General features: G+C 37.4%; 8 protein-coding genes across 11 annotated transcripts; 4 read left to right on the top strand and 4 right to left on the bottom strand.

Annotated features, from left to right (window-relative positions):
- Nucleotides 1-5,530: 5,530 nt before the first annotated feature.
- Nucleotides 5,531-9,891, bottom strand: LOC113062640 (zinc finger protein 583-like). Of its 2 annotated transcripts, XM_026232634.1 has the most exons (3): nt 9,248-9,891; nt 5,980-7,651; nt 5,531-5,867 (listed from the first exon to the last, which is right to left on the bottom strand). In XM_026232634.1, exon 2 carries the CDS (start codon nt 7,498-7,500, stop codon nt 6,004-6,006), a length of 1,497 nt encoding a protein of 498 aa, XP_026088419.1. In that variant the 5' UTR covers nt 7,501-7,651; nt 9,248-9,891; the 3' UTR covers nt 5,531-5,867; nt 5,980-6,003. The 2 variants fall into 2 exon arrangements, with proteins under 2 accessions (XP_026088419.1, XP_026088417.1); XM_026232632.1 differs by lacking the exon at nt 5,531-5,867 and having other exon boundaries at nt 5,967-7,651; nt 9,248-9,890.
- A 2,166-nt stretch (nt 9,892-12,057) lies between these two features.
- LOC113062641 (zinc finger protein 28 homolog) lies at nt 12,058-22,516 on the bottom strand. Its single transcript, XM_026232635.1, has 4 exons — nt 22,080-22,516; nt 18,595-18,906; nt 16,613-16,930; nt 12,058-15,699 (listed from the first exon to the last, which is right to left on the bottom strand). The coding sequence occupies exons 1-4, from the start codon at nt 22,399-22,401 to the stop codon at nt 15,272-15,274; spliced, it is 1,380 nt and encodes a 459-aa protein (XP_026088420.1). The 5' UTR covers nt 22,402-22,516; the 3' UTR covers nt 12,058-15,271.
- A 7,338-nt stretch (nt 22,517-29,854) lies between these two features.
- On the top strand, nt 29,855-34,449 carry LOC113062639 (perforin-1). The gene is made up of 4 exons (XM_026232631.1): nt 29,855-29,996; nt 31,165-31,680; nt 33,009-33,878; nt 33,965-34,449. Exons 2-4 carry the CDS (start codon nt 31,178-31,180, stop codon nt 34,266-34,268), a joined length of 1,677 nt encoding a protein of 558 aa, XP_026088416.1. The 5' UTR covers nt 29,855-29,996; nt 31,165-31,177; the 3' UTR covers nt 34,269-34,449.
- A 1,005-nt stretch (nt 34,450-35,454) lies between these two features.
- LOC113062642 (syntaxin-1B) lies at nt 35,455-74,604 on the top strand. The gene is made up of 10 exons (XM_026232636.1): nt 35,455-35,767; nt 59,795-59,869; nt 60,788-60,887; nt 67,445-67,519; nt 70,091-70,164; nt 70,682-70,790; nt 71,011-71,084; nt 71,738-71,875; nt 72,950-73,060; nt 74,398-74,604. Exons 1-10 carry the CDS (start codon nt 35,738-35,740, stop codon nt 74,476-74,478), a joined length of 867 nt encoding a protein of 288 aa, XP_026088421.1. The 5' UTR covers nt 35,455-35,737; the 3' UTR covers nt 74,479-74,604.
- An 8,585-nt stretch (nt 74,605-83,189) lies between these two features.
- Nucleotides 83,190-97,691, bottom strand: LOC113062638 (zinc finger protein 646-like). 3 transcript variants are annotated; one of them, XM_026232629.1, is made up of 5 exons: nt 97,639-97,691; nt 88,973-91,140; nt 88,444-88,768; nt 86,892-88,043; nt 83,190-85,577 (listed from the first exon to the last, which is right to left on the bottom strand). In XM_026232629.1, the coding sequence occupies exons 2-5, from the start codon at nt 90,924-90,926 to the stop codon at nt 84,644-84,646; spliced, it is 4,365 nt and encodes a 1,454-aa protein (XP_026088414.1). In that variant the 5' UTR covers nt 90,927-91,140; nt 97,639-97,691; the 3' UTR covers nt 83,190-84,643. The 3 variants fall into 3 exon arrangements, with proteins under 3 accessions (XP_026088414.1, XP_026088413.1, XP_026088415.1); XM_026232630.1 differs by adding an exon at nt 86,724-86,816 and having other exon boundaries at nt 85,527-85,577; nt 88,444-91,140; XM_026232628.1 differs by having other exon boundaries at nt 88,444-91,140.
- Nucleotides 97,692-108,760: 11,069 nt separating this feature from the next.
- LOC113062023 (guanine nucleotide-binding protein G(I)/G(S)/G(T) subunit beta-3-like) lies at nt 108,761-118,980 on the top strand. Its single transcript, XM_026231520.1, has 8 exons — nt 108,761-108,817; nt 109,037-109,182; nt 110,716-110,779; nt 111,195-111,351; nt 111,531-111,597; nt 116,830-117,031; nt 117,186-117,402; nt 118,319-118,980. The coding sequence occupies exons 1-8, from the start codon at nt 108,761-108,763 to the stop codon at nt 118,423-118,425; spliced, it is 1,017 nt and encodes a 338-aa protein (XP_026087305.1). The 3' UTR covers nt 118,426-118,980.
- A 1,423-nt stretch (nt 118,981-120,403) lies between these two features.
- LOC113062637 (triosephosphate isomerase A-like) lies at nt 120,404-124,011 on the top strand. The gene is made up of 7 exons (XM_026232627.1): nt 120,404-120,609; nt 121,511-121,634; nt 121,728-121,812; nt 121,944-122,076; nt 122,173-122,258; nt 122,564-122,651; nt 123,480-124,011. Exons 1-7 carry the CDS (start codon nt 120,498-120,500, stop codon nt 123,596-123,598), a joined length of 747 nt encoding a protein of 248 aa, XP_026088412.1. The 5' UTR covers nt 120,404-120,497; the 3' UTR covers nt 123,599-124,011.
- Nucleotides 124,012-126,825: 2,814 nt separating this feature from the next.
- LOC113062636 (gamma-enolase-like) lies at nt 126,826-135,151 on the bottom strand. Its single transcript, XM_026232626.1, has 12 exons — nt 134,900-135,151; nt 132,730-132,815; nt 132,296-132,391; nt 132,068-132,126; nt 131,168-131,237; nt 130,314-130,447; nt 129,992-130,214; nt 129,685-129,882; nt 128,552-128,753; nt 128,349-128,457; nt 128,202-128,260; nt 126,826-127,497 (listed from the first exon to the last, which is right to left on the bottom strand). Exons 2-12 carry the CDS (start codon nt 132,812-132,814, stop codon nt 127,428-127,430), a joined length of 1,305 nt encoding a protein of 434 aa, XP_026088411.1. The 5' UTR covers nt 132,815; nt 134,900-135,151; the 3' UTR covers nt 126,826-127,427.
- Nucleotides 135,152-144,179: the final 9,028 nt, after the last annotated feature.

Here is a 144,179-nt window from a genome sequence, read left to right as displayed (position 1 = left end):
TATATACATACACTTAAACTATGCAGCAACGCATTTAAAAATCCAGAAGACAACGACGTCCAGAAATCGCCGCATTTAGACGTCCAGGGACGTGCAGAAAAGACGTGCAGTTCACGTCTAGAAGACGTCAAAGACGTCGGTTCAACTTTCATTTTGGAACTATTTTTCAACCATGACGGGACGTCTCGGATGGACGTCTTTTCAGCGGTCAAAAGACGTCCAAATGTTTGCTGGGTTGTGGCAAACATGAAGCCAGCAGGGCACATGCTGCAGCGCTGGGGAAAATGGATGGTTTCAAACAAAGTCACCAGCCAGGACGTGGAAATATTATTAACCAGCTGAACAACGTAACAAATAAATGGAGAGAGAAACAGAACGATTTCAGAAAGATTTAATTCCGTTTCAGTCTTTTTGTGTATTGAACGTTCATAGGAGATAAATGAAGTTAGCTTACTGCCAACAATTAAGGTGTATTTATTTGTCCGCTTGCCTTCAGCACTGAGCTGAGGACAGCGATACAAGTTGCTGTCCTCCTCAGTGCCGCAGAAAAGCGCTGGACGGAGATGAAGGGAGGGGGGGGGGGGGGTCATATTGTAACTGGCCCATCCAGTTTTCTGGAGGCCCACCTACAATAAAAATCCTGGCGCCGCTACTGGTTGTGAGGAGTATGGCTAGTCGACGTCTCTGCTGAGGAAAGCAGATTTTTTTTTTACAAAATTTACTCAATTTATTTAAACCGTCATTTATTAAGCTGGAACTTTATTTAGGAAAATTGTTAGGAAATACTTAATAATTTTAGTTTCTAAAACAGATCAGTACAAGTAAATAATTATCAAATATTTCTATTAGAATTCACCAGAAATATTGAGGGTATATTAAAAATATAATTAGTTAGTTAAATACTTATTTATTTTCATTAAATAAACTTAAATAATATATGTAAATTTTAGAGAAATTATTTGTTGGATTTTTAATTATTATTTTTAACCTGACCCACTCAAAATATCACTTAAATGATTTCAAAAGATTTTATTTAGTAAATATAGCTCTTTATTTTTGTGAAATTTACTAAGCCACTGAATTATTTTTTACAGTGTAGAGTTATTAGAGAAATGGAGTTATTTTTTACATTCTTTGGTCGAAGTTTTCAGATCGGCACTTCGGAGCCTGTTCGCGACTCTGTTGATTCAGATCGGGACTTCGGAGCCTGTTCGCGACTCTGTTGATTCGGATCGGCACTTCGGAGCCTGTTCGCGACTCGGTTGATTCGGATCGGCACTTCGGAGCCTGTTCGCGACTCGGTTGATTCGGATCGGCACTTCGGAGCCTGTTCGCGACTCGGTTGATTCGGATCGGGACTTCGGAGCCTGTTCGCGACTCGGTTGATTCGGATCGGGACTTCGGAGCCTGTTCGCGACTCGGTTGATTCGGATCGGGACTTCGGAGCCTGTTCGCGACTCGGTTGATTCGGATCGGGACTTCGGAGCCTGTTCGCGACTCGGTTGATTCAGATCGGGACATCGGAGCATTTTTGAGATTTTTTTAAATTCAGATTTGGACATCGAAGCAGTAAATGTTTGTCAAACAGTTAATTGGTGATAAATGAATATTTGGACTTGAGGCTTTTTTTTTTACCTGTCAATTCAGCATGTACATGGACCCACACACAAAGGTGGACACACTCTAGACTTAATCATCAGTAGAGCTCTAAACTTTTCATCCATTGTTATTAAGGACGTTATTCATAACCGTACTGAAAATAAGTAAATATTGTTAGCTGATGCTAACTGTCTAGCTAACAAGCTTGCTGGTGCTAACTTGAGGTAATTTTTATAAATAATGCCCAAATATGTTTATTCAACCACCTATATATATATATATTAGCAAAGATGATTAATTTAGCGCTGTAAACGCACGTGTGAGGGGCGGAGACGCGCCGTGAAGCGTCAGATGCGCCTGAGGACCAAACACAGCAGAATGGTAGGAAACTTCGCTCCTCTTATTATTTCTTTTACTATAGCGATTTATTTTTAGATAAGTGATCTGAGTCTTTCATAGATTTGTAGAGTTATTAGAGTATAGAGTTATTAGAGAAATGGAGTTATTTTTTACATTCTTTGGTCGAAGTTTTCAGATCGGCACTTCGGAGCCTGTTCGCGACTCTGTTGATTCAGATCGGCACTTCGGATCCTGTTCGCGACTCGGTTGATTCAGATCGGCACTTCGGAGCCTGTTCGCGACTCGGTTGATTCAGATCGGCACTTCGGAGCCTGTTCGCGACTCGGTTGATTCAGATCGGCACTTCGGAGCCTGTTCGCGACTCTGTTGATTCAGATCGGCACTTCGGAGCCTGTTCGCGACTCGGTTGATTCAGATCGGCACTTCGGAGCCTGTTCGCGACTCGGTTGATTCGGATCGGCACTTCATATATATATATATAGATTACGTCTGGGGAGAAAACAAAGGATGTGATGTTCAGAACATGGTTACTACAGTAATTATCAAAGAGGGGAAGAGATGCACCCCGTTTGGCCAGGGGTGTTTTTACACCCAAGACAAGGTTTGAGAAGGAAAAAATCATTATGAAAATAGAATTATATTTTCCTTAAAATGTTCAGGCCTTATTATCATGCCATATATAACTGTGATGTTCTGTAAAACAACAAACTTTAAAATACTCTGTTCTTACTGGTGAAAATCAGATGGTCATCTCTGTTTTCTCTCAGGTATAATACAGTGTAAGCTTCACAGTGAACATTACTCTCATCAGCGTAGTCCATATCAACAACAAAAAATATATCTTGACTCCATATAGTGGTTATTTTGGAGCAGTAGGATTATTTAAAAAAAAAAAAGTGCTAATATAAAATTAAATTAGCCTATATAAAATTGCAAACATCTATCTTTCAGTACTTTTGTACTTTCACTTGAGTAAAATTGAAAAAAGGAGTACTTTTGCTGGAGTAATATTTTATTATACGTATCTGTACTTTTACTCAAGTACTTGATTTGTGTACTTCGTCCACCACTGCCGATAGTGCACAAACAGCAGGTGGCGCTCGAATGTCAAATAAGGTTTGGCTTTTTTTTCTTCTGTTCTTGATGTTTAGGAACAAACCTATCTACGAGACTTTAATAGTGCTCAATGAACAACAAAAAAATATTTCTACACGTGTATTTTTAGCTGATGTAAATCCGCTCTTCTCGTATCCGCCAACTTCGTCTTATTATAAGTCAGTGTACCATGTACATTATTTAAAATCTTACATTTCAATGTAAACACGAAGTTACAGTTGCTGTAATGTCTTCAACTATGCGATGTGTTGATGACAAACCTCTTATGAGGTGACAGCGACCTCTGGTGGATGACCTAAAAACCCTGGATATGAAAATTATATCGATGACATTAACCGTTTTCACCTCAAACATCAATTTTAGGTCAGCATTAAACATCGGAACGGGAGCTTTTATATTAAAAACACCATATACTTCAGTTCTGTATGCTATATATATCCACATAGCATTCATTGCTTTGCAAAATACCATAAATATGTTCGAGTGAATACAGATCTGACTCAGAAAACCATGCTAGGTCAAACACAGCTTGAAGTCATTCTAGATTGTATGCAACAACTCCTCAAAGATGCATATAATTCACTAACTACATGGATAACTACCCTGGAACAGCTGGGAGTCCAGTGGGAATTTAGCCTTGTGCTTTTGAACTATCAGTCCACATTCTTAAACATAAAGTTACTCATCTCACTGTTCCTTACATATTTAAAGAATTTAGCATTACTTAATGCAGATCAAGTAGTTATAAAAGCCATGCATGGACATTAAAAACTGTCTGAAGTAAAAAATAAATAAAAATAACTATGACTTAAAGTTGTCAACATCCTTGTTGCCACAGTCTGTCATTTTAACCCACACACATCTGGGAAGTAAAACAACAACCTCTAGATCTTTTCAGCTTATGCAAAGTTTACTTCAGCCTTTAGTCTTTTAGACTGGCTCCCTTGTGAAAGAGGAGACTGTCGGGACACCACTTAGGTGAAAAACATCCATAATAACCATTTATAGTCAAACAAAACAAGTCCAGTTATTCTCAAAGGATCTGCAAATATCAACCGAGCCAGAGATGAAACATGTGCAGACTGGCCCATAGAATTAAATTAAAATCATCACACATCAAGGCGTGAATTAAGCATTAAAATTAATATGAATAGGTAGAGAGATAGCATTTCTAACGGTTAAATTCTTGTATGAATGCTGTTGCAGATTGTTTGCTTTTATTTATGCTGACATCCAATTCAGTAATTTCTTAACTCCAAATAACTCCACAGTTGACAACTTTATTATTATTTTCATTTTTTTTGCAGCTATTAAACTTTACTTTGCATCACTGATTTACTACTTTTAAACACAGTTTGATTGCAAACACATGTGCATTGCCTGTTTCTCTGTAACAAACACCTCTGTTTAAGAAATTCCACAGAGATGATTACCAGTCAACAAATTGCTCTAAACATTTTATGACTCATAAGAATGACATGTAAGTATAAAAATCACAAAACGTTTGGCAACTGAGACCTAATGTGCTTGGCCATTGAATCCAGTTTTTACTAGACTGGACGTAGACCAAAACCTACAGGTGCAGAAGCTGTCAACTTGTGGTTTAACTGATGCAACTGGCCACAGATGATATTCTCAATAAATCCCAAAATAGCCACATTCAAACAATCAATGTTATTCATATGACTAAGGAGGCAGCTTCACTAGCCTGAAAATTACCCCATGATTTACTCACCCTCAAGCCGTCCTAGGTATATATTATTTTCTTCTTTCAAAATAATACAATATATAGATAGATGCGCACGCACACACACACATATATAATCTTTTTTTTCACTTTAGAATCTGCACCATTATAACGCTTGGAAGAGCCAGGACATTTTAAAAAAATAAAATAAATCTCTGATTATATTTGTCTGAAAGAATAATATAATTTACAGCAAGGTTTGAGGGGGAGTAAATTATGTGGCGATTTCTATTTTTTGGGGTGCAACTATCCCTTTAAGGATATAATTCTGTCATTTACTCCACCCTCAACTTGTTCCTAGCCTGTTTTAGTTTCTTTCAGTTGTTGAACACAATTGATATTTTGAAGAATACTGGTAACCATACTGTTGATGGTACCTATTTACTTCCATTTGATGGGGAAAAATACTATGGATGTCAATGGCTACAGTCAATTATTTGGTTACCAACATTTTTCTAAATATCTTCTTTTGTGCTCAACAGAACATCATCAACAACAAAAAAACTCATACACACACTCATCTCAAGTTTGGAACTTAAAGGTGAGTAAATTATAAAAAGTATTTTCATTTTTGGGTGTACTATACCTTTAACTTTATAGTAAACATTCCTTCTGTTGTCTTATGCTACAAACCATTTTGCATTAGCATTTATCAGACACTGCTGTTAATAAAGAGATGGGTGAGAAACTTCTCTAAATGCACAATAGGAATACAGGAACTCGATTACAAATGGTTCCCAGATGAAGCAAATGCATGTTTGTATTTTGAATAAGAGCAAAGTAAATAAATAAATAAAAATAACAGCAGATATATTTATATATATTTTTGATGTTGTTGTTTTTACATTATTTTCTTTAATAATTCATTCCAGTACAGGGTTAAAGAATTACATATTATCAATAAACGTATACAAACAAGTATTTTCCTGGAGGAAAGAAACTAGAGTGGCACTCACTACAACACAGATCAGACAAGATACAAAGACTCTCTGTAAGCTCACCGATCCCGAACGTAGACACTTTCATAAGAGAAAATCAGTCACAGCTGTACCCAAAAGAAGAAGAGACGTAAAGTATGAAAACATAATGAAACATATATATTTTAATAATATATATATATATATATATATATAAACTTAACAAAAAAGGAGTAATACTTTTGAGACATGATGAGGTTTCTTTCAGCTACTATCGTTGCTACCACTGCTGGCACTGCTAAGATCGGGCTGTTCTCTTTTGTGAATCTGCTCGTGTGCTTTGAGATGACCTGATTGGCTAAAATTCTTCCCGCAATGCTGGCAAATGTACGGCCGTTCGCCCGTGTGAGTTTGCTGGTGTGCTTTAAGATGTCCCAAGCGACCGAAACTTTTGCCGCACAGGGTGCAGCCGAACGGTTTTTCCCCGGAGTGAATCTTCTCGTGTGTTCTGAGGACCCCTGAATTGCTGAAAGTTTTGCCACACTGGGAACAGCTGTAGGGCTTCTCGCCTGTGTGGATTTGCTGGTGATTGCGGTAACTCATCTCTTTAGTGAAGCTCTTGCCGCACAGCGAACAGCAGAAGGGCCGCTCTCCCGTGTGGCTCAACTGGTGGGCTTTGAGTTCCTTCGTTTGGCCGAAGCTCTTACCGCACTCGGCGCAACTGAACGGCTTCTCGCCCGTGTGCAGTCGCTGGTGCGAGCGGAGGTCATCCGCTTTGGTGAAACCCTTCGGGCAGTGCGCGCAAGTGTAAGGTTTTTGCCCCGTGTGGATGAGCTGGTGTCTTTTCAAGTTCCCAGCCTGTCCGAAGCTCTTCCCGCACTGGGAGCAGGTGTAAGGCCTCTCGCCGGTATGGATGCGTTGGTGAGTCTTCAGGTTACCCAGGGTGCTGAAGTTCTTCCCGCATTGGGTGCAAGAAAACGGCTTCTCACCTGTGAGGTTGCGAGGTTTGCGTGGAGTCAGCGCTTGGCCTTTTGTGCTGGTTTGGTTGTGCGTGGCAGTCGTTTTGTTCGCCTGGACAGACGTCAGTTCATAAAGGTTTCCAGATTGGAAATCTGAGTCCATTTTCCCCATGCTGTCGATTACCGTATCGGGCCGGAGCTTGTTGAGTTCGGTGCGCAGCTCCGCCATGTGAATGGACTCCAAGCCGTTCATCTCGGTCTTGAGGTGGCTGGACATGAGGATGGGATCATACTCGGTCTTGATGGCGCCGAGCTCGCTGGCGTAGTAGCTGTGGAGGTCCGAGTGTTGCTCCAACTTGATGTACTCCAAGCTGTCCGAGACGTGAGTGATGTAGTCGAACACCAGACTGGGTTCGTAGTGTGACTTGTAGGAGTCCAGCTCCGTGCAGTGGAAGGAATGGAGGTCGCTGTGGTGTTCTGATTTGATGTAGTCGAGGCCGCTGATTTCCATCTTGATCTGTTCGGAGGCCAGATCGGCCGTGCTCAGGGGCTGGATCACGGACAGGTCAACCGTGCAGATGGGGTCGAGGTCAGGCTCGCTTTTGATGCACGGCAGCATAGCCATAGGCTCCACAATCTCGGATGCCAGTGAGCTGAGCGTTGGCGTGCTACATTCTGACGACAGCATGGTCAGGGTTGGCGTGGTGCACTCTGCTTGTAGAGGGTCAAGTGGCGGCGTGCCACACTCTGACACCAAATTATTTAGTCCTAAAGTGATGCATTCTGTCTCCAACTCTGCCATCCTGGTGGAAACTACTCCACCACCTGACCGAAACCTCTGTTATGAGTAATATATCTTATGTTCACAGAGATAAAAGCGGGGTTCCTGAGAGGGAATTATCACTGCTGCAACCTCTGGCTTGGGTTAGGAACAACGGTGATTCTCCTGGCTCCTGGATTTGCATAAAAGACAAAAGCAATTCAGTACACAGCATTTAAACACCAAATGAATGTCCCTTTACATAAATATCATAAAGTAAAGTTTTATCTTTAGATATTTTATTTATTTATTTTTGCTCTGTACAGCAATTTGTATGACCAGTCATTGTTAAAGTGCTTTATGAAGAAAGGTTGAGCTGAATTAGACCATTTATATTTCTCTCTCCTTTTCATTTCCAAACAAACACTGGATGCTTTTATCTATTGACTCTATCATATGATGGGAAATAGTGTTTGGTCACACATTTATGGTAGACGTGCACTGATTTCACAAATGCAATTATCCCGAAACGACTTGAATGCACCTTGTGCAGGACTAAAGCTGTCAAACCTATATCTACTTTACAGGAAAAAGTCAAACATTTCAAGTATTGCTCAATTAAACACAGATCCACATAATTTGATATTTTAAATGCAATTCAAAAGTAATTTCAAAATGGCTGTTGCTAGAATGCATGTGACAAAGCTGTTATTGCAAAACACGAAATTACACTAACACTTGGTACAGAACACTACTAAATGCTTAAATATGTATATACATATGTGTGTATGTGTGTGTGTGTGTGTGTGTGTGTGTGTGTGTGAATGAGAACAATAACCTGACATAAGCATCTACACACCAAGATGTCAAAGTCAATCTGACACATTGGAGAAGCTTTACAACCAGATGTTCACATCATAATTTATTATTAAAGAGTCAGACAAAATAAAACTACCAAGCAAATGTGAAAGGGAATTAAACAAAAGAGAGGGATTAGAGCTTATGTGCGTAATTACAACGTCGTGGCATTTGTGTAATAGCGTGCCGACTGCCTGAAAGTGCACATTTTAGGCCGGCGAAAAACATTAAGACAACAAAAATAAAAAGATAAAGAAACCTGACGTAAATGTGCGGTGTAAAACGCGCAATAGCTTGTCGATTTTACTGAGAACGACTAAAGCAACTAGTCAAGATAGCTTCGCTAGTTCGCCACGCATCATGCACTTTTCTGCTGCCTTTCTTGAATCTGGCGGCGTTTTTACACACAATAAATCTTTAGCATTTTTTTTCTTATGAGAGAAGCTTTTAATACACGACGCATGGGAACGGAGAACGTGCGATACAGACACGGAACGGGTTGCGATCGGCGGGTATATCGGCATGCAGAGCGCGTTTCGGTGTTTCCAGCGGTGGGGATGAAGAACATACAAAGGCAGGAGGGTGAAAATGCCACAGCTTCAGCGTGTGAGAGCCAGTGGCCATCTTGTTTGTAGCTGAACGTCGCTGCATCAGCCAACTGAACGATCCGCTGAAGGAAAGTTGAGCCAGCTGCAACTTTTGAACGCGGACATCTACTCCTTCGCCTTTGCATAACAATGGAAAACGCTCGCCGCGATAGAAGCGTAACGTGGTGAGTTGCATGACTTGCGCGGTTCATGCGCGCTCTCATCACCACCTCTCAGGAGAGACCGGAGGAGGAAAAAAAGATGAAATATTGAGAACACGAATAAATCCGCTCGGGAGGATGTCTCGGCGATTTTTTTCTTTCTTATTTATTTTATTTTTTTACCTGTTCATTGCTTTATTTAATTTTTTCGGCCGTCAGCACGCCGTAAGCGGAACCCACATCAAACCCCTGCCGGACCCGCCACGTCCACCTCGGCCCCAGCGTCCATCAGCCTCCCTGTCGCACACACTCCTTCACTCTCGCTCTCTCCTCCCTCTCATTGACCAATTCCGCTTAGTTTTCACTCCCGTTGTCGCTTTCCTCCGGGTTTCAGCCGTTGCACTTCCGTCGTAAAAGTGCAAATGCGCGCGCAGCGGTACCGTTTACTGAGCAGCTACTTTGTTTACTTCCTACAAATGCGCGTTTTCGTGCGTGTTATTCTTGGACGCGCGGCTGAGGGAAATTAAATAAACATCTGCACGGAAGAAAATGTGTTTTGTGCAACCAGATGTGTGTTTGCTTCTCTGGCTTATTAAATGCCATCATCATGCATCATCATCAGTTACTCCTAACAGAAGCTGAGGACTAGAGAAGACATGCTTGGACACCGCACAGTTGTTATGGACTGGATGGACAGTGCATGATTGTCATAAATCGATGATATGTAAATTATTAGACCTGCATTCCATTGCACAGGACAAAGGGGTTGTAAAAAATAAAATAAAATGGGTGTCAGTTCGTTTTATGCATAGTAGTAGCCTACAAGTGTGAAATATAAACACTGATAAAAGTGAAACGGAATCAAAAAAGAAAAAAAAGCTTAATAAGGATTAATTGACATATGTAAAGAGATGCATAATATTGTGTGTTATGACAATAAATCAAACTGAATTATCATTATAAATTTTTTAACTTTCTTATGTTTTTATATCATTTTAATTTGCTTAATGGAACCAAATCATATTGTTTCTAAAAGTGGAGTTCTATAAAGTAGTAATGAAGTTTAAAGATAATAATAAATGGAAAATATGATTTATGTAAATTTTAATGCATAGCAGATAGTCTGGGGTTACAATGTCTGGATATAGTAGTATATTTTATAAGAATCAGAATCACTCATTCCACAGAATGATTTCTATACAATAACCAGTGTCTTTTTCTTTCAATGAAAGCTTTCTCATTTAAAAATGGGAAATTCATAAAAGTAAGCAATTGCACTCTTTTGGCCCTGGTGCACTTATACACAGGATATACAAAAATTGCATAGCCATCAGTCTTAATGATATATGATGAATTTTAAAATGAATTATATGTTTAATGAAACAATTGTATTATATATTATATGAAGAGTATTAATAACTCCTAGAAATGGTTAATCCTCTTCCCTAACATGCTTGTCTCCATTACACTTTTGGACGTGTCTCACAGATGCCACCGCTTTGGGTAATCTGCCAACAGGGCCACAAGGAGACCAATGTTTAAGAGGCATTAAGACCTGAGAGCAGAGATATAATAAATCATCATTAAATAGGAAGAGATTTCAGTAGCTTACTTTACAGGGCACATATAATTGTTCGCCATTTGATAATTTCCATGTTTTATTGTTTACAACATTGAAACAGAGGATTTAAATTGGCTTTTGACCAAGGAGCATATTCTAATGTAATTGTTACAATTCTTAAAGGAATAGCTTATCCAAAAATGTAAAATTAGAAAATGTACTCAATCTCAGGTCACCCCAGATGTAGTTTGGTTTGTTTCTTCATCAGAACAGATTTGCAGAAATTTATTACATCACTTGCTCACCCAGAGGATCTTCTGAAGTGAATGGGTGCCGTCACAATAAGAGTCCAAACAGCTGATAAAAACCATCATAATCCATGACACTCCAGTGTCTTGTGAAGAGAGAAGCTACATGTTTGTAAGAAACAAATCCATCAAGACATTTTTTAACTTCAAACAGCTACTTCCCACTAAAATACAAGTCCTCTATCCATAAAGTAGTCTTGTCTGAATCAGGAGAAAAATATGCAGATCAAGCTCAATTTACAAGCAAAAACAGTTCTGTCAATATATCAATGGATTTTGATGTGAGAGGCCAACAGGTGATGGACATTATTACTGGACAAAGCATTATTATGGATTATGGACATGTATTCTGGCCAAAAACAACAGTTTAACAAAAGTTAAAACAACTTGATGGATTTGTTATTTACCGAAAAAAAATTTTTTTGTTACACAAGACTAATGGACTGGTGTGGTTTACTCTGATGTTTTTAATCAGATGTTTGGACTCATTCTGACGGCACCCATTTACTGTAAAGGATCCATTGGTGAGAAAGTGATGCAGCACAAAATTTCTCCACATCTGTTACCATGAAAAAACAAACTAATCTACATCTTGGATGGCAGAAGGTTTGAGAAAATGTTCATTTTTGAGTAAACTAATTTAAAACAAAATAGGAGCACATACGCTGTACATTCCTCTTGTATGATATTTCACTTGCTGTGAAGGTAATTTCCACAACGTCAAGCATCACACAGCTGTTACTGCTTACAACATCAACAATAGCATCAAACAGGAATCTAGCCGGAGGACTTTACTGTAGAAATTATTAGAAAGCCAAAAAACCTTAGGGCCATTTAATTGTTTGCCTTTTGCACATCTGTGTATCCGGGTTTAAGAAAAATATTAATTTCTAGCGATCCCAGAGTCCACTGAGTTCAGAAACTCATCTGAGAGGTAAACAACCAACTCTACTGTTGCACTGCTAGAAATGAAGGAAGCAGATTTTATGGATGATACAATTCAAGACTAAAAATGACAATGTGACGATGCAATATTCCACCTTTTAATGTATTGCCATAATTCAATTGTACAACGTCTTCCAGTCACAATAAAAGACATTTCAGTGGGAGATTTTTTTGGAAAAGAAGTAGAAATTAAATGCTGGTTACATCAACAGGCACTCCTAAAAGATCAAAAAACAAACATACACAACTTCCCTATAATAACAACTTTGAAAAGTTGACCCAATTTTATGCAACTTTTAAAAGGAAATTAAGATTTAGTATTGATTTTTATGTGGTTCATAATTCACAATGTGCTTTTTCTGTAAATTAACAATATTAAATAGAAAGTTTCCATTCATTAATCACTTTTTTTCCCACTTTAAAGATGATTTCAACAACAACAAAAATATGACTGAATGTAAACCCAAATTTTACAAAGCTCTTGTATTTGTCTACTTTTGCCATAAATATGCTAAAGCTATGTGAATGAGTTCTGAGGTAATGAACTAAGCAATGCTTTCAGAACACCAACAAAACTGAGGTATGGATGTGTGGAGTAGCAGAAAAACAGTGCAAAATATATACTGGAGTAAAAAATAAGAGTAAAGGGAAATGGTACAAAAATAATACTTGGCATATATTGGTCAAATGCTGAACTCTAAAAACAATTCAGAGCTACTATGCCACCATAAAACAGAAAACTAAACATGATCCATGGAAAGAGTTGATCTAATTGGTCTGTTACAACAAGTGTACTTTTCGATACATGACAATGCAGATTCTTAAAAAGTAACAAAACTGCTAAAAGGAGTCATCATGCATAACATGAAACAAAACGGCAAACTTCAAGTAGTTCATTAGAATAATGCAGTTCCCCGGGCGAATGTTGGACTGCATCACAAAGTTCATGTGTCAAGACTGTTTGGCAGAAAGATGCCGTTCATTTTGCTTCATAAAAAAAAAAAAAGTTACAATAAAATGATAAAATTACAGGTGCAGTGTATTAATGTCAGCCAATTGAGTTATCATCATGACGCACTTCAAGGAAAGTCAGTGACTGCAGACGCGCACACGCAAACAAACATACCGCACAAGTTTCAATGTCGCTTTTACAAAAACTGCATCACACAATCGCCAGTACTAACTGAATAAATATCTGCAGCCCAAAGCGATTTTACATGCTAAGATTATTTAATTCATAGTCAAAGATTGTTGTACATGGGGCCGTTTCATTGCATCAAGTTAAATGCAAAATTCAAGTCCTTCAATATTTATTTAAAATGCTTACTGTAATCCAGAACGAATGGAAATATACCATGATAGTGTCACTCTTTCTAATATCACCAGTTCCTGTTCAGTCTTTTGGATTTCTGAGCTGTAATTAGCTTGAAGAGTCCGTTCACCCAAAAATGAAAATTGTGTCATTTATTCACCCTCCGAGCAACTGTCTGGTAACCAACATATCAAAATATCTTCTCAGTTCAACAGGTTTGGAACAACTTGAGAGTGAGCAAATAATGAGAGAAATTTCATTTTTGGGTGGACTACCCTTTTCCGGGATTCCTCGCAGCAGTCTGAATCGATGAAACATACAGAGTTATTCTAAAATTAGTAACTACACAGAAGTCAGATCTGACCAGCCGTGACATAATTAAAGAGGACTAGTACAATATCTAGAGTTGACTGTTCTGGTGAACGCACTAAGCACAAGGAGGAAGGAGATCTGGTAAGTTCTTAAAGGCAGGGTGCTAAACAACAAATTAACCTCTCAATCCTCACCGCCGACTATAAGATCAGCTTATTGAGCACTAAACCGATAAAGTACTTCATTATACTCTACTAATGAAGTTAAGGGTCTTCAATACATCTGAAAATAAGCTTAAGGTTCATAATGTAAACCGTAATGGCCCACCTTGTTTAAAAAAAAAGCAATAAAATTCAATAAGAGAATGTACGGTCATAAAAAGATTTCCCTTCATTGTAATCTTTGGGTTGCAAGTTCTTGGTACCTTCCTGCAGGGGGATATTAGGTAGCGTATAATAAAATAAGCCACATTTTTAAATGCACAATCAAATAATAAGCAGGCCAACTGGCCGGTCTCGTTCCATTTGTAAACTTTATTTTTTGTTTGTTTGTTTTTTTTGCAGGACCTAAACTCCTGATATTGCAGAAGTCCTGAAATATATGGTCCCATCGATGAGGTATTGATCCAATAAGTAACAGTAAAGACCTTGTACTCCCCCCCCATCATGCTCATTACTGACAGAGATATTGTAAAACTTCAGGGTCGAGAGTGGGAATGCGCGAACAGGGAGTAAATTGTAAGAGCAGGATCAGTCTTCCTTTCTGGAAATGGTAGATAATCCACATTCAGATGCATGCCACCATTGCTAGAAAAAGCAAATCTCACAACTGAGCATTTATCCAGGTTCAAGTTGTATGCGAAAACTTCACGCAAACAGTAGAGGAAGACGCTACTCTAGTTGAGGATACTAAGGAAGTCAGATCCTCTTTTCAAGTCACTGAAACGAGAATATGAAGAGTTAGGAGCTTCAAGTTTCTTGTCACTTTTCTTGTCATGGCATCATCTTCAGATTCTTCTTGAAGATCTCCTTTGTGTGCACGTCATGCAATTGATGACATTTGTGCAGGTTCAAGTCAAAAACTGGAAGCCATCCTCGATCCATGGTGAAATGCTGAAGAAAACATCTCAAATCGGACATGTACGTCAAGACTTTAATTCTACAAAAATCCAGTATGACATCTTAACATAAGAGGTATTTAATGTTGAGTACTAAGTCAGTAAGGACATATTTAAAAAATGGTTGATTTGATCACAGGAGACGCTTTACACTATCTCTGGTTCGTTTGATCACATTCGAAAGGTTTGCAAAAAGAAACAAGACCAGCATGCTGCAAGGGACCTATCAACTAGGGACCTCCTTTTCCACAATATTGAAAATATTTACCAAGTATTAGGATCTACTAAAACCTGTATTATGAAAGAACTCCCAATGGAAAAAGGAAATTCTTCGATCCTCATTGTGATGGTCTATACAGCCCTACATTGATATTTACACTGCGTACACAGCTTGTTGTTACTGCTATTCGTTTCTTCCAGTAATCCTTAAAATTAAGGAAACAAAATGGAGGTAAAAACATCTTAATTTGTGTCAGATGACTTATCCGTTTACCTCAGTGTACCTTCAAACTAGCAAAAAAAAGCGACACCTTTCTTGTATTTCCTTCACCAGTACTTGTAACAAAAAAGTTCCACTCACTTCAAGAAACAATAAAATCACTGGAAAACCTCCCCTCATATTCTCCTGAATTTTTTTTCAATCTTTGCGCTTTTATATTGTTTTGTCTGTGTGCGTCCGTAAGTGAGCCTGGAGCCTTGAAGACTGGGAGAAACTCTTTCCACATTGTGGGCATCGGTTGGGCGTCTCCTCGTGCATCTGTCGGTGGGCTCTGAGAAGATGCGCTCGGCTGAACTTCCTGCCGCAATCTTTGCAAGCTTGGGATTTCCTCCTACCTTTGTGTTTCAAGGACTCAGTCCTGTCCATCGTCTCATTATCCTCTTCGTCGTCCCCCTCGTCTTCATCCTCTTTCTTATTCATCTGGTCACTCTTTGAGCCCTTACCGTCTTGCGGATCAAGTGGGTCTTTGGACACTTCCAGAGTGGGAACGGCATCCATGGACTCCTCGTCATCCTCGAGCAGCTGGGAAGGAAGCGTCAGGAGTCTTTGCAACATTGACGGGGATCTGATTTGGGAGTCACCTGTAGACACAAAGATGCTGGGTAGATTACTTGTCTGTAACCAATTACAGATTGGATGATAAAAACTGTTAAGGATAATGTATTCTGACTACTCTTAAGAATATTTTTATCTAAATTGTTTTAAACTTGCCACTAAACATATATTGATATTAAAAAAAGAATTTTTATATTAACAACTAGTGGTCGACCGATATATCGCCACAGTTGATATAGTCCAATGCACATTTATAGTAGAAGTATATTTTTAATCCATTGTCAAATGATTTCAAATTTCTTTAATCACTTAAAAAGTTATTTTGGCTTAATATCATCTATCGGCCCCCCTGCTTTCCAAGATATCGGCAGTCAAAAAACACATATCGGTCGACCACTATTAACAACATAAAATACATTAAACATTACATTACATTACACCAGGGTTTCCCAAACTGGCCTTAATGTAAGAACTGCAGTGGTTTTGTAAGTTAATGCAAATCGAATAATTAATCAAATAATAAAAATGTTAAATAAAAATCATTTAAACAATTGAACACTAAAAATAGAAACTTTTGATTTGTCAACCTGCATGTCAATGTAACCATTAACCGATAGTGAACTGTAAACATGTGAATCATGTGTTGCTAAATTATTAATGGTTTGCAAATTTATTTGCATGACATTTCTGAATATAGTCAAAGCTAAATGGTATGACACACAGTAGAATTTTCCGAAAGGAAAACTTAGAGAAAAACGGAGAAGCATAATTTACTCCCATTGTGTTAATATGTAATCATGTAATCAGTAAAAAAATAACTTCAGAATCACTTTAGAATGTAATATTTAGAAGTACAAATACTTAATTTTATTACATAAACCAGATTAAATGTAATCAGACGCAACCCAGCACTGATGCACAAGATCAAGATCAGCCTACCTGATGAGCTGATGACAGGAACACCTTCAGTCTCAGAGGTTAGAGAAACAACCTCCATATCGTCTAGAGGCAACCATGGTGGCTGCCCCACCTCAAGCTCCAGCTTCCTCTGAGTGGCCAGGCAAGACGGCATGAGCGTCTCTCGAATTAAGCTGTCCATGTCGGTCACCGAGCCCGAGCTCAGCCCGGTGCACTCCCCTTTACTGCTGGTGACCTCTTTGATCTGCCAGAGGTCACTGCACCACTTCTGCCCAAAGACTTTGTCCAGGATGGGCACCCAGTTCTGAGCCACCTCGATGACCGTCTGCTTACCTGGTTCTGTTGGAGGGGAAAAACATTGTAGGAGATGGAAATTTAAAAAACAATGGCTTATTTTTCAGGTTTAATTAATTCATTTATAGGGCTATACACTTAACTGAATTAGAAAGCCAAATGACCTTTGTTTGCTGATTGCAATTCACTTGTAAATAATGTAGAATTTGCTTTTGAAAGTAATAACTACTTAGAATTCAATAACATTGAATAATAACTAATAACTGAAAAACAAGACCATACTTTAGCACTGTTAATCAATAATTAATTACCTGCAAGGTAGGCAATATCTTTCATGAAAACAAGAGGTTTATTGTGAGCTGAATCACCGGCCTGGTCTGCTTTGTTTTTACGTAACAGCTTAAAAATAGAATTCTGAATGAAACCCAAAGAACAGATGTAAAACAAAGTACTGGTCTGACCGCTGCTGAACAATAAAATGAGGCATGCCAACATGATGTGTTAATAAAAGGGGATATTTCATTTTGGTGTAATACGGTCTTTGAACATTGGGCATATAATACTGAACACTCGCCATTTTACATAAGCTATTTAACATTAGCGCCACACCAGCCATATTTAAATCAACTCAATGTCATTTTCCAGCACAAACATGCATCTAGATTAGATCTTATTCTCAGAAGCCCGCTACAATTGATTTCTGCCCATGTAAAAGTGGGCATTAAACAGAATTTTATTTAAAATAAATATTTTTCTACATTAGTAGGAGCCAAATCACGAGAACAGCTGCATATCCAGCCTGACACCCAATAAAAAGCATTGTAAACTTAATTCAGAAATGTTTCAGGTGCCAGGTAGAGCAATGATGGACAGTTAGTCAAATGAGCCAAATCACAATAGTCTGGGGAATCCTCCGAAACTGAGCACTCAGAACCAGTCTGAAAGTTGGAAATTGGATTTACCTGGTTTCAATAATTCTTTTAGTCAAATTATTGCTAAACCAATACAGACAGCACATGCAAATAAACAATGCTATCGGCAGCACAATTCATTTGGGAGTAAATTCTTTCTACAAAAAAAAAAGAAGTGATTCTATCAGACTTTACACTACCAAGTTTTTTTTTTTTAAAGAAATTAATACTTTTATTCAACAGATTAATTAAATTGATTAAATTTGACACTAAAGATTTATTGTGTTACAAAAAAAACAAATCTACTTCAAATAAAAAAAATGCATCCACCTTATTTTTCCCATGAGAGAACTTTCCCAACTGTAAAAAAATAGCTTGTTTTGCTGCTTGATACATTACAAACTGGTGTGTTTTACCATATTATTTTGATGTATTATCTTAATTGTGAACACACTGGTTTGTAGTGCAAACAGTTTTACCATTTCCTGTACTTTGTTATTCTTCTTCTTGTTTCCCTACAGCGGCTAATGAACCGGAAGTCTCACACATTCAAAGAAAACAGCTTACTTTCACATTGGAAATATAAGGTGGATTGTTATTCACACACACAAAAAAAAAAAACTGTATTCAGTAATGATGCTGGGAATTCAGCTTTGCATCACCGGAATAAAACATTGTAATTGTTTACATTTAATAATTTGAAAAATTTGAAATTTGAGCATAAGAGATTCTTCAAAAGCATCTTACAGACAGTAATGTACATACATTCTAATTAACAGACAATAAAACAGTTTGTACCATTTGTGGTTTCGGTTTTTTCCTTTTCACACTCTTTTTTGAGTGACTGATCCTGCAGGCCTTTCGACTCTTGCTTTTCTACTCTGGAACTGCTTGGAGAGACGGAGTCATTTTTGCGGCCCTCCGCTTCCACATCAGCCCCATCACTGTCCTCCATCATGTTCTTGTCCAGTAACTGCCATTTCAAGATCTGGTTTTCCCGCTCCTTCTTGGTGAACTCAGAGAGCAGGTCGTCAAAGCTGTCTTCCACGATTTTAGTCAGCTCACAAATGGCGAATTCCAGCACGTGTTCCATAACAGATTTTAACTGACCTGAAAATGGAGACAAATTATATATTTACTCGGAAAAATCCATCTGTAATGTTCTTGTGACACAAACAGGTAGTTATTGCCCTGTACAGCAGGTTGTCTAATAGCTCTCTGTGCCATCCACTGCAGAATAAGGCTGCTGGCTGACATTTAAGACAATCACACCAATTTGCTTCACTTCCTACTTTCAGCAAGCAAAAGTTCAGATTTTAAGGGCTAGATCAAGATTTTAAGGCAATGTAAGAAAATGACACTATGAATGTGTTTCTGTTGATGCCGAAATGAAACTGAAGGACAGTTATACTTTTTTTTTTTTTGCATTCTACCATATTTTAATGTGTCATATTAGGAAGCGTAATCAATTTTTGATAAAAATCCTGCAAAAGTAATAAATAATAAATACAATGCTTTTCTTGAAAATCATAAATTAACATCCTGAATGAAATCGTAAGAACAGATATAATAGTGTTTTACACCATTTTGACAAACCGAGACATACCAATGAACAAATGTATCTTTATTTTTATTATTTAAACCCAACACGACACAAAACTGTCAAAGTATGACTTTGATTCTAATCCTTTCATTTAGAGGTTCTAATAGGTTTAGGCATCTCCAAAAAGCTGTATTTTAGGAAAGCAGAGGAACCGTTGGTAATTACCTCAGCACTTCTCACAGTAACGGGGTGTCAGTGGCTTGTATTCAAATCAGAAGGAAGTGCTGCAGGTCTGAATTTTGATTTGGACGCTTTGCATGGAACTCATACCAAAAGCACCTCCCTGCAGAAATACAGCCTTTAAAATTCACTGCATGCAGTCCTCTCCATTCCTCCATGACTGTAAGGAGCCCATTTTGATCAGACCCTAAATGCCTTACTGCGTCTAAGCAGCATACTTGAACAATATGAACAATATTAACATCCTATTGAAAAAGATAGTGGTCAAGTTTTTCAAGTTATATTATTATTATTGACAACAAACATGTTTTGAGTTCCTTTTGCAATCTAAAAAAAAAAAGTCTAAAATATTACTGCAGGACAGGGCAGATGCAACATAGAAGGAAAACTAACTGGAAAAAATAAATAAATAAAAAACATAGATTTTGGAAAAGGAAATTAATGTTAAGAATTTCACAAATTCAGCCACAGCAAACATATTAGGTTAAAGTCAATATAGCATATCGATCCTTTGTCATTAAACTATTAAATGCATGATGAAAACGTGCAACACTTCTGTAATGTGATGCACTGCTGAGTGAAACATGATAGTCAAGAAAAAGAAATATAGGACATGACTTTATCCTCCTTTCACAATCTAATGGATCATGTAAAGTGGTCTCTAAATGATGGGAGAGGCTGGAAGGAAGAGGACTCTGTGACACTGACCACAGAGGAAAGTCATTTCAGAGGCTTTTATTTCTTTGGAATAATGTGGGCTAATGAATCCTTCGCAAGCATTAAAAATGCATTTAAAAAAATCTATTTTGATTTCATTCTCAGTGCTCAACAATAAGTTTTTTTTTATTTATTTTTTTTATGGCGGCCCAACATTTTCACTCCACTAACCACAAAAATATGCAACAAAAATTATTTACAATTCACATTCAACTCAACTGCTTTTTTTTTCAATGTATTTTCATATTTGAAATATTTTCATTTAATGTTAGCTTTCTTTAATTTTTTTCCCCCACAAATATATTTTTGTTGCTTTACTTAATTTGCATTAGACCAGTGAAAACTATAATGTAACTGCAACTCCATAAATTATTTTTGAGGGAAAGTGATAGCTTGTATCTAACTATCAAAAATCTTCATTGCCTGCTGAAACACTCTCACAATGGACCTAATGGGTCATCCTTAATGTTGAGCCCTGATGCTGACTTTAAGAATTAGAATATTTAAATGCAATGTTGACACATATGTAACTGTGAGGATGTGTTGAATGGGAATATCTGATCCGGATTCATTTCATTCTAGTGTTGCATCTATATCTAATTAAATGGTGCATAAAAATAAAAAAAAACCTCTGTTTGCATGTTGACATGCCGAGCTATGGCATATCATTGGGCTGATTTAGCTGCAGTTTCTGATACTCCCCCATCAAACCCCTACCATGGATACCCTCCGCAGGATCTGGTGGGTGTGTCTTCCTCTAACCACCTCCATTGGTCAAAATATAATGTGAAGGCACCCTCCCCATGGCTACCGTCACCGCAGTATGAAAAGCAGCGCTAAGGAGCAGCTCAACGACAGAAGCGTCATCTCATCACCCAAACCAGCCATTGGCAGCAGTCATAACAAGCCACCCAAACTCCAGTCCAAACATTAAAAGGTCTATAAATACATGTCCACACAGGCCTGAAGACTCCTAAGATTCATTTCAAAGACCAGACATCAAAAACGTCCACAAATCATACAATTCCACTCAACCAAGACAAAACACTCAGTCTAAAACAATGAGTTGTTTCTCCACAGTCTCCCACAATGAATCATGCAGACTTGCACCCTTCCTCCAAGAGTAAATGATTGGTAAAAAAAAAAAAAAAAGGCAACAACGGTGTTCTCTGGACCAGTTAATCTTAATTATTGTACGAACTGAAGAAAATATCTCAGACTTAGAACCCAAACAAGACTAAAATTTAGCATATTCTAGTAACTAAGCTTTGTTTTGCATGGCAGATGCTCTCTAATTAGTCTAACAAGAAGGTCAAATCTTGGTGCTAACTGGTGGTCTATGAAGAAAACAGTTGGTCAATCTGGTTTTATGAGTTAGTCAACCAGCTAATAGCCAACTAAGACCACATAGAAACCACAGAGCATGTTTAAAAACACAGTTACATCTAAAGCCTGATTTTCTATCAGGGCATGGTTTGGGTTTAACTACAGGGTCATTCGTGCCACGTTTCTGAAATACAAATGCTTTTACCAACAATTAGGGAATTGAAAGACGTGGGTGCATAAGCAGACAGACTAGGTTTATTATGACTTCCTTCCGTTCAAAATGGTGTTTAACGTTACCCCTGTTTTTATAAACCTCGCCATTGCGCACCAAGCCAACGAGTCAGATTAGCAGTGTAACCACGAGCGTTTATTAATAAAGATTATTGAACATGCTTCCCCAACATGTTTGGTTCATTTCCATTCAATAAAAACACCGTTTGCACACAGATACCCTTACCAACTGCTCGCGCTTTCTGTTCACGCCTGAGCGTCTCGGATTGAACGCCACATCCAGGGCTCAGACCGGGGGTGTGTTGCTTTGTTTCATCGTTCGAGTCTGTTTTTGCTTTAGACGCATTGCTTTTCCCGTTCCCTCCCCGAGACTGAAGGGTAGCCCTCAAACGCTGGTTTTCTTGCTCTTTGGTGGCCGTTTCCAATAGCATTGAATTCAAAGTGGTCCCAACAGTGTTGGTGATTTCCTGAACGGAGAGCTGCACTACCTGCTCCAGCGCGGACTCCAGCTGACCTTGGAAAAACGAAATGTACAGGGCACCGTTCATGATTGCGACCGCTCTGTTGGAAGACCTCTTTCATTCTTCCTCTTCCCACCTCCCAAAATAGTGTTAAATTTACAGAAGTCCTCCAGAACAACTGCCTCGAAATGAACAGTTACCCCTTTTTCTCGAAACACGTCGTGGATGTTTACACCCCTCGGTATGCTGTACCGTACTCCACTTCGCGAATGCGCATTGGGATTCCAAATAGCCCACGAGCACATTGGAGGATCGTCACCAAACGAACACTACGCCATTTTGCCCCAAATATGAAAACGTCTTGCGCACATAACACAGAAACAATCAGATGGAAACAATTCTGAGTAAAACGCCGCTTTTACGTTCAGTGTAAGTAATTTAATCGAGCTGTTTGGGGGTTTTATTATCCGCCGTTTTTTAAGCAAGATGCGCGCATAAATGACCCAATTCATTGGTACTCATTAGTAGATTATAGCCACTCAGTTGTTGCCTGTTATATCCAGTTATGCACTTCTTCCGTCGAGCGTATTATTTAGATTTTTATTGCACATTGACTCCCACTTAATACACAATGTTTTTCGTGCGCTCCTCTATTTTAGTTACGGTAAAGCGGCCGCTGCATTATCTAAGAGGAAGGCGGGGCGAGGTTCATAGATTACAGATGTAAAGAGGAGATTCTATAATTGCAGGTGCATTTGGTGCCCAAAGCCATTTTTTCAGCTTTTTTTTTTTTAATTGGTTATAGTTTTTATTATTTTAATAAATCGCTACTCACCTAAGATGTTACAGGTCATAACAAAATAATAATTCATGTAAAAAGTGTTATAGCTAAAAAAAAAATCATGATTTCTTGTTGTCTTAAATAGTGTATTTTTTAAAATCATGTAAGGCTGTGTAAACAAAATATGTAATTTTACTTTTGGTAATAATTTGAAAATATTGTTTACAATTTTTAAAAAAGAATAAAAATGTGTGTCTATAAATATTGCGTCAACTTTTTTTCCTGGTGGTTCTGTTTTTTGTTTTGTTTTTTTTTTTCTGACATGGTGTTCTATCTTTCACTTGGTTGTTATAAGCTGCACTGAGTAAATACAGCTGGGCCAAACAAAACCTGTGTCGGTCTTCATTTCAGATTGTGATCATTTTAAACAAAATGTGATTATTTTATAGGGGGGTGATTCTTTTCGACACACACACATACACACCCTGGCAGGTTGTATTTTATTTTATTTACATAATTTTAGTGTCTAGAAGTGCATATGAAATTTTTAAGTAGTTGTTACTCATTATATTGACCACACCCACAAAAAACCCATAAACACCAATATGTTTTCAGTTACGGGTGCCTTAACTAAAAAGTTTCTCATTCATTCCACAAGCGAAAGATATTTGCCCTGAGACGACCTGCTTCATGTTAAATAATTTGTTCACCCAAAAATGAAAATTCTGTCATTTTCCCCCAAAGCGGTTTCAAACCTGTATAACGTTTTTTCTTCTGTTGAACCCAAAATAACATCTTTTGAAAAATGTTGGTAACCAGACAGTTGATGGTAGCCATTGACTTACATGAAAAAAAATTCAATGTAAGTTAGTGGCTACCGCCAACTGTTTGGTTACCAACATTCTTTAAAATATCTTCTCTAGTGTTTAACAGGAGAAAAAAAAAACAGACGGACTGGAACAATGATGATGACAGAATTTACATCTTTGTTTGAATTTTTCCTTTAAACAAAACTAAATAAAACAAAACAAAAAAGTATTAGCTACTGATATGACTGCAGTCTTCATCTCCTGTGACTAAATCATTCAAAACCTTTTTGGAATTCGTTATGTGTAAAACAAAAAACAAAAAAACAAAAAAAAGACAAGAAAAAGACATCTGTTGTGTTTTTGAAGTAGTAAAACAGCAGGAAAAGAACTCCTCCATCGTGCGTGCGATCTGTGGCCACGAATATACCACAGCCCCGGTTCCTGTTCTTAGTTAGCAGCAGAGGAAGAAGAATGTGGGACTCACACCATCACAGTGTCATTAGGGCAAAGAGACACACAAGTCATTTTAGGGATTTCCTGTTGATAAAAATGGCACCGCCTTTTACACAAGACCATAGTTGATTGTTAGAAGGTTTTAGATCATTATTACTTATTCATTATTCATTCATGTTGAACAGATGATTTTATCTATAGTGAGCTTTTAAGAAAGCTGCTCCTCCATCAAGGACACAAGTTTTGTAATCTTATCCTCTGAATTGTTTCTTTGTTGTGTTGCAGTTTACTGTTGGAGCAGTTCAGTTTTCACTTGCCTTTGCTGCTATGTCACACTTGTGCTCTTGTGTTCTTGAGAAGTGAGTGTGCAGCCGTGCAAATGAAAGCACAAATTAATATCAGTACAGTTATCTATAGATATATGAACATGAAAAATACATTTGAAAAGATTGAAAAGACTGTTTGAAAATACAGTTTAAACAATAGTTTGGTTTTGTCTTTTTCTATTAAAGCTTCTGCATTGCCTAACAGTGGCAGCAGTTAACAACTGTATGCAAACCAAACATATTGCTATCTCAAATAAATATATTAATGCATAAGTCAATTATTCAATCAGAATATTCAAGAGAATATTTTTTTTAAATAATTTCAAATTGACAAATTAAGCAGAGAGATAAGCAGACATGCAAGCACAGCTTGTTTAATCATCACTTTATCGGGCTACTTCATTTCCCCATGATGATTATATATATAGGTAATATATAATAAATATAATATAATGTATTTAAACTGCACATTTTGTTTCAAAGTCTGTCTTAATTATATTTCTTGTAAAGTATTCAACTAATTAAAATGCAGTTTTCTAACACCAGGGGGTGCAGTATGATTACTATATCAAATAAAACATAACGTGTTTATTACTGCTGCCAGCTCTTCTGGTATGATTGCTATTATTGCATTCAGCTTTTCATCAGAGAACAATAGAACAAAACAATACTTTGATTAAAATATAATAATAATAATTATAACCTGATTAAGAATTGCATAAACAATTATGTTTAGATTAACCCAAATAAATCTGCTATAGAGTTTTAGGTCAAGATCTGCACTGAGGAAGCCCAAGGTGACAATCGCAAATTCAGCAAGGATCTTTGAATCATCACTCCTTTTATTATTTCATTGCAATGCAATGCAGTTTTTAGGCCAGTTGCTTGGCTTGTGCTGTTAATCTAACACAAGCAGAGACCAGTTTGAAGATAAATCAAGTTGATGTATCCATTATATCTTGATGCTCCAAATAGGACAGGTTTATTCAGCTTTAACAGCCACGCACTAAAAAGACCAGAAAAAAACAAATTCACACCACTCGACATGAATTAAACATGGTGAATATGTCACAGACTTTTTTTAGCCTATTGCCGATGCCTTGCTTTTCAAGTGGTAATGTTTCAGGCAGTGAAACCATGTAAACATCCACACACATATCTGTTGCCTGTCAGAACTACAAACAAGACTGCTCAGAATATCTCACAAAAATTCATAATAGTAGTTGGTTGCCTGGCGGTAGAACTTGTGATTAATGTTAATAACCCAAGTTGTGGAGAGAGACACAACCAAAAAAAATAAAATAATTTTATATAGGGCGTTGTCTGCTGTGACACGGTCATTATTGTTTATTTGTCATAAAGCATATGTTTTTGTGTGGCTGTCGTCTGAGAGGAGCGCAGCGCATGAATATTAATATGGCCATGTTGCTTCTTAAAATTAAGCAGGTATTCATGCCACCTATTTAAAAAACATAAGCCCTTATCCTTTTCTGTAGTAGAATTCAGTATAACGCCTTCTCAGCCAATAGTTTAGTGCTACAGTTCTGACGTCTCGTTATGTTTTTAATATTCATGAGCCTCAGGACACCAGTGGTATTCCGCTACGTGAGGATGAGGGACCATGTCACATCATATTATTGTCATACTGACCAGCCTGACTCATATACCGTAATATGCACTTATATAAATAACTGTGTGTTATGTTATCTTATTAAATGCATTTCTTTCATTGCTCTATGGATTTTAATTTCTAAGATAATAATAATAATGAATTGAAAGTGATTTTTTTTTTTCACTTTTTTTTGAAAGTGACTTTTTTATCCCTACACTTGGCAGTCATGGAAGCCAGTTTCTGCCACAGAATACACAAAAAATCAAATAGGTTATTGTTAAATAGTTTATTTTATCTCGCAACTCTGAGCGTACATCTCACAATTTGGACTTTGTTTCTTGCAGTTCTGAGGAAAACGTCAGAATGGTATGATATGTATTTATGATATAAATACAGAATAGCAAGATATAAACTAAGAATTCCTAAAAAAAAAAATCTGAGGTGCGTGATATAAACTCAAAATTTAAACTTGGAATTCCGAGAAGAGATGTCAGAATTTTGAGATATAAACAAACAATTTCAAGAAAAAAAGTGTGAGATAATACGTTTCAATTATTGTTTTTTTTTTTCCTTGGTGGTTTAAAAATGTGAGATGTAACCTCATAATTAAGAGGGAAATGTCAGAATTATGAAATTTAAACTTACAATTCTAAGGAACAGTAAGACTTGTGGAATATAAACAGAATTGTGAGATATAAACTCAGAATTGCAAGAAGATTTAAGTCTCATAATTAAGTGATGTCTATATAGAATAATTCTTCGAAATCATCATCTTCCTGTTCCACAGAGGAATGTAAATCGTGAGTTAGGTGCGATATGTGGGTGAGTAAATGATGACAATTCTGATTTGGGTTGAGTTATTCATTTATTTGAAATGAAAACATATTATATCAAACAATGTGAAATAAATTATAGCATTGTTAATAGGAGAAAAACACAATCTCGTGTGTGCGTTTAACTTGTAAAGCCCTGGGGTCCTGTGTCGCATTGAGATGCAGTTTGGCAGACTGCAAGTTTCTCCCTTCACTGCCGCTGCACCCAGTGACCTGTACAGGGGTCATAAATTGCAGCATAGGATGCAAAACAACAAATCCTCCTGCAGAAGTGCACTCAACACAGCCTAGCAATCAATTCAGAGGTGTGTTAAAGAAATAGTTCAGCCAAAAATGCAACATCTGTCATCATTTGCTCACCCTCATGTCATCCCATATGATCTTATTCCTTCATGTGGAACAAAAACCAACATAGCGACTTGACAAAGACGCAGCATAAAAGTATCATAAAGCATCTTGCATTGCTCATAGTAAAGTTTGTTTTCAGTCCACAAGCCTGTCAGCCTGAGGGACTTTACAACTGATGTAACATCTGGGTCGGACTGAGCTGTTGATGTAAATGGGTTAACCCATATTCCACAGCAAGTGTTCATGGCCTAGATCACAATCGAGACTAAACCAAATTCGGATGCTGCGTGGCATTAGTAACCGAGGTTATAAGTCATATATATTACAAAAGCAATTTGCTATTCGTGTCTTTAAGAAAGTTTATTATAAATTGGTCAAATATAACAGAGTACTAACTTAAAATGGATTTCTGGTGTGCCAGGGGTACCGTGGCTTTTTTGATAGTTGTTTGAATGAACACAATAAAAAAATATTTAAAAAATATATAATAATATAAAGTGGCCCTTGGCACACCTAAAAACGAGCTTCAGGATAAATTAAACTAATCATGTAAAAGAGTTTCCATTGCTATGATCAACGGCTGTATGAAACAAGTAGCCAAACCTCATCGTTATTGAGGATACAAAAAAAAAACAAAGAACATTTTGTTGAAGGTTTGTCAGAGCTTTCTTTCTTACTATTTCATTAGTAAGACTATCTTAATTTTGAAAAACTCTTAACTCAAAAGCTATGGTTTGACCTCTGAGGTCTTAGCTCAAAAAAATTGACCAAGTTTACCAGTGGTTTAGACACCATTTCTGCAGACACTGCAGACGAGTGGTGTGAAACACTTCTGTTTCTCTCTAGAATTGTTTAGTCAGATATGAATGCTGAGATGGATGTCAAATACATTCATCATATGAGGTTGGTAAAGACTAGACAAAGAACTTGCTATTATAAAAGTTCTTTAAGGAATAGTGCACCCAAAAAGGAACATTTATTCACCCTTAAGGCCATCGAAGATGAGATTGAGTTTGTTTTTTCATCAGAACAGAGGTGGAGAAATGTAGTATTACTTCACTTGCTCACCAATGGATCATCTGCAGTGGATGGGTGCCATCAGAATGAGAGTCCAAAGAGCTGCTAAAAAACATCACATTAATCCACAAGTAATCCACGCCAGTCCAGTCTATCAGTTAACATCTTGTAAAGTGAAATCTGCATGTTTTAACTTTTATCTGTTGCCCAAGGGTATAAAATGAGTCCTCTACCCATAAGAATGCTTTCTCCAGTGAAAAAGTAATCTCACCTGAATCTGGAGAGAAATATGCACAGTACCATTTACAAACAAAAACAGTCCAAGACCGTTCTAAACCCATTTGTCTGTGGATTATGATATGAGAGGACTATTATTATGTTTTATACACACGTAAAATGCCGTAATGATGGACAAATTCTCACAAATATGCAGCTTTTCAGTGATGTGGTGTGGTTTACTTATGGAATATTATGATGTTTTATCAGCTGTTTGGACTCTCATTCTGACGGCACCCATTCACTGCAGAGGATCCATTGATGAACAAGTGATGTAATGCTACGTTTCTCCATACCATTTTGATGAAGATAAACACCTTAAAGGCCCTGCCAGTAAGTATATTTTCAGCTAATTTTCTTTTTTGAAGATATGAGACAATTGCAGAACAAAGCCCAAGGGTCCACAAAAAGAATCATATGGATGCCATTCACAGAGATTAGATCTGTAAACTAGTAAACTTCCACACTTGTGTAATGTAGTATAAGCAGTCGGTTCATTCCTCTAAAATCCCTCAGAGCACCGAGTACAGGGCCTGACCCTGTCCAATTGACTCTGTAGGAATTTTCATCCAAGTAAGATAAGAGCCAATCGAGCACAGATCCAGAGCCAATCGCAGCCAGTGCAGAGGTCAACAGTCTGCAGTTTAATGCATTAAACACAGCAGACAGAAGACTGAATCAAGACTGATATCAAATCTTGATTAGTATGACCCTGCAGTGTGCGCTTCACTAGTAGAAGACTGTTTGTCATGATTCACTTGCAGTAAGTGCACCTCATTGCTATTGAGAAATGCAAGCTACAATACAAATGATACGATATGATACGAAAAAGTGTTCTGCTGCTTGCCATTACAAGTAGAATGCGGGTATGTTTTCTTCTTGCATCTTATACTGAAACGGTTTGGTATTTTGATGTTGCAGCACCTTTTTAACATCCATCAGGGGAAAAAATGCAGTGCTTTTAATGATGTGAAGCTACAAAAGTATTATTCATTTTATTAACTGCATGCTAATAGAAGAGGATAAAGTCTATTCCTCACATGTTCAGAATCAGTTAAAAAAAAGTCAAGTGTGTTGAGGGGAAGATAGTGTGAAGGTAACATAGAACTGGTGTTTCTGAATCTGCTATTTTTGTTCCCTTTTCTTTTCTTTTTTTCTAACACTGGTGTTATTTAACGGAGTCGTCTGTCTTTCTCCACCAAGGCTGTTAAGAAACTTCTCAACTAGGTAAATTTCAGCATGCATGGTTTATTATTTGGATCATTATCATTTTGTGAAGGGCTTTTTAAAGTCTTTTAATTAATTGACTTTAAATATATAAATGTCTTTGTGTGTGTGATACAGAATGAATTAATTACTCATCTTTTTAAAATAGTGTTTAATTTGGCAGAATTTATGATTCTTTGAGTAGCGGCACCTTATTCGTGTATTTCGACGTGAAGGTTATTTTGACTTAACATTAAGCACTTTAATTTTAACTTTAATCTTAAATTGAAAGTAATTTAATTGAATTGAAAATGTGAATGTGTTTTTTTGGGGGTGGATGTCTATTTATTTAGCAGGTATTATTTAACGGCTCACTGTGTTTCACTTGTATCATGGTTTGGACACACTTTAACTAAATATATGTTTTGCATAATTTTTAATTTAACCATTTTACCCACAGCCTAAAATTCATCTTATAACCTGCTAAATATAAAGATATTATTTGCAACCTGCATCCTTCAGGAGTTGATTTCATGATTATATTCCTTTGGATGTCATGTAAAAACAGAGAACATTTTACATTTAGTAACGGTCTATGCAAACATAGCACCAGAATTGTTTTTTGACATATTTATGGTTTAATTATCTGTGAAGCCCATGAAGAGCGGACTGTTTTTTGCTGTAGGACAGTGATGGAAACTGCAATACTGTAGAAATAATATATGTGTTGCACTCAAAATATCTAGTGGCTTTAATGCAGCATCATTTTGTTGCTGAAACTGTCGCAGTGATCCATCAACCGGCAAAATATTAGTATGCTTTATACTCAAATGTAGCTAAAACACTTAAGTCAGCTAAAATGATATATATAAACTTCATTTGATCTATTTGATTTATCAGCATTCATAAAGAATCGAATTAAGTCATTTTAGAGAGAAACAGAAGTTGTTCTCAGCTTTTTTTTTTCCTATGTATGGTGAAATACTTGAGAATTGCTTTTACCTTTTTTCCACATTTGGAAATTTTGACTTTTTTTCTTATATAATGCAAAGACAATCAGAAATTTTACATGAAAAGTGTCTATATAGTTCTTGGGGATGTCGTTTTGTCCAAATTAAAGATTGTTTATTAATTCAGTTTTAATTCCTATAATTAAAATAATTAAAATTCCTTTTTCTCTCTCTTTCAGCCTGCATTTGCAAATGGCTCTCCCGCTGTTGTTCCTCTATTTTCCCATTGCCTTCTGTTGCGAAACGGTCCCCAGCACCGAGTGTGAAAAGCCTTCCTTCGTACCTGGACATAATTTGGTGGGAGAAGGCTTTGACATTGTGCAAATGAAGACCACCGGAGCTTTTGTGGTGGATGTGCGGACCTACATGAGCGGAGGAGAGCATGGCAACTGCACTGTGTGTGAGAACAAACTGCTCAACGAGAAGCAAAAGTTGCCAGCATCTGTGGTCGACTGGCGGGTCAAGGTGCAGTGTCGCCGGAGTGTCGGCGCCAAGATTTACGAATCGGCCAGCTCGGTTCTTAAGGACACCACCAATTCAGCCAGTGCCAGCTGGAAGATCGGACTGAGTGTGCCAATGGCAGGAGGTTTGGCTGTTGGTGGCACTCATTCGAAATCAGCCAGGTTTGCCAAAAGCCATGCATCTCAAGACAAGTACTCCTTCACAAGCCACACCTTCTCCTGCCGCTACTACTCGTAAGTCCTGCTATATATGTGTGTATGTGTGATTTTTATTTATTTTTTGGCCACTTGCTATTGTTTATTTGTAACTACATTCTTAAATATAAAGGTTATTTATGGTTCCATGAAGAACTTTTACCATCAATACAAGCTTTCTATTCCACAAAGGTTATTTACACTCTTAAAAAATAAAGCATCCAAAAGGGTTTTTCACAGCAATTCCATAGAACCATTTAGGGTTCACAAAAGTACCTTTTCTTATAAGAGAGTTTTTTCTTAATGTGAAGAACATTTCAATATTCTAAAGAAGCTTTATCCACTGCAAAGAACCTTCTGTGCAATGGATAGGTTCCATTGATGTTAAAGGTTCTTCATGGGCCCATCAATGCCAATAATGAACCTTTATTTTTAAGTGTGAGAAGTGGGAAAAGGTTAAATAGTAAGTGGTTTAAAAATGATACTGGCTACTCTATCATTGGTTCTTGGTTGCTAAACAACCTAAAATTCTAGAAATCGCATGCTCAACGGTGCTCAGCTCATTAAAATAAAATATAATCTGTAAGCCTGTTTTTTCCCAGTCATTGTAGCAACATAAAAATAGGTAATTGTGGGAAAGTTTCTAATAAGAAATAGTTCAAATGTGAGATTAAATGCTGCAAGTGTCAGATATATAAATTATGAGATACAAATACACAACTGTTAGAGATAAAGCTGCATATTTCGAGATCTAGACCTTAGTCCGGGTAGCACCATATTTCACTTTTGTCAGGAATGGACACGAGGCTGTGATAGAACAACAGTGTGCAAAATAAATTGTACTGTTGTCATTCAGTATAGACAAAAACTCAATCAAACAGTTTTAAAAGTTGTGATCTACACTCAGAAAAAAAGGTACAAAAGCTCACTGGGGCAGTACCTTTTTAAAATGTACACTTTTGTGCCCTTTAGGTACTAATATGTACTTTTGATATACTGATATGGACCATTTAGATACAAAGGTGACTCTTTTGAAAAGCTATCGTCCCAGTAACAGCTTTTGTACCTTTGCGTAGAGCTTTATAAAGTGCGTCCAATTGTAAATACTATAAATCTATCCCTTGCAGCCTTGTTTTATTCTGCCAGAAAAGCAGTATGTCATCTAATCTGACTATAAATGTCTATAAAGTTACAATTACCCATTTTAAATTAGCCATATTTTTTTTTTATCTACGGCAGAATCATGCCTCCATATTGAACAAAGTGAAATGTGTTACTAGATCACACCCAGGATTACATTAGTCTGGGGTTTGGACTGACATTGAAGCATGAAACCGTATAAAGTCTTTCTTGCCTTCTTTCATCAGATTTCGTCTTCATGCTCGCCCTCCAGTGACCAAAGAATTTCTGGGTTCCATTACTGCACTTCCTGTTAAATTTGACAGCAACTCAGAAGGTGCGTACAATCATTTCATCTCAATCTACGGGACACACTTCCTGCGGAGAGTCGACCTGGGCGGCCGCGTGCATTCAACCACCGCTGTGAAGACCTGCCAGGTTTCCATGAAGGGTCTGTCAGTGCATGACGTGAGCAACTGCTTATCGGCGGAGGCGTCCGCCGTCATCAAGGGCGTGAAGGTGAGTGCGCAAGCAGGCTACTGCAAAGGCAAATCACAGAAACTGGAGAGAGGCAACAGCTTCAGCGGCACCTTCTCAGACCGAGTCACTGAAATACTAGGGGGCAACGGTGAGCAGCAAGACATCCTCTTCAGTCCAAACAACGTTAGTGGTTACGGCGTGTGGCTCAAGTCACTGAAGAAAATCCCTGGAGTGGTTTCCTACACCTTGAGCTCATTGCACATGCTGGTAAAAAACGACCCAGCTAGACGAGCCAGTCTGCAAGCGGCCATCAGCAAGTACATCACAAAAAGCGCCATATCTACTGCTTGCCCCTCCAAGTGCAAAGTGGGCCATCGTAGTAATAGCTGCGCATGCAAATGCAGCGGTCATCAAAGAATTGATAGTAACTGCTGCCCAAGTAACCCAGGAGTAGCCACGTTGACCGTGACTGTGTTGAGCGGTGCAGGATTATGGGGAGACTACTTCTCTAAAACTGATGGTTATGTTAAAGTCTTTTACGGAAGCCGTGCGTATGAGACCCCTGTGATTTGGAACAACAATTTTCCTCAGTGGAACTACAACATAAATTTCGAAACTGTAGATCTGATTAAAAAGACGTAAGTATTTATGTTCACAAATATTCTGTTTTTGTCATTGGGTGATACCTGTTGTAGTTCATATATTGTCTATGCTCATTTTACAGGCCCTTGAGATTTGAGGTGTGGGACCGTGACAACCGTTTTGATGATGATCTGTTGGGAAAATCGTCTACCGTTCCACAGAAAGGAATGAATCAGAAGAAGTCATTTAAGTTAAAGCATGGCTCTTTTTTGATTTCCTACTCTGCACAGTGTGGCCCAAGTCTTACCGGGTCTTTCTGTGAAAAATACGCTCCTACACCGGGTGGTGATGGTACTCTATTAAACTATCACCAGCCCTTTGACGGAGAACAGCCCATTGTGTTTAAAAGATCTGGGGGTTTTAGAAGAAATATGTCTTTGCTGTAATAATACAACAACTGCAGGATGTGAAGATAATGTAAATTGCTGAGGAAGGGCCTTCTAATATAAGCTATTTGGGATTTTTGCAAGTATACACATTGAAAACCGTTATTAAAAATCAATTATCATTATTTCAAGACAAATTTACAAGTATTTTTTCAATAGACAAAACGTAAAAAAAAAAAAATAATAATTGTTTTTTTTATTTATTTGTTTCATAATTCCATATGTAAACTATAACCACCATAGTGATTTAAAGAAAAAAAATGAATGCTTTCAGATGCAATAAAAACTTTCTTGAAAAAAGCTTTGTGGTCATTAATGCTATTGTTGAACCACCAACTGCATTACTTTTATAATGCACTTTTCTTGTCCTGATCGTGTGCTCTTCATAATCTTTTATCGAACTGTAATACATTTTCTCCTGTGAACTATTTTCCTTTTTCATAGATTTTTTTAAACATTTATTTTGATACAGATGCTGCATAAACAGAACCAATATCCACATAAGAAATCAAGTAAAAAAAAAAAATCGAAATGTAAATTTTGTATATTTTTTCTTTTGCTTATTTTAAAGTGTCAAAATGCTGAAAGACACAAGTCACCAAAAAAAGTTGATTAATGTGAAGCCATGTAATTTGTTATTACAGCTCAGGCCATTTTAAATGTTAAAGATAATATTGTTCAAACATAATATTAAATGGCTATGGTTAACCATATTTTAACTTCAGAAATAATAATAATAATAATAATAGAAAATAAATGAATTGGTATTATTTGCCTTGGTACTTGATCAAATAGGCCTCTTTGTACTAATAACTGTGACATTTGAAATTTGAGGTAAATTCAGGTAGGCCAACTTCTGATGACTAATAAATAAATAAATAAACAAACAAACAATAGTAATAGTAATAATGCGAATGTTTTTTCAATGCGACTTATCCCTTATCTCCCTCTATTTGTTAGAATTTTTCTTCGAGTCTAAAAGAGGCTCCTGCTCTTTTATTCCGCCTAAAACAAACTACAGTTCCCTAGTTATGATGGGGAACGTGGGGCTGTTACGAGCAGTACAGCAAGCGAGCGGAATGGGGGAGGGGCGGCAGGTAAAATGAAACGGCGGCGCATGCGCAGAAGCGCCCCAGCCCTCTGCATCGCTCCCCTCCCCTCCCCCCACTTTTTTTTTTTTTTTTGCAGCATCAGTACCGCGTTCGGAATCGCATTCGTGTGCTGGAGTCAGAGCGCGCTGCGGGGCATCACTGCACCGCCACGGAGGACACTCCATTACAGAACCAGGAACGGGGGAAAAGGGGGAAAGGCGTGAAATAGTGCAGACGGGAAAGAACAGGGCGCCCTTTTTTCCCGACACCACCTAAATCTGTGGGAAATTAAACAGGAGTCAGACATTCGCTAATAATAAATCCACGAACACAGCGGACACCTCAAGCGATATTTTTGGCCAGCACGGCGGGGAAAAAATGAAGGATCGCACGCAGGAACTACGAAGTGTAAGTCCGGATTTCTGATGCTTTATCCTTCATCTCCTCCCATATTTTCCGTCTCCTCACCGCAACCGGGCGTCAGCAGCTGACATCTCACTGCTGCTCGCTCACTGCTGAGCAATAATGGGCATAATACGGTTTCCATATATTTTTTCCTCCTTCTTTAAGCAATTACACATTTCTACCATATCGCGCATATAGCCTATAACGTTTTGAATAGCGGTTCTCACGCGAGCGCCGTTCCATGTGCGATGGATCGATTTATCGATCAAATCGGGTTATATGGCGTTATTCGCGAAACGAGCTCCCGTACATTAGCATGCATGCACTGCCTTTGATACATGTCGCCCGGGAGTGTGATCTAGGAGTACAGACTGCTGCGGATAGTTAGCCAGTGTCCTTACGCGGATACGCACCATCCCAGTATCTAATTCTGTGATCACCGCATCATTAATTATTAATACCGATTTTTTTCCTTTTTTTAACGAAAATAACATACACCCATGCTTCGCCTTATTCCTTTCCCTATCAACTCTGTTAGATTTTGCTATCTGAAGCCTACCTGGGAATTTTGAGCATCTCCACTGAAGCTCTGTTCTGGATACATGCACATCTTCATCGGACGCATTTGGATCGTTGGGTGGGATGTGCGTTTATTGCAGCACGCTTTGTTCCGTTTTTTAACCACTATATTAAATATTAAAGGGTGTAGTAGCTAATATTTTTGCATGTATCGCCCATTTGAGCTAAACGAATTCAACATGGCTGCCAAAGTATTTCTATATAGCGATTTACTCACTTATTTTTACTGGAAGTGAGCCTCCACGAATTTTCTGTCGCCGGAGATCACTGAAATATCGTAAAGGGAACGCCTGAACCCAGTGCACTGCACTCATCAGTGTATGCGCGAGTGGTGTGCTAGCGAAGGAGGGGGGTTGTAAGAGAGAAATGTACATTAACATGTTTCTAATTATATATATATATATATATATATATATATATATATATATATATATATATATATATATATATATATAAAGCAACATCATAACCCAACCCAAAGACGCGCATTTTCTTCCCTTGCTTCATCCTAAAGCGAATCGGTCCAAGACTTCCCTTATTCCCCCCGGAGCTTCTGATATCAGCCTTTGCCTACCAGACACCATGTAGAAATGTAATCTACAGATAACTGGATTTTACAGAATTCGCAATTATACGTGATGCGCGTGCAGACTCCCCAAAGCCGCGCGCACTCGCTATATACTGTATAATGCCACAGAGCTTTTAAACATATACATCATTAGTCTTGCTTCTAAAGGTGTTAATGGCTCAACGCGAATCCGATGCGACATGATTGGGCAATAATCACTTTTTATGTAATCGTCAACATCACTGTGACGTATTGGTCGCGCGGTGAGGGAAGTGCACGGGTTACTTGGACTGTGGGCGTGCGCAGGGCGAGCGTGTCTATGCACAGCAGAGACGAGCAAGGATAAATCAGACGGAATTCATTGACCTTGCCCCTTTCGATATTAGGTTTCATTTGTACAAGGGAGAGATCTGACATTGAATGAATGAGTGTGATTGAATGGGATAATTGCAAGCTGAAGTGTTGCTCATGAAAGCCGGGTGGGGATGCATTATGTTCCAACAGTGGCAACATTTCATATCATAAAGACTGTAGATTTATGACTCTGATGAAGAAGTCAACATAGCATCCATGTTCTGATAATTAACATGCTTAATGTCTTACGGCTGCACCGACAAAGGTCTGAAGCAACCTACAGAAAATGGACCAGAAAATCAATGGCAGATCATTTAATTCAGACAATAGGCCTGTGGAGACTGGCGCTAGTTGTCACACAGGAGAAGAGCTTTATCTTAGTAACTATAAGGATTTTTTTATTTGTTGGTCACAATAATGGTTTGATATTTCATACCTTTTACTTTATTCATGCATCATTTATTGTTTTGCATTTCGTAATTCTAACTCTTTAAAATACACAAAAAAAAAAAAAAAAAAAAAATTTATGAAAGCCTGTTAAATGGCAGGTTCTATTGTGAAAACTTAACCCATAAAGTGCGACAATATGCCTTCTCTATCGCAAAAGGTCAGTGTGGTCAATGTGTCTTCATTGAACCTTTTTCTTTGCAAAGGAAATGTTCAATAGCTTTTTCGGAGGCAAGACTTGCCTTTTAATAAACTCAACTGAGAAAATAAATCTACCTTAATGTTCACCTGAAGAAAAAAAAAAAAGTGTGACAACTAGCCTCGGTCTAACCTAATATATGAACGAGACGTCCTAATAATATGTCTATATCCTAAGCTTTCTATAAGGCCTACAACAAGAAGTCTTTTCACAAATGATGGATATGGTTCATGTCAGCATTAGTGTGACAGAGTAACCATCCAGACAGCATAGTATTATTATAGTATATCACTTGAACAATACTATTCCAAATCCTGATACTAAACATGCCCAATGTATTGCTGTGCTTCACTGTGCCCTGTGATGTCCTTGAGAGAGGCAAGGTTGAATGTCTGTGTCTCTCGGCCTCTCTCTCTTTTTCTCTGCATCTCAGCTAACAGGCTTCAGCAGTAAAGTCATATTTAAGATTCCTAATGTAAATCATATAGGCAGTAAATTAAATGCAATTTATTGAGTGTGAAATAAGTTTTGTTGTGCCTTCAGAATAAGGTTTATGTAGGGATGGTTCAACCAAAAATGTAAACCAACTTGTTTTAAATTTGTGTGACTTTCTTTCATGAGTAAATGATGACAGAATTTTCTTTTTTGAGTGAACTATCCCTTTAAGAATAAGTTTGATAGAGCTGTTCACCAGACCCAGTTCGTTTATGCTTCATGTTAAAGTATTGCAATGTTTAGTAATATTAAATATTAACATTTATACTTAATATGACTGCACTGGTGAACTTTTCTCAATACAGTTGAATGTAGGACATGGTTTTCCACATGATATGTATATTTTAGTTAGCTGGCTAATGAATGAGTGAGAATAAACAGCGAAATGTGGAAAAAAATAATAATAATAGCATGTGTTTGCTTGATGTTGGGTGCATCAAAACAAGCACCCAAAAACACCATGAAAAATGCATGCAAATGAGTAAATACCAATAAAATTAAGACCCAGGTTAATATGTATTGGATGCACTGACTGTTGAATTTCATAGTATTTCCAGTGAAGATGGGATAAAGAATGAATTTCTTTATTTTAATATGCTTTGCATCTAGCATGATATACAGATAATAATTAGTAATAGTGATAATCTACAGGTGTGGTCTGACTGGAAAGTTGGCAACCTAATCACATCTATATCTGTCCAGAAAAGGAGACACACTGTTCTAATGAATCATAAACGAGTGCTAATAGAACCCACAGCTGTAAGCATGACCCATAGACAGGTTGTGCATTTTAAATTCAATGGTGCATTTTGATCTGTAAATTTATTCACAGTTCCGAGTGAAGATCTGATATAGTTGCTACCAGAAAGAATACACACACGGACAACTAGACAAATATCACTTGCTTTTGATCTTATGACCAAGCAAATATTGCTAATGCATATCAGAAGAACCAGGGTTTGCTACAGACTAGAGGAAGCATAATGCGTTATGTAATTAATTTAAACGTTTTTTTTAGTTCACTTGCTAAACGGAGACAGAAAGTGTGCACTGTAATAGACTGCAAGAAACAGATTTGATTGCCAATAATACCTTTTCAGAATTTTTTTTTTTTCTAGATCACTTTGGCCTGATATGTATCAAAAGGGCTGATTTGTGACTTCTTCCAGTTGATCAGATGCAAACCTGTTAGATACTCAAAAATAGTTTGTTTTAGAGCGTGTGGGGGATTAATTCTCTGGGCAGATGGGATAGAAGCAGGGAACCCCGGCAGCTGACGCGACACACAGAGGAAGTATCCGAATGATAAGCAGCGAGCAACGCTACAGCTGACTGCAGCAAAGAGCTGAGCTCATGGGGAAAGTGCACTCAGTAGGTGCCTTGTCTGCCGACGGGGCCGGAACAGGTAGATAATAATTGGCAGAGAGAGCGAGAGGGGAATATACGGCTACATATGTGAAATTGGCCGCTACCCAACAACAGATAGGTCACGATAGGTCATGGATGGAAGGGATCCGGTGGCTTTGTTCAAACTACAAGAATGAAGCGCTGCAGGTACAGTGATGGCCAATGAAACCGCAGTAGGATTAGAGAGGGAAGTGGAATTTTCCCAAATCTCTGATAGGGGGAATCAGAAGTGAAGAAAGACATATAGCAGTAGTTGCCACACGTACTGTAGCAGATGGAGGATAAATTAGATGCATCATAAAGACATTTTGTTAGGAGATAAATGATGATCTAATGATTCAGTTGTGGGGTTATTGCACTAAATGAAGAATGCTGGGTAGATTTGCTGATGCACAGGAATTGGGTAAAACTGCTTTCTAATATTATAAAAGGAATTTTGAGCACTCACACTTGGGCCAGAAGCCTAAACTGATTTTCTTGGCTCTTTTTGCATTTACAAAGCTCAGCAGTAGGTAGTGTATTAAGGATTTTCAGAGGTTAAACTGAAGGCAAGATGTCTCCACTTAAGATGCACAGTTTTTTATGAATTTGTTAGTTATTTGTGTTTAACTGTGTTTAAACTGAGGCTGAATGATTCAGGCAAGTAGTGACTGTTGACAGTTCGAATGGTTAAAAGCATGGGCAGAGTTTGGGGGGGGGCTAAGGGGGGCACTGCCCCCCCAGACCAGAGCCAATTAATGCCAGTCTTGTGCTTTGAAAACTAAAAATAAATACAGAAATCATATTTCTAATTTTATTTGTCCTATCTTATAATTTTTGAGGATATAATGAGTAAGTTTAGAATTAATTATTTTTAATTACTATATTGAAAAAGAAGCTCATTTTGGCGGACTTCAAAGTATTGCGGTAAGTTACATGAGTGGACTCTCTTCTCGTTCTTTTCCCGCTTTAGTCTACATGCTAAATAAACAAAACGGATATTCATTGTTTTTTTAATAAACCCACTAGTAAAAGTGTGGCGTTTTCTAACTCTGACACTTCAACCATCAATTCCACTGCTGCTACTGACACAGCAACCAAGGCCGCATCTGCTGGTAGCATGTTTACTTGTAGTACTACTGAATAAACTGCATTTGGCTAATCTGATACATCACAGTAACTGTAAAATTGTATTTAAATAAAATGGTGTGTGTGTGTGTGTAAGCGTGTGTGTGTGTATATATATATATATAGAGAGAGAGAGAGAGAGAGAGAGAGAGAGTATCAAGGCATACCTTGATTTGAATTATAATTAAAGTATACTCAATTACTTTAGAGTACATTATTAACCTAGAGATTAATGTAGATACGGATGGGCATGTCACAATTGTAACATTTTAATTTTAGCAGATTTACATTTTTCATGGACTACTGATATTTTTACATTTAATCATTTGCAGTTTTTATGTCAAATTGTTTGTTGTTTTATGTCTTTTGATAGTGTATTTTTAACTACAAGTAGTTCTGCCAATTAGGTTATTGTTTGCGAATAGTGCAACACTGCACTGTACTATGTTTGTGAGGACAACACATTAAGTTCAGACAGGAAAAGTAGAATACAGCTAAAAACAATACTTTTTATCACGCAGTTCAGGAAACGCTGTCAGTGTACTTCAGTATTAAAATTTGATATGTATCCACCTTTTTCCTGACGTAAAAATGGGCGCTGCCATTCGTAAATTCTATGGGTCTAGTTTCCGGTCTCATTGCGTCCAGCTTTTTTTAGCTGTACAAAACAGTTCGTTTTGCTGCTTGATATTGACAATTTATGTGTCCTATCATATTGTTTTAATCTGTTATCTTAATTAAGAACACACTGGTTTGTGCTGCAAACAGTTTTACCGTTTACTGTACGTTGTTATTCTCCTTGTTATTTACCTACAGCGGCTAATGAAACGGAAGTCTCACCCATATAGGCTTAATTCCGCGCTGAGGAAAAAGGTGGATAGGAGCCATGTTTCTCTTTAGTTTCTCAAAATAAGTGTTGGATGCATGCATCCTAGAAATAATCCAAAAGTGGAAAATTATCTTAATCATTTCAAACAGTATGACTAATGCTTTCAAACTTAAAGCATAACTTTATTTTGAGTTCAGTGGAAGAATGAAAGTCACAAAGGTTTGAAACAACATAAGGGTGAGTAAATGATTTGGAAGTTTAATATCTGGATGGACTGTTCCTTTAATCAGTCTTAACATATGGGTGGGCGACCACTTTTGTTGTTGTTGCGTATGGCTGCTCCATTATTAATGGTCTTGGTAATTACTGAAGAATTTGAACGGGGAGGTCCTGTCAATAATATTATTAGTATTGATCCATTCTTTTATTGATCAATTTCCCTTTTTTTTGGCTTCATAAAGAATTACACACAAATTTAAGGCAATTTACTCCAACAACATTAGCATACACAAAGACCTTCACTAGAAATTCACTACAGTGTTCATATAACCTTCTACTGAACTATATTTGAATTCACTTTTTGCTTATTCATTGTTAAAGTACCGATTGCCCCATGTGCGTGAACATCTGCTAAGCATCATACATGATAATGCATGTACCATCTGTGGTACATTTTTCACACCACATAATGGAAATTTCCTAATATAAGAGGATAATCTTTGGCAAGCATCAACATCAAGCAAGTTAGACTGAGGTCAGGTTTTAAAAACCTGAATCACACTTTTCGCTTTCTGACCAGCGTTGATTTAATATCTTTTAGTCATGCCCACAAAATACCGCCTTGGTGGGTAATTTCAATAGATCATACATCATTGCCATGATTTATAAGTTACAGGTTGGATTTATGCTTTAAATTGACTGCAGGCTGTGAATGAGTCAGCAAGTTTGTTGTTCATTCTTCAGTGTCTTGCTGTCATTTGAACCACATCGTTTTTTTCTTTTCATACCAGAGTCATTATTGACTAATGTGAAAAGACAGCAGCTATTCCAAAGGCAAACAGGAAGTGGTTTTATCAGTACTAGTAAGGGGTCGAAGTGTCAGTCCCAGTCACCCCGCAAACATGACGTGTTTTTGTATGTTTCTAAGAAGTGCCTTGAGCTGCTTTCTTTGGAGCTGCTGGCATAATGTTCATGACCCTATCAACATTACAGTTTATTTACATCAATGTCAATTTTATATTTTTTTCATGAAATGTTTACTTATTAAAATACTAAATGTGTAAGGAAATTATTAATAAGATAATATTTTACCTGAGTTGACATTTGAAAGACTTTCCTGCCATTAGACAGCTTTTGCAAAGCATGCATGCTTTTATTATTTTTCTGTAAAATATTCATACATTTAAATAGGTATACATTTACAAAATGTATTATATGTTGCATTGCCATAGTCTAACATCAAATAATTTTTGATTCAAATTTCTTCTAATTGGCCCTAATTCTATCATCATACATAATTTTTGCATAAATTTTTTTAAATTGCATTCTGCTTGGGTAAAGTGTAATATTGTTGAAATATATATTTTTTATTTTCAGAACTTCTTCACCGAATAAGTGTGTAGGCTAAGCCTGGTTAAATAGTCCTTGATCAATTTTTAGATAGTGATTTATAGCATTTTATCTTGGCTTCTGCCTCAATTGATTTCTAAGGTCATACAGATACTTTGAATGAACATATATATGCTTTCAGTTCTTTGACAAAGGACTCATCATCTGTCTATTTAGTTCCTTGTTATTAGCCTCGGTTTATAGCCCAATTGAACTGGGGATAACCCGTCCCTTGGGTGGAAAGGAGAGAACGTCATGCACCACTAGGAGAAAACACAAAACACACACTACACTGCATCTTCCTCACCTTTTATACACAGTTATTGCCGTTTTTTTTCCTGCCTCAATTTTTTCCTTAAATGGCCTTTGGTAAAACGCACATAATTTGGTGTTGCTAGACATGATGCAAAATTTAATGCAGTGTTTATTTTGAGCCATAATTAAGGTAGAATTAAGTAGAATGACTTAAGGTAGAAGAACAAAAATCGTAACCATGTCATCTCTTTGTAATATCGCTCCTTTTTTAGATTTTCTACAGTTCTTTCTCAGTTTCATGATGGATTACACATCATTTTGTGTTGCTAGAGGTGATGCAAAATTTAATGCAGTCCCTCCAATGTTTTCTATCCCAGAATGCACCTTTATATAGTGAAAGAATTAATGGGTTGGAGCAGGAATGCAATTAACTTCCATAAACAAAATCGCATTCTTCACCACTTCTCCTGTTTGTCAACTGAAACTAAAGCAGTATCATGAGGCTAAAAGGAGGTTACTGTCTAATGCTGTAAGGACTTCTAATGCCTGTGGCCAATGGCCATCCTCAGCACAGATGGGCCAACGGCAGGGAGGCAAGATTATAACATTTCTGCATTACCGCCGCACCTGATTTTACACCGCATTTTCCTGAGAAAACCCGGCACAGATTTGGGTGTAAATTTCCGAGAACCTGCCATATATACACTGGCAAAATTCCTCGTCACCTGCTTGGAACGGGATACTTTTTGTAAACGTCCTTTTCCGATGACAACCTCTTCCGTATCATTCCGGCCTCCCCTCCCCCAGCGCTCCCTCTTTCCCTGTGGAGGTCTGTCTCTATCCCCATCCCCCTCTGTTTGCACTTTCCTGACCCTCCCCCTACAGCTGCACACTTCTTCCTCTTGATTCTCCCTGCCGCACACTTGTACACACTCACTTTTGCATCCTAAGCATACTCACTATTGCTCCATCCCTGCCAAAGGCTTTTTTCCAATCACAGTGTGGGTAAATAAATCAAAGTATGAAAAAACTGAAACTGACACACTTTCATTCGGTGGAAAGCACCACTTGAGCAATTTAGTGTGTTCTTGAAACTTATGAATGTGGGCAGTTTATCTGTCAGAATTTTTTTAATTTAAATAAAATAAAATCACAAGGGGCATATATCATGCACATAAAAAAGTATATATATATATATATATATATATATATATTCAATTACCTATAACAGTATTTGATACCACACATTTAAGAAGAACCTCACAGCATTCTTTAGGCGTGTGAAGCTTTTATGTTATACATTAATCAGCAGGATCAGCAGTAGAGTAAAATTAAGATACTTGACATATTAAAGCAATGCATGCCATGTACAGCTAAATGCATAAATGCCCAAATCGACAATGCCTGCAGTGTATTGTGAGGACAGTTTCATTGCAGGGACAATGTCACGTCCTCTCTGCTACACACCAGTCCTTAACGCCACCAATAAAACGGCTAAAACAAAATGGCTTCCTGTCTACGGTATGTGGTACGGTTCCGCTGGTTTGCAACATATAAGATTAACACCAACAAGTCAGAAAACAAGAATATTTTACTATATTTATTTCATTTTTGGTAATTCAACTGCAGGTGGGATATAAATTCAGGGGCGCTAAATCTTACTTAAAAAAGTCTTGCAGAAGAAGTGACAACAAAGTCAACAAATTAAATTTTGTTTTGACAGTATAAAAGAGGGGCCCTGAATAATTTAAAGGTAAATATCAGGGTTGGATCTGGATTCATATACTTTACTCTACTGTAGCTCAAACAGTAAAGATCAGGGGTTTGTTTCCCGAGGAAGGAAGGAACCCTGAATGTTATTTAATTCACTTTGAATAAAGGAATCTGCCAAATGCATAAATGTAAGTTGTTCATCTCAGACTTTCTCTGTAGGTGAGTCATTTACCTGATCTAACAACCTCCTGAGGTTCCTTGTGAAATAGGGCAACAGGGTGCCACTGGGATTTCTCACAATCTCATTCAGATATCATAGTAATAAAAGTCCTACAAAATACACTAACAGACAGTTAGTGAAAACAGATTTCTACAGCCTTGCTAGTCACCAGCATATGTTGCATTTTGAATGCTCGTTTAATCGTTTTTCCCATTGCATGCTTGTATTGTTTGTAACTGGTTGACAGTGGGACTCTTGATGGTAAAAGTTAAGATGCTTGGTGGGAAGACTAGTATAATTAAAATCAAATGATTTTTTTATGTATATATCATCAATAACATTGCTAACTTTTGAGTTAAAGGAATCAAGGAGAAGATCAAAAGAGTCTGCTGAAATGCTTGGTGTTAAAGATATAGCTTCCATAAATAGCACACTAGTGATCTCGTTAATGCATCTCTTTCTGACAGAGACAGAGCTAGATTCAGTGGTAGCAGAGATCAATAGATCAAATACAATACAGATGCTGGAGAGAGGGATAACGTGTCTGGTGAGATTGGCTCTGGCGCTGGTGTTTCCAGTGGCTGCGATATGTTGTGCTAGCTGCCCTGGCTGTATTACAGGAAGTCATCCTTGGGTACAGAGTCTTGGAGCTGTTCTGATACGTCACAGTCTGTCTGTTATGAGCTCTGTGGGCAGGGATCAGCAGGGATGGTGTCCATGAGCAGTGCTTGTTGTGGCTGCGTGGTGTTGTCAGTGTCCTTGTGGGATGTATCAACCACATGATGACTCGGAAGCTGATATGAAGTCCTGTCGTCACTCATAATTTGTCCAGGTGTGTTTGCCATTTAGGTTGAGTGGATTGGCACACACTACTGAAGGATGATGAAGTTTTTTTGGCTGGAGGCCATCCAGTTTAAACAGTTGTCTATGGCCCCAGAAAATATTGAAGTTCTCGATGAAGTTGGCTCCTTCTATACTGCAGGTTCTTTGTAGCTATGCATTCAGCCCAAGCAACTGTGAAAACATGTTAGATCCCCTTGCTGGGAGTGGTCCACTGATGAAAAGAAAAAAAAAAGAAAAGAAAGAGTCGTGACATTTGCCAAATATGGTAACCCATACTCGGAGCTCTGCATTTAACCCATCCAAGTGCACACACACAGCAGTGAGAAGTGAACACATCGTGAACACACACACACAGAGCAGTGGGCAGCTATATATCAAGCACCCAGGGAGCAACTGGGGGTTCAGTGCCTTGATCAAGGGCACTTCAGCCATGGCTATTGAGGGTAGAAGAGAGTACTGTTCATTCACTCCCCCCACCTACAACTTTTGCCAGCACAGAGACTCGAACCTGCGACCTTCAGGTTACAAGTCCAACTTTCTGACCATTAGGCCACAACTGAACGACTGAACTTCAAGTCTTCAAAGTGTTTCAAAGAGTTCACTGAAATCCTTCTTAAGAAGTTCTGAGTGCTCTTTCAGAATATCACTTTTCCCCACATGGATGATGATCTGATTTACAGTGCTTCTTTAAAATGTTCCGAAGTTTATATCAGAGACGGTTGCTTGAGGAAAGCCGTATTTATTTGTAGTCCTGCTATTGATGTTTCTGATAATAGAGTCACCCACTATCAGAATCCTGGGCTCGGCTGCACTTTGTGCTGAATGCCACTTTCTGCCCGACCTTGAGTGCCTTTTATTAGCAATGTTAGCTGCTGGCTGATACAATCCATGTTCAACCACATTTGGCGATTCCTCACCCACATTAAATAATGCTTCAAACCTGCTCTTAAGGTGTACAGGGGATGGTAGAGTACTAGTGTTTTCAAGTCTTGTCATAGCCATATGTGGGGTAGAGAATGCTACTGCAGCAATACGAGATACTCGTGACAATCTGATGTCTCGAGTGTCTTTGGATCTCACTCCCTGTTTGTGGCATAGATTAGCGTGTCGGTTTCAGTTTCGCATTGTTCCTCTACACTTGGTATTGAGATTCACCAGATTCACAGGACTCACCGGCTTTATGCTGAGGAGGTCTGATGACGACGATCTTTTGTGTGTTACGCCTGCTTTGAAAGTCCACCATGTAACTTTGTTTCAAGAACCGCAATCCTTTGTAGAAGTCTGTGGCAGTTCGTGCAGCAAGTAGATTCCACAAGAGGCCTTTTAATTTCTGTCTGTTTTAATGTAGGCATCTGTGTTTTCCTGTCTCTAAATGTAAGCTGCTTCTTTTTTGCAGTATTGTTTCAGTCACGAAAAGTTTTTAGTTTAGTGTTTGTGCCAAAAAAAATTTGTTTGAGCACTGTGCTGATCTGCTGAAGTTAAAATCTTAGAAAAATCTGAGAAAAGTACATAAACAGGGAGCAAAGGACGGAATAGTAAGCAAGAGTGTCCGAACAGTAGCGAAACCATAAGCAGAACCTATCAGTTTGTGTTCATTCATAATCAACTTCCAGGTTGCTGCATGTTCCTTTGCGCACTTTTCCATCTAATAGGCCCCATGAAATAAAAATGCAATAAAATTGTATCATCATTACTCACACTCAAGTTGTTCCTAACCTGTATGAATTCCTTTCTTCTGTTGAAGACAATATAAAATATTCTTAATAATGTTGGTAACCAAACAGTTGCTCATCGGCATTGGCTTTCATATTATTTTTTCAGTGCTATGGAAGTCAATGGTTACCACATACTGTTTGGTTACCAATATTCTTCCAAATATTGTCTTTTGTTTTCAGTAGAAGGAAGAAATTCATACCAGTTTGGAACAACAAGAGGGTGAGTAGCTGAGGACAGAAATTTCATTTTTGGCTGACATCACTTTAGTTCAATGTCTATTAGCTTTAAGGTGTAGTTCAAACTTTGCAGTAGCACATGTTACTAGCAGCCCTGAGGTCAAGGATTCAATTATGAGTGAAAATGATTTACATTGACTGCAGTGTGAGTTTCTTTAGATAAAAGCATCTGCAAATGCATAAATGTAAATGTTAAAGCCTGGGTCGAGAAACTGGTTCAAACATTAGCCAAACGGGTTCATATCTAGCCTTGGCTCAACAAAAGTCTTTAGACATGGCTATATTATTAAGAATTACTAATGGACAGTAGTATGTCTCCATACTTTGTCTCCATGTGCTGAACATCTACATGCAATCACCACTTCTCTACAATGATAGATTGATGATGCTGGATTATGTTTTTATATGTTGGCCAGTGTACATGCTGAGTATCATACAAAACATTCCTTTTAGCTTTGAAAAAAAAAAATTCCCCAAGCCACAGCAGGTTCCTATCTTCAACAGTTGTATATTAAAGTATGTGCTGATCATTGAGGTGTTCCTAAGTATCTTTTGCCCTAATATTGTGTCCTTGTATGCCACATTGAAGAGGTTCTTAACCGGCGGGCCGCAGATCTGTTCTGACTGGTTTGATGACAACCGGAGGACTAAAACATGCTAAACTATATAATTATGCATAGTTAAGATAAAAATAGGCTTATCAACATTAAAAGGAGGAGATGCTTCCAGTATTGTTTCTCGTTTATGTTAAGGCTATGGAAAAATGCAAAAACTATGGGATTTAGAGCCAAAATTCCTCTTTAGACATTTGCCAACCTGGACAGGTTGTGTGACATGGCTTCATCATCAAAAATCTAATAAATTATAATCCAAAATACATTTAATATGCTTTGCTGTAGTTTATGAATTTACAGACTTGAAACTTTACTTATTCAGTCTTAATAATTTAGCATACTGTTAAGCCTACAGAGTTCATGGTAATCTACATTCTAGTAGTATTACCACGACTGAGGTGCCCTTGAGCAAGGCACTGAACCCCCAACTGCTCCCTGGGCGCTGGAGCATAAATGGCTGCCCACTACTCCGGGTGTGTGTGTGTTCACGGTGTGTATGTGTTCACTGCTGTGTGTGTGCACTTTGGATGGGTTAAATCCAGAGCACGAATTCTGAGTATGGGTCACCATACTTGGCTGTATGTCCTGTCACTTTCACTTATTAGAATTTATTAATAATGATCCAAGTTTCAAGTCACTCACAGTCCTGATTCATTGTTTGTTACAGTCTTTCTTTTAAATACCTACATTTGTTTTTTCTCTCGCTGTTTCCTACACAAGTATAAGAGTAATTAAAATAATTTAATCTAAAATAAATAATGTCTGAGTATTTATTTCTTTGTTTACTAGTGGGGTAATGTAAATTCAGATGGTCATTAATCACAAAACAAACCCTCTCAGGGTGGTACAAGACCAGATCTTGATCACTCGAGACTATAATGACCTTGGGTTGCTTATGCTGTAGTTTTGCAGAGAATCTGTCATAAGCTTTGCAGTGAGTAGATGTGACATGTCTCCCCCAGCATACAGTGGTGCTCTTTTTTAAAAAGACAAGAAGTCAATGTAATGTGAAAGAGAACCATCAAGATTCTTTATATATCTGTATATAATATTATATATGTGAATTGCAGAGAAGGAAATATGTCCAACACCTACCTTGACTTGAACCATAAAGGACGTGTTTTGTGGATATTGACGAAAGTGTCTACATGCATGTATTGACTTGATCTGCTCTTCATTCTCACGGTTACCATCTAGCATTTATGCAGAGCAAGAATGCAAGAACTGATAAAGTGAATACTTTGAATGCAGTGCTATGTCGCGTTTCCACCGAAATTACCTGGAACACTTGTACCAGGAACGTTTTTCCCCAGGAACTATTTTCCCCCCAGACCTGTTGCTTTCTGTGTTTCCACCGCGGTCTAAAGTACCAGGAAGATCAGGCATATAGTCTGGTCACGTGTAGTCTGTGCGCGTTTCTCAATACAAATCACGCACAGTTGCGACTTGCATCTTTAGTAGTTCGGACTTTGTGCATTCGACTCGGGAGTGTGATGTCCGCGACGACGCAAATCCGGTAATTCTGCAAACAGCAGTGTACTTGATAAATGAGTTCCTGCGGTGGAAACGCGACTCAAGTTGCTCTGGATAAAATGGACAAATGGACAAATAACATCATAACGTCCTCTAGTGGCCGCTATGGGGAATGCCTTAAGTGTGACTGGTGTCTGATACATCTAAACACGACAATAACATTGGCTGGCGACAGCCTATGACGCCATTCCCGGTGCGACCACAGTATAAAAGAGCACCAGGAGAAAACGTAATTCACTTCTTCGTCTGAGGCATGGCAGGTCATTTAAAGGACGCAGTGTCTCGTTCCCTTCTCAGGTAGCCATGGTTACATATGAAACCTGAGACGTTCCCTTTTGAGGGAACATCAAACTGCATCCTCTAGGGGTATCTATGGAGAATGCCATACCCACGCCGCCATGCTGAAGGGAGTGAATGTCTAACACCACGGTGAGCACTAAATGCCAACTCTACAAAGCAATGGGAGTTGCCCTTAGGACACCTTGACAGCTGTCAGTGACATTATCCCCTTCAGCCAAAGGCCTGAGCTGCATACCCTAAAACCTACTTGTTAAGGGCTGGGCTGGAAAGCCTGAACCTGGGGCAGAACTCAAAAGAATCTCTTTCTTCTAATTCCAAGCCTTTCAAGGGGATATGGCCAGGCGTCTAGGTTACAATAATCCAGACCCTGTCCTGTCACCCAGGGGACTACCGCCAGCTCTGAATGAGCTTGCTCAAAGGAACTGACTGGACAGATCTGCTCAGAATTTCATCACCAGGGATAAGTAAGTCGAGTGGGGCCAAAGGTGAAAACCAGGGCCTAAACCAACTCAGAGAAAGGGAATAAGGCTGACAACCCATACCATGCAGGATTTTAGAAAGTGCGAAGGATCCTTAGCGTGCACACTTACAACAGTATGGATTTTAGAAAGTGCATAGGAGCACAGCATGTGCACTTACCATAATATGGATTTTAGAAAACAATTCCTAAGGGGTAACTGAGGCTGTTACTTAAGGCCCTTTCACACTGCACGTCGGACCCGGCATATTGCCGGAACATTGCCGGGCCGCCTTCTGTGTGAAAGCAACCACGTCCCGGGATTGATTCCGGCATTGAACCCGGGTCGGGGACCTTGCCGGGTTCAACCCAGGACGAGTGCTGTGTGAACAAAAGCCAGATCTAATGCCGTGTCGAAGTGATGACGCACGTTATCGCGCAACTCTTTTACCGGTTGTTTTGAAGGAAGATCAGTTTATATATATATATTTGCAAACTATAATGAAGCAGAGATCAGTTAGTTCCTCACTTTCCGCATTGACACCGAGATTGTTCGCCAGCTTCTGTGAAAGTTTAACGTGCCTAACGTTTTCGACTCGTACATTACACCTCACGTCCTGATGTCACGTGTCGTTACGGGATCTTTACGGGTTGTGTGTGAAAGCAAGCACATATCCCAGGTAATCACTGGCAGTGTGAAAGTGCAAAATCTAGCGACCCGGGAACAATTGCCGGAACGCTTTACCCATGTATTTGCCGGAATGGCAGTGTGAAAGGGGCTTTAGACAGGCTTAGAAACCCTATGTGACTGTAGCATGCTCAGGGAGCAGTACTTAATTCAATATGAGTCTGCATGCTCAGAGTGTATGTGGACTGAAAAAGGCATATCTCATAGAAAAAAAAAACAAATGAGGGGAGCATAGACAACTCAATTAAGGCAGTCACAAAACAGACTCCGGAGCATGTGTCAATAACTAGAAGGGGCGTAGCACCTAGCTCTCAGACCAAGAGGGGGGTCACCAGTGCAAGTCTTGGAAGAAGGGTGCTCATAAATAATTAATATTAATATTAAGAGTGAAAATATCAATCAGTATAAATATCAAATATTAGCTTAGACTAATTTCAAAAGTCAATCAAAAGTGACAATAAAGATAATGTTATAAAATATTTCAAATTTTATATTTAAAAAAAAATCCTGAAAAATGCATTATAGTTTCCACAAAACTATTAAGCAGCACAACTTAATATTAATATATTTCAGCATTAGTAGTAAGAATAATAAACAAGTAGAAAATCAGTGTATTAGAATGATTTCTGAAGGATCATGACACTGCAGATTTATACCCATATCACAGGAATAAATTACATTTTAAAATGCATTAAAATAGGAAACTGTTATTTTAAATTGTAATAATATTTCTTATTATTACTGTTTTTTGTGTATTTTTTTTATAAATTATTTGTGTGTGTGTGTGTGTTTGTGTGTGTGTGTGTGTGTGTTATGTATAAAATCTGGATAAACCTCAAAAAAACTTGAGTAGTCAGTTGTTTGATGACTAATAATGGAATCCATAATCTTCATAGCAAATTAATCCTGAGCTACGTAATCAAAAGGCAGTATAAATATCCTTTCTGTAATTTCCAGGCTAAAATATTTTAAGGTATCACCAAATATATCTCTAAAACAATTATCTAAAACAGAGGTGTCAAACCCTGCTGAGTTGAGATTAAAGCCTAACTAGATCATGGCCTAAATGTTAGAGAGACAGACTTGTAACAAAAAGTTCACGGGTTCACCTGCAGGGATTGTTGGTGGGAGGAGTGAATGTACAGCACTCTCTTCAATACCACAACTGAGATGAGACCCCTTGAGAAAGGCACCGAACACCCAACTGCTCCCTGGGCACTGCAGCAAAAATGGCTGCCCACTGTTCTTGGTGTGTGTTCACTGTGCGTGTGTGTTTGTTCACTATGTGTGTGCACTTGGATGGACTAAATGCAGAGCACAAATTCAGAGTATGCGTCACCATACTTGGCCACACATCACTCACTCACTCACTCATTAAATGCACCTGATTAAGCTTATTTAAAAAGAACTACATGGTACGTGTCTTGGAGCAGGGCTGGGGTACTCCAGGTACTGAGTTTGACACCCTTACCCTAAAATGTATCACCTTCGAGCAGAGGATCCCTTCTTGTCACTCAACAGCAAAAGAGATGAAAGCAGATATGAATTGTTTATTGCTGTCCCACTGTGACCCTTGTCTAACATCGTAGGAGATTTATTGTCTCCAAACTCTTCCCCCAGACCTTATCTGTGCTCTCCAGCTTTGTAGACACAGAATGTGTCTTCCAAAAAAAGGGCACCAACATTTGCAGAATCCTCCATCATAACCCGTACCCTAACCCCACTGGTAGGAGGCTTCAGTGCTACAATTCAGCACTGAAATCCACCAGGCCTCTGCTCCTTCCTGAAATCTGTTGCTATAGTACAGAACTGTAAAAATTTTTTTTGCAAAGGTCATTAGCGACTGATACTGCGGTACCGTAGATATAGAGTGCAGGGGACCAGCGGCAAAGCCACTCCCCGTGAAACCAGATGCTGAGGGGGCAGGGAGGGCAGGGATCGGAAAGGGAGCGGCCAGATAAGGAGAGAAGAAGGCGAGTAAACATTAGCACGGCTGATGAGACAACACAGCGGCCACTTTCTGCTACCATTTCATTGTGCTTTGACATGCAATACTCCTGTCATGGGGAACTAGAATCATGAATAAGGCATAGAATCAGGGGGCTTAAACAGAAATGGGTAGCTAAAATATTGAATCAATAAGCAATTGTCAGTAAGCTAAAAGCATTGGACATTTCATCTTTGCTTGTGGGGGGAAGGGACTTTATTGCCATTATCTGATGGAGGGTGAGTGAAAATAGCCTCTGCATGAATTAAATGACGTTTGTTGCAGATAGGCAGGCTGAAGCATCCGTCACTTGACTGGCAGACAGTTATGTCTAGCATAGCACTGCTGTAGAAATATTTACGTTTATAAACATGCAGCTCAAGAAATAACCAGTAATCTATCACGTACATATATTCCTGTGAATTTTTGTCAACCAAATTACCAGCATAGTATAAAATAATACATTTTGCCCCCCCACCTGATTTTATTTTATTCTGAATGGACTTATTTAAATATGAAAATATTTTATATTATAGTTTTATTTATTTTTATTTAAGTCAGTTTATGTTGATCCTATAGCAGTATTTTATTTTTAATATTTTAGTATTACTGATATAGGCTATTATTAGAGTTTTGTTTATATTTAGAATTTTTATATTAATATATTTTCATATCATGTTTTTTAATATAATCTTTATATAATAATGTTTAGATTTAAAATTTAAGTTAAATGTTTAATCATTTTGTTGTGTTTTGCCATTTTTAATAGTTTTGTTATATCTCTTTAGAGTTTTTAATATTTTTATTATTTTAGGTTTTAGTTTTTGGTTAGTTTGCTATTTTTAACTTAAACTAAGTTTTTTTTTTTATTTAAATATTTCATTCAATGTTTATCAATTACATTTTGTTTTGGTTTTAGTTTTAGTTAACTATAATAACGCTGCCCTAGAGTTAATAACAAATATTAGTCACAAAATTTGTCACTAAAGTAAAAATAAAAGTAACCCTGAAGAGCTTAGCGTTTTCATGTTATGTAAATCACGCTAAATATTTAAAACCAACTAAATTTAAGCCACTTTAAGACATCTCCTTAATATGTAACTGTCACAGCCCTCCTAGTGGCAGTCGGAAGGAAGTTTAAGAATTCAAATTAAATTAAAGTTAAGTTAAAGGCGGCGTCTGAAAGTTGCGTTTGGTGATCAGTTTGAGTGTAAATGTATATTTCTGACTAACTTTTTGCACTTTTAATGTTATTTCTAGCGAGAAATCAGTATTATAGTAATTAAATATTTGTTTAGTTATCACCAAAACTATTTTGTTGTAGATCATTAAAAATGTTACGCTGCCTCAGAAGACTGTCCAAAATCAGATTCATGAGGTGCATTCATGCAAAAGTGCTGCCTGCAAAGTCACTGCCTCATATGGCAGCGAGGCAGTGAAGTTTTCGGATGCAGCCCCTGTTTAAGTTTGCATATCAACATAAGCATTTACCCATTATTGAACATAGTCAACTGTGATGGATTAATGATAAACACACTGTTACCATGATAATTGACTGCCATAACTTTTGGAAAGAATATATTATGTCTAAGGCTACTGCGTTAAACAATAAAATAATATTTTTTTATTCTTTATTCATATTTGTCTGCTTTACAGACATAGCAGGTGATTGAGATGACTTTAGACAAATATCATTGTCATTTTTACTTTGCACTTAGTTTTTAATGGAAAACATGACATCTGGTCAGACTGTTGCATATTTTTGTCGAAGATCCAACTAGGGATGTCCCGATCAGGTTTTTTTTTGCCCTCGAGTCCGAGTCATTTGATTTTCAGTATCTGCCGATACCGAGTCCCGATCCGATACTTCTATAATACATAAAAAAATAATAAAGAAGAGCGAAAAACAGATCCAGGATGTTCAATAAATTACATTTTGAAATATATTCAAATATAAACTATTAGCGTGAGAGTGCGCTCTGGCTTCTAGTATGAATGAAATACACACTGCATGAGAGTTTAGCACTCCGTGATGTTCATCTCGCTGTATTCTGGGTCCGAATGAAATATCAGGTCATGCGCAGACTATCCTGTCTCTTTGAGTTTGAATCTATATTTATTCACACCAGCTATTGAAAAATAAAGTGATGTCATGCTGCACGCGTTGCTGTTTCTGTGTGGAGTCAAAAGGGTCTAACTCTGTGCCACCGCATAACTAAAGAGGAGTTAAAAAATGAGAATATATATATATATATCCGAGTCCTGATCGGAAGGTAACGTCCGATTCTGATTGAGTCTGAAACCACGTGATCGGGCCCAATTTCTGATCACGTGATAGGATCTGGACATCCCTAGCTCCAACCAAATGGGACCCCGAAAATGTTGCATTGACAGAGAATCCCAACTCCACACAACCTTCGTAAAACTCTCAAATAAGTATGAACAACTTCCTGTCTGCAGTCTGGAATTTATCATAAGCATTCGTAAAAAAAAAAAAAAAAAGCATTTGGGAAAAGTCATCATTGACTTCTTTGAATAGCTCCAATTACTTAAAGGTACAGGTTGTAGGACCTGCCACTAGAGGGCGCACTAGCAAAACAATCGCGTGGTTTGATGACACTAAGAAGGAGAGTGGAATGATGGGATTTGTTGTCTTCTATCCAACCGCTGACGGCCATCAATCAGACGGAAATATAAATCTTGGATTTAACGCGAGTTCAACGATTTGTGTGAGTAGATTACATACAAAGTGAATGCAAAGACGCGATCAAACTATAGATCAGACGCGTCCTCGCGTGGGTCTAGAGACGCGATGCCCCGCGTTTGGCGTGTATGCCCCATAATACTAATCTTGTTGATCGTTATAATAGCATACGTTTTCTGTAAAGATACGAATCAAAACAACTCACCTATCGAGTAAAACACAAGCGAGATAGGCATCGACATATTACTTTTTTTTTCTTTTTTTTTTTTTAGAAGCCCTGTCTATTTCATCTGCTCTTTGGTTATTTGTAATAGTCCATTTTACAGATACTGAAAGGATGTCATTAGACAGATATCATTGCCATTTTTACTTTGCGCTTAAAGTTTTGATTAGAATACATACAATCCGGTCAGACCATTTCTGAAATAGCAAAACTATTTCACTATTTTAATAGTGTCTAAAACATACTTCCTTTAATATTTACTTCTTGCTTGTGGAACGTCTGTATAAAGTAGAGGTGGGCATAGATTAATTTTAATTAATCTAGATTAATCTCACTGTGATCTTGAAATTAATCTAGATTAATCTAGATTAAAATGGCTCATTCGAATTCTGCCGAAGGCATTCAGAATATGTGTGTTACCCAAATAAAATTGACAAACAGTAAGTCTTTGAGAAGGGGATTATCAAGATAGGTGGTGCATTAAAAAAGGGGCTCCAGTTTCCAAAATGCATCACAAAGTGCTTGAAAAAGCTGTAAACTAATTCCACATTGCTCAAGGTGCAATCAACCTTACGCCTGTTTCACACCAATGTTTAAGTTTTTTTCAAGTTTATAGGTGTCAAGGTACAGAAACCAAATAATTAAATGTAAAATAGCACTGGATAGTCTTCAATGTAAAAATGAAATATACAATCAAACCTACATTTATTCAGACACCTTCAACATTTCTCACATTACAGTTTTGCTATATATATAAAAAAATATATCTGGTGTCTGAATAATTTTTGATTTGACTGTTAAAACTACAAAGTAATGAAGTCAAGAGCAGTGAGTGATTTTCATTTTCATTTTCTTGGATTAACATTACAGCAGCCAGCAGCTAAATTAGGCGCGGTCCCTTTAAGAGACGATGAACGCATCCAATATAAAACACATCCCATTTTTTCCCTCAACTGTTTACTTTCACTTAAGAAATAACTGACAGTTTTTTTGAGCATAATTTCCAAGGTGGATATTTTGAAATATTTTGTATGTATTTGAAAGCACAAGAGCAAAAATAAGCAAATTCGGTGTGTTTTGAGACGCATTTCTCTGCGTGAGCCCTGAACACAGAACACCGCGAATACTGGATTGGGCTCTTTCACATCTTTTTGTTTGTATTTGTTCGTTCAGGTGCAGGAGGGACTTCGTGGAGAACTTCGAGAGAGCTCGGTTCAGTGTCGCTGTCTGTGATACGCAGCTCTCTCTCTCTCTCTCTCCTTACAGAACACAGCGAGCTTCTCTGTTCAGCTTTTCCGCGTCTTGTGTTTGGATGCTTTAATGTTTTAAATCGACAAGCGGTAAGGCGTAAAAAACTTCTGAAAAAGATAAGCTTTCGTGGCGATGCGCAGCAGTGGCCCGTCAACTGTCCTGAGCATCTTTTTAGGCTGGCCTCAGCCAGTCGGTTATATAAAATATCAAGGTGAAAGTCATCATAGCTTGCTTCGTATAGACCCAGCTCCCAACCCAACTTTGAGAATAGATTAACGGCGATATATTTTTTTTTAATCGCCCGATAAGAGTCTCGCGTTAACGCAGCACCACTACTTTATACCCACCACTAGTATAAAGTAATATTTGCAATTTATATTCATGTAAACAGCTCTCTTGCTCTTGTGATATCGCTTAATTATAAATTTTTAAATTTTTGACAATTCTCCATTAATTTCTAACCCATCACAACAAAATCCAAAGAAATCAAATTAGAAATAAATTATTAATTGCGTTTGAAGCAGGACGTTTTACATTCATTCAAAATGAAAAATGAACACATAAATCAGACAGTGCACCACCAATTTAGGACCTTCAGTTGTGGTCTTGATCAATAAAATCCTGAATCCTCTTAGTCTGAGACTGAGAATAGACAGAGTATAAATGTAGTGGAGACTGAGACCAGACCAAGACCTTCAAAAAATGATCTCAAGTCTAGCCTTGAGTACTACAACATCACGGCTGAATATTAATCAGTGTGTTCCAGTAAACAAGATTCCAGCTCATTCTCCTAACTGTCACTATAATTTATGTTTTCTCTCTGGAAATAGCCATTTCATTGAACGGGAAGCAGTTTGCTTGAAATGAAGAGCTATTAGTTCCCAGAAAGAGTGCAGAGGTTGGGAGGCGGGATGGTCTTTATGACCACACACACAGGAGAACGTCCTATTCTGCTCAACGTGGATTGGCCGTACAGCTAATCCGAGATGGCCCTCCAGCTATCCCCAATTCTCATACCAATATGTGAACGCAATCAAACCATCTTTTAAATTTGACACTGTGCGCTCATCTGAAAACATGTGATTTGCATTAGTTTATTAGGCTGCCCTACATTATCCTTTATGAGTAATGGAGTAAGAAGCAGTCTGGAATCTGGATGTGTTGAATACAGTTGCTCTTTTAAAGCCCAATTGCTGAGGAACAGCATGATGGCGTATTGATATCAAATGTTTTTGGGCCATTATCAGTGTTCTTGGGTGAGATATTGAGTGATGCCACCAAAAACAGTAGCAAAGAATAACAATAAATCAGCACGGTTTAAGAAAATTTTATTAATACGTTTTTTTTTGTTGTTTTTTTTTTTTGCAGTTTTTTTATGTTGCATATTACTTTCTCTTTAAGATGAATGACTTATGTTGTTGTATTTCTCATTTGGAAGTCACTCTGGCATAAAAAATCAGCTAAACGAATCCATGTAAATGTAAATTATTTAATGGTAATATATTCAAACGCATAATGCTTTCCTATTTTCATACCATTTACTGTATATGTATGTTGTGCAACATTTCTGATTTTATTAGTGCTCTCTGTGCTCATCCAACATTCTAAAAACAGATTTTCCATATACTTGAAATAATTTATTTTCTTTCATTGAGATTATCAAGACATTAAAGTGGTGTATTTGTTTTTTGTCACAGGCTAAGGACAGTGACGATGATGAGGAAGTTGTTCATGTCGACCGAGACCACTTTATGGATGAATTTTTCGAACAGGTAAAATTTCTCTCAAGGCAAATATCATAATTTGCAGTTACTATTTATGCCAATGTAGATTATTTGTTTTGTTCAACAATTTCTTCATGTCAACTTGAGTGCTGCTGCCACTAAAGCATGGGAGAGACAAACCATTTATTAAAATATGATAACTTTTCCAATTCGACTTAAAACATTTAACACACTAAGAGGCTTTTAAATTTTGAACAGGTTTTAGAACACTATATTCACAGAAACATAAGCTTTGAAAAAATGTGTTCAAAATATTAAATGTTTGGTATCCTCTGACTGGATGGACTCATAGTCAGAAACAAAAAAATAAAAAAGTCTGCGCCCATCAAATACTGAGTATGATATTCTGTGAAATCAGTCAACTCTGAAAGCAGACTAGCTCTGACATTTTAACAACTAGCGTTGACTCGTTTAGACTGCAAATTATGGCAAACTAAAATGGTGATAATATCATTTGTAATGCAAAGTAAATTGTTAAGAAATAATAAATAAGAAGCCTCTCGTTAAAATGATGAAGGTATGATTTACCAGCATGATATTTATTCATTTTAATGCATACTGTAATGCACTTTAGTTTCTGCATGTTTACTTACTAAAATTAAAATTAATATCAAATAGGTTTCTTCAGCTAACATTTCATGTGACAAGATTTAATATGTTATCTGTAATATAGGATACAAAACTATTATTAAAATGTCAACAATTTTCATAGCTGATTTAAAAAAATATTATAAATATAAATTATTATTAAAAAAGAAATATTATTTGTATTAGGCCTATTTATTATTTTCTTATCACAGAGCATGACAATGTGCAAGTAGACAGTGATTTAGATTTGGTCCTTTGTTGTATCATTTGCAAAAGCCACTGTATTGTTGCAGAATTTAACACATGTTCTCCTAACAGGTGGAGGAGATCCGTGGCTGTATTGAAAAGCTGTCAGAAGATGTAGAACAGGTCAAGAAGCAGCACAGTGCCATCCTAGCAGCACCCAACCCTGATGAAAGTGAGTCCCACTCATCAGCACACAGTCTCAGCGTATACACTGTATGATCTACGAAAAAGCATTTAGTGGAGTTTAAAGATGAACATTCTTCCTAGAAGGTAGTTCCTTTTAAAGAACTAAAGTACCGTATGTGACACTTTATTAGTGAGACGGTCAGTCATGGAATAAAAAAAAAAAAAAATGCAAATTTGACGCTTTACCTCCCACATATCCATCTATTTGCGCAGACAAATACACCACATGGACACACGTTTGTGAATGCATATCTACTGTATATCTCAGGGCAAGATGACTAATTTTTACATTAGCAATCACCTCCACCCACATCTTCAACATTAACAGTAATGCATCGGATATATTTGCCATGTCTATTATACTGCTCGCCCTTAAAGGAATAGTTCTCTCAAAGATGAATAATTTACTCACCTTCTATACATAAAAGTAACATAAAAATGACTTGTGTGCTATATTTAAAATCTTTTGCATGAGAAACAGATGAAAACCTAAGTTATGGATAAATTCAGTCACATAGACTATTTTTTATGTGCAGAAGGGGAGTAAATGATGACAGAATTTTCATTTTTTCAGTGAATTATGCTTTTAACCTGTTAAATGTCACCCCGTCCCGTATACGGGACGCCTACGTTGACTATACTATATTACAATCAAATATAATCTAATCTTGACAAACTATATATCGGTGGAAAGGTCTAAGACTCCCAAATATATATTTTACCAATATTTTTTGTTAAACATTATGTAGGAAAAGTAATAGATGAATTTATGACAAGAGTGCACCCTCAGAAATCTACATTACAAAAGGAGTTTTGACCTTTGTTTAAAAAAAAGACTTCCTCGTTGCCTTTTTCTCTATCACATTTTAGAAATCATCAGAAGTTATATATCACTTGAAAACATAAAATCTCAAAATTCATCCTTCAAAACCCATTTTAAAATCATACATTGCATTACCATGTAAATGGTACATCAAAATCATGTTACAAAATGTTTTCAGTCATGAATTATAAAAATTTAGGTTTGTATCATGCACAATCATGTCTATCTTCAAAAACGTGAGTGACAGTTATCAGGTTAAAAGAATAGTTGACCCAAAAATGAACATTTGCTGAAGATGTACTCACCCTCAGGCCATCCAAGCTGTAGATGAGTTTGTTTCTTCATTGTGAAGTATGGGGAAATTTAACATTACATCACTTGCTCACCAGTGGATCCTCTGCAGTGAATGGGTGCCGTCAGAATGAGCATCCAAACAGCTGATAAAAACATCACAATAATCCACAAGTAATCCACATCACTCCAGTCCATCAATTAATGTCTTGTGAAGTGAGAAGCTGCGTGTTTGTAAGAAACAAATCCATCATTAAGGTATTTTAACTTTTAAATGCTGCTTGTGGCCAAAATATGAGCCAATAATTCATAAAAAAAAACACTTCCTCCAGTGAAAAAGTCCATCCCCTGTTGTCATCTCACATCAAAATACACCAAAATATTTGTTTAGAACAGTTTTCACTTGTAAATGGTGATTGATCTTTGCATATTTCTCTCCTTGATTCAGACGAGATTACTTTTTTTACTGGAGGAATCATTATTATGGTAGAAGTGATGGTTTGAGGTTAAAAATGACTTTATGGATTTATTTATTTTTACAAACATGAAGCTTTTCGCTGCATTTCAACGTTAATTGATGGACTGGAGTGATGTGGATTACTTGTGGATTATTGTGAGGTTTTTAATCAGCTGTTTGGACTCTCATTCTGATGGCACCCATTCACTGCAGAGGATCCATTGGTGAACAATTGATGTAATGCAAAATCTCTCCAAATTTATTCTGATTAAGAAACAATCACATCTACATCTTGGATGACCTGAGGTTCAACTATTCTTTTAACACATGTACAACCCCTAAATATATGAGCAAGTTATGCATGCATTCTCTGTCACAATGCAGGAAAAAGTTGCAAGGATTGAAAGGAACTTTTTGGAGAGCACCAGCTCCTTGACTTATATGATATATACTTGATATATGAGCTCATTGGTGAGCCTATATAAGACTTTCTCCAATACCTTGCATTTGCGCCACCCACTCTTCAAAAGAGGCACTGCCACCACATCGCTCCAAGTGTTTGTTAGACCCAGCCCACACACCTCATAGTGCACCAGCCCACACTGCATCTATAGAGGCCTTTTCTTCAGTTCTGAGTCCTCAAATGTTGCTAAAAAATCCTGCTCACCTCATCTTTCCCCAGCAACAGTCTTCAGTTACGGCAAATGTGTCAGAGTCATTCCAGTATTGTCTGACTAATGTGTGAGGTCATTCTGACAGAGCAACTCTTTAGTAAATGTGCACGTGTCGTGCAGTAAGTCAACTGTCAAATCAGTGAAATGACAAACAGTGGTGTGTAATGGAGAAATGCTTTTGTCCAATCTGTTACTTGTATAGATGCTGAAATTTTATTAAATTTAAATTAAACAGCAAATAGATACATGGTGTGCATTTTAGATGTCTTTTATCACACTTAGTTCATAGGCTGATTTAGCTAAAAAGCAACTGTGGTTAAAACTAAATGCAAATGAAAGTCATTCTTTTTTGCAATTCCTTTTTTTGTCGTAAATGCTGTTAATACACCAGTGTGCCTTCTGAGCTCCCTGCATGGCTTAGTTTAAGAAATCCACAGCCTACGAATGACTCCGCTGCTATAGATGAATCTTTAATAAATGATGTCTAGTTGTGTCTGACAGTTTTGGTTCAGTTTCATACATTTGACTGCATGTGATTTGCTTTGGTTTCTGTTGAGTTGTTGCATGCATGTACTGTATAAGAACATTATTTTCTGCCCCCCCCCCCCCCCCCCTTTTTCTTTTGCTTTCCTCCCTGTCTGTTTTTCTTTTGCTTTCCTCACCATGCTGCATGAAGGATGAAGAGAACCTGTGGAAGTTGAGTGTCTGTCTCGATATCTGTGTCAGTGTGAACCAGAAACCCGAGGAGAAGTGGAGAACATATTAAATAAAGTAATCCTTAAAGGAATAGCACAACCAAAATGAGAATGTCATCATTTACTCACCCTCATGTTGCCCCAAGACACTTTTTCATATTCTTGAAATAATAATAATTAATGATTGCTGTGATTAGTAATCAAATCTTAAAATTATTAGAGTAGGTGTTGGTGCTTGACGTAAAATTATTAGTTAACTTATATAAAGATATTAAAGTTGTCTCAACAAATATGGATGCTGATTTATTCTCTCATGCTCCGAAAATTACAAAATGAATGGAGTATTTTTTGTTATATTTTTGTACTTTTTGGTTTTATAAATCACAATCTATAATCTTTTCATGGAAAATGATGGCCCAGACATTCTTCTTAAGATCAGAATTATACACAGCTAAATGACATGGGAGTAAATAAATGGGAATATAAATTTATATTTTAATTTATTGCTTTAAATATCTTACAGTAGTTGTTCTGCTTGTATTATTCTCCTTCAGCTCCAGTCTGTGTTGTGTGTGTTTTTGTTGTGTATTGAGCTTGTGATGTTATACATAGATACTGCATAAAATGTACAGCACAGAAGCATTCAATATTTATTGCCAAGGCCAGTTTCTCTTTTTTACTGCAGAAGGCTTTTAATTCAGTCACAAGAACACACAAAAAATGGAAAGAAAGACACTACACTGTCATTTTACATTTATCTGATATATCTTACTCTAAATACATTGACAAGAATCTTATCTCAGTTGCTGTAAAGTTGATGGGTCACCCCTATACTTGAGATTAAGCTAAATTTTGTGGTTGCTGCTTAGATCCTTAACCAAGACTGCAATACCATCCCCCTCGCCCTCAAGTGATCCAGTGTTATTGTGATCTCACTAACATTTCTGGGTCAATGCTTCTCGACGCTAATCCACAACATCTATGTTAGCAGCTCAAGTTCTCCGTTAAAATACCACCGCTGCATAACCAAAGCATTTTATATTATCCTTAAACTGAAGTCACCTTGTTTTTACATTCTTGTTCAAGCGCTACTGTACAAAACTAAACGTTGTGCAACGTTTGTGAAAAAGCCAGATTTCAGCTGCAGATGTGACCTTGAGCAGAAATCGTAACCTCTGTGACTAACGGTTACCGCGTTGTCCTAGTTCATTAATGCATTTCACCCAATCAGCTTAAATGACTAAATTAGCCATCAGAATTATAGTGCACTGCCCTTAATCGTTCTCCATGTTAGCCTGCATGTGAGCAAGTAAAGATGAGCTGTGCTTCGTTCACTTGTGGTCTAGATGGTTTGTGTTGTATGATCAGTTTTCTGAAGCAAACATAAAAGTATTGCTATGAATGCTTATTTATTTGTTAGAATGTTGTGCTAAATGTATTTTGCAGTAGGTGGTGGCCAAAAATAACAAATTATCCTACAGAGATGACAATCTTTAGTAGACATCAACAAACAACATATGCTACACAGAATTTTAGGTTCATGCAGTTCATTTATCTACAATAAATGTCTAGTAAATTCACATTAAACACTAGGTGATAAAATATTATAAAAGTTATAGTCATTAGTAAATTGAGACATAATCCGTAGATCTTAATTTCAGAATTCTTTGAATTTGTGAAAAGTGTTTAATAAGGCGGCACGCAGATTTTGTAGAAATACTACACGTCATATGCTTCTGCAACAGGTCTGCTTCTCTTCAGCAAATGTGTGGCAACTGCTAAAATCACATTCAAGAGGAATTAAAGTGCTGGTTAGATGTCATGTTAAACAGTGAAACATCCTCGTCAGTCAAATCGATTTCTCCACCACATGAGCAAAAAAAAAAAAAAAAAAACAGCTGACATGAAATGATGGTTTGTTTTCGTAGAGCAGGAAAGAGCAGGACCGCATTTAGCTGTCTGTAAGCACAACAATAGTGTTGCGGTGTGCAAATATTCTGATGCAAACTCAGTGACAGGAGATACATTACACTTTTGTTGAATCGATGGAGAGGGGAACTAGAATGGCACATTAACAGACACCAGTGACTAAACAGATCATTGTTTTACACAACAGCATTTAAGCCCTTAGCAACATCATTTTGTTAGTCAAAATGAAAAAAAGAATTGACATTTATCAATCATTTTAAGTACTTCATTTATTTTTTCCTTTATTTTGAAAGTCTGTAATTCTCTAGAAAAGGAAATATAGTTTTCAATGCAAATTTTCAGACTTCTGTAAAAGCTCAAAAAGGCCATTTTCATGTACAAATATACAAATATATATATATATAATCATATGCAATTGCATAGGCAATTTTAACCATTTGGGACTCATAAAAACGGTAAGTAAAGGAGTTAAGGACACACAATTAAAAAGATCAAAGCTATTATTATCCATCTTTCAAAAGCTAAAAAAGCAGTCATCCTTGGTGACAGAAAAGTTCCCCTAATTTAGGATTTGCCCGTATATACTATGACATGACAAATCAAAGTGATTAATTCCTCTGCACAATGTATAGACATATGATATATCACTCTTCTCCCACCCACCACACACATCCATCCCTCTGAGAGTGATCAGCAGGAGTCACAATATTGATGGCCAGAAAGAGGCGCCGAGAGATTAGAAGTGTGGGGCTTGTATAAATCCCTCAGCCCGGCTTATTAAAGCCAATTTTGTGATAATATGTTGCTCATATGTAATGCTTAACACATAGCTCAATTAACAAAATGCAGTACATATTCAAATACTACATTTGAGACTAAAATATCTCATTGTGCATATATATATATATTACAGCAAATATTTCAGTATGAATTTGTAAGTGCATTATTCCTCTTAACAAACACACAAATACTCCCTAGTGAAGTGATACTGGCATTAACATTCGTAGTGGAAGAAATGTCACGGTCATCAGACTGTCATGGCTGGAGAAATGAGAGAAAGTAGCGAGGGATTGGATTAGTCAGAGGAGAGGAGAGTGTGTAGGTGGGAGTTGAAAAGGCTGAGGTGGTGTCCAGGGAGTGAATGGCACTGCAGTAACTATCAATCAACATATGACTGCAGCCTGCAGTCTACACACACACATCCACCACTTTATCACAGACGCCTCGCTTTACTCTTTAAAACAACGAGAACATTATATGGCCTGAGGTTAAAGTCCTAAAAGCTCAAATCTATCATTCATTCTCTATCTATCTATCTATCTCACATGACTTTGTACCCTATATCTAAATTTACATTTATTCATTTAGCTGACGCTTTTATCCAAAGCGACGTACAATTGATATATCTGTCAGAGGTCGCACGCCTCTGGAGCAACTAGGGGTTAAGCTTCTTGCTCAGGGACACATTGGTGTTTCACAGTGGATTCAAACACGGGTCTCTCACACCAAAGGCATGTGTCTTATCCACTGCGCCAACACCACCCCATTAAATGTATTAAATGCATTGCCGGATGCATTAAATATAATGCATCCATTGCTCATTAATATTGAGAACTCAAAAATGATATGCGTTTAAACACCTTCTCTTTTGTATTTCCTTGTGGTTTTCTGCAGAGACCAAGCAGGAGTTGGAGGACCTCACAGCTGACATTAAGAAAACAGCCAATAAAGTGCGCTCTAAATTAAAAGGTATAAAACCATTTTTTTTTTTTCTTCACTTTATATCACCGTTTTGAACAAAAGTGGCCAAAGTAATGGATTTTTACAATTATTTGGGCAATCACACATAACATTTTTTAAAACATTAAGGACTAATTGCCTGCTCTATATATGGGACCCTGGACCACAAAAACCAGTCTGGTGGGAGGAGCAAACAACAGACACACTGGGGGTGGCATCAGGCCTCGGAGAGGTTTTTATTAACAGAAAAATAACCAAAACGGGGAAAAAAATTAAGTGTCCAAAAGAGAGAGTGTCCAAAATAAACAGGCAATCTGGTGTCCTCGTCATGCTGCTGGCTTTGTGTAGGTGGGGCATTGTTCAGGAAGGGAGGGTCCAGGTAAGGGGAGGGTCCAGGTAAGGGGAGGAGTCCAGAGGGCACACTCGCTCCCTCTTTGGTCCGGGGCGTGAGGGGCGGCGGCTTCTTCCAGCGGCTGCATCCATCTCGCTGGCTGCGCTGCTTGAAGGGACTAGATGGCCCTGCATCCTTGCATGACGGTTGTGTAACGGGTGCAGTTCTCGTCCGGACCTCAGGTCCGGCAGCTCACGTCTCTGGCGGTGCAGGTGTCCCTCTACGCACCCTCCCTGGACCCATGAGGACACCAGCATGCATGCACAGGGAAGAGACCGGTCTCCAGAGGAGAGGCGCGCTCGGCATTTAAACGGTGGCAGTGATGGGGTTCCATTTGCATCAGGTGTGCCCCATCACACGCCACTCTTATAGCGCCCCTTCTCTCTAAAGCACCTACTCCTGTCGGGAGCCTGGCAAAGGGCGGTGATGATGATAATTAGGAGGGGGGAGAGCCAACTCATCACACCAGTCATAAATTGAGATTTATACACCAATAAAATAAAATGAATAAATAAGCTTTCCATTGATGTATGGTTTATTAGGATCTGACAATATTTGGCAGAGCTACAATTATTTGAAAATCTGGAATTTGATGGTGCATCAAAATCTAAATATTGAGAAAATCGCCTTTAAAGTTGTCCAAAAGAAGTTCTTAGCAATGCATATTACTAATTAAAAATTAAGTTTTGATATATTTACAATAGGACATTTATGAAATTTCTTCATGGAATATGATCTTTATTTAATCTCCTAATAATTTTTGGCATAAAAGAAAAATCTATGATTTTGACCCATGCAATTTATTTTTGGCTATTGCTATAAATATACCCCAGCGACTTAAGACTGGTTTTGTGCACCAGGGTCACATATATAAAGAATGAAACAGATCTGAGATCAGTTTGAGGTGGTGAATATTTTTACAGTCTTCTTCGACTAAATTAAAATTAGAAAAGTTCAGGTCTTATTTTCAAGTATGCATTAAGTTTAGTCTACAAAAGCTCCTAAAACCTTCATTATCAAGTAGTCAAGGCTAATTTAGACACAATCTTTGATTCTAAAGGCAGCCACCTGAGGCCAAAGGAGTTCAGCAATAGACAATTCTTAACATGTAGGGATTTTAACTAATCTCTTTTGAAGTGCTTTCCTTCTGAAGCCATAAATCACTGAAACATAAATGAAACTTTATAAAGAACTTTTCATAAAGAACTTTATGTTGACCAGATTGTTAGTTAATCATTCAGGCTACAAGTCAATATTGCCTATATGGACAGCAATAAAAAAAGTGAACTTGTAAAACTGCGGTGTTAAATGCGATGCTGTCATAAATTTGGATGTACCTAACTTTTGTGCTGTTGCACCTAAGAAAAAAGTAAGGCGCACCAGTGCAAAAAGTTAGTCTAGAGTCCTGTGTAATATGTAATATGTTATATATAATGTACATATAATATTTAATACTACATAAAATATATATTTGTATTTTTTATATATTAAGTTTATTAAATATATAGGGGTTAGAGTTATATATTTTTATTTTTATTTAAAAATAAATATTTTATTTTATTTTTATAAAAAAATATATATATTTGTTATTTCATTAAATATGTATATATAATAGGGTTATAATTGTTTTAAATGAAATTATTTAGTATACAGTTTTATAAAAGGTATTCTTTTTATAAATACTGATTATTATTTAACTTTATTTGTTATGTATGCAATATTAATTATTATATTCTATATAATATACATATACTTAACAAACAAGCAATCAAATCAATCAATATGAAACAAGCAAGTTGCCAAACGTGACAGTCAATTCATCCACACTGTCGCTGATGTAGCCATTGACACATGGTTTGCTGGGCTCCATTAGAACTGAATGGAGTGTGAATCCCATTGTCTGCTGAAGTGGACAATGAGATCTATTGTTCTTCTGAGATTAAGGGACTTGTTATTACTCTGGGACCACTCTGTCTGACACCTAGTGTGTATGCACTTTCACTGTAACAGCTCGGTCCGACAATTACTTTAGTGTCATGGGTGGTAACTGTAACTGTTGTAGCCAGGTAACTGGGGTGAGACAGCTGCTATTTGAAATGTCAGTCTATGGGGTACGTTGAGAAGGCTGTGGGTTTAGCACATTTTACTAGAACAATTCATTATAATCAGTTTATTTCTGTATTCTGCAGCAATCGAACAAAGTATCGAGCAAGAGGAGGGGTTGAACAGATCATCTGCAGATTTGCGGATCCGCAAGACACAGGTATGAAAGTAACTGAAAACACCAGTGTAATAGTCCAAATGTAGCTTCTTCTCAGCACGTTTATTAATTCTTCTTAATAAGTAATAAAAATAAGAAATAAATAATTAGATATATTTTTAAAAGAAACTCAAAACGTGTTGTGGTCTTTCGTATGGCAGGGAATATTTAAAAGCTTTTATTTCATTATGTAAACTAGTTTCTCTAAAATGGTAACAATATTAAGCAAAATAGCAGTAAATCTGACCTTCAGGATGTTCAGAGACAGGCATACTTCCTGTGACCTCTGCCCTCCCACTGATCAGCTCTGTCAAACACCCTCCTCAGCGCCATCTGCTGTCCAGAAACAGAACACGTGCTGTAATTGCTCAACATGCACCATCCCGATTTCACCACGATCACACTTGGCCCACGATACATTATCCTGAGCCACCCACTGTCAGCGAGTGCATTCACGTCACGATGTGCCGTTACACTTTCACATCCCTGACGCCTCCACATGTCTACCTTTATCCCACAGCATTCCACGCTGTCACGCAAGTTTGTAGAGGTGATGACAGAGTACAACACCACGCAGTCCAAATACAGAGACCGCTGCAAGGACCGTATTCAGAGACAACTGGAAATTAGTGAGTTCTGCTAGCATGCACAAAGACGACACATGCAACCCACGCTCAAAAACACAAGCTGAGAAACAGCCTCCACATTACTCGAACATGCATTTAATTTTTAAATACACAAGTTAAGTGTTAGTGCATTCGAGACATGCATTTTACATGCAAGCAAAACTCAACAAAATGACAGGTATGCCACATACTGATACCATGTTCTCATAATATCTTTAATTAGCTGGCAGAACGACTACCAATGAGGAGCTGGAAGACATGTTGGAAAGCGGGAAGCTTGCCATCTTCACTGATGATGTAAGTTTAATAATCGCCGATCATTTACAAAAGTAATTTTACTAGGACTTTGGCTTGCAAATGAAAAAACATTTGTGATTTCTACAGCCACTACAGCCTCATGGACTTCACTCGCTATTAAAAGGTCCTTTATGGTTCCATTTTAGAACCTTCATCCACGGAACCTTTCCATTCCATACAAGGTTCTTTATAGTTTAAAAAGGCACTTTAGATAATTAAAATGTTTTTTACACTTACAACTGTGGAGTGAAAGGTTCATTAGGGAACTAAAAGTGGTTTCTTCAATGGAATCACTGAATTAGATCCCAGAATATATTGTTTGATAATCATTATTACACGGCTGAGTTAAGGCTGCTCTGTGCCTGCTTAAAATTCAGTGTAAAGACGCAATGCTGCATCAAAGCCAGATTGAATTTTCCTCACCTCAGCCCCTAGTATCATAGTATACAGTTGCAACTGCTGTGTAAATGTATTTTTGCACACATCTGAGCAACATTATACAGTCCATGTAAAGACACGGAAATGCCACTTCTGTGCCACCTTTGCAGAGTAAATGTGCCATTTTTGGAATGAATTCTGTGCAAATTAATGTTTAATAATAGTAACTTGCTATTGACATCCTGCCATGTTTTCTTGTATTCTCCATGTAATAGATCAAAATGGACTCCCAGATGACCAAGCAGGCTCTAAATGAGATTGAGACCCGACACACTGAGATCATTAAGTTGGAGAACAGCATCCGTGAGCTGCACGACATGTTTGTGGACATGGCCATGCTTGTGGAGAGTCAGGTACAACACAGAAAGTTATACCTTAAGAAAATAGTCAAACAAACCTTAGTAATGTTATCGTTTCACAAAAGTCCCTTCCACAAGGCTGTTAGCGATGCTTACAAATGACAGTCGATTTGAGTTTTTTGCTCTTTTTATATTCACATTGACTGACCCATATGTCACTGTGTGCAGTGCTTTTAGTATTGTTTAGGAATCACTATAGTATTTAATATTTAGAATTTTATATTAATTTTTTCATTTGAATTTTCTTTAAACTTTAGTCATTAATGCATTAATATTTTTCTCATTTAAAAAAAATGAGTTTTAGTTTTAGTACTACAAATTAAACTTACATAAAATTATTTCAACATAAAAGTAGTATATTTATTTATTTAATTAATTTCAAATTTTCTGTCATTTTTATTATGGTTGTTTTATTCCTTATCTTTATTTCAGTTTTAGTACATCATATTAAACTCATTCTTAACATTTTCAGTGAAAGAGTTTATTTTTTATTTAATTTTCTAAAGTTTTTCATCTAATTTTTATATTTACTTATATCAGTTTTATTTCAGTTACTAAAAATTAATTTTAATAGTCTTTGTGTTTTTTTTTTTTTTTGCAAAAAATAACACAAATGTATTTTTTAAGAATATTCATGCAGCTCATGTCCATACTATTCGTAAGGGCCTCATCTATCAGGCTCAAAAAAAAAATCTATTTGTGTACATGGGCTAGACAAAAACTGGCCACGTCCTTGTAGTGCACTGCGCTCCAAAGTGATGCTGACTTTCAAATGTAATTCACAGATGCCAATTTATTTCTTCCTCCACAACCGAAGACAGGTGAAATTATTTACACAACACAGACCCTGTGGATCAGTCGGGGTTAAGGGACTTACCATTTGTGGGGTTGGAAATCAGGCTGCACAAAGAATATGAGGGATCTTAACACTGAAAACTTGCAACACTGTAACAAGACACACAGAAGTGTGTCTAACAGGGCACTGCATACAGTGATCATAAACGTGTGTATGTGGATATTGTAGAAAAGACTTTGTTTGTTTGAAGTGTCTATTTTTGTCATTCACAGGGAGAGATGATTGACAGAATTGAGTATAATGTGGAACACTCTGTGGACTATGTAGAGAGAGCAGTTTCTGACACCAAGAAGGCTGTCAAATACCAGAGTCAGGCACGCAAGGTAAAAACCATCAGCTGTTACACCTGATGCCTTTCGGTATTATGCCCTTTGTGTACAATGACTCACGCTCTCAGTCTAGAGAACGCAGTCCTAAGCTCTCATGCACAAAAACAAGTAATAGAATACTACTAATACTACTATTAGATTACTAAACCATTTAAACCATCCACAGAAAAACTATGTTGCTTCTTTGGCACTCATTGGTTCTTCAACAGATGCTGCCTGCTCCTAGATTTTTTTGCTGCAGTTTTGCTTGCAGCCATTGCAGTTTTGGTCTAAAGACTGCAGACTCTTGGTGGTATGCCACCTACTTCTATTCTTTCTGATGACTCAAACTGCAAAAATGGGGTGGTTACTTTTTTACCGGCCCCATAGTTATTTGCTAATAGTGAACTGCTGGTGACACTTAATAGGAACATCATTCTATCGAAAGTTAATAAATAAATTTAACAAACGAAACCTCATTTTGAAGTATCGCCAGATTAGAATTGTTGTCAGTTACGGAAGCCTCTTTTCCAAAATAAAACAGTTTCTTTCAAAATGCATACTTTTTTTTTATAGTTGAGTTTATACGCACAATTATTTTAATTTTTTTACAATAATCCTGGTTTTCTTTCTGGCAATTCCAAGTTTACATCTTGCAATTCAGTGTTTATCTCTTGCGAATTATTATTTTTTTCTGCCACAAAATAAAAATTAAAAAAAGATATGGTCTTAATTAATAACAACAAAAAGAAAAACAGGCCAATAAAAACAAATTGGCCCATTTACATGTCTGACACATGGTGACCAGAAAAACACTTTTAAAGTAGGTTTTTTTTTTTTTACATGATTCCTTACTGCATGACCAACCAAGCATTTACATTTGGTTAATTCTGTATGGAATAGTCTCTGGCCCAATATAATATTTGCAGATTCCCTCCATGATTTCATCACATTGAGTAGATATGAACTGCTTTTTTGGCGATTCCAGAGTTTAATATGATGTTAGTACTGTTTTTAGCCTTTACAGTTATGCAATATCTAATTACCACCTTCTCAAATGTGCTCTATGTTTGAACACATTTAGTATTCAAAGGGGCAACGTCTCAGAGTGGGTCTTTTGATCAACAATTTAATTAAATTGTAATTAATTTAATGATTTACTTTGGTAATGGTTTAATTGTTATTGGCTTCATTTAATGATTTAAAGAGTGGTTAAGATGAGATGATGCTACTTAGATTAGCTGACTATCTCAACAGAGTTGCTATAGATGAGCTAAACAAAAGATTGTGGTTTCATCTGTTTATGCATCTTTCTTTCTTTCTTTCCTTCTCCTCCTTTTTACCCTTTGCAGAAGAAGATCATGATCATCATCTGCTGTGTAATTTTGGGAGTGGTTTTGGCGTCCACTATCGGAGGAACCCTGGGCTTCTAAACGATATGAAGAAAGACAAACACTTGGAAAGCTGAGTGTTTTATCCACTTAAACACTAAATAAGGAAACTGTCATAAAACGGGGGCTGGGTAGGGTTAAAAATTGAATATTCAGAAATCAAACAATTAAAAAAAGGAGATGTTAAAAGTGGGTTCAAATAAACATAATATTTACAAACTGTACATGTAAATGTATTGAACATAAAGCAGCACATGGGTTACTACCTGTAAAGGAATAATATATATATATATTTATTTTTTGTTATTTTTTTCAGCGTTGCTTTCATTTTGTGGGGGGCTTCCAGGACAGTGCCAGCAACTGCTTAATTGTTTTATGTTCGAGCAGAACATGGTGTTTGGCAAACCATATTAGCATTATAAATACTAACCAACTGACTGCATAGATGTTATAGATCGTAGTTCTAGTCTGATTTCAATGGCCTAAGATTCCAAGTGGTTGCCAGAAATCAGATGAAATCTCTCATTATTACATTATTAGCTCATTACCCATGGAGTGCTGTAGTTTTAAAGCACCGGCAACCTCATAGCCAAATTTCTGTCTTAATACTTTTACTCCAGGCAACCCTAAACAAACTAGATTCAAAGAACTAAGCAGCACACATTTTGAATTGTGAGAGGAAGTGATATCACCAAGTTTGTACATGGAAATGATTTCGTTTTTACTTCATTTGCTGTAGACAGTGAAGGAACAGACATTTCATTTGAACTCGTTTAGAAAGCTACACTTGGATCGAAAGGGTGGCATTGTGCAAACTGTTTAACTATGCAGTTTTGATAGTGATTTGCCCCTGCTTTTTGAATTAATTCATGAAAACCTATAGAAAGATTCTGAAAAAGACAAAAGAGACTAAATATTTTTATCTACACCGAAGATTTCTTATATGAAACATTTACTGAAAAGTCAATACTTGAAGTAATGCCTAGCCTAAATATTATCTTTTGGAGGGTGTTTAGGTCTGCTGAAATTAATTTCTTATTTTACGTTAGTTTTACACTTTTTTATTTGCCTTGTTTCATAAATTGCATATATATTTTACATTATAATATAAAGAATAGACTTGAACAGGACCGTTTAGGTTTTGAAGCATCGATTTGAGAGTATGCTTGACGTTTCACCTTGGTGCTAGGTAATGAAGAGAGACTAATAAAATTGAATACGGGGAAGTGATAGTGACACTTTTAGATCCTTATTCTTAAATTCTACATATCTGGAAAAAAATGGGAATAAGAGCGGTGCAGACGTTGATGAGCTATCTTATTAAATATTTACCTGTAGATGCATTCTTCAGTTCAATTGAAAAAAACTTTAATGGTTGGTCAGGACGCTTATTATGCACAGAATAAAAATGAAGACAACTTTATATGAAATAACTCAAATATAGCTCTGAAGACCAAGAAAGAAAGCATGTAAAGAAAACTCTAGCTTAGAAAAAGACGCTTCGATTTTGTCCAAAAGATTTTTTTATTTTTTTTCCGCTGTATCATGAATTCGTTGCATCCTTTTCTTTGCAGACAGAAAGTGCAAGCATGGTTAATTATGTACTATTTGTTTTAAATTCAAGGGCTAAAATTCAAAACCAAACTTTAGCTCTGTTTTTTTTTTCAATCCACAATCCCCCTGGGCTTTATTCAGATTTGTTGCACTCTTAGAACGCCCTTACCTTCATGTTCATGACATGTATCAACTCTGAACGTGCACTCCTTTTCTCAATATGGACTTCATTTTCCATGTACTGCTTATCATAGAATATATAACAGGAGCCCCCCTACCCCGTCTCGCCACCCCTTTACCTACTCAAAGCAAAGTAGTAGGGAACAGGAATGATTTTGGGAATAAATACTGTACACTTTTTACAAAGCCTGAGGCAGAGGGCTGGGACTATTTTGCTTTAACCATTCCAGTAACGTCCAGCATGTTTTCTTTGAAACTTATGTGTATTTAGTGTCGAATCACTTACATGTATGGTAAAATGAGGTAAATATGTATGTCGGTGTTGTTTTTTAGTAGACTGATATAGCTGGAAGGCCCTTATTTGTTAACGCATGCAACTTTCGCTTTGTTAGTTTGCATGGCTCTCGATCATGTGTGCACTTTACAATCAAAGAAAACAATGTCTTATACCGCCACATTTTTTGGGTTGTACCTTTTTCCGTTTTGTTAATGTTTTTTTTTTTAATGATGATTTATTATGACTCTCTAAGGGTTGGATTTGGGGGGGGGGGTGACTTAATTTAATAGTTCTGCTGCCTATTTCATCATGACCCTGACGATGCTGGAGTTTTACTGTGGTCCTCATGAATGTGTTCCCTGTGGATGTGCACATGAATACAAAAATCTGTTTGTTGTAGGGTATTTTGCTCCCAAATCACATCCGTAGTGTAAAACTATGTATTCCCCCCTCCTCACCCTCTGGAAACACTCTGGGTATGAATCATTTTTGCGCATCTTGTTCATTTTCCCTTCCCCTGATGTTTTGATTGTTGTGCTTAACTGGTGATGATATGTGAATTATTTTGTAAGACTATTCTTTATTGTGAGTCGTGTGCTGCGGTGTCAATTTGTGCAACTCAAAAGGCCATGTATGCGTGCCCTGTCCCTTTGGCATTTTTTCCTTTTTTACGTACACGTTGCTGTATATGTGAGCATGAGCATTTGTGTGTATGTGTGTGTGTGTGTGTGCTCGTCTGCTGTTGGAGCCCTCGGTCGCACCGGCCTCGGGAACAAGGGGCTTCTCTGGTCTGCAGGTCTATGGTATGCAGCTCTAGCGCTCCAGTTCTGTGCCGACTTCATTAAAATGTTAAGAAAAGTAATAAGTCTAAAAAGCCAAAGCATTAATGCGAGTACAGAGCACAATGTTACAGTCAACTGTATTGTGTAGTCCTCCCTGCCCTTCAATCTTGTGAACTTTCTTGCGTATACATTTATGTTTTCAGTTCCGCCGATTTCAGCGTCAAGGTTCTTGATATAAAGGTTGATTTATTTATATTCATTCTGAACAATGTGTATAATGTATACTACACAAGCTTGTTCGTTTTAAGCACTTTCTCTAAAAACAGCTACGTACAAAACAAATATACCCCCAACGATGTTCAAATGTTGTATGTATCTTATGTTTTTTTGTTTTTTTTTCAATGATGCTGTTCATGTTACCATTTTCCCCCTTGTTCAACTCACCTGCTTTGCTTCCTCTGTGCTGGCAATACATTAGACATAGACATTAGATCAGCTCTGGTTAAAAGAAAATGAAATAATAATAATTTAAAAAAAAAAAAACTGTTTAGTAACACGGGCACAGATCTGGATGAAAGTTTTCTCAGTTGTCTTAATTTCATTTTTCAACACTGTGTTTATTGATGTTCGTTACACAGACACTGATATGACCAGACAGCACTGGCATAACACAGCACATTGAGAAGGCATTTTGTAAATGAATGAAAATTACAAACTACTATATATTTAAGAAAAAAAACAATGTACCTTTTAGAGCTTAACTGCATAGTCTTTTTGGTTGGGGTTGTTGAGTGCCTCATCACTGCAGGTGAAGAAAAAGCCCTTACGCCCAACCCACGTAGTGAGTGAGCGGAGAAACGACGAAACTAGAACGCTCCCGCCATGATCAACGGAGCCATCTGCTGCTATGTAGACTGCTTTGTGGATTGTAACGCTCGCTGCTTAGTATCCACATGTACTTTAGCAGCTCTCGAAGACTTTTATTTTAACCAATACGACTTCTCGATCCACGGCTAATGAGCGCCCAAGACCTGCGATCATGATTTTTCTCAACAGCCCCAGCCATGTTCCTCCTTAATTTCATCCCCTTTTGTGTCATTCCTTTGATGTATATTCCCATTAAACTTTATACCAGTATTCTTGTTTCAGTGTTAGATTTAGAATGAGGTAACAGTTTGTGCTCAAACTGTGATTTCAGCAAAGTGATCATCAATTACAGAGAATGGCCTGTAATGATGTGATGAAAACACTATTCTAATTTGAACTGGAAGATGACTGGATAAGGATGACAAGTGAATTATACCATTATCAAATGTGATGAATTATATAACTACAATGATTTAAAGAATCACAAGAAGTTGTGTTATTAGTAGTACTATTGAATGCTCGCGGTTTTGTCGATCTGAACTGAATCTTTGTCTTGTAATTATTGTAAATATTTCAAAGAGAGAAAAAATGACTTGCATGTCCATGTATAAAACGACTAAAATAGTTCCTGTCAAAGTTGTGAGGTTGATTGATTTTCTTGTTCTTTGCCCTGGTCGCAGCACTTTGCTGTCCACCGACCTCTTGCTTGTCTTAAAGCAGCATCCAACGCTTTGAGTGATGTCAAGGGTGCTTTATAACGAAGAAAAGGAACAACGCTTTACACTTTTCAGATTCAATACAATAATATGTTGCGTTACCTCAGAGAGCCATTACCTGTTACCGAAAAAAAAAAAAAAAACAGTGCTTCCCTCCATGTACACCATCGATAGGTCTACAGGTCAAATACACACCATCTGTAGCTTCCAGGCACTTTGAACGCTTTTCTTAGCAGAGGTCCACCACATTGGCAATGGCAAATTTAGAGAACAATCAGTGCCATTTTTGTGCATTTCGTGATGCATGTTTGGATGCTTTCTTAATCAGTGTTGATTAAAATACATTGCGGGTGTAAAGTGTAGCATGGCTAAAACTCAAAAGCTCTAGTTAACCGTGACGCGGGATGAGCTCTGCTCTTATACGAAGAGCACAGTTTTTGGGATTTGGGCATTTTCTTTAAAAGTACAGTAGGAAAACAATAATGCTTGAAGCAAACAGAAAAACACTCATCTGTGCAATACAAAGAAAAGGGCTTTTCACACATGCATTTGAAAGCACTGCAGAACGCCGACTTCAATATTATTGTGGGAGTGGAGGGAAACAAAGATCCACTATTCATGGTTCCAGCCATCGTTTTACTTGTCGCCAAACATCTTCTAGCCTAACTAGGATCTAAGTTGAAAGTGCAATCAGGGCAGAAACCACAATGAGATGGGCACCAAGGATGGAAAGGAAGGAATTAAATCGATTTCTGCAACTTTGACTGGAATTGCAACTTCTGTCTTTTATTTTCTGTGTGTGTATGTGTGTACTGTATTGTAAAAAAAGGAAAAAGATACAAACAAACAACATAACTGTTCCTCTCTCCCCCTCTCTCTTGTAATACTGTTTGCTGTTCTGTTTGGTTAGTGTGGCGTACCAGTATCCTTCTCCTCCCCTAAAACCCTTTGCTATCTTCCTCCCTTCTCTTACAATCTCTCTCTCTTTCTCTCTCTCTCTCTCTCTTTCTCTCTCTCTCCTCCATGGATCTTTAAGATGAGAACTCTATGCAGATGTCTTTTATAAGTGTGTCAAAATTTAATTTAAAGTTAAAATGAAAAAAAAGAAAAACCCCAACAAACAGATATTATGAACTGAAACAAAAAAAATAAAGAAAAAAACGATTGTCCAGTGTACAACTGCTGTAGTTGTCTTCCCTACTTTTACTCCTTTCTCAAATCATGGGCAGGGGTGGGGGGCGTCAATAATTTGAGCTTGTATATACTTCCAGCATGTATACTGACACTGTTTATCAAGCTAATTTTTTACATTGCACTGCCTTGTGCATCACCATTAAGGATTTAGATGTTTTTGCCAACTTTTTAGGTGAAATATAAACAGTTGGAGTTTCAAGTCCTGCCTGCTGGCATTCCATCTGACATAAAAACTAAATTAAACCAATAAAGAGATTTTGATCCTGAAAACTGCTCAGGACGGCCACTGTTGTAACAGTATCAGGTTTGATCCTTAATTATATACAAAATATACTATTATTTGTGAATTGTGTGACAAAAGTTTTATCTGAATCAGTTCATGAAATAAGATGTCCTGATAATTGTAACTCAAATGTCATTTAGCAAACTAATTGGAAAACAAATGGTGCTAAAGATACAGTTTTATTCACTGTAAAGCATTGGACACACTTTCAATTAACTATTAAGCCAGCCGCATTGACCCCAGACCCCTTCGGAAAGTAGATAAAGTTATTTAGAAAGATAATGGGGTTTTGCTCAATTATGTTGTTATTGATTGCAGCAGAAGATGCCCCGGGAGCTGTGCAAGTCCAACAAGTGCTTATCATTATTTTAAATTAATTAATTTAGTCATTGCAGTAAAAACTTGCCAAACTTGGCAGGTATGAAGGGCTGGTTTTCCAGTTGCTAAGCAACAGTCAGTGAATTTTCATTTAAAAATAATTCAGCCACTCATGCTGTTTGAGCTGCAAGCTTTGTATGATAATCTTTTATGCTGAGATTTAGGCATATTACTCCCAGTTCAGTCCAAACATGAATTACTCGTGTGATTTTTATAGGTGTAAAAACACCCTCAATAATGCATTTTATTTTCACCACACAGCTTTGACACTTTTCAGGAAGGTATTTTTGGACCCAAAATGTTTACTTATCAGCCTCAAAACAGGTATAAGTTGTCAATAAAATTGCATGTATTCAAAGACTATGGACTTCAATACACTGTACCCGAATGGGTCTTGTGTGGAAATACCTCATTTGAAATTGAATTAAGATGCTGCAAATAACTGCATCCTCTTGCTCTCAAGCAACTGAAGCATTGCTTTGAAATCAAATGAATGAAACATGTCTAGACTGCTTAATAACTTAACTGGTTTCAGGGCATTTGCCAAACTTAAAAGTAACATAACTGAATACGAAAACTTACCTAAAGGATCTTTCACCATCTAGTGGACACACTCCAAGACCTCAAATCAACCTTTTCCGATCACCTGCCGATCCGACGTCAATGACGTAAGTTCGTTATTTCTGGACCTGAGCCTCTGTTTGAGGACAAAATTATCAGTAAACAATTGCTTCGTTTTAGTCGGTTCCTTACACAAATTATTTAAGATCCAATGCTTAAATCATATGGAGTAATTTTATGAAACGTTTACAGACGTTGTCTCACAATGAACTGTCAACTTTTAAGGGTTCTTGATTTGAAAGAACATGACGGTGAGTGAATAACGACATGGTTTTAATTATGAAGTGAACAATTGCTTCAGGATGAATGTTAATCTTAAATTTTCAAATGGTAAATTAGCTCATATGACCAAGGTAGTCTTGTATAACCGTATAAACAGATTTTTTTTTATATAGTTACCTTTTCGATATGCGGGTTTTGGGATCTGCTCCTTGAGGTAAGTTAGAATGGCGCGCTTTTCTTCCCGTCGCTGATGTCACGCGTGGCAATTCCTTGGTGCGCCTGTAGTGGTCGCTGTCACTGCATTACTCATCACGAATGCACAATTGCCCATGTGAACACAGCTGCTGATTGTTCCATTTAATGAGTTACTTACTTAAATGATCTGCGATACGTTTATCCGACTTGGTTTGTTATTTAATTAAAAGTCTTTGCAATTTCTGCTCTGGTTCTGGACTGATAGCTATAAATAGTGCCATACTCGTTTGTTTGTCCAAGGACATGTAAGAGCAGTCTGCTCACAAGGACGTAGGTTCTAGTCCGACCTAGGACATGTCCCAGTTACACCCATCCCGCCATGACCACTTTCTTGTTTAAACTCTTAAAAATAGAGAAAAACGCCCAATACAAACTAATTACAAATCTGCTAAATGTAGAGGGAAACCACTGACTAAAACAAACAAAAAGTCACTATTATTTAGTTTATCAATAAATTTTTTTTTACAGAAATATAGTTCATAGAAAAATTATATAATTGTGTATTTATCAAAAGTGGGAAGAAGGGTACCTAGAATAAATAAGAGATCATCTTGGTGATGAGTCTGAACAAGGAGGCATGGTACTGTAAAACAGGAGCAAAATCATATTTGGTTTTAACTAGAAGTAACAATAAGGAATTTGTTGTGTTCTTACTTGATTACTCAACTAAGATCTTACTGACCACTTCCCAGCTTTCAGGTGCATTAAAAATCCTAAAATCCATGAATGGGAACATTCCTAATAAACAGACTTTATCAAGGACACAATGATATTGGATCCAGATGGTGGATAGTGACTCTTTCAGAACACCAACCATGATTATCAAACTTTCACACGGTTACATTAATTTTTCATCTATTTATTTTTATTATTTGAGAGCATTGAAATTATAGTTCAAACATGTTCTGTTACGACATTATCAAAATGGAATTAAAAAAAGTATAGTCACACTATTAAATATTAAAATTGTATCATTTATATTTGGAATCAATCTTTGCTAAAGTAGCAGCTGTCCACCTGGGAAGATTTTCCTTTTCTAATTGTCCAATTGTGTAAAATTTGCAAGGCTATAGGTACATAAATATATAATCTTCCCGTGCTTTGATCATAGCAAATAGAACTTCATTTTCACTAAAAATAGACTGACTTAGCACCAGTGCTCCCAGGTAATACAGGTTATAAACAAGCTCAAAATAGTAAAATGCAATTAAATAAAAAAGATAAAATAAATACATGGGTTAACATGGTGTTAAAATAAGATTGCCTTGCTGATTGTAATGATCACAAAATCATTCCTTTACATGTTAACTTGTCCAATCTTGACATGAGCGTGGGGGGGGGGCAGTCATGACATCACGTGAGAAAGGGAATAATAATACAGTGATACGTTTATACTCATTGTGCTGCAATCAAAACACAAATTATTACAGTTCCCTGTTTATTGCACAAGGGACAGAAATATTCGTTTAAAAGCATAACAAATAATGGCAACAAAAGAAGAGAATACAGTCACTATAACAAGTGTTCTTTAGGAGTCCTGCCATTCCTGACTCCGTGTCCGATGGAGGGGTTGAAACAAGAAATCCTAAAACTGGGAGCTCTAAAACTAGCGTTTTCAGTTACAAGTGTTAATATAAATAAAATGCATACTACAGTGATCTTTTATAAAAGTTTTCCTGTAAATAATACAGTCAGAGATACAATACAATACAAGGTAAAACCAAATGCCATTACAAGCCTATCAATATACATTTTTTTCACTTTCGCTTTTCTCCCATTTTTTTTTCATAGCACAACCTATCATTTCTATACACCAGCAAGTTAATGCAGTTTTAAAATATGGGTTCTGAGCAACATCATAAAATGAAAGGGGGGACAAGTGAATGATGCCACTAAGAAATAAACCCAATAAGCACAATGCTGTCATCTGCTGAATAATAAGGTCTGAAGCTCATTTTCGTGTTGCAAGGACCACACAAGTTAGAAAAGTTAGAACATCAACAGAAATGGGGAGGAATACAAAAAAAACGTTGACAGTCCTACACAACACATACATGTGTTGCCCCAATAACTTGAGGATGTTTCAAATACGCTCTATACACTGTTAAACATAGTTACTTCTACTTGTTAAACATACAAGTTGCTCAACACTTCTAGGAATTCATCGGACAGTCAATGTGTTTTCTTTGTATCGTCTAGGATTGAAAATTGAGAATGCATTTAAGACTCTCAATCAAAGGGGTAGCTGGGCATGGGATGAAATGTATGATTTTCAAATGCTTTTTTTTTTTACTTAGCTGTTACCCTGAACATGGGGATACATGTCCATTTTGAACCTAAAGTCACTATAATGTAACCTGCCCATTGTGACATCACAAAAACAATACTGATCTAACAGTACCATGGTGGAAAATGTGCTGTTTAATAAACAATATATATGGAAATGTCTCATCTGAAAGCAATTTGTTTTCAAAAATTAAAACAAGACGCCAGCTAGTTTGCACTTCTTCGAAAGGCTGGTATCAGAAATGAAGGCAGTGGACTTCAATGTCCCCACCCCCAAAGGGAACTATGAAAATGCAAGTAAGGTCACCTGTGGTGTTTAGGATGAGAGAAAGGGTGGGGAAAATATCACTATGACCTAAAACTAACAGTCATTATGTGATGTAACAAGTCTGTTGTTTAATCCAATGTTTCAGGGTACATGCAGGGACAGTTCTCTTAACCTAAATAACAACTCGTTCAAAAGATGTCTCACAACCACACCTCAAGCACTAGAGATGAGTGAGGATAAAAGGAATGGGGGTTTTGGCACCTCCAAAAGCCTTGGCATGAATCTCTGAAAAAAAAAAAAGTTCTGCTCCTCCAGATCCCATCACTATAAAAAGGGCCCAGACGGCATACCCAAGAAGTTGGGGCCCAAGTTCAGACTAGAAGAAGGTGCTGAACTGTTCCAGTGGACCTTCTGATGGTGTCTTAAATTGGATTTGCTTGAGAAGCGCTTATCACACTGCTGACATGAGAAAGGCTTCTCCTTGGTGTGGATGCGGCGGTGGCAGATGAGCTGAGTGGAGACACGGAAAGCCTTGCCGCAGTCTGGGCACTGGTAACGCTTGGGTTCTGTGTGGATGCGTCTGTGATTTTTGAGTGCCATCAGGTTGGAGAATTCCTTCTGACAGGAGTTGCAGAAATAAGTGCCCATCTTGTGGCTGTTCTTGTGATTTAAAAGCGAGCTGGCGTGACGGTAACGACGGCCGCACTGATCACAAACATGCGACTTGCACCCCGCCTCATTGTGACTCTGGTGTTGCTGCTGTAGTTGATTCCCAGATGAGCTGCTGCCACTGGGGTCATGGTGTGATGGGTTAAGTTTTGGGAGCCCATTAGGATCAAGTCCCTGGGCCTGCATCAGTGTAAGGTCAAGCCCAGAGCTCCAACCTACATCAGAGCAACTGGACGAAACCCCAGGCTGTTGCGATGTTTTTGGGGTATGGCCATGTTGCATTTCCAAGTGGAGCCGGAAGCTAGCCTGGGTAGGGAAGTTCCGCTGGCACAGAGTGCAGGTAAACTCCCGCTCTTTTTGGTGCACACGGCGGTGATTTTGTAGTTGGGAGGAGACACGGAAAGCCTTGCCACATTCTGGACAGCGGTGCCGTCGAGTTTCTGAATGGATGCGACGATGGTTCTTGAGTGCAAGCAGGTTGGAATAGGTCTTGAGGCACACAGCACAATGGTAGATGCCAACAGTGTGGGTGTTTTTGTGATTAAGGAGCGAGCTGGCATGCCGGTAAGAACGGCCACACTGGTCACATCTGTGAAGACATAGAGGAGAGAAAAAGTAAATCTTAACTGCTCATTGTCCTTTTAACCCCTCAATAGTTAGTAACCTAGATTAGTCTGAAAGTAACCTGACAACATGTAACTGACTTCAGTGATAACTGCATAGACAGATACACAAATACAGGTATATGATCTTGAATCCAGCTGCCAAAACTCAAAAAACTGGCACAGCTTGAAGAGGATTACTTGAATAACATTGCATATTAAGGCATGTAAGGTGAATAAACTGAATATGAATTATAAGTCAAAGTATCAACCAATTGTGTTTGATGTTAAAATCAAGGCAGTGATATAATAATCTAAATAATTTATTGTGGTAATATATTAATTGTGTATGTACAATTTTGTAACAGCTTACAGGACAGACCTAGTCATCAGAACTTGTCATCAGTTTGTTTTTAAACTCTGTATTTATATAAATAAAAAAATAAATAAAATCAACAGGTAAAATGTTACCATCTATAGAATTAGATAAAAATGATCACATCATTGTAGAGCAAATAAAATTTTGGGATTTGACCTAAATTCTGGTGGAAATAAAATACGGAAAACAAGTGTGGTGAACTTGTTTTCCAAACACTAAGGAGGAATGTGTTTTGTTTTTTTCTTTCAGAGTATGCGAATTTATGAATGTTCATTGTATTTGTAATTTGTTAGTATGGTAGTTGTGTGTTAGTATGTTAGCACATTTCTAAAACCGTTTTCTGCTCAATATTTATATTGTCTTGACAGCAAATGGAGTTTTATTCGTCACCTTAAAAGCAACAAAGCTATATAATTTAGTAAACATGCATTTAATAAATGGATCAAGTTGGCTAAATGCTGTTGAGCCCAGATCAATATATACTCTACTGGAAGCACAGCAGCTGATGTAAGATGATCAGTATGAGTACTTATGTAAATGTTCAATGTTCAGATGTTCAAATGGTAACAACAGTAAACTATACCATATATTCGAGAATACTATCAATCAGATCAATTAGGGAGGGAATCAATGATTTGGTTCAATACACACACATGTACCTAGTAAGTACATCCAAATTTACCCATTATATCAAGACATCCTAACAATCTAGTTAGTGCATATTGCTAACTGAAAGCAAAGGGGGGTAACTTATCTGGTCTCCACTAATCATACTGTCCAAACTTCAGAAAAATCCGAATTCTGGCACACGTATGGTCCCGAGGAAGCCGGATTGGAGATCATATACCTGTAATAGACATGTAGAAACCTGTGATCTTTACTAGTTCACTTCAAAAATCACGAACAACAGACGCAAACTCACGTGAACCGGTATTCCTCTCCCTCTCTTGTGCTTGAAGTGGCCTTCCTCATGCCCTCCTTGCCTACCTGGTTGTCCCCGCAGCGGTGCCTGGCCAGCCCCGAACGACCCTGGAAGCTCTTCCCGCAGGTGGGGCAGCCGAAACGGGTGTGGCCCTCCTCGTGGACTCTCTGGTGGTTCCGAAGGAAGCGGGCCAGCCGGAAAGCCTTGCCACAAGTTGAGCAGATATGCCGCTTCTTCTGCGTGTGGATTCGCATGTGATTGCGCAGGGCCATATAGTTGGTGTACGGCTTGTCACAATATGAGCAGCTGAAGTTGCCAATTTTGTGTGTATTTTTGTGGTTCAGCAGACTGCTAGCATGCTTGTAAGAGCAGCCACAAAGGTCACAGGTAAATGGGCGTTCTTCACGCTCTGGAGACCCCAGGTCACCTGTCTCCATGCTCATGTTGGAGCTGTTGAGGGAGGCAGAGGAAGAAGGAAGCTGGGCACTGCAGTTATGCGAGGCCAGATCTGTGGTTGTATTAAAGACTTGAGAGCACCCATCACATTCATATTCAGTTGGAGGAGGGGCCGTCTGCATGCTGGGACCAGGAAGGGGACCAGGAAGATCTTTGCAGAGCTGGTTGCTGGTATGTGTTTCAAGCTGCCTCTGGTTCCTGAAGCCCCTGCCACAGTCAGAGCAGGAATATTTCTTAAGAGCGAAATGCATTCTGAGGTGGTTCTTCATTGCCAGTCGATTTGGATAAGTGGAGTTGCACACGTTGCAGTGGTATTCACCAATCTTATGTAGGTTCTTATGATTGGCCAGACTCCCAGCATGACGGTAAGTACGTCCACACTGATCACAAGCAAAGGGGCGGCGACCGCTCCCGTCATCAACTTGCTGGGCCCTAGCCCCTGCATATGGTTTCTTGAAACCTTGAGGCTGACCATAATTGGTGTTCACAGGAGGATTCTGAATTTTGGGGTCACCCATCCTCATAGCTTGGAGCTGCGATGGGCCCCCCTCATAGCGGGCACCATTAGGATGAGACATGCTTTGAACCCGTTGGTCTCGAACTCCAGTCTTTGCTCTGTGCTCTTCGTGTAGCCGTAGATGATTTATCAACTGCTTCTGAATCTTGAAGGCTTTCCCACACTCCTCACACTTGTGCCTGTGAAGAGACAAAACACACAAAAACCAACAGATAAGAAAGCAGTGTTAAAATGCTCTTCTAAAAAAAGGAAGAATCAGAAAAAGGGAAGGTCCCCTTACAAATACAAGGATGACTACACAATGCTCAAATGGGGTACAGACGTTATGAAATTCAGACTCAACTGCGTGTTTGTGTGTATATCAGTATCAGTATGTTTGTTGCCCTCGTCTTCTCTAAAGGAAAAAAAACACCAGTGCACACTGCCTTGACACTCAAAATTCCATTAAAATCTATTCATTCAGTGATGACCTGGGTAATCACATGAGTGGGGAACTCATGATAATACATAAGCATTCAAAGTATGCAAAGAGAACTAAACAGATAAGAGTATAATAGGGCACATGCAATGCTGGCTAACCTCTTTAAGTCAAAATGAGTCCTCTGGTGGTTCTTGAGAGCCAGTAGGTTGTAGTAGCGTTTTTGGCAGACAAGGCAGCGGAAGACCCCAGTCTTGTGAGATTTCTTATGGTTGAGCAGGGAGCAGGGGTGTCTGTAACTCCTTCCACACTGGTCACACCTGTGGGGCCGATCATCAGAGTCTGGCATCTGCCGTGGGTCAACAGGGCCCCCACTGCCACTGGTACCTGCACCACCAGTCATCCCTTTAGCTCCATTCATACCCTTGTTCAATGCCCCAACTCTCGCCTTGCCTGGACACAGGTGAGTGATCAGCTGATGGCGATCTGCAAAGAACATGCCACAGTCAACGCAAATGTGGTTCCTTCCATCCATTTTGCCATTAGAACTAGAGTTAATGCCACCTAAGCCCTGTGTAGATCCATCTGGATGTCCATGAACTAGCTCGTGGTTAAGCAAGTCCTGTTTTCTGCTGAAGCTCTGGGCAATTATGCTACTACCCTCTTGTCTCCTCCTCCACTCTTGCTCACCTATTGGAGAGAGGGCAGAGGAGGGTCCTGCCCCTTGGTTAACCCCATGGCTTCGTAAGTGGCTTCGAAGTGCCCTCAGGCTGGCGTAATGGTTTCCACAGACGGTGCACTGATAAACCTCTCCATCGTCATCATCGTCTTTGTTATCCATTCTCTTACTGTTGCCCTGGGAGTTGTCCTGGACACCATCAAACTGCATTTGGTCATGACTACCTCTCTGACGAGTACTTTCTTTGAGGCTGGCACTGCCTGGTGGTAAGGAGGCACCACCAGGACTATGGTAGGTCATGTTACCCATGTAGCCATTGGTCATACCACCTTGGTTGACACTGTTTGCTTGACGATGGTTTTGTGGAAGAGGTGAGTGACCAGAACTGCTTTGGGTAAGAGAGCCATCGAATCGGTCATGGAATTCCAGTGAATCCAGGCCACTGTTATGGGAACCGTCTGGGACAAAATGTGCTGCATCACCAAGATTACCGTGCAGTGAAATTGGTGTTGTTGTACCACGTTCCTGATCCTGAGAATGTCCAAAGCCTTGTTGAGAGTCTAGCCCTGTCAGTGGCTCAGAGGAAAGCCAATCTCCCTCTGTATCCATCGACTGTGAATTTGGACGGGTTTTGTGACTACGGAGGTGGCTATGAAGTGCTGCTAAGTGTGGATACTGCTTACAGCAAACAGTGCACTGATAATGACCAGTTTGATGGGAGCGTTTATGATTAACTAGACTCCCAGCATGTCGATAGCTTTTCCCACACTCTTGACACTTAAATCTGCGTTCAGCATCATCAATGGCTACATTCTGTGCCTGAGACCTTGTCTGACCATTGGATGAAGATATTGATGGTTGAGAGTTTGAAGCCAGTCCATCAGAATTTAAAATAGTAGGGCCATCATGTGTTGAGGTGTGAGGGTCATGGGTAAGATAATGAATTTTGAGACTCTCTAAGTTAGGATGTCCCACTCCACAATATGCACAGGTATATATGGAGTTATTAACAGTAGGGCCTAGCATTGGATCATATCGCTTGTCGGGTAATGGAGGCAGTGGAAGAGAGTCACCTAGAGCAGGTGTATAAGGATTCACAGCTGAAGAGCGAACAGAACTAAGATTATGAGGTACTATCGATGGGAAACTACGTGCTAACCCCAACGAAGATGATGCAGCATTATGTAACAAAAGGTGCTCTTGAAAGTCATTCTTATTAGGCAAAGCAACTTGACAAAGATGGCAAAAGCTGGGTGCCATATCATCATTCTGGGGGCCAAGGGGGCGAGGGTCAGATGGTGCTTCATGCACAAGGACCCCCATGGACATTCCAGGGGGCTTAAATTTTGAATGAGTGCGTTCGTGAGCATTCAGAGCTGCAAGATTACTGAACTGTTTGTAACAGACATTGCACTTAAACGTCCCCTCTTGATGAGACTTCTTATGGTTTACCAAGCTGCCATGATGACGATATGTCCTGTCACATTGGTCACATTTGAATGGTCTGTCCCAGGCATCTTCAGATCCTGGAGATTTTTGTTTGTCATGGTCGTGACCAGGCATCATTCCACTATTGTTTATGTGACTTCTGAAAGCTGCATCAGACAGATTTTGTGCTAGATTATAATCCCTGTCTTCATCAGCGTTGTCATCGTTCTCCTCTTCAGCTTGAGCACCTGGAGACAGGGTATGGATGCGCAGGTGGTTTTTTAATGCCACTGCATTGGGCAATGTTCTGGTGCAGACCGGGCACTGGAAGGAGCCCATCTCATGAGTTTTTTTGTGAGAAGCCAAGCTACTGGCATGCTTAAAAATGCGTCCACACTGCTCACATTCAAATCTGCCATTCTCTTCTTGATGATAGTGTGCTTTCATGTGCTCCAGGAGGCTAGGTGTACTTGGGCAAATGATGTCGCATTCTTTGCAAGGGATACCCTTGGCACGATTCATATCATGCATAGCCATGATGAAAAAATTGAAATGGAAGGGGGAAATGTCCACATAAAATGATCCTCGAACAAAGAAGAAAAGGGAGCAATGTGTGATGTTCAGCTCTCTGCTTCTGTAGTATCAGCCATTTTACCTGGGTGACAGATATTCTCTCCAATCAGCCTTTCAATTCCACTCGATCGCAGCAGTTCAGAGAGGGTCTGGACAGTTGTGGGGCATCCGAGGAAAGCTGAGAAAATACAAAAAGAAACAAAATGAATTTAACTATATCTATCTATATTCACCATTTTAATGTATTTATGAAAAAAAAATACAATCAAGTGACTCAAAGAGATTAATAATCTAATTGCTAGTTTAAAACATCCTCAAATTAAATGAGTAACAAGCAAAACGAGTTCTTAAAGCTGTCCATTAAGAGTAATCAGGAGCCTTTGACAAAAACCATGTACTCTGATAGATATGTGGCCACATTATGTGATGTCAGCTTTGACACATTTGATCTCACATTTAGGTCATATGACAGATGCACAGGTTCAAAGCAGCTGAAAATGAGCCAGCTTTGTGTACCTGCATGTTGAGGTCAACTGTACTGAGCATGGCTGATAACTCTGCTGTCTTTGTTTACTCAGGCACAAAAAAAACAGCATAAGCAAAGCTTTACCAAGTATAAGTAAATAAGAGATTATCTGTAATACATATGGGGAAAGGCCTAAAATGATGAAAGAATATGTATTATCAGTTATTTTGTTAGTGACCACCTAGATGATCAAGACAGCGTTTTGCAAAATGTACTCTAAATATATCAATCAACTGCATAGACCAACGCTACTTTTGCGTCATCGAAGGATAACGCCCCTTTTTGGGGGAAAACAAACGGATTCCTGATACAGAACTCGCTCCAGGGACCTTTTGTTTTTCATTGTTTCTGATGTGTACAGGCCTGTCAGACACAATTACAAACAGATATTGTATAATAGTTATATTGTTTAGTCCTAGCCTGCGAATATTTGAAACTTAAAATCAGTTAACAGCCAAGGTAGCGTGCCTAATGAGAGCTAACGTCAATCACGTAGCTACTAGCAGCTTGTATTTAAATCAAGTGAAATATGATGCAAGTAAACCACCGACTCCTCTTGACATGGCCTCATCGTCTAGTTTATCATACTGTGGGTATGTTAATGACAAAAGTAGGCTACTTGGTGATTCCACGAGATAATGGTAACGTTAGATGTCCATATTTGGCCACTGCGGGGGGTTATTAATCCAGTTTTCGACCATTTCAAAGGGAAACCTCTGTAAACACCGTATCCAGTAGCTTCATTAAATACCTCTCACGGTCCTCGGCCGGCAAAGAGAGTGTGTGTTTCTGCCATTTTTGCTATCAAGAAATTAGAGCGAGTTCTGTATCAGGGGAATCTGTTTGTTTTCCCCTAAAAAGGAGCGTTAACCTTCGATGACGCAATAGTAGCGTTGGTCTATGGTGATTTAAGGTTATTGCAGCCTCAGTGAAATGCAGTCACTAAAAACATGCAGTAATTTCAAATAACACTAGTAAATATTTTATGGAGTAACTGAACTGTAGCAAAATAGGTTTTCTTAAATTTTAGGATGTTCATCTTTATTTTTTCTACAACCCAGTACAAATGTTGATCATGCAAGCATTTTATGCTAGACTAAAAAGTAAAAACATCAATAAGCCAAAGCACTTTCATAAACACGAGGTTTGGGTCAAAATAACTCTAGGCAAAATTGATTAACAGATACTCACTAATGGCTGTTTTAGTTACTACTGAGAATTTCCTTTGTTTAATAAAGAATTTCAATGTAGATTGATTGAATATCACTGGAAAAGCTACTTTGACAGCTGAAGTGAGCAATTTGCAACAACAAGCAACCAGAAATCATGCACCATCAATACTAGCTGTCAATTTAAGTCTACTTATACAATGCAACAAAACTCAGCAGAATTGAACTTAATGTAAACGTGCAGCAATGCAATGCAATGACTACGCTAATGACTAAGGCCTGGTTCACACGGGACGATTTTAAAATTGTCGGCCGATTTTCCAAACCTGAGAGACCCCACACACAGCGATAAAAAATCACGGGTCTAACAGTTTTGGTCGTTCCGTGTGTGGTGTGCAGCCACACGGCAATATCAACACATCACACACGAACCGATTTGACTCCCGAGCATTCCCAGGTCAGACGGGAAATCTCGCAAAATCCCTCGAGATCAAATGTGACTTCAGAGTAAACAATCATGGCGGACGAAGAGGATTCAGTGGCCATAGTTTGTGCTTTGTTTTTAACGGAAAAAAAACATAAGAAAAACAAGAAAAGGCGATGGTCAAAGAGGTGGAGACAACGCGAGCATGGACTATACTTGCTATATCATAATATGGAGATAAGTTGTTGTTTTATCTCATAGAAATGTTGTTACGTACTACACAGATTAATAACCGTTGAAATAAACGTTCATATATTCGTTTCCATGTACTCTGGTGGACTGCAGTTGTGGATGTAGTTATGCCCATCAACTTTATTTGTATTTTTATATTATATACGCCGGCTGTTTTGATTTTGTTTCCCGGTACTATCACTGCCTCGTCACCTCGCTTTCTGATTGGCTACACGCCACAGTCCACAGGCTGCGTGATTGTTTGTCCTCAGGGGACACCACACACAAGAAGAAATCGGGCCAAATAAATCCAACATGTTGGATATCCCCGATTTGAGATCGGAGCGGTCCCGACATTCTTCCGAGCAGAGGAGAGCAGTCTTAACACACCACACACGGCAGGAATATTTGATCAGATTATTTTACGATAATCGGAGCATCCTAAGATTGTCGGAAGGGGTGAATCGGGGCTAAAATCGGCCTAATTATCCTGCCGTGTGAACCAGCCTTAAGCAAACTGTGATGATAACTATCTGCACCTTGATACAACTAAAAGTATACAAACTCCTAAAAACAACCAAGGTTACCAAAACAACATTGCCTTGTCATTCCCGGGGAGCTCTAGCTAGTCTGCCAAAATAAGAAACTCCCAATACCACATTCATGTTCAGTTTCAAAACTACAGATAATGTACTCCTTGATACATTATATGGCATGGCAGTTGATTTATAAGGAAATCTTTTTATTTTAAAGCCACATATGCGATGAGGTTTTGGCAGCACATCAGATCCAAGATTAAGATTGACCAAGATTATATTTCATTTCCAAATTTTATATTATTTGTGAACCTGATGAACCCAATTTTAATACTGACAGTTACTCTCCAAACTAGTCCTCTACTAGTTAAAACTAGTTTACAATTTCAATGAGGTTAAAAGAGGTCTTATTTTCTGTACTATAAAATCATTTCCTTAAACTCACTGCTATGGGCATCACTAAAGCAAGTGAAACTTGGTTACTTTAGCAACTTATGCTCCAATCTAAAAACAGAACCAGCCTGATCCAAATCTTTGTAGCTGGAGCTCAATAAAAGTGTTCAGTGTGTTTGGCAACAGTTCAAATTAAGTGCCACAACTTTTCCCATTCATGCTAAAATGTAAATCACAGCATTATTCAAGTGGAATTTACTTTAAGAGAACTAAATAAAATGCATGACCACAAATTCCATTCATTTAGTCCCCACTGGGGAACAATTCATCTTACTGCACAACTGGGATGAAAGAAACGGTGCTCTTTTACCACACAATGGCCATCAGAAAACTGAAACACTAGAAAGCTCAGCTGGGTTATTTTCCTGCCTCTCGCTCTCAATCCTGTTGTATGGCTTTAAAGGGTTAGTTCATCAAAAATGAAAATTCTGTCATTAATTACTCACTCTCATGTCATTCCAAACCCGTAAGACCTCCGTTCATTATTGGAACACAAATCAGTAATTAATAAGTAATCAATGACAGAATTTTCGTCTTTGGGTGAACTATCCCTTTAATTTGCTGTCAGTACAACAACTTCAATAGAGCCACCTCAACAATAACCCAGTGTTCAGACTATGTGTGACTGATATCAAAAACTTTTCCCATTTGAAGTGATTTGGCAGCAAAAGAGAGGCCAGTAAAGCAAGAACAATCTTGTTTAGAGCTGCAACAAGGTTTGAAGAAAAATACTTCATAACGCATCATATTACTTTGCATGAGTTATATGGTTTAATTGTAGCTCTGAATCAGCCTGTATTTGTAGATCACCGAGTTACTTTACAAAATTTAATATTGTATGCATCTTACATGGCTATGTTATGTCATTTCAAAAAAATATTTTGTTTTATTTAATCTATTCATGATGATCAGGTAAGTCTGGTACCAAGGCGAGTATTACTGTAATTATAGACGTAATATATATATCAAATGAAAAAATGAAATGTACAATGAAAAAAAAATGATGCTTTAAGGCTATGTACGTTCCATTTAGCCTAAAGTTTCTAAATTCACAAAGATACTGTAGTTTCACTGTTTCTTATATTTGCAAGTACATTTTGTGCTACAAGTTGCAATACAGATTATGTGAAGTGTTTATGATGTGATCATCACTCATGCATAACACAGTCTGCTGTATGTGGAATGAATTTAGTCTCACAGCATCTGTGATCTGAATTAAGATTGCATACCCTTAGGGTATATAACCTGACCAGTGGTCTCTGACTCAAGACCATCTGGATGCTTTAGCTCATCAGCGCTGTCAAGATCCATACTGCAAAATGCCAGATGGGTCCACATTTACAGAATATAATGAATGTAATAATATACAAATAGACTACTTCCACCATGTTTGCTCATTTGAAGGTTGGTACAAGCAGTACTAGAACATGTTGCAGTCAAATAATATAAACATTGTGGTATAGTGATTGTATAGATGGTAATATCATGGTACTACTTAATGATATATGACACATCTGATATTTACTTGGAACTTTAACAACTGATTTATCATTGTAAAGGCCAAAAATGTATGTCATTATCATGGTAACACATCACAAAAATATGGTAATGATTTTTTTTATTATTATTATTGTTTTAGTCTTTAAATGTAAGTCACACTTTACACTGCATAACCAGAGATAAACTTGATTGTTTTGACTAAGACTTTTCTATAATATTCCCAGGTATTCGTGAGGAATCATTCAGACAATTTTCAGTTAAAAATGTTAAAAAAAGAAACAACAGCTTTGCAAATCAAACATCACAATGGCTTGCAAATAAAGCTTTAATTCACACAAAAGAAATATCCATATGAGCAGAATGTAACAAGGAAATTAATTTACTATAAACATTTCCTTTTTTTTCTTTATGAACCTGGAAAGTGCTATTCACTGACATCCAATGGGATCAGTAGACATTCAGTTCTCTTATGAAAACTAAAATATAGACTAGAAGCCACGTGAAAGGTAAAACACCTAAACGTGCCAATGTACATTTATAACAACCTGTCTTTCATTTTCTCCTTTAATCTAAATATGTTAAATGACCTCTCGACATTATAGCATGCTATGAAGCTTAAACAGGTTGATAATATGCATTGTATATAGTTATTGTCCAGCTAGAAAAATATATAGTTAATAAGGCGATTGCCTTGATATTTATTATTTTCATTTCCTTTACTTATCCAGCCCTGACTGAAACATATATATATATATATATATGTAAACATGTAAAATTCCCACATTAAGTCCTCTTAAAAACTAAAATATAACTAGTGGTAAAACACATGGGCTAATTAAAACACAAATAATCATTTGTAGCAACTCTGCTATTATTAAGCCATACATGTATGTATATATGACACCCCAAAACATTGGTACAGGTGAAATATGTAATGCATTATTTTATTTTTTTTTGTTATTTCCCAATGGCGCAGCTCAAAAAGATACAAACGGGTGGGCCCAACACTTCTGTAGACCCTCAACAATACCAATAATTTTCGTCTACTGGAACAAAAACCAGTTTTATATAAAATGTAAGCGATTAACGCCTCGCTATGACCTTGGCCTGACGCTCCCACACCCGCTTTTTATCCCCAGACAAAAGCAGATGCAGATGCCCGACATCCCGTGTCATTTTCACTCCTTAGACTCACCAAATTAGCCCCGAATCAAGACCAATAACACGGTTTATTCAGTTAGGCTCGATGTATGTTCATTTCTACAAGCTAATAACGTGTGTGTACATCGTTGTGGGGGAGACTGCGACTCGTGTATGTTTTTCACAGGATGTTAGTCGCGGTGTGCAAATATTAGCTGGTGGGCTATCGCAGTCTCATTGAGTGCGAGGCCAGAAAAAAGCGATTAATTTCGCTTTGGACGGAATATTCGCACTCATTTTTGGTCTACCTCATGTGTGGGCTCGAATGCGCGAAAAACATCCAGGGCTCGACCGCGATCGCATCGATTATTTTAATGTGTCGCTCTGTCTGACAAGCGATAAACCCCCCCGCAGCTAACGCGCTAGCCTCCCCTCACGATACTAGTGCGGAGAGCGAGAGCAAAACAAACTAAATAAACCATTCTGATGTCAAATAGTCGTGTAGATAAATAATACCCACAAAAACTGTCTTGATCGATATATGCATAGTGTGAAATGGTTTCTGCTTGGCAGTAAGGTCAGTGCTAATCGGCTAGCTACCTAGCGACACAAAGATCGGGAGGCTCGCGAGCTCTGATTCAATGAATGTGGCCATTGTGTGGAATTAAACAAACACCTACAAGCTGCAACAACTTACCCGACTTACAGACGTGCACAATGATCAGGGATGAGGGTTTGTGTTCTTTTTGATTGCGCAGAGGATAAATGGCATGTTCAGTCGCTCGCCATGATTGTTTTTTAACTCTTTTTTTTTCTTCTTCAGCGGGCGGCTCCACCGTCTTTTTCTCGGTGTATTCAGCACACTTCCTGCTGCGGGCTGAACGGGGATGAAGCGCTGCGGACGTGCTCCACCGCGTCATTCTGCGCTCATTCTCCCGTGTGTTTGCGTTGGAACTAAGCATTGTGTGATGCACCGTGGACCTAATCACAAAACAGATGTTTGCGTTGATTGTTTCCAGTATTTGGGTAGACAATAGACAGTGTCTGCAACTTTCTGTCCAAACACTGGAAATACCACAAACCAAAGAGTACGATGGTACCACCATGTTTTACTATGGTATTATTTTACGTACACTGTATAACTAGTACTAGGGTCGAGAGGGGCTAGTTGCCACAAGGAATGTATTTTAGTACCCAAAAGGTTTCAGCCGAACTTAAAGGGATAGTTTACCCCAGAATGAAAATTCTGTCATTATTTATTCACTCTTATGTTGTTCGAAACCTGTATGGATTTTTTTTCTTCTGCAGAACATAAAAGATATTTTGAAGAATGTTAGTAATGCAACTGTTGACGGTAGCCATTGACATACATTTTTTTTCTCTGTACTAACATTCTTCTTCTTTTTTGTTTTTTTACGTAAACCCATACACGTTTCAAATGACATGAGGGTGAGTAAATCATGATAAAATGTAAATTTTTGGGTTAACTATTCTATTCTAGTCTAGTGTTTTTTTCGTAAGCTGGTTTTAAACATAATTAAAGCTGCAGTAGGTAACTTTTGTAAAAATATATTTTTTACATATTTGTTAAACCTGTCATTATGTCCTGACAGTAGAATATGAGACAGATAATCTGTGAAAAAATCCTCTGGCTCCTCCCAGTGCTCCTATTGCCATTTGCAGTTACTGACCGCTCCCGGTAAGAAATCAACCAATCAGAGCTGCGGTCCGTAACTTTGTGTTCAAAATGTAGAAAAATGTATATAGTAAGCGAGTACACCATGAATCCATTTTCCAAACCGTGTTTTTAGCTTGTCCTGAATCACTAGGGTGCACCTATAATAAGTGTTTATATTCGGACTATTTTAGATTGCTTAGGGGTACCGCGGCGGAGTAACCCAGTACCTTTGTGATTCTTCATAGACATAAACAGAGAGAAGTAGTTCCGGCTACGATGTTCTTCCGCAAGACACAAGCAGTTCTGTTTATTAACCGCTAGAGCGTCAAAAGTTCCCTACCGCAGCTTTAAACGCTGCTGTTTTTGCTATAGTACATGAATGCAATAAAACCACACCAGCTTACATTCAGTTTTAAGTGTCACATGTTTTAAAAGTTATACATTTATAAATTTTTTTAATTACAATATTTAATAGCCAAAACCATTTGGTTTGTTATTTATGTACACTGAATTTGCAGTTTCATGTACTGTCCTGGTTGCATACATTGTTGTGTTATATTGCGTATGCATTTTTCTGGGCCTTTGATGTCTGTAAAGAAACTGACTTTCAGTAATAAACCTATGATAAAATATTCACTAGAAGAGTCAAAGTTTGGACACACCAACTTATTCAATAATCTTATTTGATCTTTTCAACATTTTAACAACAAAGTCTTTTAAACTGTGAAATAACACAAATGGAAGTTATATGAATGGAAATTAAATACTGAATGTTTTACAAATGTTTAAGCTTCTTTGTCCAGGTCTGCTACCTCTGGATATTCATGAACCAACTTTATTATATGCATTTTGGGACCCGTTAAAAAAATAAAAATACACACTAGCATTTGGTATGACATTTCATTATAATGAATTTGCATATCTGCAGCTTGTTTAGTTTTACAGCAGACCAAATGTGCAATGATTACATAACCATAAACCATTACATGGCACATATTCAAAGTTCTGCAGTTGCGTGTATCCCACAGCCTTTTCTGGATATAATTAATTATGAGCTCCATCTGTGGCAAGTCATAATATTTTCAGAAGATTAGACCCATTCTAATTTAGGAAAACAAATATTTTAGTATTTGTGAGTAATACTATAATAGCAAGACCTCAAATATGAGCCAGAATAAACCAAATGTTCAGTTAAAACAATAAGCAGTGATAGAACAGCCATTTACATCTAGCCCTTGTATTGTGCCTGACCTTTTAAAAGCTATTTGTAAATTTCCCAAAATAATATATTATCACCAAATCTTGAATTCAGTCTTTTTTAAAACTGGTTTTCTTTCAGTTAGCACAGGTTTTGTATTTCTTTTTGGATTTGAGTGATTATAGGCCTCACTGATCTGAGTTTATACACCTTAGTGTTTGAGTGAAAAAAGTGTTATTTGTGAATAATGCTGGCAATGTTCACTTAAAAAGCTGAGGTACATAAATTCAGATAAGTGATGACTATGATCAATAACTTCCAAAAGGAATACAAAACCTGTGCTAATTGAAAGAAAACCAGTTTACAAAAAATACTGATTCCATGATTTTGGTAATAATCCAGCAAAACAAGAAATATACAAGCATTTTGTAGGCAATACAAGAACCATGAACACCACAAACCTATTGGGGGGAAAAAATACAGAAAAGTACAAAAAGTATTTTACAAAGTTGTTATACCTTGTGTGAGCCAAGTCAGTACATTTTAGTCCAACGTGATAACTGTAACTATAATTTTCGGGAAAAAGAAAATCCTCTCTGGGTCAAAATGACCGGAACGCTACATGAGGGGCTAGAAGTTCTGACATGTCTCAGAGGTTTTCAGTAAAAGTGAATTAAGAAAAATGGTTGTCTATTAGTCTGGTTTTGCCTGTGTTGAACAGGGACCAGAGATGGTAGTTTTATTTATGGCTGCCGTTGAAATTCAGTCCACACTCAAATGGTTAAGTGTTGTTGCAAGACATGCAGATAAGAGGAATTCTGCACTATTATTCACAATACACAAATTGTTTTGTGATTTTTATCAGTATAATGTATGATCAGCTGCACTCTGCTATCTTTTTCTCCAGAGGATAGCGCCTTTACTTGTTGCTACTTGCTTAATAATGACTGGTCCATGTTGTGCGTAATATTTTTGCTAGTTGAAGCACTTTTTAGCTTTCCATTATTCATTTGGAATCTCTTAAGGTAACGCTAAAATGTCTGCATTGTCAGTAATATTTATTTTGTACCTTATACCTACAATTATATAAATTTGTTTCATAAGTCCAACATATAATAATTTAATATTTTCAAGAACATATTTCTGTTGAATTTCTGTATAAACAAATTTTATGTTGTTACTGCCATTGCAGTGAAAAGGGTTTGAAAAGTGACACAAAGGGATACTTCACCCCAAAATGAAAATTATGTCATAATTTACCTACCCACATGTTCTTCCAAACATGTATGAGTTTTTAGTATTCTGCCGGGCACAAAAGAAGATATTTTGAAGAATGTTGGTAACCAAACAATTGATATTGAAGTCAATGGCTACCACCAACTCCTTGGTTACAAGCATTATACAAAATATCTTCTGCATGCGCTGTATTAAGTTTTGTGTTATTTTGCCCCCTACAGGTAAGTGAGTGGAATTCACTTTCTAAAATATCACTGTTGTAATAAAAATTGATAGCTGTACTTGAGCATTTGTTGCTGCCATAAAGCAATCTGCCCTTTTTGCTGAATTTCGTACACCATTTTCATCTAAAACCAGAAAACATTCATGTGCCTGAAAACACAAACCTTTGAAAACGGGTTTCAAAGTGCACGTTTTTAAAAAGCAACATCATTGTCTCAGCGTAAACTATAAATTGAGAATTTGTGAACATGGTGATCTCATGAGCATGTATATTGAATGTTCAGTTTATAGGCATGTATGTGGATAGGTGCATCGTGTTGCTTTACAAAGTGACATCGCCATCTACTGGCCTCACATGCATATTACAGCATTTTAGCCATTTTCGTAGATCCGTGTGAATGGGATCGTTTTTGACAACGTTGGCGTCTATACATAAGACTTCAAAAATGGAAAGGAAAAACATTCCTGAATTTAATACATCATTGTCCTGTAAATGTTTAATTCCAGCATCCTGAAAAGTTAGGCTAAAATTTTCGCCCCCTGGTGGATGGTTGCAGTATAGGTCATAAACCTCACCCTACCCATGTAAACCAATGGCATTGGAGTCAAAACAACCAAAAAAATCTAATTACACTTCAAATATTTTTTCCCCAAATAAGTGTTAATTTTTCTAATAAATTTGCTTTTAGTTAGTTATTTGATGCTAAAAACAGGGTGTGGCGTCATGATTGTGAGCTTATGATTGGGTCTGCAGGAATTTGGGCAGGACCTTGATACCACCAGGGCTCCACTTAAATGAATCACTACTGTGCAAATTCAGGCTTAAACAAGTAAAGGTCTCTGCAGGAGAGTAATGGGAGTTACCAGATTGGTGGGAGAGGCCAAAACAGAGGGGCATTTTCAACCATGTTACCTGATTGGCTGACGTCATAGTGACAGGTAGGTTTAGGGGTGGTGTTAAGTAAGCGGGATTATTTTCATTGCATCATTTAGAAACACATCTAAAAATGACATACAGTTGCTTTAACATATGCAATATCATCATTGTTTCACCATAATTGTAATTATTATGATTAAAATCAAACAGAATGCATTACAAGTTATAATTTATATGTTTATATAAAAAAATCGAAAGGTCATATATAGCCTGATTGTCATGAGGTCGACCATGAGAGATTAAATTTTTTCAAAAAAACATTTTCTTGTCACAAAGATTCCTCCACAGCCACTAGAACCACTCAGTGTATAGAAGTTCAGGAAAAAAAAATGCAAATTAATGCCAAAGTGGACAAAACTGACGGAATGAAAACAAATGTTGTAACATCAATGCCTGAAAGATCCTCAGTTCTCCAGCAGAGGTCTCTCTGCCCATTACTATCAGCTTGTGAATACCAGTCCCTTGAGCACGGAGTTGAAAATATAAACTGTATTATTTAGTCATCACATACGCTATTACCTTCTGGTACATGGTATGTAACGCGATTGTGTAGGTATAATAATATAAAGTTCTTTATTTTTCTGTCTGTTCAAGTTGCTGTACCATAAATTTCCCAGAGTGATGGTAATTATTCATATAAATTAAGCAGATATGATACATTTAAAGCACAATAAGTACTGCAGTGTTATTAAGCTGAGAATTGTTCTCTATGTTCTCTACCTACTTTCTGTTTTCTGACTTAGCTTTCTTATTGTTGCAGCCTACAATGGAACAGTCACAGGATAACTTTTGTGGGTGGTGTGACCTAGCGGTTAGAGATCCTGTAATTTAAAGGTTGGCAGCTTAAATCCCAGAGGGGGTGTTTCATGAAAATGGTTCATTATCATGTCAGGTTCCTCTACATGAGCTGTAATAAATGTACTGTAAATCACTTCAAGCAAGTGTACTGCATTACTAACCAGCACTATTCACAGATGAAGCAGCTCCCTGAGGTGCATTTGTGTTATTCATCACCAATCCCTGACACAGTTTCCAGGAGCGTGATGAGGTCATACCTGTCGGTAAATTAGCACAAGGAAGGTCACTAATTAAAGCTGGTAAATCTTTCTCAAGCGACCTCAATCAGGCTGCAGTTACAGTTTTGAGGCCATTTACTTTACATCATGTTATCTATGGGTGTTTCTTTAACTATGTTTCTGTGGAAAATAAATTTCACACCATCACTGTTTATTATTTAATTATTTATGAATGAATAAAATTTCCATTTATATTGCAGTTGATAAAATCCTGTGGTGAAAATGACATTTTAAAAGTTAAAAGTTTCCGGGCGAGTTTTAATGTAACCTTTAACTCAAACGATTGTAGTCTGTCAGTCATGTAATGTAAGTAAATAGGAATCACGGCTTTGAGAATCATAAAACATACACAAACAAAACCATATTGAATCCTGCGCCTCTTGACGATACATTGATATTTAAAGACACAAAATGATCGGTCTGTGCAAGAAAATTAACAGTATTTATGTTGTTTTTTATCTCGTATTTTCACCACAATGTCTGAACTGTCCTGAGCGCGTTCGCGTCTACTTCAGCCTGTGGGTGAGGCATCTTCTTCTTCTTGCTTTACGAGGGATCACAGACATTACTGACACCTATCTCTCAAATGGACCATAGACACTCTATCTCCAACAGGGATCCTCAGATCTAGCCCACGAGATCCACTTTCCTGCTGAGTTTAGCTCTAACCCTAATCAAACACACTTTAGCATGCTAATCAATGTCTTCAGGATCATAAGAAAAACATAGGCAGGTGAGTTTGATCAGGGTTGGAGCTAAACTCTGCAGCGCATCGGCCCTCCAGGACAAGATTTGAGGAACCCTGATCTGCAATCTCAATTAGGACTGTTAAATGTGCCACTCGCAGGCTGAAGAAGAAGACGCGAACGCGCTCAGGACAGTTCAGACATTGCAGTGAAAATAAGAGATAAAAAACTACATAAATACTGTTTATTTTCTTGCACAGACCGATCGTTTTGTGTCTTTACACATCAATGTATCGTCATGAGGCATAGGATTTAATTTGGTTTTGTTTGTGTATGTTTTATGACTCTCAAAGCTATGGTAAATGGCAAATGGACTGCATTTATATAGCGCTTTCAACAGACCACATGGCCATCCAAAGCGCTTTGCAGTGACAGCCATTCAAGGCACCATCCAGCTCGTCGGGAGCAGCTGGGGTGAACTATCCCTTTAAGGGAAAATGGCTCCAGTGCCATAGACAGGCAGTTACCTACAACATGGCTTGAGAAGATAAACTCCTCTTGGCACGTTTACCTTGTAAATTAGATCCATTAGCTCTTTAGAGAATTGACAAGGATAGGGTTTTATTGTCAATATCTGTTGTTGTAAATTTTAATTCAGTATATAGGTTTAAAACACACAGTGCTATACTTCCAGGTTCATTTGGCACAGTTACCATATCGAAAAGCATTTTCTAGGTTTAGGATATAGGTTAATTGGTGCTTCTCAATGCTAACAATAAAACAAAACGAATTACTCTTTCCTGCTCTTACTTCCTACAAAGTTGGGAAATATAAGTTATCATACAAGATCACATATAAACCCAAAAATAATTGTCTTGTAATCATAACTTTCAAGAGTTTCCTCACTTTCCTTGCTCCATTGCTCTCTGTGTCACCGTGACGTCTGCTCCACAGATTCACATGTCGTAATTCCTTAACGGGATTGCCGATTCCCCGGACATCCACTTAGAACCTGATTAGACGAGCTCAACTCATTAGCTCTGACAAACCAACTCAAACCCCTCAACCCCAAAGCCAAAGAACAGGCCCCGTCCTATCAAGCATACACCAAACCACACCAATGACCTTTTTAGAAACAATATGCCTGGTGTTAACATTGGTGAATTGTGCTAATTGCTTTAAATGCTCATATTAATCCAAAATTGCTGTTAGAACCAATGCTGAGAATAAGATGACAAATGTTCTTCTGGAATCAACCATGTTTTTGTTCATGCCACAACGTATCCATCACCTCCTCTGTCCTCTGCGCTCACTTTCAACTCCATAACCTGATTTTCCATTCCAATCGGTTTACCTGTTCCTCGCCCTCCCCTTTCCCTCTATCTTTCTCTCTCCCTTACCCTCTCTGTGCCATTCTTTGGGCTTATCCTTGCATCCCTGATCTCCTTCATCCCCTCCTATCCTCATCTGTTCTTCTCTTGCAGACAGGCAAGAGAAAGAGAGTTTTTGCAAAGGTAAGTTGCATCCAGTTTGTTGGGGGAACCTGTGGGAGGCACAGAGAGAGTGAGAGTACTAATTGAGGACTAATTGAGAATATCTTGTGGACTAAGCAAAATAGAGACTGGTACAGAAAGAGAGAGAACGGTAGAAAGGTGAGTTTGTTGTTAGTTTGGTCACTGATTAGTTTGCATAACAAAAATCATGCAGCGATGCAATGCACTGCAAATAGCGAAAAAATGCAAACCTTGTGCGTTACAATAAATCTGAATTAATATCTTTAAAATGCATTTTTTTATTTAGTATGCATGCACAGAAATGCACAGATAAATGTTTTTTTAGGCACTTTTTTTGTCTATTGATAGCCAGATGTAGTTCCTGAATCATGTTATCACAAAAGGTTAATCTGCAACTTTAATAATGCTTAAAATGACACTGGGTTGTTAATGTTGGTATTTTGACCATCAAAATATTGATGCATTCCTCTACAATGAAAAAAAAAAGTTGTAGAAACAATCTGTACTCAGAAATTGCTAGAAAATTTCACAAATAAATTACACAGAAACCGCAAATAATCCACTGAATTCAACGTGAAATTCTGAAGTAGAAAGCAGGGTTACTATAATTAACCAAAACGTAAACCATCTAAAAAAAACTGTTACTTTAAATAAAATATAACAAAATATAAAATAACAATATAACATTTCTCATTTTCATTTAGTTTCTGAAAACACAACAAAATGACTACAACTTTAAAAATCAAAATGAAACCAAAAAATACAATAAAATCTAATTCAAAATATACTAATACAAAACAAGTATCTGATTTGACACTAAATAACACTGGTAGAAAAAAACACTATTTTCTTGTACTCCAATAATATTAAAACTTTTTTTGCAGTGTTGTTTTCGTTTCTAAACATATCAATGTCAACATGCAAAGTTTGCACATTTGGCTCTTTGTAGGATTAACCTAATGCTAGCTTCTCTTGAACACGTCATCAAAAAGAATCTTAAGATTTATCAGGTCTCATTTCATCTTGATGAACTTCCATGTACAATCCATCACAAATGTATGGAAGATCACAACATACGAGATATATCACAACATACAACACACGTCCTTTCTTGCTCTTTGTTTTGTGTTTGATCTCCTCACCCCAGGTCCCTCCTGATCCCATTGTAAAGAGCAGTCACATTCACATAATCGGATGACAGGAGATTTGATTAGCCACCCCTCGACAGTTCCAGCAGGGGCTTAGACGTTTCTTCTAGCCCTCCTTGACATCAATAAAACAACAGTTCTAATCACAAGATCACAGAGTAATCTTCGAACTATTATAACATATAATTTGATCATCAACAGCACAATGCAAGACTCACTTTTGCGGATCATGGTTTCTAGCACTACGCTCTACTTAACCAATTCAATTAAGTTCATTAGGATCTTTGTAGCATGACAAGTCTGATAATTCCTTGTCATCTCCTCTAGCCTCCCACAGAGAGGTAAACTCATACCGTGGTAGACAAGCAACAGACATTTTTATAGTAATTTGATACTTAGAAGATTTACATCTGAATAATACATTTGAAATCTTTTTCAAATTTTAAGGAGATTACAGATCTCAGACGTTTGATTAGACATTCAATTACAGATTACCAAGTCTACGTTTACCATGTTTAGGCCTAAGGTTAGATTAGTTTTGGTTCCACGTCTTATAGTATGGTTTTGCACTTTTTTATTTGCCTTGTTTCATAAATTGCACATATATTTTACTTTATAATAAGGCTTGAATAGGACTGTGGCCCTGTCCCAAATGGCAACCTAAACCCTTGCGGTCTTCCTCTGAACGCTAACATGTAAAGTGTTCCTGTAGCTTAATTGGTAGAGCATTGCGTTATCAAGCGTTGGGGGTTCGATTCGCCGGGAACACATGATAGGTACAAATTGATAGCCTGAATGCACTGTAAGTCACTTTGGATAAAAGCGTCTGCTAAATCCATAAATTTAATTTAAAATTAAATTTTTATTTAAAATGACAAATGGGACACCCTACAGTCTCGTGGACTTAGTGGACTTTGAAGGACTGATTTAGTAGCTTGGTGCTAGGTTCTGAATTTTGATTTAGATTTTTTTTTTTTTACACCAATAACATAATTTGACATGTCGCATTTGAATTTTAAATAACAAATTCGCAGTATCATTAGCATTTGCTAGCGTTACTGAACTCAAGCTGAACTCATAAATGGCAGACAATGTTGTTGCTAACCATTGATTTTCTTTGGTGCAAATCTATTGTGACATTGTGAGAGGCTGCTTCACAAATTGAGTCCAGGCTGAGGTCAAGCTACATGTTTCTCTTTTTATTTTTTAATCATCAGCTCCAAAAGCCAAAATGTATCCAGCTTCTCTCTACACACACACAAGAAGAATCAAATGGTGTGTTCAAAACAGTTATTTGTTCCCCTACACCCTTCAACCCTTCGAATCTCTCACTTCGTAGGTTAAACCCTTTGAAGGGATTAGGGCATAGGGATGTGCCCTTCCGAATGGAATGCAGGGAAAGTCCCTTTGTTCCCAGCTCATCATTACCTTTTTCCCCTTCACTCCCAACAGCTGTGTCTCCCCCACTGAGGAACTTGGTAACTGTAGTTTGGGAGCAGGTGGCCATCTTGGTTTGTAGTCCCCATACTGCAGCCACCTAGATGGCACATACCTTCCATCTATGACACAGTCTCTCACGATGCCACACTATATTCAGTGTTAGTGTATTCCTACAGATATGAAGAACCTGCTTTCTGAGATATTACATTCAGAGTTCAAGACTAATTGTTGTCCACTGAGATGTTTTATGACTGGCTAAGAGGTTCTGCATCAAATCAAAGTCAGGTTTAAATATTTGTCCATATAAGGTCAAATTATAAGTCATCGATATTATTAAATCTCTTCCACATGTCTGATGCTGTAATCAGGGTTGCCAGTACTCTGAAAAAACCCCCACCTCAGTTGCTCCCAAAAATATAGTCCAAAACTGGCCCAATTATGTTTTTGTTGTTGTTGTTGTTGTTGTTTTTCACAGTTTTACCCTCTGTTGACGTTTCTGGGAGATCACGGACATCAAAAAAAAAAAAAAAGAAAGAAAACGCAACAACAGTGTAAAATTATCCCTATTTTGACTTGGCAACACTGGCTGTAATAATCACACACAAGGCCTATATAGTTCAATCATAGTCATTTTTTTATGTTTAATTATTTTATTTTTATTTCCTGATTGCTTTATTTGCAGCCATGGGTGAAATGGAGCAGATGAAAAAGGAGGCCGAAGCCCTGAAGACACAGATTGAGGTGAGACTGCCATAAAGTTCTTAAATATTGGATGTACTTTCACAATGAAACAGTTAAAGAACATAGTTATATGGTCTTTGATACGCTAAAATCTATATTCATCTTTAGCTTCTATTTATATATATACCATATTTTCCGGACTATAAGTCACACTTTTTTTCATAGTTTGGCTGGTCCTGCGACTATTTTATTTTTTCTAGATATTTGTTCCCCTACTAGGCAGCTCGTAAAGCAGTACACGACACAGACATGGCCTCTGCTGCTGCCGGGGTGGCTCCGGCCCCTCAGGTCCAACTCAAAACCAGGAAGACCCTCAAAGGCCATCTGGCCAAAATCTATGCCATGCACTGGAGTACAGACAACAGGTGAGAACATCAGTACGGGTCAAGTCAAATCATAAGGTGTGCAGAGTTACACTGCACTATATAAATATTAAGTAATATTTATCAATTATCTGTTTGGACTTCAAAAGTAAATTCAAGGGGGAAAAATAATTAACAGAAAGAGAATTACATTGGTTTACCTGTTGACCTTTGCTGTCAAATGAATAGCTCAAGCAGGTTAATAGCTCTCACACAGAAGTCAACTGTACCTTGAGGTCACCGTGAATTAGCTAATTCTTAGTTCGATCAATTATCAGGGTCAGTGGCCTGGAAAAAACTTTAGCCTCATTGTATTTAAGAAACCGCTTTGAAAGCAAAATCAAATGCATATATACGTAGACATATACCTACATATATATATATATATATATATATATATATATATATATATATATATATATATATATATATATTAGTGCTGTCAAACGATTGATCACATCCAAAATAAGTTTTTGTTTACATTATGTTTGTATACTGTGTATATTTATTATGTATATAAGCACACAAATGTTAAATTTGTGTATTTGTGTACCCGGGGTTAAAATATACATTTTTTGGAAGGGTTGCCTTGGTAAAATTCGCATTTTAGGGGCTAAATATCAAGTTATTGGTATTGGGGTTGCTTCAAACTGCAGATATGAAAAACAACCGCAGACTTGGCAACACTGGTACAGGTGGAGCGGCAGATACTAAACAGAGCCGTAGTCTACCGAAAACACAAAATCGTTTTCAAAATCGACAAAGAATCGCCTGCAATTTTAACATCGATTTTGTGTAGATTGTCAGTGAATTACGGCTCTGTGTAGTAAATGCCAACCAGTGTTGCCAAGTCTGTGGTTGTGTTTCATGTCGGCAGGTCGAAGCGACCCCAATACAAATAACGTGATATTTAGCAAATAATGCGAATTTTTACCAAGGCAGCCCTGCAAAAAAATGTATATTTTAACCCCGGGAAGCAATTTTTATCGGGGAACCACCTCAAAGCGCGATTGGGCTAGTTTTGGACTAGTTTTGAAAAGCAACTGGGCAGGATTTGTTGTAAAAACCTGGCAACCCTGATCCGAATGCACGTGGTGAGATGTGCAATAGCATTCGATTTTTTGCACAGCCCTAATTAATATATACATAATAAATATACACAGCACACACAAATATATTATGTGAACAAAAACCTTTATTTTGAATGCGATTAATCATGATTAATCGTTTGACGGAACTAATATAAAGACATACATATACTATTTTGGAATACATTCGAATTGAACTGCATTATTTATTTTTACAGTTATTAGAATCCTTAAAAAATCCGAATAAATTGAACTAGCTAACACATGTTGTCAAGGCTATACTAACACAACCTTTGCAAGCCAAACATAATAAAATATGGAAAATAAATCTCCATGCACTCACGGCAATTATCTGTAAAGTTATGTGTACATTAAATACGACGAGGGGTAGATTATATATGAAATAATACATCCCGTTGTCTTACCAGCCTTTCATTGGTGTCTTTAGGCTAATGGTCAGTGCATCACAGGATGGCAAACTTCTCATCTGGGACTCTCACTCTGGAAATAAGGTGATACACTTTTAAGAGAAGATGGGGATCTAATTATCTATAAATATTTTGGGCTATATAATAAATATCTATAAAATATGATCCGAACAGGTTTATGATTCCTCCCAGAGTATGTGATTTTTGCATGCATGTGTTTACGGTGTACATCTAGAACAAATTTTAATTCTAAAGTTATTGATGAATCATGACATTTCACACACAAACTCACACCCACTGGGTCAATGTGGTGCTGTCAGTTTTTGATGATGTTCATCTTTTTAAGCAACAAAACCTGGTAAACATCTTCGAAAAGAGTGATTATTATTATGCATTCACATTTGATTGTGTGGAAATGGCATACTTCTCCTTTAACTTTAAATCAGAATTCCTTCAGGGAAATGTTATAATATTATATAAAATGTTCCTCTTTCTGTAGGTCAATGCTGTTCCCCTCAAGTCCTCATGGGTGATGACCTGTGCATATGCTCCTTCTGGAAACCTTGTGGCCAGCGGTGGTCTCGACAACATGTGTACAGTTTACAACTTAAAGACACCTGTAATCAAGACCGTGAAGGAGTTGGATGCTCATACAGGTACAGAAGTACAGAAATCATTATTATTTATTTGATACATCTCATTATGTGTTATTGCTTTCTTTCTCATTTGAATCATGTATCATAGTCTTTTACACTGTAAAGCACAGTTGTCAACTCCTGTTGTGTTTATTTGTGCTATGAGTCAATGAAAATGAAATGTTATTTATTTTTCATAGGTTACTTGTCCTGTGCACGCTTCCTCAGTGACACAGAGATTCTAACCGCCTCTGGTGATACCACATGGTTTGTGTATTTTTATATTAGTTCATCCAAATATCAAAATGAATTTTTTTACAAACTTTTATGAGTATTCCTTTTTTTTTTCTTGGCCACTACTTTAAATAAGATTAAACGGAATGAGAATGGCAACAAAAAAGCACCAAACCGTAAAAGTCATCCGTACGAGCTTAATGTGAAATCTCAGCACTTCAAGGCACATTCATAAAAGTTCATGACACAAATAGTTATGTTTATTTCAGTTTGTTTCAGTTCATAAGAAATAGTTGTAAAATAGTTACAACAAGGCTGTTTGCAATATACTATACTATTCTTAAAATACATCTAGTATATAGTTTGCATGCTATATTTGCTAAAAAGTGCAATATAAATAAAAAATAACAAAGTACACAAATCAAGTACTTGAATAAAAGTACAGATACGTATAATAAAATATTACTCCAATAAAAGTAAAAGTACTCCTTTTTCAATTTTACTCAAGTGAAAGTACAAAAGTACTCAATTTTTTATGTACTTAAGTAAAAAAGTACTGAAAGATAGATGTTTGCAATTTTATATAGGCTAATTTAATTTTATATTAGCACTTTTTTTTTTTTAATCCTACTGCTCAAAATACCTGGGATTTTTTCCAAAATAACTACTTTATGGAGTCAAGATATATTTTTGTTGTTGATATGGACTACGCTGACGAGAGTAATGTTCACTGTGAAGCTTACACTGTGATATACCTGAGAGAAAACAGAGATGACCATCTGATTTTCACCAGTAAGAACAAAGTATTTTAAAGTTTGTTGTTTTAGAGAACATCACAGTTATATATGACATGATAATAAGGCCTGAAGATTTTAAGGAAAATATAATTATATTTTCATAATGATTTTTTCCTTCTCAAACCTTGTCTGGGGTGTAAAAACACCCCTGGCCAAATGGGGTGCATCTCTTCCCCTCTTTGATAATTACTGTAGTTACCATGTTCTGAACATCACATCCTTTGTTTTCTCCCCAGATGTAATCTATATATATATATATATATATATATATATATATATAGGTGGTTGAATAAAAATATTTGGACATTATTTATAAAAATTACCTCAAGTTAGCAGCAGCAAGCTTGTTAGCTAGACAGTTAGCATCAGCTAACAATATTTACTAATTTTCAGTACGGTTATGAATAACGTCCTTAATAACAATGGATGAAAAGTTTAGAGCTCTACTGATGATTAAGTCTAGAGTGTGTCCACCTTTGTGTGTGGGTCCATGTACATGCTGAATCGACAGGTTAAAAAAAAAAAAAGCCTCAAGTCCAAATATTCATTTATCACCAATTAACTGTTTGACAAACAATTCCTGCTTCGATATCCAGATTTGAATTAAAAAAAATCTCAAACATGCTCCGATGTCCCGATCTGAATCAACCGAGTCGCGAACATGCTCCGAAGTCCCGGTCTGAATCAACCGAGTCGCGAACAGGCTCCGAAGTGCCGATCTGAATCAACCGAGTCGCGAACAGGCTCCGAAGTGCCGATCTGAATCAACCGAGTCGCGAACAGGCTCCGAAGTCCCGATCTGAATCAACCGAGTCGCGAACAGGCTCCGAAGTGCCGATCTGAATCAACCGAGTAGCGAACATGCTCCGAAGTGCCGATCTGAATCAACCGAGTCGCGAACAGGCTCCGAAGTCCCGATCTGAATCAACCGAGTAGCGAACAGGCTCCGAAGTGCCGATCTGAATCAACCGAGTCGCGAACAGGCTCCGAAGTCCCGATCTGAATCAACCGAGTCGCGAACAGGCTCCGAAGTCCCGATCTGAATCAACCGAGTCGCGAACATGCTCCGAAGTCCCGATCTGAATCAACCGAGTCGCGAACAGGCTCCGAAGTGCCGATCTGAATCAACCGAGTCGCGAACAGGCTCCGAAGTGCCGATCTGAATCAACAGAGTCGCGAACAGGCTCCGAAGTGCCGATCTGAAAACTTCGACCAAAGAATGTAAAAAATAACTCAATTTCTCTAATAACTCTATACTCTATAATAACTCTACAAATCTATGAAAGACTCAGATCACGTATCTAAAAATAAATCGCTATAGTAAAAGAGAAATAATAAGAGGAGTGAAGTTTCCTACCGTTCTGCTGTGTTTGGTAATAGTTGTGCTACCAAATAATATTTTGGAATCTGTGATACTTTTTTAAGGATTCTTTGATGAATAAAAAGTTCAAATTAAATAAATAAACTTGAGTAAAAGTACAGATACGTATAATAAAATATTACTCCAGTAAAAGTAAAAGTACTCCTTTTTCAATTTTACTCAAGTGAAAGTACAAAAGTACTCCATTTTTTCATGTGCTTAAGTAAAAAAGTACTCAAAGATAGATGTTTGCAATTTTATATAGGCTAATTTAATTTTATATTAGCACTTTTTTTATATATAATCCTACTGCTCAAAATACCTGGGATTTTTTCCAAAATATCCACTATATGGAGTCAAGATATATTTTTGTTGCTGATATGGACTTGTGTTTTAAAGTGTTTTAAAGTTTGTGGTTTTACAGAACATCACAGTTATATATGACATGATAATGAGGCCTGAAGTTAGGAAGAACATTTTAAGGAAAATAGAATTATATTTTCATAATGATTTTTTCCTTCTCAAACCTTGTCTGTGGTGTAAAAACACCCCTGGCCAAACGGGGTGCATCTCTTCCCCTCTTTGATAATTACTGTTGTTACCATGTTCTGAACATCACATCCTTTCTTTTGTCCCTAGATGTAATCTATATACATAGCCTATATATATAGGTGGTTGAATAAAAATATTTGGACATTATTTATAAAAATTACCTCAAGTTAGCACCAGCAAGCTTGTTAGCTAGACATTTAGCATCAGCTACAATATTTACTTATTTTCAGTACGGTTATGAATAAACATTCATGTCTGTCTGACGTTACTCGTCTAGTTAATCCAAACAATATACATATGTATAACGTTACTGTTGATACACAATATAAAAACAGACGTCATGGTAGCATTTTAATAAAACTGTTAATATTACGGTAGCATTTGGACATGCATGAGTTATTTTATTTAATCTGTGTTAGTTTAAGGTTATTTTATTTTATTTTTTAACCTAAAACACAGAGACGCTGATTGATGTGTCTGCATCGTTTGCACTGTTGCATTTCAGTGGGCTTAAACAGATCACTCTTTACAGCGGATTTAGTTCCCAAACAACTGACAATTTTGACCTAAATATGATTTTCAGTTACAATAATTAATCCTAAATTTCGACATTAATAACTTACTTTTAGCAACATCAGACGCACGCACGCTCACAAGATCTGCCGGTTCTTACTTCTGGAGACTCGCACTAAACGGTTCATTTGAATCAGTGAGTGGTCGACTCCAGAACAGCTGCAATCGGATCATTCTAATTCGTAAACGAATCGTTTGGTGCGATTCGCGATCCGATTAAAGTTTATTTTGAAAAGACTCAGTTCGTTCATGATGAATCAGACACCGCTTCTGCGTGTCGGAGCACGTGATATATTATAGGGAGTAACGATATGTTTTATGAAATGTAGTGAAGTTAAAAGTATGATCTTATGCTTTGGAATGTAGTGAAGTAAAAGTAAAAGTTACTCAAAATAAAACTACTCCAGTAAAGTACAGATACTTGAAAAAGCTACTCCGTAGGCGTTTCTCAATGTCAAGGATACTTCCTTGGTAGGACTGATCCTTCCAAGTGACTTCCTTCAGAATCTAGGTGAGACTCCTCTTTAGCATACGGAGAACACGTAAATGGAACAGGCTAGCAAGTGCGCGTAATTGCGTCATTACGTCAGTGAAAAGATCCGTTTGAATAACGCTGTGAATGGTATCATTAAATTACTTGGACAACTTAAATAGTTATTTATAAAAGAAATGCCTTTGACACAACCAATTGTTAAATGACAGGTCTGGTTCAGTTAACCATTTGTATTTGTATAATTTACAATATCAGTAGTAATTTGTACTGGCATTTAAACGTCAAACTTTACTTATATTTACTACAGTTATAACAAATGTTTGGTAACGTAAATAAAAACCGTTAATGCTCCGACTACGTTAATGTTCGACATTTTTTAACTTTTGAACTAACGTTAGATAGCAAAGCTGCGCGCATAGGATTGTGGGTGATTTGAGAGCGCGAAGGATACACATATGCATCCTTTCCTGTGTATGGGATATTCTTCGAACGAAGGACTCAGTCCTTGGTTGAAATTCAGAGGATCCTCGACATTGGAACAGTCCTTCGACGGATGTCGATGACGTAGCATCCTCAAAATACTGGCATCCGAGGTTGTGCTTTACTTTATATTAAAGTCCCCGTGAAACGGAAGTTGCAAACGGCTTTTCTCCAGTGTTGTGACGTATTTCCGAGAGAAACGGAATAATAAATGAGGAAAATAGTGGGCGTGGCTTATTTTCCAACTAGTACCTGATTGGATCTAGATAAGTAGGTGTGTTCAATTGCATGAGACATGGTTCATTTCAACTCACCGTCGTCAAACTTTGTGAGGTACCAACGGTGTACACTGACGGGACAGCGTTACCTATTAATGACAGATATTTCAAGAACCCCATTACGTGTTCTGTCCTATTTTTGGAGTATTCGCGCGTGAAGTGCTTCGAGGACATCCGTGAACACTCTGTTATCCCTCCTTCCTCGAAATGTAATAAAATCGATCCATCTGGACCGTAACGAGGGAATTTTAGGGAAAGGGAAAAGTGTTCTGTGAGTTCCACAACCAAAAATGCACCTCCTCGCCATCTCTCCTTTCACGCGCTGTCAATGCTCGCAAACACACAGGCAGCCTGTCTACTGTCAGTTGGAGGGGCGTGGTTACGGATTAAGCAGACGCCCAATTCCTCAAGCCTACGTCATCAGTGAAAGTCCTCCAATGCAGAGGGGAGGGGCATTTTCAGATTTTGATTAAAGATTATGAAGCCAAAAAATTTTTTTTGTGTGGATTGACTCGCATGGATGAATTGTTCAGCACAAAACGATCAATTTAGGCGAACAAAGTAAATATAGTCATTTTGATTTCATGTGTACTTTAAGTTACTTGCAGTCTAGTAAAGGATATATCCCATAAACATCTAGAGACCAGCAACTGCCTGTTGAGACGAACCAGAAAGCACCACTCTTTGTCTTTTGTTACAGTTTTGCTTGTTTCCCTCCCATTTTTCTACCAGTGCATTGTGGGATTTGGAGACTGGAAAGCAGAAGACTGTTTTCCTGAACCATGTTGGCGATTGCATGTGTCTGTCTCTGTCTCCGGACATGAACAGCTTTGTTTCTGGTGCTTGCGACTCTCTGGCCAAGCTGTGGGATGTCAGGGATGGCCAGTGCAAGCAAACCTTCCAGGGTCACACGAGTGACATCAATGCCATTTCAGTGAGTTAAACATGGGAAACTCACAGTTGTTTTTTGGCTTATTCACTGATGATGCTAACCTCCTAACAGTTTCAAAGATTCAAGTCTTTCCCATTTAATTTAAGAGCAAAGCACATAAATGGAAATGGATTTACCAAACTTCCTCTTTCTTCAGTTCATCCCTAGTGGAAATGCAATTATCACTGGCTCGGATGACTGCACATGCAAAATGTATGATATTCGTGCCGATCAAGAAGTGATCTGTTACCAGGATGCTGCACTGAACAGTGGTGTGACATCACTGGCTCTATCTACATCTGGCCGCCTCATCTTTGCTGGCTACGACGACTTCAACTGCAATATTTGGGACTCACTAAAGGGCGAGAAAGTGGGTGAGTTGAAAGAAAGTCGTCGCAGATGGAGTGAATACTGATTAAGAAGGAACAAAGTCCATTTTAAGCAAGTCAAATCACTCGATGGCCATCTTGGTAACTCCACTGAGCAGCTATTTATGTATGTAGCCTATTTCTAAATATTAAAAAACACTCTTCTAGCATTTAAAAAAATAAAATCTGCTAAAAATGTACTCAGTGGCGGAGCCAGGATGTTTTCATAGGGGGCTCTTCAACTTCTAAAATCTCCCAAATGCTTGCTGTCCAATATTACATACTCATGAATGAGACATGAAGATAGATAGAGATAAAAATGTGAAAAAGGCTGGAAGTCAACAGTAGACATAAATGCCAGAATATAAAATTAGTTATTTTATGCGTTAACATTTTAATTGAATGCACAAATAAATGTGAACACAGTGCACTTAAAATAGACAATTTCTAGTATAAGTGCATTTTGCTCACATTTATTTGTGCATTAAATTACAAATAAAAAATACATATCAGCTTGTACCTTATGAAATCTCAAACTGCGGAATATATTTTAGTATGCATTTGAGAGATGTTCTTCTTGAGAGGTGAACTTTTACCTTTGCACCAATATTTAATCAAAATGTCATAACTTGATCCTCCAATGGAAGTGTCAGACTTCTTTCTGCTTTCTTCTCCTATCATTTAGTTCATTTAAACCTTGTCGTTGCAAGTTTGTGTTTATTTGCCCCCACTTTTGAATGTAACATCTTAACATCTAATCAACAACCTATGCATAGAATCACCCTTTTTTATTTTCTTTTATGTCACAACACAGTAGAAAAGATCACTTGCTACTTCCATTTCACTGCAAATTAAATGAATGTGCATAAAGAACAAAGTCCTGTCAAATGAATCCTCTCACTTACTTCCTTTCTCTTTGTAGGTGTGTTGTCTGGCCATGACAACAGGGTGAGCTGCACTGGAGTACCAGAAGATGGCATGTGTGTTTGCACTGGCTCATGGGACAGCTTCTTGAAGATCTGGAACTGAGTTGGACACTGAGACAAGATGAGATGAGAATGAATATGAGAATGAGAATGAGAAAGAAAGGATGAGTAAATGTTGAGAGAGAGAGGATGAGAAATGATCCATTTCCAAGCAACAAAGAATCTCACACACAAAACATGCAATGGTCCACCTGTATGTGTGGGATTTCTGGAAGACTGCATTTCATGAGTATAAATGCAATATTTAATTGTAAAAATCTAAGTTGCAACTAACACAGGACTGCATTAATGTTATCATCACATGGCAATCTCAAGACAACGATACTTTGATTTGAAATTCGTGTTTTTGATCGCTTAAAAACTGAAGAAAATGAATAATCTTTTAAGAATTTGAAATATATTACACTTCTTTTTGTCAGATAAAAATCCTTCTCCTTAGATAAAGGTTTTTATTTATTACAAATGACTACAGAATGCAGAAGAAAATGTACAGTGACTTTTCCCCAACAACCACACACTGTCTGAGATCTGATATTACGGCTCTTTGATGATAGTGACAACTTTGACCTGGCACACAGTTGGATTTTGATTCCCAAAGCCCTCAAAATGACAAAATATGTTAAAAGATTAAATGTCTATATTTACTTCTTTCATCTTTTTGTAGGACTTTCACATACAAATTGCAGGGGTTACTTGAATAACTTTCTAATAAACATAGTGTTCTGCATTAAACAATATTTTAGTGTGTGCTGTGTGTATCTATTTGCTTTATGATTTTAGGGTAATTGAAATAATTAATAACATAATTGAAAACAATGCTGATCTTAGCAATGTTTCTATTTTAACAGAACAAATTGTTGTGCAAATGTCTTAGGACAGACAATTTGCATTGGGCACTTTTTCACTAAAGAATCTATGACAGAAGAAAATATTATTGGAAAGAAAATCGAATGTCTGAAATGTAAATACGCCCACAAAACTATGCTTGTGGAAAGTTTAACTGCAGTATAAATTTATAGGAAGAAAAAAGTTTGCTATGCAACTTCAGCCCATGCAAAGTGTCTACAAATGTTTAGTCATCCAGATGAGAATTAATATTAATATGGCAATTTACCCACCAAAGTTTCAAGTCTTTTAGTTCTATTGTGAAGTCACATTGTAAACCTAATACCTTTAAGTATATTATCACCTACTGCAATCCAAGTCACCTTGAGAAAGTAGATCAGACAGGTGTTTTTTCATTCACTTAAGAAGGAGGACCTGAGACTTACTCTAATCCACTTTCAAAAGAGCTTTTCACAGAGAAACGTCAGACAAGTAATTGGAATGTTCCTATTCTCAGTGAAGTCTGTGACTCTACTTTGGCTGTGAAATGATGAAGACATAATATATATGACAAATAAAGCTGTTTCAGAACAATATGCATTGCACTGAGTAATATAGTATAAGCTACATAATATAGGCACACTGAGTACAAAAGCATTCAAAAGGGCATTAAAACAAAGTGTTAATAATTCAATAATTAATTAATATTAAAGAGATTTATATGGAACTGACTTATTTTCTAGGGAAAGCTATGTGCTAGTAAGTGACCTTTTTTTTTTAAAGAATTCTTCAAATGCCACTCACTCACCATGTGATCTCCTTTATATTAAACATTACTTGTTCATCTGAAAATCATGCTGGATATTAAATAATGTAATTTGCTTTGTAAATGTAAAATAGAAGCAATTTCCTTAGTGATCTCATCAAATTCTTTAAAAATCCACTGAGTCATTCTATACAATTTAAACAGATTATAAGAGATCTGACTGCTCAGTATTCGTAGCGTTTTTATAATTATTATTATTATTATATTTAATAAGCTTACGCTCCATGCAGCTGATTTCCTAGCGAAAGCTGAGTACTTGCATCGCGCCGACGAGACGTTGCTCTCATGAATTGAATTATCATATGAATATTAATTACGTCGTCGTGACGTTTCTTGACATCTTCCAATGCCAAAGCGCTTCCACATTGAATATTTATAAGCTGACCTTCTCCATAGTAAATTATCTAACGGGAGCGATTATTCTGCAGTTGGCGTGTTTGGTCCGATCGGTTTGTCTTGCAATAATGTCTTCAAGAAAATTCTTCGTCGGGGGAAACTGGAAAATGAACGGCGATAAGGAGAGTTTGGGCGAGCTCATAATGACCTTGAATACAGCCAGTCTCAACGATGAAACAGGTCCATGGCGTTCATTTGAAGTTATGTTGTTTAGTCGAAATGACATTAAGCTGAAAGTATTTTAGTTTGTCAAATGAACCTATCAGTCCTGCTGTATTTTGACTATAATCGCTACAGTTGTTTACATGCGTCAGAGAGCTTTGCTGCATGACGTCACGTGACACTTTCAATGACTGGAGGCTCGTGTTCGAACTGCTTTTACATTAAATATAAAATACAGTTGATTTTATTATATCATTCCATGTCATCACTGTAAAATATAATTTTTCATAAGAAACGCATTTTGCCTGGAGAAAGGTTCATTATTAGGAAGCTTAATTATTAATTTAGAATTTTTAATCCTACAAACTTTATATTAGGCCTATTTGCAAAAAATGGTTTGTTCCAATTCTACCTGGGGGAAATATCTAATAGATTCAGAGATATTGAATAATAATAAATAATTAAAAAGATTAATAAGCAACACCTTTTTCAAAGACCTACTTCAGCTTCTTTATTAATTTCCATTTTTTGGTCCTACAAACTATTTGTCCTATACACATAGAAAATGCATAAGAAAATTGTTCACCAAATAATTTTCTATAGAAGCCCATTTCAATCACGAGATAAAAAAAAAAAAAAAAAGAATTGCAAGATATAAACTGAATTGTCAGTTGTTAACTTGGAATTCAAAGAATTGCTTCCATAATTTGTTCCCATTCTACCTGGAGAAAAACATCTAACAAAAGAATTCAGAGGTAGTAAACAACAGTAATAAATATTTCTCACAAAAACTGTGAAAGGAGGGTGAGTAAATGATGACAGGTGTTTCGGTTTGGGATGAACTATTCATTTAAAAGTGCTCAGTCTGGCTTTCATAATCATATATCATGACAGCAGTGGTTTTGTCTTCATTGTTTAGAGGTGGTGTGTGGAGCGCCATCCATTTATCTTGATTATGTGAGGTCTGAGCTGGACCAGAGGATCGGTGTGGCCGCCCAGAACTGCTATAAGGTACCCAAAGGAGCCTTCACCGGGGAGATCAGGTATATGTGCTCATTGGTATCTCTTATAGTTTTTATGAACAACCATTTATCACCATCAAAACTCTAAAACCTTATTTCTGTTCTCTGCTTTAGCCCAGCGATGATTAAAGACTGCTGTGTCGAGTGGGTCATTCTGGGCCATTCTGAGAGGCGTCACGTGTTTGGTGAGAGCGATGAGGTGTTTTAATAGGAGTCCAAGCCCTTTTATGTCTTTGCTTTTCTGTGTGATGAAATTCAGGCCTCGTGTTGATGCATATCTTGTGCTATTCAGCTCTGTTTCACTCTGATTGGCTGTAATGTGCTTTGCAGCTGATTGGCCAGAAAGTGGCCCATTGCCTAGAGAACGATTTGGGTGTGATCGCCTGCATTGGGGAGAAACTAGAGGAGAGAGAAGCTGGAACCACTGAAGACGTGGTGTTTGAACAGACTAATGTCATAGCAGGTCAAAACACAAATCTGATGTGACTTTAACATTGCATGATTTTAGGACCCTTTTCATGCATAGGAAAATGGCATGATGAATTTCTATATTTTATAGACAATGTTAAGGATTGGACTCGTGTGGTTATAGCATATGAACCAGTGTGGGCCATTGGCACTGGCAAAACCGCCACTCCTGATCAGGTTAATCTACTATCCATCAATCATATGGTTATCATGTTTGCTTGCTTGCATTGCATATGTGCACTAAAGCATGGATAATAATTTACATTGTACTGTAGTTTAAAGTGATTCTGTTTATGATCATGTACTTCATTTGGTGTTGCAACTGCTGCACTCTTAAAAAACAAAGGTTCTTTATTTGCATCAACAACCGTTCCATGAAGATAGATATATATATATATATCAATGGAAGCTTTCCATTCCATTCTTTATATAAACATATATCTTTGTATAAGTGTTCAGAGTCTGTCATTTGTGTGCTGCAGGCTCAGGAGGTGCATGAGAAGCTGAGAGGATGGCTGAGAGCGAATGTGTCGGATGCAGTAGCCGACTCTGTGCGCATCATCTATGGAGGTGAGTCTGCAGTGTTCTGAACATCCTGTCTTCAATTCTGAGTGACCTTAAAGATGTAGCATAGGGAATGTTCTGTCATCTATTCAGCTCATGTCATTGCACATCCCTGAAACCTTCTTCTATCTGTGGAACACAAAAGATGTTGAGCAGAATGACTGTGCTGTCAACGTTTCATGCAATTTAATGAGAGCAAATAATAATGCACTAAATTGCCTTCATATTTACTGTTGCATCTGGCAGATGCTTTTATCCAAAAGCAACTTAGACTGCATTTGAAGTTTACTTTTTTCTTTTAATTGCATGCATTCCCTGTGAATCAAACCCATGACCTTCTCATTGTTAGCGCCGTGCTCTACTGTTTATGCGACTGGAATTGTTGTTTAAACTCTTTATTTTACACAATTTTACTTAAAAGTCTTCTTGTTAAAGGAATAGTTCACCCAAATATTAGTATTTGCTCTCAGTTCGTTTCTTGGAGAAATTTAGCATTATGTCACTTGCTCACCAATGGATCCTCTGCAGTGAATAGGTGCCATCAGAATGAGAGTCAAAACAGCCGATAAAAACATCACAATAATTGTGTTATCCACACCACTCCAGTCCATCAATTAATGTCTTGTCAAGCAAAAAAGCGTGTATTTGTAAATTGTAATAAACAAATCCATCAAGTGTCCGGTTAAAATACAAGTTAATATTGCTTTATAACATGTAATTTAATTGAAACTTATCTTTATTGACTAAATGCTGATCCTTTTTACTTAACGGCAAAAAAATGATGCTTTGTTGGTTTTCTCTCAACAATTATGTTCTTCTCTCCTCATGTCACAGGCTCTGTTTCTGGGGGAAACTGCAAAGAGCTTGCGGCCCAGCCTGACATTGATGGCTTCCTGGTTGGAGGTGCTTCCCTTAAGCCTGAGTTTGTTGACATCATAAATGCCCGCACATAGAGATGCTCAGCCATTTTGATGGTCCAAAACCACTGCGGTGTTCAATCAGTGTATACCTGCTTCTTGTTTTCATTCCAGCAGGTCTGAAAGTGCTTTTGCTCACCTGCATGTTAAATGTTCGGGTTGGGTTATTGGACTGGAATATTAATATCATCTCGCTTTCTACTCAGAGTAATAGAAGAGAGCTTGGGCATGTTAGTTTGTTATTTGCTGCTGCACTCGAGTAAACCGCTGTGTTGTCTATGCACTTCAAGAGCACACTACTTGAAATCTAACATACTGTATTCTCCACATTGATTAACTGAAAAGACCAGCATTGAATGCTTAACTGAGTTTGTAGTGACTTAATGAGCACTTTATCCTCTGTAGAAATGACTACCTCTGTAGAAAATTAAAAAGATGTTTGTCCTGTCTTTCTCAGTGTTATCTCTTGGTCTAATTTTAATCACTGACGTAAATGCTGTGCATACTGATACTAAAGACTAGATGACTACATGGTTTTCATCTTTTATGCATGATTTTCATATTTGTACAATTAATTAACATTTTGTATATCATTAAGATTAATCAAGGTTGCATTTATTTGATAAAAAATGCAGTAAAAACTGTAATATTGTGAAATATTATTACAATTTTAAATACCTATTTGAATATATTTTAAAGTGTAATTTATTCCTGTGACACAAAGGTGTATTACATTATTATCAATGAAAACCATTTTGATGCTTAATATTTTTGAGGAAACTGATACATTTATTCAGGATTCTCTTCCAAAAGAACAGAGATTATTCGAAATAAATGCATGTCTTAACTGACACTTGATCCATTTAAAGCTGCGGTAGGGAACTTTTGACGCTCTAGCGGTTAATAAACAGAACTGCTTGCGTCTTGCGGAAGAACATCGTAGCCGGAACTACTTCTCTCTGTTTATGTCTATGAAGAATCACAAAGGTACTGGGTTACTCCGCCGCGGTACCCCCGAAGCAATCGAAAATAGTCCGAATATAAACACTTATTATAGGTGCACCCTAGTGATTCAGGACAAGCTAAAAACACGGTTTGGAAAATGGATTCATGGTGTACTCGTTCATTATATACATTTTTCTACATTTTGAACACAAAAAAAGTTACGGACCGCAGCTCTGATTGATTATTTTTTACCGGGAGCGATGAAGTTTCTGCAAATGGCAATAGGACCACTGGGAGGAGCCAGAGGAGCTTGATTTTTAAAAATATATTTTTACAAAAGTTACCTACTGCAGCTTTATGGCGTCCTCAATGAATAAAAGTAGTACTTTTTTCTTTTCTTTTTTTTTTTTTTTTTAATTGAGCAGACTTCAGTGACTGGAGTTTTTCCATTTTAAAAACCCATTAAAACACTCATCCTGTGTTATAATGTTTTATAATTGAGTGCCTAAATGGTAAAAAGCCATTTAAATGTCCTCCCCTGCTTTTAACGACGAGAAGAAAACACTCTTAGAGACTCAAGGTTGACGAAAGTAATGACAGCTTTAATATTCTATTACACAAGTCTTTAACAGGCTGGTCAGTGATTTCTTTATTTTCTCTCCATCTTGCTTTCATTTCCTTCTTGCACCACAATAATTTCACAAAATTATGAAAAGATAAGTCATCAGGGAGGAAAAAGATTTCAGGGACGGGAACAAGCCAAGTCATAACCACAAGAAGGGAAAGGGAGAGAGGAGACGGATGAAATGACAAGAAAGGTAGAAACAGACTACAAGTCCATGGAGGCAGAGAATAAGGAGTCGTGTGCGTTGAGGGTGAGACTTTGCTACACAACTGTGAGTGAGTGAGTGTTTGTCTCTGTTCATGTAAGCATGTCTGTCGGTCGAGTTCTTGAATTAGATCTGTCATTATAATTGTTAAGTCTCTCTTTCACTGCTGGATTTAGATCATCAGTCTTAAAGGAGGAGTGAAGAGTGTCATTCCTACTGCCATCTCTTATATATTTGGACAAAAGTAGCCCCGCCCCAAACACACGCCATTAGTTTAGCCAGAAACTTGCCAAGATCAACATATTCTACCTACACATGGCTCACTTACAGATTAAAGGGTTAGTTCACTAAAAATTAAAATTAGGCTGTGTTTAACTCACCCATGAGGCATCCTATGTGTATTTAATTTTTCTATCAGACGAATCCAGTCAGAGTTATATTAAAATTGTCTTTGATCTTTCAAGCTGTTTCATTGCAGTCAGGGGGTGTTGCATTGCTTAAGTCCAAAAGATGTGAAATAAAAAGCGCCCATCCATCCAGGGGGTGAACAGAGGTCTCCTGTAGTGACTCTATGCTCTGTGTAGAGATCTGATGCTCCCTGATCTGCTTCTGTTTACAACAGTGAGCGCAAGCTAGAATAAAGTGTTTATAACGTTTTGAATATGGATATTTTTTGTATTTTTTGCTACAGGAGACCTCTGTTCAACACCCGGAGCCATGTGAGACACTTTTTTTCAAGGGAGGGCGCTTTTTATTTCACGTCTTTTGGACCGAAGCAATGCAATAGTCACTGACTGCAACGATAGAGCTTTAAAGATCAAAGACAACTTTTAAAAATAACTCTAACTGGATCTTCTGAAAGAAGAAAGTCATACACCTGCCTCGGGAGTGATTAAAACACAGTCTTATATTCATTTTTGGGTGAACTAACTAACCCTTTAAGTGTTTTATTCAATGCCAAAAAAACTTCCACTTCCTCTTCAGGATGGAGATTTTTAATTAAGAGTCATTGCAAGAGGAAATCAGTCAGATGTTTGAAGATTTGGCGTCTCTTTAATGTAATTACTCTTAATGTATTATATTTTTTTGCTGTGTTGATCTATGTTGGGAACCATCAGACAACAATATCATGACATAATCACACGAGGACATATTTTTAGACCTTCCAAATAATTTACAAAGATATACGGCAAAGATATATAACTTATGGCTAAATCTGGTGTTGTTTTAAACAACGAAGCATCTTTATGGAAATAAATATACTCTCCACACATTATTTTGAATGTTTAACTTTTCTTTTTCTTTTTAAATCAGAGGTTAGAGCACCTTATTTTCATATTTGATTTTATTAGTTGATTTGATTTAATAACAGTTTTTTTCCTCAGCATGCTTTTGGGTCAGAAACAGACACAAAAAACAGCATCTGAGAAAGAGAGTATTGTTTGATAAAAAGCATCTAATGCCCAGGGCAAACACTTTTCATAAACTGTCTTTTAGAGTAAATACTGGACCCTGAATTTTTCACTGTCAATGTCTCTCATATTAGCGTGACTTTCCCATTGAAAATCCCACTGCTGCATAAATATTCAGGAAACTATCTATTTTTGCCTACTTCTCATGCAATGAACCATAAACATGACATTTGATTTCTTTAGCGTGGCAAGTCAACCTACACGGTGTTTTATATTTCACATACATTTCACATCTAAACTGAAGCTTAATTGTAATTTTGATTAAAATAAATCTCTACTTTTATTCCAGTCTTTGCCTTGTTAAATCCAAGGTCCATTTCCTCTATCATATGCATGCATGTCCACCCTGTGCACATGTTTTGCCCGTCAAGTAATTCAGTATCACTCGTGCATAATGTTAGTCGCTCCAGGATCTGCTGTGCATAAGTTTTGGTCTATCAAAGCCTGTCCGTATTCAGTTTAAATATATATTTGGAGTGTCTGAGTAAGTCATCTTTTGTATATCAGTGCAAATAGTGCTGTTTTTATGCATTTTGAATGATTTTAGGGGCAGTCAGTCGGTTCAGTGCAGTACATGTCAGTTGTTTTTTGAGTGATTTCAGTGTGGTGCTGTCATTATCACAGAGCGCTAGGGTTTCTGAAATTGTGCCCGGCGAATCGAGCCTGATCGCCCAATTCTTCTTCAATCCTGTGAGGCAGAAAAAAAGAGACAGATTGGCAGAGATGGACATGGATTAATTATACAGGAACAGGAGGTGACAGACAAACAGCTAGAAGATTGTAATCAACAATGTTAATCAGAGTAATTATTGGTTTCTTGTGTGGCCAACGCTATTTTTAAGACTGAGACAAACATTCTTACATTTTACTAAAGAAAATGTCCTTCATTCAATGGAAGTCTATGGGATTTACTTCAACGTTTTTATTTTTTATCATCCAATTTTTTAGAGAATGAAAAAGCAAACAAGTTTGTGCAAGATGCGCAATACTGTTAGATACTTAAGTATGAACAATTATAAATTAATTAATCAATTAAGACAATTGTGGCTTTAGCATTGTTAATGTATTGACTTAAAACTAAACTGAAATTAAATCTATTGCAAAAAATAAATATAATATTGTTAAATGAAATAAAGTGAAATAGTAAAAAAAGTAAATAAAAAAAACAAAAACTGAAATAAAAATAATAATAAAACATAAAAACCTAAAAAAAAAGGACAAAACATACAACAAAATTACTAAAACTAAAAAAAATTAAAAAAAATTAAAATTTAAAATTTTACACCGGGCTTTACAAATCTGAGTTGCAAGCAAAACCTAACACTTAAAATATCATTAACAGCCAATTGAATAAAAATTGCTCAAAAATAGTAAGATCGAGTCCTTTATTACCTCATAAGTTGGTTGTATTTTGCGAGACGCTCAGATCTGCATGGAGCTCCAGTCTTTATCTGAAAAAAAAGTGAGAGAAAGAGATAAAGTTTGTTCATTTAATCAAACGTACCACATTTACAGATTTATATATATAATTGTTTGTACCTGTCCAGTGCAGAGTCCCACCACTAGATCAGCAATGAAAGTGTCTTCTGTCTCTCCTGAGCGATGGCTGACCATCACACCCCATCCGTTGGCTTGAGCGAGCTTACATCTGAGGGACACACAGTTCAAAAGGAGAAGATTAGAAGCTGCCAAACACTGGTACTAAACATGATTTACAGATGGACATGTTTACGGTTACTCACGCCTGGATGGCCTCTGTGACGGTGCCGATCTGGTTGACCTTCAGGAGCAGACAGTTGCATGCGCGGTCTTCCGCAGCTTTCTCTATCCTCTTTGGGTTTGTAACCGTCAGGTCGTCGCCCACGATCTGGATCCCCATGACTCCTGTCATGTTAGTCCAAGCGGCCCAGTCGTCCTGATCAAATGGGTCCTCAATGGACACCACTGGCGATTAGGATGGGAACAATAGATCAGTCATTACTTTTATATAGCAAAGATGCATTCAACTGATCAAAAGTGACAGTAAAGACACGTGAAAGGTTACACAAGATTTCCTTTTCAAATAAATCCTGTTCCCTAACCCTATTCATAAAAATATCCCTATAAGCAGCACAGCTGTTTTCAACATTGATAATAGTAAGAAATATTTTTTGAGCACGAAATCAGTATATTAGAAGGATTTGTGAAGGATGCTGATGCTGAGGAATGATGCGGAGAATTCAGCTTTGTATCACAGGAATAAATTACACTATAACATATTCAAACAGAAAGCAGTTATTTTAAATATAAAATTTCACAATATAACTTTTTTTTTACTGTATTTTCGATCAGTTTTGAACATGAGAGACTTTTTTCAGCTGAATTTGAGAAGAGTTTCCAAGATACTTTCCTTTAAATAAACTTCAAAGTGACTTTATTAACGTTTTTTGAACCTGGGCCACAAAAATTTTCAAAATTGATATTTATACCTCATCTGAAAGCAGAATAAATAAGCTTTTCTATTGATGGATGGTTTATTAGGATCTGACAATATCTGGCCGAGTTACAACTATTTGAAAAAATGCAAAAAAATCTAAATACTGAGAAAATCGCCTTTGAAGTTGTGCTAATGAATTCTTAGCAATGCATATTACTAATCAAAAAAGTTTTGATATATTTACGGTAGGAAATGTACAAAATATCTTCATGGAACATGATCTTTACTAAATATCCTAATGATTTTCGGCATAAAAGAAAAATTGATCATTTTGACCCAAACAATGTTTTTTTGGCTATTGCTACAAATTGACCCCTGCGACTAAAGACTGGTTTTGTGCTCCAGGGTCACATTCAAACTTTGACATTTCCTTTCTATCTTGTTTTATTCCCAGTTTACCTGGATAATCGTTGACAAACGTCTGGTAGATCTCTACGAGCTCATCGCTGGTGATGTGTCTGTCTGGGTTTGGAGGGGACTTGAAGTCAAGGTCGTACTTCCCGTCACGGTAGAACTCAGAGGCGGCTACATCCATGCCGATCACGACTTTATCTGTGAACCCGGCCTTGTCTATAGCCGTCTTTATCAACTCAAGTGCTGTGGAGGCATGATGGAGAGGCCAACAGAACATAGTAATGGATAAATTCATTATGATGAAATTGGATCACACACTCAGACGATAAGGCGATAAAGCTTAATCACACACCTTCACTGTTCTCCAGGATGTTTGGAGCGAATCCTCCCTCGTCACCGACATTGGTGGCATCTTGGCCGTACTTCTCCTTGATGACACCCTTTAGAGTCTGGTAGAGTTCGGCTCCGACACGCAGGGCGTCACGGAATGACTCCGCCCCCACAGGAAGCACCATGAACTCCTGCATGGCAAGCTTGTTTCCAGCATGGGAGCCTCCATTGATGACATTAAAGGCCTGGAGGATGGATAGAGAAGAAGTGCTTAGCCAGTCTAAGAGAAAATACCTACAGATGTGAATTATGAAGTCGTGCAATTGAGTAATGAAGTTTCGTACAGGAACTGGCAGCACTAGTTCTGTGTTTCCTGCCAGATCAGCAATATGACGATACAGAGGGACGCCTTTTTCTGCCGCACCGGCCTTGCAGATGGCCAGAGACACTCCCAGGATGGCATTAGCACCAAACTGAGCTGCAGACATGATCAACACATACGCAGCAATTATTGTTTTTTTTTGTCAATGTCAAGTATATGCCAGTTTCAATGTATAAGAGAAACTAAGTCATATTCAATATGTAAACATTGAAACAGTATTGGAACAAGAGATGAATAACATTTTTATTTTAAACTACACTACCATTCAAAATACTTTTTTTTTTAAAGGATGCATTAAATGAATAAAAAGTGACAAAAAACAGAAAAGTCCATTACAAATCTTTTAGCATACTGAATTCTATGTGGACTTTAATGGATAATTTATGATATTATTAGGTGTTCCCGAAACACAACTTTCTTTAATCATTTAAATTTGGCACGTTGCAATTGCTAACAAGCAATGGCATCACTGACATCCAATCTAGCACAATTTTTTTTCAATAAATATGTTATAATTTGGTCTATTCTTATAGTTTGTATGGTTTCAGAAGTCTTTTAATATAGCAAATGAGTTGCATGGCTAACTTCATCTTTTAGGCTGCGTTTGTGTCCTTCTAGATCATTATTTACTTTTATCACTTAGAAAAGAGCAGAGCTGAACATGCTGCTCAACATCTCCTTTTGTGTTCCACACAATAAAGAACATCATGCAGGTTTGGAACAACATGAGGGTGAGTACACGATCACAGAAATTCTGACTTGGTTTAACTCTGCTTTAAAAATATGATGATTTTCTCATGTAAGTATATAACTCACATTTGTTCTCTGTGCCGTCCATTTCGATCATCATGTTGTCCAGTTTCTCCTGTTCCACCACACTGATCTCCTAAAGTTCACATCACGAAGATAAAACTCTCCAGGTTAATAAAATACAGTGCAAGACTGATGCTGTTGTCTATCATTAGCCCTGCTGCTGTTAACCTTGTTCATGTCAAATCATCATCAAATAACTAATAAAACTGGCAATATTTTTGGTTTTAGCTTTTGCACTGCAGACATGGGAGTATTTGTAACTTAAAAGAGACATACAAAAACGAAAGAATGGAATGTGCAGATCAGAATGAAAATCAAGACCTGGATAATAGGAGATTTTGTGTCTCTGCCTTTGGTAGATTGGTAGCAGTGGGACCTGTTTTAAAATCTCCTGTTATTAGTAAACGATTATAAAAAAAATGAAAAGAAAAAATGATTAGGAAAAGTGCAGGGGTGGGATCTGATTCTGATCCCATCTGATCGGAATCTGATCTGTAAAACAAACAAACAAATAACAAATAATTAAATGAACAACTGCTTAGAAGTGAACTGTAAAAAAAAAAACATGTAAAAAAAGTGGCGACAAACTCCTGAAGAAACTAACTGCATGGAATAAAGAAAAAAAAAACATAGGAGGCTGTAAAATAATGTAAATCATGGTAAAAATGCATTAAATAACTAATTTTGTTGTAGTCAGCTGTGCCCCTGCTGAAACCACATATAAGCTGCAAAATATTTGATGATTTTTTTTTTTTTTTTTTGAATCTCATGTACTGCATTTATTGCTTATATCTCCACTCAATTCAGATTTTGTTCTAGAAAATATGCTGGTTGAATACTGATTGTTTGGTTATTATTTATAAAAAGGATGCTCATTAAACAAAACCTTTCTCTTTCACTTACAGATGCGATGAGGGCTGGTCCGAGAGTGTCATTAATGTGACCAACAGCCTTCAGTACACCTTAAAGCACAAGAAAAGCAGACAATAAAGGTCAAAGTGAAGATAAAATAAACAAAACTATCACAGAAGGCTTCAAAAGGATGATCTATTTCATTTTAATTGATCTAATGTTTTATATAATGATGGTTAATAGTGCCAGTATTACAATGGACCATCTGTGATCCCTAACCTTTGCCTTTGTAACGGCTCTTGTCTCCATCTCTGAGTTCCAGAGCCTCATAGATGCCTGTCGACGCTCCGCTGGGCACCGCAGCCCTGAACAGACCTTAAAAACACACCGACACTTCAAATCTGTCATGCATTTACATAATTGCATCCATATCATACCGTTAGATCTATGTTGAGAATTTCATTTTCATGCATTTCATATATTTGCCTCTTAAAGTAACTTGCATTTGTTGGTATAACAAACTTATTTCTTTCATTTAGATTTATTATTGATTGTATTATGCACTTTTACACATGCTTTCAATTTTTTACACGTTTTAAAGAAATATGACTTTTTTTTTTTCATTTACATTGTACACAACAGATATCCCTCTGCTTTTAAAATCCAGGATGGCATTCTGCTCAGCCCTTGTTGTAGAGAGACTATTGATTCACCTTTATCAGTCCTCAGGTCCACCTCCACTGTAGGGTTTCCCCGAGAGTCCAGGATTTCCCTGGCGACGATGCTCAAAATGGACATCCTTAAGCACAGAGAGAAAACAAGAGACAGGGTGAGCTAAACCACTGCTGACTCTAACTGGACATGATGTTTAGAAATGATGTGTCCATAGCATACTTTGGTTGACCTTGCATGAGTGAGATAAACAGCTAAAAGTGAGCGAGTCCTCCAGCATGTCAGAACGAACACGGTTTTGTTCCACCTCTCTTTTTACATTCAAAATGCTGCTTAAATGCAAAAAAACATACTTTTAAGTGATTAACTAGGGTTTTTAATGGACAAAATGTATTTTGTGATCCAGAGAACCAATCACCAAAGATGTTTCTCTTATCCACTAGAACACAAAATGGAGCGTTTGTCAATTTTTTTGAGTAAAAAAATCAGTTTCGAGTTTGGTGCATAAAGAGCTGAGTACATTACTGTTGTCAAAATGCAGCTATGTTTGGCTTTCTGTGTACAAAATGCATTAGTGTAACTTGAAATGCTGTTTCGTTTCACTTAGTTCACATAGTTAATCAGGTTTACACTTGGCGCCGCATAGAGTTGATAAAAAGGTGTGTTGGACCTCCAATCTTGATGTTTTTCTGAAGGAATGCAGGGTTTGTTTACCCATCCAATGCTTTATTAAACACTCGACATCACACAGCCATTTGCAACCTATTTTACTTCTATAATGTGTTCAATTTTGAAATAAAACAAAGGGAAAACAAAATTATGGCGGGATTGGATCATGACATGTCCTGTACAAGAATGTGAGCTAAATCAATACCGAAATAGCTATTCGGATATCAGTTATAGGGTAAAAGGAGGATCATTTATTGAGCTCTTACTCAAGTTTGATTAAATATTAACATTCCAAATAATGTGCTCTGATGAATCATTCAGAACAAAGCCAGGAACTTGCATTAAGTAGCCTCAATAGCATCCATTTTGACTTAACCCTCAATGTCTATAAAAACACATCAGGAGTGCCAATCAATCGGATGGCTTTGAAAATGGAACAGTTTTTCTGGAACATTCAGTTCCAATGATAGAGTTCACGCAACGAAAGTGAGATGCCACGCTGGCAGCCAATGAAAACCCAGAACATGCAAATTGCATTTAAAGTATGCCACAAGACACGGGCGCACGTGTCACCTTGCTAATGGATTGCACCAACCCCCAGCATTTAAACCGGAGGAGGAGGAGGAGAAAGAGGGACTTTATTTGTAGTGTCAACACTGGCATGTATGCCCACAGGTGCCACGGGTCCGAGCATCACACGATCGTGCATCTTAATCCGGCCGCTGCTAATTTGCGCGTGCCAGTGAGGTACTGCAGCAACCGCGCTGTCAGCAGATATACAGAGGGGAGGGGGGCGATCTGCGGAGGGTGGGGTGGATAGCGCAGAAAGTGGCGTGATGGGGCAAGAACAAGATAAATAATTTAACATCCCCTTGGCGAAAAGAAGAGCTTTCTGGAGCATCGAAGCGAGTAATGTTATTGGCGCGGACGGCAATGAGAACTGGCGATGGCTCGTTCACGAGCGATCCGTTCTTTTTGCGCGCGTCACGTGACAAGTACGACTCGGAACTCGCAAGGTGAACTAATCGTTTGTTTCTTCATCATTTACAGCATTAATGACTATTTAATAATTAAAAATGCGTGAAAATAACATTTTAATTAAACTCCGCTAAAATTAACAAAGTGGCTAATAAATATGATGATAAAATAAATAAAATTACCGATATTCCAACGAGAACAGATTGGACACATAGAGATAACACGCGTAACGTTATATACAGTTGAAACAGTAACGCACACATAGTGCGGGATCCATCTGGCCGACCCTTTGCCAGCGGGGCACCAGAAATGACCGCCACCCAAATTCGCATTTCTTGCACCCCAAACATAAGGAGTGAGTCCGCAAAGGCGTGCTCTACAGGCAGATGTGTTGATATCATAATTAATAATTGCTTCTAAAGCAATGCAACATTCTCAATATCAAGCACACAAAGAGAATAACATGTTAACCTTTAAGACAAACCATCGTCATGACCGCGCAACAGATGCATTAATGATGCAAAGGTGCAAGAGGAAGAATAAAGGCTTTGGTGCGATGATTACCTGCTGTCAGTGCGCGTAGCCTTGCGTTAGGCGAGTCTGGAGGTGTCGAGCTGCGGAAGAGAGAGGCAAAACAGAGAGAGGGTGGGTGGAGAGCAGAATGAGAGCAAGATGAGAGGAGAAACAGAAGGGGGAGGGGATGAAAAGATGAGTCAGAGGAAGATGCTGAGAATTAGAGAGGAGAGGAGGAGAGAAAGAGGAGGATGAGTAGGTCAAGGCGACAGAAAAGCGAGAAGAGGTGGGGAGACGACAAACACAGGGTGCTGCAATGTTCCTCTGACTGCTGGTAAAAATAGATGGAGGAACTGGGTGTACAAGCATGGCTAAAATCCTCCAGTGTTGGTAGGGAATGCAAAGCTTGTGATGAATATTAAAATAATGCTCAAGTAATACAACAACTTTAGGTTACACAGATGGTCTTAATAATAAAATATATTTTTATTATTAATTTTCTTAATATATGCACTCAAAAAAATGACTCTTTGGCTGAACATGATTCTTTCATGGACAGTGGTTCCACATGTTTGTACCATGTTATTTGGACATGAATAAATCAAGTTATAAGGAAATGTCTACTTTTAGTTGAGTTTACTCAGTTTGCTTTGGTTCATACTACATGAAATATCTGAGTAGAGATAATATGTTTACATCATGTAGAACCACTGTCCATGCAAGTTTAGCCAAAGTGTTATAAAATCATTAGCAAGTAAGATATAACTTTTCTTTACACATGATGTTAGTTGTTTGCAGTTTAAGGATGTTACTATGTGTACATCATGCACTAGCACTCTCCTTAAAGTTGCTAGACTAAACTAAAGTTTTAGACTTTCTTTTAACCAGGTCCTCAACCCAACCACAAGCTCCACACTTCACCACAATGGTAACTCGCACAAAATACAGCAATATAAAGTCTTTTAAAATGCCCACATAATAGAGCATTAGACATGAAAAAGTCTCCTTATCACATTTAATTAAAAACTGCATAAAATAACACTTTATTTCAACATTTTCTCTCCCCTTATCCAGTCCTGTGCAAAGCATGATGGGAAGTGTAAAACTTATTTTGAAGTACTTGTTTGAAACATGTTCTTTCAAAATGAAAACTTTATGTTTAACCAACAAGTGACAGTTTTAAGTCAGTTTAACATGACACAATCATGTTGAAATGAAAAATAGCCAAAATGCCATTAATTCAACATGAATTGTTCAGGTAAAGTGAACAAAACTGAAAATTCATTTTTTTGAGTGTGTTCCTTATTTTATTGTATGCTTTTATGAGTGCACGATTTTCTTAAAGGGGTGGTTGATTGCGATTTCACTTTTTTACCGTTAATTGGTTTGTAATGATGCTGTTCGAGCATAAACAGTATCTGCAAACTTGCAGCGCTGAAAGTTCAATGCAAACAGAGGTATTATCTTTTAAAATTCTGGCAGTTAAATTCCTACAAAAACGCCTGGTAAGGGACTACAATGAGCTTCTTCCCAGGTCCGTTACGTCACAAACCCAAATAAATCCCCACCCCCGGGAACACACAAAAAAAGAGGGCGAGGCCATGTTGTGCTGCTTTAGAGAAGAGGTAAATAACAGTGTCAAGGTCCAGAAAAGGTACAAGGATGCCACAAGGATGCACTGTATCATTTCAAATCAAAGCTAATTACAGGTAGAAACAGGGCCTCCTTGTGGAGTGGAGGACACAGAAAAGCATATATCCTTTCATATCTTTTATGGACCTTGACACTGTTATTTACTTGGTAGTATATCCTCCTGAAACCCGAGAGATTGCCTGTTGTGCATTTTATAATTTTTCTTGCTATTTGGGATATGTAGGACCTAATAAGTATAATACCTAAAAAATTTTTTTGTACAGGAAGTAGTTTTCCCAGAAAAAAGATGTCCTCATGTGAGGACAGTGGGTCTATCATGATGTGAAATGCTGCAGAGCAGTTTCATTCACTTTGCAAGCACAGATGCACATTGCATGTCATGCATCGCACACAGGATTTCCCAGTGCAGCCTTGTGCTCTGCATTCATGCATTTCATTTATAAAGTTATGTTATGTCCTCGGCAGAGGACATCGGGACTCAATTTCTAAAAAAAAAATGAAAAGACATGAATGAAAATGCATAGGCAAAAACAATAGATTTTTTTAAATCACCAATAAATTTTTAATGTTCAAGATTTTTTTTTTTTTTTTTTTACCAAACTTTGTATAAAGATGATTCTCAACTATGGTATAACAGAATAATTCAGTATAACATTTTTCTTTCTGCAAAATGTGTGTAAAATTACCATTAATGGGTTTCTCATTTTTTACAATGTATCTATAAATTAAATCTAATTTGCATATTAATGTGTTTTTGGGGCAACATGTAATGAAAAAAGAAGTGTAATAATGGGAGTAATAATTGACAAGATTTTCATAATAATATATAATATTTCATAGAATACTGAAATATAATTTATTTCTCTATTAATTTGTTATGTCTCCAAAAATGCGTAATAAACATGCTTTTAGTCCCGGTGTCCTCATGTGAGGACATGTATGAAATCAATGTCCTGTTTAGTAACAGAAAGTCATGTTTTGATTTGAAACCCCATAACATTTTCCTGAGATGTTGATTTTTGACACATAATTAAAAAAATTGACAGATTTAAATGATAACTACAAAATATTATCATATTTCCATAAGAGTATTTAAACTTAGTACACTAAATTAATTTCAGACATTTTGATGAACAAGGAGAGGGAGTGGTCATGTGAAACATCCAATCATTTGGTATCTCTAAAAAGCCCTGAATGCGCTCTGTACAGGACATCCATACCTAAAACTGTGGCATGAACAGTCTCAGAGAAATTCACAAAAATATAATGTCCTCATATGAGGCCTCAGGGTCTCAAGAGGATATGGGACATTCTCAAGCCTCCAGGTTTTCATCCAAAATATCTTAAATTGTTTTTCGAAGACAAACGGAGCTTTTACGGGTTTGGAACAACATGGGGGTTGGGGTTAAATGACAAAATGTTCATTTTGGGGTGGAGTAACCCTTTCAATCAGAATGAAACCGTATATTAAAAGCTATCAGAAGCCGTAGCATTTACAAACAACAGCGTATGTAAAAGTATGAGGCAACAACAAACAAACATGCCATTAAGAGCCGTGAGTTCACAGGGTTTCTGTGTGATCATCTTCATTAATATTCTCTGTGTCTCAATCGGGCTCAAATTGATAAGCAATGAGGACGTCATTGTTTACAATACAACCGGAGCACATTCTACGTTCATACGTGCTCTAGAGGCGGTTTAGCCAATCACAACGCACTGAACCATCTGACCAATCTCAGCCCATCATGTATTTCTGAGGGAGGGGCTTCATAATAACAGGAAATAATCGAGGCATTTGACAAAGAAGGGACAGATTAGTGTAGAATAATTATGAGTTTTTAAAAAAATGAAGCATGAACACATGTTAGACTGCATCTATCTTTTTTTACAATCCAGTAAATTTCCAATGGAGAAAATTAAGCTCTGTCCTACATTTTTTCCCTCATTGAATTTAGAAATAGGTTTCATTAAAAGTAAAATGCATTGCAGCTGTTGTTGACTAAATTTTTTTTATTTAACAAATATAGTTATAGTTGCTTTCTATATTGAACAGAATCTCTCATTGTGAGAACAGTCAAGTGTGTGCTGAAAAACAGATATTATTACAGAAAACAGAATATTAAAGCTGCGGTGGGGAACTTTTGATGCTCTAGCGGTTAATAAACAGAACTGCTTGCATCTTGCGGAAGAACATTGTAGCCGGAGCTACTTCTCTCTGTTTATGTCTATGAAGAATCACAACAGTACTGGGTTACTCCGCCGCGGTATCCCCGAAGCAATCTAAAATAGTCCGAATATAAACACTTATTATAGGTGTACCCTAGTGATTCAGGACAAGCCAAAAACACGGTTTGGAAAATGGATTCATGGTGTACTCGCTTATTATATACATTTTTCTACATTTTGAACACAAACAAAGTTACGGACCGCAGCTCTGATTGGTTATTTTTTACCGGGAGCGCATGACTTTCTGCAAATGGCAATAGGACCACTGGGAGGAGCCAGAGGAGCTTGATTTTTTTTCACAGATTATCTGTCTCATATTCTACTGTCAGGACATAATGACAGGTTTAATAAATATGTAAAAAATATTATTTTACAAAAGTTCCCTACAGCACCTTTAATATATATTGTTTTTGTATATATGTGAGTGTGAAATGTTAGACTGTTTATGAGACTAACACAAAGAAGAGTGAAAGATAATCTGTGATTACACTGTTTATTTTAATAAGATTATTTTTCAGGGAATTGGGTCACACTGATCCAGATCTTGACACTACATACTTGGCCAGTCACAGTTACATTTGTGATGCTTCAGTGTTATGAATGTTTTTCATGTTTTTACAATATATTTAACATGATTAGAGAGTAGCAGTAATGTTTCATTCTCGGTCGACAAAGAACGTAGCCAAGATAAATTCGAAGCTAAGAGTCACATTGTCAAGTCTTTTAAATGAAACTTGTCTGTGTGAATTTGTTTGTTTGGGCTAGTACTGTATCTTTGTGATTTGGACAAAACTGTTTATTTGTCCTAACATGACTTGTTAGTTGCTAATTTCACAAGTGAAAGTGGAAACACCTTCAGGACATTAACATTTGCATTAAAGAATTACGGACACAGAAATAGTATAGGTTTACATAAAGTTAAATAATTATTGTTTATTTAATCTCTGCATAATTGCAATTAAGTGGTTTAGAAAGTGGTTTAGATTTGTCAGTAAAATTAATTTTAGGATTTAAATACATTATAAATTGCAACAGTAAGAAGTTAAAAGTTTTCCCTTCACAAGACATTAATAGATGGACTGGAGTGGTGTGGATTGCTTGTGGATTATTGTGATGTTTATATCAGCTGCTTGGACTCTCATTCTGGTGGCACCCATTCACTGCAGAGGATCCATTAGTGAACAAGTGCGTAACGTTACACGTTCTGGGCGCACGGAGAGGTGGCAGTACGATCAAGAGCCATATTTGACTCAAATGATTCACGCTCCGAACTCCCAAACTGACTCAAATGATTCGCGAACCCGCTTTGAACTCCCGAACTGACTCAAATGATTCGCGATCCCGCTCCGAACTCCCAAACGAACTCAAATGATTCGCGATCCTCAAACTGACTCAAATGATTCCCGATCCCGCTCCGAACTCTCAAACTGACTCAAATGATTCGCGAACCCGCTCTGAACTCCCGAACCCGCTCTGAACTCAAATGATTCGCGATCCCGCTCCGAACTCCCAAACTGACTCAAATGATTCGTGATCCCGCTCTGAACTCCCGAACTGACTCAAATGATTCGCGAACTCGCTCTGAACTCCTGAACTGACCCAAATGATTCGCGAACCCGCTCTGAGCTCCCGAACTGACTCAAATGATTCGCGAACCCGCTACGAACTCCCGAACTGATTCAAATGATTCGCGAACCCGCTTTGAACTCACGAACTGACTCAAATGATTCGCGTTCCCGCTCCAAACTCCCAAAATTACTCAAATGATTCGCGATCCCCAAACTGACTCAAATGATTCGCGATCCCGCTCAACTCCCGAACTGACTCAAATGATTCGCGATCCCGCTCTGAACTCCCGAACTGACTCAAATGATTCTCGAACCCACTACGAATTCTCGAACTGACTCAAATGATTCGCGAACCCGCTACGAACTTATGCACTGACTCAAATGATTCGCGATCTCGCTCCGAACTCCCAAACTGACTCAAATGATTCGCGATCCCCGAACTGACTCAAATGATTCGCGATCTCGCTCTGAACTCCCTAACTGACTCAAATTATTCGCGATCCCGCTCCGAACTCCCAAACTGGTTCAAATGATTCATGCTCCATCTTTTCAGAAGTGAGGGACACACACACACACACACACACACACAATATATAACATTACGATATAACATTGTTTTGAAAGAAACTGTTGCTGATTATCAATATTTAAAATAGATGAGAACATTTTTTTCAGCATTCTTTGATGAACAGAAGGATCCACAGATCAGCATTTATGTGAAATAAAAAGCTTTTGCAACATTACACTATCATTCAAAAGCTTAGTCAATATGTATATATGTTTTTTTTTTTTTTTGCAAAGGATTCATTAAATTGATCAAAAGACATCATTTTACAAGATATTTCTATTTCAGATAAATCCTGTTCTTCTGAACTTTCTATTCATCAAAGAAACCTGAAAATATTCAGCTGTTTTCAACATTATCATAATATGAGTTTTTCTTTTTTATATCTTCTTTTTTTGCAGCAAATCAGTATATCAAAATTATTTCTGAAGGATTGTGTGACTGGAGTAATGATGCAAAAAAAATGCAGCTTTGAATTCTCAATAAATTACATTTTGAAATATATTCAAATAGAAAACAGCTATTTTAAATAGGCTGGTTAAAATATTTAAAAAATTCACTGATTTGCAGTACAAATAAATGCTTTGGATCAAATAAATGCAGGTTTGGTGAACAGAAATGACTTCTTTAAAAAACTTTAACAAGCTTACTGTTCAAAAACTTTTGACTGGTAGTGGATACTAAAGGGCAACTTTAATTTTTCTCTAATTTCTAGCTTTTAATTGGCTTAGAAATCTGTAACTGCTGGACAATAACAAATAATAATGATTTGTTTATATACTGGCTCTCGCACTTTCGTCAGGAAGAGCTTCTTCCCAGAGGCTGAGACACTTCTGAACACCACACCACCAATCTAACCTGCACCTGCTTTATTACTGCACTGGTCACAGTACTTTACCTACATGCACTACTCATATTTTGCACAGACTGCACACTATTCTAGCTATTACTGTGTAAACTGTCTAAAGTTGTTACTGTACAAAGCACAGTAAACTATTTCTATAAAAATATCATTGCACTACTGTTATTTTGCATATAATACATTGTTTAACAATACTTTTGCACACTCATCCAACTGTATTTATTACCACTTTTCTCACGTTGCTATTCGTAATGTGTATATAATCATACATTGCTCTGTTCATAATGTACATACAATCCCTACATTTGCATTCCTATTTATATTCTGTATATACTCTGCTCAATACTGTATATAACAACTCCACTGTACATTCTGTATATCATAGCTTCACTTACTCTGCTCTTTTATGTAAATAAAACACTATATTCTTGCACTTCTGGTTAGATGCTAACTGCATTTCATTAGCTCTGTACTTGTACTCTGCATATTGACAATGAAGTTGAATCTAATCTAATAACTGCTAGATTCTGTCAATATAACATCCTGTGCATATGTTACATCACATTTAAATCAATAATACAGTTACATGATAAATATGTATTTCTAATTAACGTTATTATTTTTAATACAACTGAATTCTACCTAAATCATTTTAATATGGTGATTCAGTTCTCAATAAACATTTGTGCTGCTTAATATGATACATTTAATATTAACTGTGATACATTTTCTTTCATGTTACTTTGATAAAGTGTAGTTTTAAATAGCTCACTATTCTAAATCACTATTATCTTGTACCTTTGTCAAACTAAAGTGTATTTCAAGTCCTACTGAAATTAAACCAGCCAATAAAAAAATCCAAACGTTCGAGATGTGTATTAAAAATACAACAATATTTGGAGCAAGTTCCTCTATGCCAGATTCCCACACTCACCACTAGAGGACACCATCAACACATTTCTGATTTTCTGTCACTATTACTCTGGTTAAACCACTCAAATAGTAAACGCACTCTTAATTTTGCAGACAGTCTCTTTACTAATTGTTTAAATGTTTTACATTAGTGTTTCCCAGTCTCCTCCTAAGATTTTATTGTCAGTCAGTTACTGAAGTGATCTTATGTTTTCATAGACTGTTGAACATTACTACTCTGAAAGCTCTGAGAACAGAAGGTCTAAAAAATTCCACCTCAACTTAAAAACTTGAGTTTAGCTGCTGACTAATATTATACAGACTTGGGAAAAATCTTCTATTTAACTTTTAAGGTTTATAATCTGAATTAATTCCATATGAGAATATATATATATATCTTTATATTGTAAAATATATGTATTCCAATGTGATCTACAAATAAATAAGACAAACCCAGTGTGCCTAAAAGCATTATGAATTAATAAAGAGCATGCATTTGACCTAATTTCAAATGTTTCCATTGGTAACCATTTAAGGTTGGGGAAATGCATCATTATTTATTTATTTTTAAATCACGATTATTATTTTTTTCTTTATTTACACACCTAAATTACATACAGTAATGTGTGTTGTATTTCATAGTGTGAAGCAGTGAGGGCTCTAAAGCTAATGCACTATAATGAACATCCTTTGTTTACTAACAGAACAATAGGTCCATGCGATCAAATTAATTAATTGTAATGCTTTGGAATATAATGGGGGTGGGGAATATGAAGATATGGAAATGGTAATGGAATTATATTACAATGTATATTGAATGTGTCATACTCATAATGCTCATTCTGGGAGCTTTGACCAATTGCTTTCCTTTTCCTCATGTTTACAATGAACATTGTGCATAACTGTCAATTTACAATTAACCAGCTGACTGAAGGATAGCAAGTCAGAGCTGCAAATATGAACCGGCAAACCTGCAGTAGCTATTACAAGGGGGCAGAAACCAGTTCATGCAGTTTTGCATGATTTAGTATTGGGTTCAGACTGAGATTAAGTGGGGGGGGGGTCTAGTCGTCTGGCATATTATGGGATGTCTGGGCCAATTGTGAGGGGGAGGGGCGGCGCTGGGTTTGAAGGGAGTGAATATCACATTTGGGACTGTTTGTTCATTTTTGTCTCTTTATGTTTAGATGCTTTTTCTGGTTTTGTGGTAGAAGATTCACCTGTGAGATAATGATATTTACATTTCTACCTCATGAAGCAGGAAGATTGCAATTTTTTTTAATAATAGATCATAAAGGAACTTTAAAACATATGCTTATGCAGCACGAATATAAATATTACTATTTGCAAAGTACTTAATGTACTAATTCTACATATAGCCAAAGCCTACAATAGTTGCACAAGCAAAGTTGAGAAATGATCAAGCACGGTCACTGAAATTAATGCCCGTTTGCTTTCATTTTTTGGTAAAATCCAGTGTCCCTTAAGAGTTTATCGGTAGCTATCTCTGATGGTGTCCATATGTGGCTCTTTCACCTAGTTATG

This window comes from Carassius auratus, chromosome 44 (assembly GCF_003368295.1).
Source record: "Carassius auratus strain Wakin chromosome 44, ASM336829v1, whole genome shotgun sequence".
NCBI lineage: Eukaryota > Metazoa > Chordata > Actinopteri > Cypriniformes > Cyprinidae > Carassius > Carassius auratus.
Note: the sequence above shows the minus strand (reverse complement) of the source record. Positions and strands in the feature narration are given on the sequence as shown.

Coding starts and splice junctions, on each gene's coding strand:
- LOC113062640 (XM_026232634.1), bottom strand. CDS start 7,500: ATGGCAGAGTTGGAGACAGAATGCATCACTTTAGGACTAAATAATTTG.
- LOC113062641 (XM_026232635.1), bottom strand. CDS start 22,401: ATGAACGGTGCCCTGTACATTTCGTTTTTCCAAGGTCAGCTGGAGTCC. Junction 18,907..22,079: donor ACAGAAAGCGCGAGCAGTTG/GTAAGGGTATCT, acceptor CTCCATTTTCAG/GTCAGTTAAAATCTGTTATG. Junction 16,931..18,594: donor AAAAACCGAAACCACAAATG/GTACAAACTGTT, acceptor CCCCTCCAACAG/AACCAGGTAAGCAGACGGTC.
- LOC113062639 (XM_026232631.1), top strand. CDS start 31,178: ATGGCTCTCCCGCTGTTGTTCCTCTATTTTCCCATTGCCTTCTGTTGC. Junction 31,681..33,008: donor TTCTCCTGCCGCTACTACTC/GTAAGTCCTGCT, acceptor TTCTTTCATCAG/ATTTCGTCTTCATGCTCGCC. Junction 33,879..33,964: donor GTAGATCTGATTAAAAAGAC/GTAAGTATTTAT, acceptor CTCATTTTACAG/GCCCTTGAGATTTGAGGTGT.
- LOC113062642 (XM_026232636.1), top strand. CDS start 35,738: ATGAAGGATCGCACGCAGGAACTACGAAGT. Junction 59,870..60,787: donor TGGATGAATTTTTCGAACAG/GTAAAATTTCTC, acceptor TTCTCCTAACAG/GTGGAGGAGATCCGTGGCTG. Junction 67,520..70,090: donor AGTGCGCTCTAAATTAAAAG/GTATAAAACCAT, acceptor TGTATTCTGCAG/CAATCGAACAAAGTATCGAG.
- LOC113062638 (XM_026232628.1), bottom strand. CDS start 90,926: ATGGCTATGCATGATATGAATCGTGCCAAGGGTATCCCTTGCAAAGAA. Junction 88,044..88,443: donor ACTCATTTTGACTTAAAGAG/GTTAGCCAGCAT, acceptor GTCTCTTCACAG/GCACAAGTGTGAGGAGTGTG. Junction 85,578..86,891: donor GGAGAGGAATACCGGTTCAC/GTGAGTTTGCGT, acceptor ATGTCTTCACAG/ATGTGACCAGTGTGGCCGTT.
- LOC113062023 (XM_026231520.1), top strand. CDS start 108,761: ATGGGTGAAATGGAGCAGATGAAAAAGGAGGCCGAAGCCCTGAAGACA. Junction 109,183..110,715: donor CACTGGAGTACAGACAACAG/GTGAGAACATCA, acceptor TGGTGTCTTTAG/GCTAATGGTCAGTGCATCAC. Junction 117,032..117,185: donor GTGACATCAATGCCATTTCA/GTGAGTTAAACA, acceptor CTCTTTCTTCAG/TTCATCCCTAGTGGAAATGC.
- LOC113062637 (XM_026232627.1), top strand. CDS start 120,498: ATGTCTTCAAGAAAATTCTTCGTCGGGGGAAACTGGAAAATGAACGGC. Junction 120,610..121,510: donor CAGTCTCAACGATGAAACAG/GTCCATGGCGTT, acceptor TTCATTGTTTAG/AGGTGGTGTGTGGAGCGCCA. Junction 122,259..122,563: donor AAACCGCCACTCCTGATCAG/GTTAATCTACTA, acceptor TGTGTGCTGCAG/GCTCAGGAGGTGCATGAGAA.
- LOC113062636 (XM_026232626.1), bottom strand. CDS start 132,814: ATGTCCATTTTGAGCATCGTCGCCAGGGAAATCCTGGACTCTCGGGGA. Junction 130,448..131,167: donor GGACGGCACAGAGAACAAAT/GTGAGTTATATA, acceptor TCATGTCTGCAG/CTCAGTTTGGTGCTAATGCC. Junction 128,754..129,684: donor GTTTGTCAACGATTATCCAG/GTAAACTGGGAA, acceptor CCTAATCGCCAG/TGGTGTCCATTGAGGACCCA.